This window comes from Arachis stenosperma, chromosome 7 (assembly GCF_014773155.1).
Source record: "Arachis stenosperma cultivar V10309 chromosome 7, arast.V10309.gnm1.PFL2, whole genome shotgun sequence".
Taxonomy (NCBI): Eukaryota; Viridiplantae; Streptophyta; class Magnoliopsida; order Fabales; family Fabaceae; genus Arachis; species Arachis stenosperma.
Genome location: NC_080383.1, coordinates 663,568 through 801,952, shown reverse-complemented (window position 1 = coordinate 801,952; position 138,385 = coordinate 663,568). Strand labels below are relative to the sequence as shown.

At 36.3% G+C, this 138,385-nt stretch overlaps 21 protein-coding genes across 26 annotated transcripts; 5 read left to right on the top strand and 16 right to left on the bottom strand.

Annotated features, from left to right (window-relative positions):
* Nucleotides 1-16,908: 16,908 nt before the first annotated feature.
* LOC130941824 (BTB/POZ domain-containing protein At5g48130) lies at nt 16,909-19,267 on the top strand. The gene is made up of 4 exons (XM_057870425.1): nt 16,909-17,009; nt 17,091-17,160; nt 17,239-18,375; nt 18,478-19,267. Exons 1-4 carry the CDS (start codon nt 16,909-16,911, stop codon nt 19,111-19,113), a joined length of 1,944 nt encoding a protein of 647 aa, XP_057726408.1. The 3' UTR covers nt 19,114-19,267.
* A 4,870-nt stretch (nt 19,268-24,137) lies between these two features.
* LOC130941326 (heterogeneous nuclear ribonucleoprotein 1) lies at nt 24,138-28,416 on the top strand. Of its 2 annotated transcripts, XM_057869791.1 has the most exons (5): nt 24,139-24,461; nt 24,578-24,705; nt 25,086-25,312; nt 25,530-26,733; nt 27,709-28,416. In XM_057869791.1, the coding sequence occupies exons 3-5, from the start codon at nt 25,091-25,093 to the stop codon at nt 27,720-27,722; spliced, it is 1,440 nt and encodes a 479-aa protein (XP_057725774.1). In that variant the 5' UTR covers nt 24,139-24,461; nt 24,578-24,705; nt 25,086-25,090; the 3' UTR covers nt 27,723-28,416. The 2 variants fall into 2 exon arrangements, with proteins under 2 accessions (XP_057725775.1, XP_057725774.1); XM_057869792.1 differs by lacking the exon at nt 24,578-24,705 and having other exon boundaries at nt 24,138-24,461.
* Nucleotides 28,417-29,565: 1,149 nt separating this feature from the next.
* On the bottom strand, nt 29,566-31,205 carry LOC130941603 (cytochrome b561 and DOMON domain-containing protein At2g04850). The gene has a single exon (XM_057870164.1). The coding sequence runs from the start codon at nt 31,106-31,108 to the stop codon at nt 29,912-29,914; it is 1,197 nt and encodes a 398-aa protein (XP_057726147.1). The 5' UTR covers nt 31,109-31,205; the 3' UTR covers nt 29,566-29,911.
* A 792-nt stretch (nt 31,206-31,997) lies between these two features.
* On the bottom strand, nt 31,998-34,903 carry LOC130941406 (50S ribosomal protein L3-2, mitochondrial). Its single transcript, XM_057869894.1, has 6 exons — nt 34,689-34,903; nt 34,247-34,580; nt 33,724-33,933; nt 33,158-33,262; nt 32,856-32,969; nt 31,998-32,503 (listed from the first exon to the last, which is right to left on the bottom strand). Exons 2-6 carry the CDS (start codon nt 34,571-34,573, stop codon nt 32,330-32,332), a joined length of 930 nt encoding a protein of 309 aa, XP_057725877.1. The 5' UTR covers nt 34,574-34,580; nt 34,689-34,903; the 3' UTR covers nt 31,998-32,329.
* Nucleotides 34,904-36,175: 1,272 nt separating this feature from the next.
* Nucleotides 36,176-38,801, bottom strand: LOC130942098 (putative MO25-like protein At5g47540). Its single transcript, XM_057870786.1, has 11 exons — nt 38,555-38,801; nt 38,310-38,474; nt 37,920-38,038; nt 37,753-37,830; nt 37,548-37,641; nt 37,329-37,388; nt 37,164-37,232; nt 36,938-37,036; nt 36,788-36,832; nt 36,579-36,681; nt 36,176-36,339 (listed from the first exon to the last, which is right to left on the bottom strand). Exons 1-11 carry the CDS (start codon nt 38,669-38,671, stop codon nt 36,230-36,232), a joined length of 1,059 nt encoding a protein of 352 aa, XP_057726769.1. The 5' UTR covers nt 38,672-38,801; the 3' UTR covers nt 36,176-36,229.
* A 225-nt stretch (nt 38,802-39,026) lies between these two features.
* On the top strand, nt 39,027-40,918 carry LOC130941743 (uncharacterized). Its single transcript, XM_057870320.1, has 2 exons — nt 39,027-39,211; nt 40,365-40,918. The coding sequence occupies exon 2, from the start codon at nt 40,367-40,369 to the stop codon at nt 40,709-40,711; it is 345 nt and encodes a 114-aa protein (XP_057726303.1). The 5' UTR covers nt 39,027-39,211; nt 40,365-40,366; the 3' UTR covers nt 40,712-40,918.
* A 1,196-nt stretch (nt 40,919-42,114) lies between these two features.
* On the top strand, nt 42,115-43,834 carry LOC130940914 (polygalacturonase-like). Its single transcript, XM_057869198.1, has 3 exons — nt 42,115-42,566; nt 42,792-43,310; nt 43,392-43,834. The coding sequence occupies exons 1-3, from the start codon at nt 42,129-42,131 to the stop codon at nt 43,614-43,616; spliced, it is 1,182 nt and encodes a 393-aa protein (XP_057725181.1). The 5' UTR covers nt 42,115-42,128; the 3' UTR covers nt 43,617-43,834.
* A 99-nt stretch (nt 43,835-43,933) lies between these two features.
* LOC130940911 (uncharacterized WD repeat-containing protein C17D11.16-like) lies at nt 43,934-51,330 on the bottom strand. Of its 3 annotated transcripts, none has more exons than XM_057869196.1 (21): nt 50,863-51,330; nt 49,928-50,526; nt 49,752-49,817; nt 49,338-49,377; nt 48,664-48,743; nt 47,585-47,961; nt 47,319-47,503; nt 47,062-47,141; nt 46,880-46,978; nt 46,659-46,779; nt 46,408-46,466; nt 46,240-46,305; nt 46,093-46,163; nt 45,858-45,954; nt 45,499-45,573; nt 45,190-45,288; nt 44,937-45,080; nt 44,826-44,855; nt 44,668-44,730; nt 44,477-44,554; nt 43,934-44,390 (listed from the first exon to the last, which is right to left on the bottom strand). In XM_057869196.1, the coding sequence occupies exons 6-21, from the start codon at nt 47,704-47,706 to the stop codon at nt 44,316-44,318; spliced, it is 1,464 nt and encodes a 487-aa protein (XP_057725179.1). In that variant the 5' UTR covers nt 47,707-47,961; nt 48,664-48,743; nt 49,338-49,377; nt 49,752-49,817; nt 49,928-50,526; nt 50,863-51,330; the 3' UTR covers nt 43,934-44,315. The 3 variants fall into 3 exon arrangements, with proteins under 3 accessions (XP_057725179.1, XP_057725180.1, XP_057725177.1); XM_057869197.1 differs by lacking the exon at nt 48,664-48,743 and having other exon boundaries at nt 47,585-47,675; nt 47,814-47,961; nt 50,863-51,328; XM_057869194.1 differs by lacking the exon at nt 48,664-48,743.
* Nucleotides 51,331-52,805: 1,475 nt separating this feature from the next.
* Nucleotides 52,806-61,258, top strand: LOC130941668 (nuclear pore complex protein NUP96). 3 transcript variants are annotated; one of them, XM_057870230.1, is made up of 6 exons: nt 52,806-53,217; nt 56,823-59,338; nt 59,704-59,827; nt 60,025-60,173; nt 60,417-60,514; nt 60,886-61,258. In XM_057870230.1, the coding sequence occupies exons 2-6, from the start codon at nt 56,831-56,833 to the stop codon at nt 61,079-61,081; spliced, it is 3,075 nt and encodes a 1,024-aa protein (XP_057726213.1). In that variant the 5' UTR covers nt 52,806-53,217; nt 56,823-56,830; the 3' UTR covers nt 61,082-61,258. The 3 variants fall into 3 exon arrangements, with proteins under 3 accessions (XP_057726213.1, XP_057726211.1, XP_057726212.1); XM_057870228.1 differs by having other exon boundaries at nt 56,771-59,338; XM_057870229.1 differs by having other exon boundaries at nt 56,713-59,338.
* Nucleotides 61,259-61,410: 152 nt separating this feature from the next.
* LOC130941669 (NAD(P)H-dependent 6'-deoxychalcone synthase-like) lies at nt 61,411-63,007 on the bottom strand. Its single transcript, XM_057870231.1, has 4 exons — nt 62,506-63,007; nt 62,184-62,427; nt 61,920-62,099; nt 61,411-61,830 (listed from the first exon to the last, which is right to left on the bottom strand). Exons 1-4 carry the CDS (start codon nt 62,826-62,828, stop codon nt 61,621-61,623), a joined length of 957 nt encoding a protein of 318 aa, XP_057726214.1. The 5' UTR covers nt 62,829-63,007; the 3' UTR covers nt 61,411-61,620.
* Nucleotides 63,008-63,258: 251 nt separating this feature from the next.
* On the bottom strand, nt 63,259-65,164 carry LOC130941600 (NAD(P)H-dependent 6'-deoxychalcone synthase-like). The gene is made up of 4 exons (XM_057870161.1): nt 64,644-65,164; nt 64,318-64,564; nt 63,778-63,957; nt 63,259-63,670 (listed from the first exon to the last, which is right to left on the bottom strand). The coding sequence occupies exons 1-4, from the start codon at nt 64,967-64,969 to the stop codon at nt 63,464-63,466; spliced, it is 960 nt and encodes a 319-aa protein (XP_057726144.1). The 5' UTR covers nt 64,970-65,164; the 3' UTR covers nt 63,259-63,463.
* Nucleotides 65,165-66,527: 1,363 nt separating this feature from the next.
* On the bottom strand, nt 66,528-68,440 carry LOC130942207 (NAD(P)H-dependent 6'-deoxychalcone synthase-like). Its single transcript, XM_057870907.1, has 4 exons — nt 67,920-68,440; nt 67,458-67,704; nt 67,182-67,361; nt 66,528-67,069 (listed from the first exon to the last, which is right to left on the bottom strand). Exons 1-4 carry the CDS (start codon nt 68,237-68,239, stop codon nt 66,863-66,865), a joined length of 954 nt encoding a protein of 317 aa, XP_057726890.1. The 5' UTR covers nt 68,240-68,440; the 3' UTR covers nt 66,528-66,862.
* A 917-nt stretch (nt 68,441-69,357) lies between these two features.
* On the bottom strand, nt 69,358-70,578 carry LOC130941117 (uncharacterized). The gene has a single exon (XM_057869511.1). It carries the CDS (start codon nt 70,576-70,578, stop codon nt 69,358-69,360), a length of 1,221 nt encoding a protein of 406 aa, XP_057725494.1.
* Nucleotides 70,579-71,892: 1,314 nt separating this feature from the next.
* On the bottom strand, nt 71,893-82,217 carry LOC130940201 (uncharacterized). The gene is made up of 4 exons (XM_057868270.1): nt 81,977-82,217; nt 81,818-81,871; nt 81,501-81,573; nt 71,893-72,148 (listed from the first exon to the last, which is right to left on the bottom strand). Exons 1-4 carry the CDS (start codon nt 82,019-82,021, stop codon nt 71,958-71,960), a joined length of 363 nt encoding a protein of 120 aa, XP_057724253.1. The 5' UTR covers nt 82,022-82,217; the 3' UTR covers nt 71,893-71,957.
* Nucleotides 82,218-83,904: 1,687 nt separating this feature from the next.
* On the bottom strand, nt 83,905-85,125 carry LOC130941116 (uncharacterized). Its single transcript, XM_057869510.1, has one exon. The coding sequence runs from the start codon at nt 85,123-85,125 to the stop codon at nt 83,905-83,907; it is 1,221 nt and encodes a 406-aa protein (XP_057725493.1).
* Nucleotides 85,126-86,435: 1,310 nt separating this feature from the next.
* On the bottom strand, nt 86,436-96,758 carry LOC130940197 (uncharacterized). The gene is made up of 4 exons (XM_057868267.1): nt 96,518-96,758; nt 96,359-96,412; nt 96,042-96,114; nt 86,436-86,691 (listed from the first exon to the last, which is right to left on the bottom strand). Exons 1-4 carry the CDS (start codon nt 96,560-96,562, stop codon nt 86,501-86,503), a joined length of 363 nt encoding a protein of 120 aa, XP_057724250.1. The 5' UTR covers nt 96,563-96,758; the 3' UTR covers nt 86,436-86,500.
* LOC130941115 (probable F-box protein At4g22165) lies at nt 96,615-99,664 on the bottom strand. The gene is made up of 3 exons (XM_057869509.1): nt 99,145-99,664; nt 98,760-99,058; nt 96,615-96,815 (listed from the first exon to the last, which is right to left on the bottom strand). Exons 1-3 carry the CDS (start codon nt 99,662-99,664, stop codon nt 96,615-96,617), a joined length of 1,020 nt encoding a protein of 339 aa, XP_057725492.1.
* A 1,314-nt stretch (nt 99,665-100,978) lies between these two features.
* LOC130940207 (uncharacterized) lies at nt 100,979-111,323 on the bottom strand. The gene is made up of 4 exons (XM_057868278.1): nt 111,061-111,323; nt 110,902-110,955; nt 110,585-110,657; nt 100,979-101,234 (listed from the first exon to the last, which is right to left on the bottom strand). The coding sequence occupies exons 1-4, from the start codon at nt 111,103-111,105 to the stop codon at nt 101,044-101,046; spliced, it is 363 nt and encodes a 120-aa protein (XP_057724261.1). The 5' UTR covers nt 111,106-111,323; the 3' UTR covers nt 100,979-101,043.
* Nucleotides 111,324-112,882: 1,559 nt separating this feature from the next.
* Nucleotides 112,883-117,827, bottom strand: LOC130940924 (uncharacterized). The gene is made up of 3 exons (XM_057869207.1): nt 117,585-117,827; nt 115,516-115,777; nt 112,883-114,255 (listed from the first exon to the last, which is right to left on the bottom strand). Exon 3 carries the CDS (start codon nt 114,205-114,207, stop codon nt 112,987-112,989), a length of 1,221 nt encoding a protein of 406 aa, XP_057725190.1. The 5' UTR covers nt 114,208-114,255; nt 115,516-115,777; nt 117,585-117,827; the 3' UTR covers nt 112,883-112,986.
* Nucleotides 117,828-117,853: 26 nt separating this feature from the next.
* LOC130940925 (NAD(P)H-dependent 6'-deoxychalcone synthase-like) lies at nt 117,854-120,002 on the bottom strand. Its single transcript, XM_057869208.1, has 4 exons — nt 119,637-120,002; nt 119,007-119,250; nt 118,728-118,907; nt 117,854-118,606 (listed from the first exon to the last, which is right to left on the bottom strand). The coding sequence occupies exons 1-4, from the start codon at nt 119,966-119,968 to the stop codon at nt 118,400-118,402; spliced, it is 963 nt and encodes a 320-aa protein (XP_057725191.1). The 5' UTR covers nt 119,969-120,002; the 3' UTR covers nt 117,854-118,399.
* Nucleotides 120,003-122,948: 2,946 nt separating this feature from the next.
* Nucleotides 122,949-124,727, bottom strand: LOC130941239 (NAD(P)H-dependent 6'-deoxychalcone synthase-like). Its single transcript, XM_057869668.1, has 4 exons — nt 124,317-124,727; nt 123,813-124,056; nt 123,534-123,713; nt 122,949-123,413 (listed from the first exon to the last, which is right to left on the bottom strand). The coding sequence occupies exons 1-4, from the start codon at nt 124,646-124,648 to the stop codon at nt 123,207-123,209; spliced, it is 963 nt and encodes a 320-aa protein (XP_057725651.1). The 5' UTR covers nt 124,649-124,727; the 3' UTR covers nt 122,949-123,206.
* Between the last annotated feature and the right edge of the window lie 13,658 nt (nt 124,728-138,385).

The window sequence follows — 138,385 nt, the reverse complement described above, 5'->3', positions numbered from 1 at the left end:
GGTATTACGACTTCTTAAAAAAAAAATAATATACATACTTATAGTAGTAGAAAGAAGATAATAGACTAGGAGCCTTGAAAAATGGGTAAAACAAAATCGCAAAATGAAAAACGCCACGCTCCGGAAATGGAACAACTTGCGTGTGAGTCAAACTATAACTATCAAACGTAAGATAATAAAAGTATGAATAGAAAGCCAAAGGTACAAAATAACAAGCTCCTTACTCAGTCCGCGAAGTCAAGGCTGGACGGAGAATATTTACATATATACATATCCAAAACCCAAAATGTACATAAACAAAACCATACCTTTGTACGGAATCAAAATATTCAAAGCTCTGGAAAAGCTTTCTAACCGAGCTATCGAAGAAGAAAATGTCCAGAATCGTCTATGCCTCCTAAAACTCTCGTTGGCCAAACCCCAAAAGAAAGAGGAGCTACGTCATTGTCAACTTCCACTAATCAAAAATAGTGCCAACGTGTAGAGGAGGAGGTTACGAACACTTTTATCGGATTAAATTTTTGACTGAAATTACAAATCACAAGAAATCGGGCTCAAAAGAGTTGAGGTTCCAAGGTTTTCGTTCTTCTCACTCACGGCTTACTCTCTCTTTTTCTTTTTAGTTCAATTGGTGATTAACGAAGGGAAAAGGAAGATGAGTATGGATTGATAATATTAACTGAAGCTTTGTGGTTATCAAAGCTTCATTAGGTGCCATTTGTATTATATACATATACATGCATACATGCCACGTTTCAGTTTCAATTTCATATATATATGTAAATGTATATATAAGTTATGCTTTAGTTTTCTTTCTTTTTAGTTCCTTTAAGGCTTCGGCCAAAAGGAAAATAAATAATATAATATAATAATGATAATATTAGAGTGAAATTAAGTGATTATATAATAATAATAATAATAGTAATAATAATAATAATAACAATGAAAATTCTTATATATATATATATATATATATATATATATATATATATATATTTTGAAATATCTTATTATAGTAATAAAAATAACTTAAAACTTTTAAAAAATTTTAGATTTAAAGTATTATAAAATTTATTTAATTATTGTAAAAAAAAATAATTTTCTTTAAATACAATAATAAATTATGAATAATTAATTATTTAATTTTTCAAAAATTCGGGGTGTTATATACATGCATGATATATGTGTGTTCTAGTTTCATAATTGTCTCTATATATAGACAAATGCAAATATACTGATTAAATTAAAGCTGATATATGATACATAACATAATATAAATATAATACAGATAAAATTGTGTTTATTTAAACATATTTTGATATTTTTTCATTTATCCAACAACCAAATATAACTTAAAAGAAGAAGGGAAAAAAGTTGAAAATTTTATTGAAAGAAAATTGTTCATCTAATATTGCTGAATTGAAAAAGAGATGAAATTTTCTAATTTTTTATTTATTGAAAAATAAAGAAAATAAAAAATATAATTTTTTCTTAGTATTTATTTTTGTAAGACATTAGGTTTTCTACCGTACTTTTTAGTTTGGCAAGTCATAACTAATTAATCACGCATCGGAGTTTCATTTAAGATTTGTGGGTGATCAATGTATTGATATATGCATAATGTAAAATTTAAATTCTCAATACTTATTTAAATAGACTAGTAAGTTAACTATTACACTAACCGATCTTTTTTAAAGACATTTAGCAAGGAAAGCGGAAAAGTAAATATTGGGATTGATAGTTGGTGCTGGTTGAAAGCAAGCACAACCCAATAACCAAAGCAACCCCCCAAATTTGAGTAGCCGTGCCGTCTTGGGCGTTACCATTTGCTAAAAAAAAAAAAAAAAGATGCCACAAAACTTCACATGCACTTCATGTTTCCTCTCTTTACCCTATTTTAATCCCCTCTATTGTTTATTTATTACCATGCAATGCATTCCCTATTTCCCAATACACATTTCCTCTTTTTATTTTATTCTATGAAAAATCTAGATCAAATCAAGCGTAACGTCTACTGTAAACTGCTTCTTCGGTCTCTTCATTTTCCCCAAATGCCTCATCAACCATGCATTATGCACTTCACATTCACAAATTCAAATTTCAAGATTTGAGCCATAGCTCCAATTTATATCAGTTAAATATTTCAATGCAAGTAATCAACTTGGTTTGATGGAACAATTAGCTCACTTATCTTTTTAATAAAGTGTTAAAAGTTCAACAATAAACTTTTAAATAGAACTCTCATATATTATAAATTAAATACTGTTACGGTAGGTAACCGGAGATTAGTCCAATGGATGGCGTTCGGCGGCCCAAGTGTATAATGGAGGAGGACTCCAGGTAGGTCCGCGACTCGGGAGGCTCCGTCCGACTTGTGCTCGCGCGTGAATGGGGGGTGGTACCTGCAAGGACACTCCGATGCCTAAGTTAGCAAGGGTGTAAGCAGGTCTTAGAGAGTATTGGACTTAGGAATACCTGAGGCGTGTCAGTGTACTTATAGTGGTGAGCCAATAACCACCGTTGGAGTAGTGCCGTATCTTTAGGATAATAACCGTCCCATTATCTTAGGGAGGTTAAGATATGGCTTTATGAAGTGGTTAGAGAGATTTCGGGGGCGGTTACTCATTTGAATGAGTATTTATCTGCCAGCTAATCTCATAACCGACTTCTTCGTACTAAGTCGTGGTTGACACCGACTTCCTGAGTGGTGGTGGGTGCTTTGCTAGGCTTAATCTATTTGGATCAGGCCTTTCGATTGGACCTGGGCCCTTAACATTGGGCCAGGGTATGAACAGTGCCCCTACTTGAGCCCAAGGCCCTTTTAAGGCTTGGGTTCAAGTATTTAACTCGGGTTCGTAGCCGACCTGCACGGGTTTTGAAACCGACGTGATTTTCGCGACCTTTTGTTTCTGACAGTTACGTCAATTCAAGCGTCGTGTCCGTTGAGGAAGCGTTTAGGGATTGAGGGCTTTGGTAACGGTGCAGTCGCATTAATGGCTGCCTCGTTTTTACCATTATGCCCCTTAACCTATTTATAAATACTTTCCCTCTCTTTCCATTTTCCGTTTCTGCGATCTTTCAAACTTCTCCTTATCCTGTTCGTGTTGCATCCTTGCGTTCAAAGATTTCTGTTCTTCTCCAACCTTCATTTTCGGATAAAGGTTAGCTTTGCTTTTTTCATGTCATGCTTTTTGTTTGCATGTTTTGTTTTGCAAGTAGATAGGTTGACCTGTAGATTCTAGTTTCGAATCTTTCTCCTTAGAGGCCGTGTTTTTTGATTTTTCCTTTTCTTTTTCCCTTTTTGTAGGTTTCTGCCACTTTTCTTTATATAAAAAATGGCTTCCGTAGACGTTCTTTCTCAATGGGTAGATGTTACGGTCCTTGGGGAGGAACCGTTGGTCGACGCTGAGTTCATCACTCATCTTCGTACTCATCACAGGCTCTGTACTTCAGAGGAGGACGAGCCCAAATACGAACTGATAATCCCGGGTCCTGAAGACCGGGTCTGTTTTGGGAGAGAAAATGAGGAGGCCCCTCATTTTTTCTTTATGTATGAGTGCATGATCACCCGCTTGGGTGTTTTTCTTCCTTTCTCAGATTTCGAGATATCTGTTTTGCATTATTGTAATGTTGCCCCTACTCAACTTCACCCCAATTCTTGGGGTTTTTTAAAGATTTATCAGTTTATAAGCCATGCTCTGGACTTTCCGACCTCCCTAAAGATTTTCTTCTTTCTCTTCCATATGACTAAGCCCTTTAGTGGGCTGAACAACAAACAGCAATGGGTATCCTTCCGAGCCATACAAGGTCGGAGGATTTTCACCCTTTTTGACGAATCTTTCCATGACTTCAAAAACTTCTTTTTCAAACTTCAAGCCGTAGAGGGTCACCACCCTTTTTTTCTGGATGAGCATTCCTCTCCCCGCTTTCCGCTTTATTGGTCGCCGCCCTCCTCTTGTGAAAAATATGGTCCCGATGACCTGGATGAGGTGGAGGCGGCTATTGTAGGGTTTTTCCGAGAAGCGTGGGGGAGGTCCCCATATTTGGATACCAGAAAAATTCTTCAGGGAACACCGACTTTCGTTCAATCTCAAATAGGTAGTGCATGCATTCTTTATTTCCGAGTTGTTTCCGCCGACTTACATTTTACCGACTTGTAACTTGGTTGTTTCTTTTGTAGATATGGCAAAAAAGAACGCTCAGGAGGCCTACCAAAGGGTCCGGGAGGCCAAGGCGAAGTCCCGGGCTAGGTCCGGGGGTGCCGGGGCGATCACCTCTCCTCCTCCTCCGCCTCCTCCTCCTAAGAACACTGGCACTCCTTCTCAGCCCATTGTCATTTCTTCCTCGAGTTTGCCCCGACCACCTCCTTCTGCCCAAATTCTCTCCGAGCCCGAGAAGAAGAAGCGCAAGACTTTAGAGTCTAGCTCTTCTTCTTTTGATGGTGGGGTTAAGGCGGATGCTCTTGCATTCGTCCGAAAGAACATCTATCCTTTTATACATATGGATGATGTTTCTGTTCGAAACCACCTTACCACCATGGCCGAGGAGAGTTTTAGGACGGCGGGTGTTTGTGGCAAACTTTTGGACATTTTTGAGAAGACTCCCCTCAGCTCCTTTGGGGCAACCTCAAGGGTTGAGGAGTTGGAGGGGAGGCTTCTTCTTTTTGAAAAACATGAGAAGGAGTTGAAGGAGGAGAGAGAAAAGTTGAGGAGGGAGAGGGATCACCTTAGGGAGGAGACAGGTAAGCTGCGGGCTCAATGCACTTTGGAGGCGAATTTGAGGAAGACAGCCCAAGACAGCTACCATAGTTTATTTCAAGATATTGTTGTTGTGAGGAAGGACTTGCTGAACTCTCGGAACGCCTACGCCGAGTTGGAGGACTCTATTGCCGATGGTGCCGAGGAGTCTTGGAGAATTTTCTTGGAACAGGTCAGAGTTATCGCTCCCGACTTGGACCTTTCTCCTTTACATCCCGACAAGGTAGTTATTGATGGCGCCATCGTTGATCCTCCTGTCCCCGAGGTCATTTCCGAGTCAGACCTGAAGACTCGGGGGCAGAGGATTATAGAGTCTCCTCCTCGTCCTACGGATGCCTCGGGTTCTTCCTCTGTTCCTCCGGCTGGTCCTGGTGGCGCCCCTCCTGATGGTGGTGATTCCTCTACTCCGATTAAAAAATGACTTCTTTATTCTTATGGCTATATGGGGGCCCGGCCTGTGGGTCCCCCCTTTTTTAAACTTTATTTATCTGTTGGTGCTGGTGAACAATTTTTCTTTCTGGCCCTTTAAGGCCGTAAACAAAATATTCCAATCCGTACCCCTTTTTTGGATAAGGGTTTTAAAAATAAATGCCCTTTTTTGGATAAGGGTTTAAGTTACCTTGTGCGTGCACATGCTTTTCTGTTTTTGGATATGTTTGATCTTTTCTGTAGAAACCCCTTTGTTGGCTTGCTTCGTTTTCTCAAGCCCTTTTCGTTCAAAGGTTTGTATGCAACCTTTGAGCTTTTTCCAGGTTTTGATGTCTCTTTTGTTTATCCTTTATACTCAACTTTTGTTTTAGTGAGTTTTTATGACTTAGGTTATTTTTGCGATGCGTTTTTCATTTACTCGGAATATATCCGAGTTTTTCTACTCGGGTTCTTGTCTTTGACTTATGAGTCGGACTGTTCCCGAGTTTAGTACGATCAACTCATATAACCTCTTTACATCGACTTGTACCTCGTCGTTTCATTCTGACGACCATGTTAGGTCGGTTCATGGAATTTTCACGTTTTGTCGAGCTTAAGTCGGCGCGTTTCGTAGAAAGACTTATAAAAATAAAGGAGGATATTTAATAGAGACGTAGTAATGAAAAAGATCTTTATTAATTGGGAAGGTACCTTTTTGCTACTAAGGGTCTTGATAGCCTATTTTCCCTTAGCCTCTACTATGATGCCTCGTTAAAAACCCTTCTCCAGAAAAAACCCCTTTTCTTTGGGAAAAAATCGTGAAGTTGGGAAAAGAGTACATCAGGGAGTAGAGTTCGCTTTTAACTGTAGTACCTTTTCATATTACAAGCATGCCACGATCTCGGTAGCTCAGTGCCATTTAGGTCGGTTACTTTATAATAACCTTTTCCTAAGACTTCTTTGACTTTGTATGGTCCCTTCCAATTTGCGGCGAGTTTTCCTTCTCCCGATTTGTTGACTCCGATGTCATTTCTGATTAGGACCAAGTCATCTGTGGCGAATGTTCTTCGAATGACTTTTTTGTTATATCTCGTAGTCATTCTTTGTTTCAATGCAGCTTCTCTTATCTGGGCCCCCTCTCGGACTTCGGGGAGCAAGTCGAGCTCCTCTTTGTGCCCCTGTATATTTCCGACCTCATCGTGGAGAATTACCCTTGGGCTTTGCTCAATGATTTCTATTGGAATCATGGCTTCTACGCCATAAACTAATCTGAAGGGCGTTTCTCCTGTGGCGGATTGGGTAGTTGTCCTATAAGCCCATAATACTTGAGAGAGCTCTTCAGCCCAAGCTCCCTTTGCTTCCTGTAGTCTTTTCTTTAATCCTGCCAGTATGACTTTGTTAGCTACCTCGGCTTGCCCGTTGGCTTGTGGGTGTTCTACCGAGGTGAACTGATGCTTGATTTTCAGACTGGCTACTAGATTTCTGAAGGTGGCGTCGGTGAATTGGGTTCCATTGTCTGTGGTAATGGAATAAGGTATTCCATACCTTGTGATAATGTTTTTGTAGAGGAACCTGCGACTTCTTTGGGCGGTGATAGTGGCTAGTGGTTCCGCTTCTATCCACTTTGTGAAGTAATCTATTCCCACGATCAAGTATTTGACTTGCCCTGGTGCTTGGGGAAAAGGACCTAACAAGTCTGTAACACCCTAATATTCAAATCCTTATGCTCGAGTCATAAGTCAATGATATTACGGTGGTACGACTCTCAGGTGGATTTTTAATATATAAGTATAGGTAATTTCGAAAGGAATATTAATCGAGAAGCCTGAAAGGAGTAGAAATAAAATCGCGAAGACGCTTCACTCACGTTTCGACAACGAAAAGTTAAACTGTGAATCCGAAAGCGATATACGGACAAGGCATAAAGGAGATTAAGAGATAGATAACGGATAGATATATATATATATATATAACATAAGTAAATAGCCACTAGTCGCGACCCGCGAAGTTTAGGCCGGCTAGGGTACAGTATGAAAGTAGTTGACAACAATATATCCTAATCTCTCCCAAAGGAAACATAAGAGCCTCTATAGGCAAGTTCCAAAAGAGTTCAATACATAATATAATATCTTCAAAACAAAGGTGGAGAGATTCTAAGCAAAACACAAAGTAGAGAAAATAAAGATCTTCGCCGTCTCTCAGACGAACCACAGCTCACTTCTGAGCACCTGGACCTGTATCTGAAAAACAAGAGATATATACGGAATGAGAACCCCGGGCCCATGGGTTCCCAGTACGGTAAAAGTGCCAAATAAATCCAATGCACGGCAATAAAAACTCACTAAGCATCCTAAACTCCTTTTCACCAAATATCCAGCCTAGATTCTCACTAATCCATAAATAGGCATCTGACGTAAGGGGATGCTAAATCTAGTTCATATTACACATGTTTTCCCAATCCACTGATTCTTTCACGAATCGGACTCAGAACCATAAGCAAAGCCATTACCAGTTGCTCTGCCTCAGCAGCTCTATATCAATACATCATACCCTCGCCTGGAGCCAGTGAAATCACATCACTACGTCCACCCAGGGGGCTCAAATGATCTCATTCAAAAATCATCATCATTATGCAATCGCATTATCAATTCATCTCATCAAGAACAGCCCCCAACATCCACCAACACCATCATGAGGGATCTCTCAGTTGTACAAACACAAGCAATACAGTCAAGTAATACACAAATAAGGTACAAGTAGAACAAGTAGCATGTAATCAGGTAACATAGCATATATGATATAGAAATCCAAAACAAATAGGCAAACCCAAACAATTCAAACATATGCAAATGATGTATGCCTGCCCTATGGCTGATGATATCATCTGTCGGTTATCAAGCCAACCCGACGTGTCCGGTAGCTAACCCGGGCACAGTCTCTCTGTTGCGTATTAATATCATTAGAGGGAATATGTGCCCTGTCACCATTAGAGGGTATCTGCGCCCTGTCGCCATTAGAGGGTATCTGCGCCCTGTCGCCATTAGAGGGTATCGGTGCCCTGTCACCCTTACAACCAGAGAGAAAACACAAGCATTGACCCGGAGCAAGCGGGACGAACCACAACCCTTGCTACTACCCAGGTAAACTCGTATCTCAGATAGTGGAAGTGAAATTCACAATTATCAATAATTCAGCATAAACATGCATGAATTCTCATCCATGGATCAACATCCATATCAGCCATCCGGCTCACGGTTAAATCCTTAACCAGCCAATATTCATAGCATACACAGCTATTCCGGCTCACGGTTCAATCCAGAACCAGCCAATATTCATAGCATACACAGCTATTCCGGCTCACGGTTCAATCCAGAACCAGCCAATATTCATAAACAATTACGGCCCTTCGGCCAATGGCATATCAAGCACTTCCACCATCATCCTCCACATCTCACATAATCCTCAATGATCCTCATTGATTATTCATTTTCCCCTTGCTTCACTCGCAAGTTACCTCATTCACTAGCCCTTTTCTAATAGCTAGGCATATCATAAAGATTTAAGATATAAGTGGTGAGATCGGAGGCTTAGAAGTATGAGATTTGGCTTTTAAAACTCAAATATCAACTTTGGCATGAAAACAATGCCACGCGTACGCGTACTCCACGCGCACGCGTGGATGTCCTTAAAAACTCATCGACGCGCAAGCGTCGTGCACGCTAACGCGTGGATTAAAAATTTGCCAAATCGACGCGCACGCGTCAACCACGCGTACGCGTGGATACTCTCGTGCCCCAGGCACAAAGCTGGCACAGTTCTGGCACAACTCTCTGGGAAATGGCTGGGCATTGGGTGCAGCACTATCGGCGCGCCCGCGCACATCACGCGCACGCGTGGATGGCATTTTCTGAAAGATCGGCGCGTACGCGCCAAGTGCGCCCACGCGCAAGGGGTTATTCTGCTAAAAATTTACTAAGTTAAAAACTGCAGAATTCACAGCTTCAACCCCCAATCTTCCGACGGACATAACTTCCTCATTTTAAATCGTTTTTCACCCGTTCTTCGAACGGCATGGACATCCCGGATCCAATTTCATTTCTAAACAGATTTGGCACAAAACAAAGATCCGTAGTCCAAGTTATGTCCCGTCAAGATATGCCCAAAAACCATGTTTTTCATATAAAACCACAAAGTGCCATTTTCAAAACAAGCCATTTTCAACTCTTTTCAAAATCAATCAAAACATGCCATTTTCATCCCTTTTCTTTGAAATCAATCAAAATACATCAATTTCAACATCAAGCCTCCTCAACTCACACATTGACACTTTACCACAATATACAAAATCACTATCCCATCATTTTAACCCACTTCACCCAAGTGGCTCAAACTCAAACATATTGACATATCATATACTCTTCCACATGCCAATTCTCAACAATACTATTTCCAATCAACCATCATTATACATAACCAATATCATACTCACTATCACGTGGGTTCACCCCCAAATCAACCTTAATCATTTCTCAAGCATATATCACAACATACATATCTCTCACGCATTATCATACCATCAAGGCATCAATAATCATACTCACATATATGACCACATAATATATCTCAACCAAAATCAAACATACCTCATCTATACTATTTCACCCAAAATTTACCAATTTCCACACTTCAATTCCTCAAACCTCATTATTCAATAACCAACCCAATCATTCATATATTCATTATATGAAATTCATCCAATCACTTGTGTCATCATACAATGCACACATCAACTTACCTTTCTTACCTCTTTCCGGCCTCCGGCCCAAAATATACGGCCTCCGGCCCAATTTCACAATTTAAATGCATAAACCACAATTTAATACTCATTACCCAATACATCAAATTTTCAATACACAAAGCACACAAGGCCACACAATTCTCAACCCAATCATCAATTCACATTACATACCAACTATGCATATTAGCATCAACCATTTACACAATCCAAACTTAATCCTAGGGGCATCTAGCCTAGGAATTCTCATCACACCACACGGTACTTAAATGAAACTTAAACCGTACCTCTTGTAGCAAAATCAATTGAGCCTCTTCTTTGGAAGTCTCCACCAACCTTAGCTCCAAGCCTCACCAAAGCTCCACAAGTAATACCAACCTCCCAATTGTGCATCAAAATCACCAAATACACTAACATAACCAATATCACATACATACATCAACCTAGGGCTCATAAGGATGATAAATCACAAGAGTTTGAGCACTTCTTACCTCAGCCCATATGAAGTAGGGATAGAACCCACTTAGAATCCATGTTGGAGTATCCCTAAACACCCAAAATCACAAGATTTCAACACTAACTTCCCAAAAACGTGTAACAGTGGGGAAATTCGAAAACTGGGCAGAGATGAATGGAATACTCACCACAAAACTTAGATAGAATTGTAGAGGATGAGAAGAGCGACGCGTGGCCGCAAACGGCTCGTCAATCGGAGCTCCGTAGCTCAAGTTATGGTGATTTGAAGATCAAAGAGAGTTAGGTTTTCTCTCTTCTCTCCTCTCTTCACTATTTCAGCGCCCCAACCCTTCTCTTTAGGGTAAAATGAGCTGAAATGCTCATAACTAATGTTTATATATGTTGGGTCTTGGGCCCACTTAGGCCTAGTTCACTTATTGTTGTCCGTTGGCCCAATTTTGGACCAAAACCTTTAAGATTAGCGCTTTAAATCGCACTTCAAATATTTCTACCTCCCCTAATCATAATTCCTCATTTCTTAATATTATTTACCCATAATCAATTTTCTCAGCTGTAGTACCAGACAAATCTCAGCCGGTACTTCCGGTCAAAATTCCACTGCGCGCTTTTACGCAGAAAACTATGTTTTTCCGACTCGGAAAAATTCACTGAATCCAAATATCATATTTAAATCATCAAATTCCAATTGCAAAATCTTCCAACTATATTCGCTCCTACTTAACTTATTATTTAATCAATTTCGGTTAGGCCGGGTTTTACAAAGTCCATTCCCCATTTTGCGAAAGGCCAAGGGGAAGTTATACTGATGAGCTCTTCTGGTGGAGCCACGTGGAAATTTGCATGCATCTGGCATGGTTGGCATTTCTTCACAAATTCTGTGGCATCTTTCTGCAAGGTTGGCCAGTAGAATCCGGCTCGGATTACTTTTCTGGCTAATGACCTTGCTCCGAGATGATTTCCGCAGATTCCACTATGTATCTCTTCCAATACCTCGGCGGTTCTTGAGGTCGGCACGCACTTCAGCAATGGTGTTGATATCCCTCTTCTGTAAAGGACATTTCTCACCAAAGTATAATGTTGTGCTTCCCTTCGGATCTTTTTAGCTTCTTTTTCCTCTTTGGGGAGGATGTCGAATTTCAGGTATTCGACTAAGGGATTCATCCATCCGAGGTTTAGGCCGGCTACCTCAAGTACCTCTTGTTCGTCTTCTGTTTTTGATACCGAGGGTTCTTGGAGGGTTTCTTGGATCAGACTTCTGTTGTTCCCTCCGGGTTTGGTGCTTGCTAACTTGGATAGGGCGTCAGCTCTGCTATTCAGATCCCGAGTTATATGCTTAACTTCGGTTTCCGCAAAGTGCCCAAGGTGCTCCAAGGTTTTTTCCAAGTACCTCTTCATATTGGGGTCCTTTGCCTGATACTCTCCGCTTATTTGGGAGGTCACTACTTGTGAGTCGCTGTAGATCATCACTTTTTTAGCGCCGACTTCTTCCGCTAATTTTAATCCGGCTATCAAGGCTTCATACTCTGCCTGATTGTTTGAAGCCGGAAATTCAAATTTTAAGGAGACCTCTATCTGGGTTCCTTTTTCATCTACCAATATTATGCCTGCGCCGCTCCCCGTCTTGTTGGAGGATCCGTCTACATAGAGTTCCCATGTAGCCGGTTTTTCCTCTTGTTCACCTGCGTATTCCGCTATGAAGTCGGCGAGGCACTGGGCTTTAATTGCAGTCCGAGTTTCGTATCTCAAATCAAACTCGGAGAGCTCTATCGCCCATTGAACCATTCTCCCTGCAACATCCGTCTTTTGAAGGATTTGCTTCATGGGCTGGTTCGTACGGACTCTTATTGTGTGAGCCTGGAAGTAAGGTCGTAGCCTTCGTGAGGCTATCACTAAGTAGTAGGCAAACTTCTCTAGTTTGTGGTACCTTAGCTCAGGACCTTGTAGAACCTTACTGGTGAAATAGATCGGGTGTTGCCCGACCTCGTCTTCTCTGATTAGGGCTGATGAGACAGCCCTGTTTGCGACGGATAGGTATAGGACGAGGTCTTTCCCCGGTATTGGTCGAGTTAATATGGGAGGTTGGCTTAAGAATTTTTTGAACTCTTGGAACGCCTCCTCACATTCCGGAGTCCATTCAAACCGGCATCTCTTCCTTAACAGGGAAAATAATGGAAGGGATTTTAGTGCCGATCCTGCCAAAAACCTGGAGAGGGCTGCAAGTCGGCCATTAAGCTGTTGAACCTCTCTCAAGCAAGTCGGACTTTTCATTTCTAGGATGGCTCTGCATTTGTCGGGATTGGCCTCAATCCCTCTTTGTGTTAGCATGAAGCCTAGAAATTTTCCTGCTTCTACTGCGAAGGCGCATTTTGCGGGATTTAGTCTCATCCCATGCAACCTTATAGTATTGAAGACTCGTGAGAGGTCGGTTAAGAGGTCGTTTCCTTGCTTGGTTTTTACTAACATGTCGTCGACGTATACCTCCATTAGGCTCCCAATATGGGGGGAAAACACTTTGTTCATCAGCCTTTGATACGTAGCTCCTGCGTTCTTTAGTCCGAAGGGCATGACCACGTAGCAATAGTTGGCTTTTGGTGTGATGAACGATGTTTTCTCCTGATCGGGTTCATGCATCGGGATTTGGTTATATCCCGAGTAGGCATCCATGAATGATAGGTATTGGTACCCCGAGCTGGAGTCCACCAGGGTATCAATACTTGGTAGAGGATAAGGGTCCTTAGGACATGCCTTATTCAAGTCGGTGTAGTCGACGCACATTCTCCATTTACCATTTTGTTTCTTGACTAGCACTACATTGGCTAGCCACGTTGGGTATTTGACCTCTCTAATAAAGCCGGCTTCCAGGAGCGCCTGTACTTGTTCTTCTACTATTGAGGCTCGTTCTGGGCCGAGCTTGCGTCTTCTTTGCTGTACAGGTCGGGACCCTGGGAAAACCGAGAGCTTGTGGGACATGAGCTCGGGATTAATCCCGGGCATGTCGGAAGCCTTCCATGCGAAGAGGTCGGAATTAGTTCTTAGGAGCTCTCCCAACCTTTGTTTTAGGGTTTCCCCTAGGTTGGCTCCTATGTAAGTGTTTTTTCCTTCCTCCTCACCGACTTGTATCTCCTCGGTTTTTCCTCCCGGTTGGGGTCGTAGTTCTTTTCTGGTTCTTGCTCCACCCAACTCTATGGTGTGGACTTCTTTGCCCTTTCCTCTCAGATTTAGGCTTTCGTTATAGCACTTCCTCGCCAATTTCTGATCTCCCCTCACCGTTGCTATTCCTCCTGGAGTTGGGAATTTCATGCAAAGGTGAGGAGTTGATACCACTGCTCCAAGGCGATTAAGGGTAGTTCTGCCGATTAAGGCATTGTAGGCTGACCCTTTATCGATGACTATAAAGTCTATGCTCAGAGTCCTTGATTTTTCCCCTTTTCCAAAGGTGGTGTGAAGGGGTAAAAATCCCAGTGGCTTTATTGGCGTATCCTCTAACCCGTATAGGGTGTCGGGGTAAGCTCTCAACTCTTTTTCGTCTAACCCTAGCTTGTCGAAGGCGGGCTTGAAAAGGATGTCCGCCGAGCTTCCTTGATCTACTAGGGTTCTGTAGAGATGGGCATTAGCTAGGATCATAGTTATTACCACGGGATCATCATGCCCGGGTACTATCCCTTGCCCATCTTCTTTTGTAAATGAGATAGCGGGGAAGTCGGGCGTCTCTTCCTCGACTTGGTAGACTCTTTTGAGATGTCTTTTGCGAGAAGATTTGGTGATCCCACCTCCCGCAAATCCTCCTGAGATCATGTGAATGTGTCTCTCAGGGGTCTGTGGTGGAGGATCTCTTCTGTCCATGTCATCTCGCTTTCTCTTTCCATGGGTGTCCGACCTCTCCATGAGATATCTGTCAAGCCGACCTTCTCTAGCCAGCTTTTCAATCACATTTTGAGGTCGTAACAGTCGTTGGTGGAGTGACCATATATTTTATGGTACTCGCAATACTCGCTGCGACTTCCCCCTTTTTTATTTTTAATAGGTCTTGGGGGTGGCAGCCTTTCAGTGTTGCAAATCTCTCTGTATACGTCCACTATAGAAGTCTTTAGAGGAGTATAAGAGTGGTACTTCCTGGGCCTCTCGAGACCGAGCTCTTCCTTCTTCTTGACTTCCCTTTCTCTCTCCCTAGAGGAGGAAGTGGGTCCAGGTCGCGAACTCAGGTCTCTTAGCTTTGCATTCTCTTCCATGTTGATGTACTTCTCGGCCCTTTCTTGTACATCACTTAGAGAAACGGGGTGTCTTTTAGATATGGACTGTGAAAAGGGGCCTTCTCTAAGTCCGTTGACTAACCCCATTATTACTGCCTCTGTGGGCAGGTCTTGGATCTCTAAACATGCCTTGTTGAACCTTTCCATGTAGGCTCGTAAAGACTCTCCGACCTCCTGTTTTATTCCCAGGAGGCTCGGTGCATGTTTTACCTTATCTTTTTGGATTGAGAACCTCATCAAGAATTTCCTTGAGAGGTCTTCAAAACTAGTGATGGATCTTGGGGGAAGGCTATCGAACCACTTCATCGCTGCTTTTGATAAAGTGGTCGGGAAAGCCTTGCATCTCGTAGCGTCGGAGGCGTCAGCTAGATACATCCGACTTTTGAAGTTGCTAAGATGATGCTTTGGATCCGTAGTTCCATCGTAGAGGTCCATATCAGGGCTTTTGAAGTTCCTTGGAACTTTTGCCCTCATTATGTCCTCGCTGAAAGGGTCTTCTCCGCCTGGGAGTTGGTCTTCTCCTTCATCGCGGGAGTTCTTGAGGGAGGATTCTAGCTGTAAGAGTTTTCTTTCTAACTCTTTTCGCCGTTCCATCTCTTCTTTAAGGTACCTTTCGGTTTCCTTTTGCCTCTCCCGCTCTTGTTCCAATTGCTCCAGGCGGCTATGGACCAATCTCATTAGTTCAGCTACGTGAGCTGGTCCGCCCTTTTCTGATTCACGCCCATCTGAGGAATTTACCTTCGGATTCTTTACTCCGGAGGTACCCTCTCTGTGTTGATCATTGTCTTGATGTTGGGCGGTGTCTTCATTGTTATTGCCCATGTCTAGATTCTCTTGCTCAGAATCCGTTTCGACATGGCCTTCTTCATGGGATCTTTCTGCCATCGAGGGATGATCTCGCGGGTCCCCGGCAACGGCGCCAATGTTACGGTAGGTAACCGGAGATTAGTCCAATGGATGGCGTTCGGCGGCCCAAGTGTATAATGGAGGAGGACTCCAGGTAGGTCCGCGACTCGGGAGGCTCCGTCCGACTTGTGCTCGCGCGTGAATGGGGGGTGGTACCTGCAAGGACACTCCGATGCCTAAGTTAGCAAGGGTGTAAGCAGGTCTTAGAGAGTATTGGACTTAGGAATACCTGAGGCGTGTCAGTGTACTTATAGTGGTGAGCCAATAACCACCGTTGGAGTAGTGCCGTATCTTTAGGATAATAACCGTCCCATTATCTTAGGGAGGTTAAGATATGGCTTTATGAAGTGGTTAGAGAGATTTCGGGGGCGGTTACTCATTTGAATGAGTATTTATCTGCCAGCTAATCTCATAACCGACTTCTTCGTACTAAGTCGTGGTTGACACCGACTTCCTGAGTGGTGGTGGGTGCTTTGCTAGGCTTAATCTATTTGGATCAGGCATTTCGATTGGACCTGGGCCCTTAACATTGGGGCAGGGTATGAACAAATACTAATATAAGAGTATCAATATTTTAGGAGTGAATACCGCACTCGACCCCTGACAATTATTTCGAAAGGACAATAAAACTCTTGACAAAAAAAAATACCCAATCTAACTCCTGATCTTTGTTTTTTTGGGATTAATTAGCTACTGTGTAAAAAAAATAACAACATTGACTTTTTTTTTTGTATAAGAGTTAATCAATCTCATAAAATTAAAGCTCAAGAGTTAAATTGAGTATTTTTTTTGTCAAAGACCTCGTTATCTTTTGAGGTAATTGTCAGAGGCGATTTATGATTTTTTTCTCATATTTTAATTATTATTATTCTCGTATAAAGATATTTTAAGTAGGCACCGATTATACATATTTTGAAAAAAAGTATTAAATATTAAATATGATTCAAATTACATACAAATTTTCATGTTCTTAAACGTTAGAAATAGTATTATCATGTGCATCATAGAAATTAGAAAATGTGAAGAAATGGGATTATTATATATACGTGAAGAAAGTGTGTTAGGGTGCATGAGAATTGTATATTGTATTCTATTGGCTGAAACCTGAAACCGCCAAGTTGTATGGCAAAGAATTCAACTTCCCAACATTCAAGAAACGTTATTGAAGCCTTAAAACTTGGAGTTCGAGTTTCACTCGTGTGCATGTTGACTTTGACTACAAACCTCACCAAATTCAACTTCTTCCAATGCTCCTATTTTCTGCTCTATATACTCCTACAATAATTCAGATTATTCATTCACATTAATTCTAAGCATGGAAATTGCAAGTTCAAAAGATTGCTCCTCATCAGTGGCTTCTAGTCCTTACTCATCACCCAACATTGGTGCCTTGCTCAAGATCAAGGTCATTACATGGTGAGAATATGGACCATTCAGTGTTCTTGTATTTCTCTTGTTCTGTATTTTTGTCCTGAATTGTGAACCTTTTTGTCTTAGGAGCCAAGAAACTGGTTTACCTGTCTCTGTCAGAGTTTGGGTTAAAGATAAGATGTTCAACCTACACAAGGTAAGATCAAAGAATGTTCAACAAAGTTTGTTATTGTTAGTTTAAATGTTATGTATGTATGTTTTGAAATGGCTGCAGTTTCCTCTGGCTTCAAAGAGTGGATACTTAAAGAGAAGGCTAAAGGATACACATGAGGTTGAGCTGCCAGAGAATTTCCCTGGAGGGCCAGAAACCTTTGAGATGATTGCATTGTTTATTTATGGAACCTCAACACTGATTGACCCTTTTAATGTGGCGGCTCTGCGCTGTGCAGCTGAGTTTCTTGAGATGACTGAGGACTATTGTACAGGAAACCTCTGTGAGAGGTTGGATCTATATCTGAATCAAGTTGTGCTGCAAAGTTGGGATGACACACTGATTTCACTCCAAAGGTGCCAGATTCTGCTTCCTTGGTCTGAAGATCTGCTTATAGTGAGTCGCTGCATCGAGGCTCTGGCCTTTATGGCATGCATGGAGATTCTTGACCCTGAAAGAAGGCGCGACACGCCAGTTGTCACGTTGGATGAATTGGCCTCACAATCCTGGAGCTGTGAGATTGTGAGCCAACAAGATGTATGGATGAAGGATCTGATTGCATTGCCTTTTGATTTCTTCAAAAGGGTCATTGGATCTTTGAGGAGACAAGGGATGAAGGAGAAGTATGTGAGTCCAATCCTTGTTTTCTATGCAAATAAATGGTTGCTATCTAACAAGTCACTTCCATTTTCTGGTGAGAAAAGTAGTGATGATAATGACATTAACAGAACTTCAATGATTCTACAAGGAATCATTGATCTTCTTCCAATGGGGGATAAAGCTAGCAAAGTTATTCCAGTTGGTTTCTATTTTGCTTTGCTTTCAAGATCTCTTGAATATGGTTTGAGGAATGGAAGTAAGGCAAAGTTGCAATCACAGATTACAGCATTGTTGCACTTTGCACAAGTTGAGGATTTTCTTGTTCCTGAAAGTGGAACAACAGCAATGTCCTCTAGTATTGAGTTGGCAACAATGGAAAACATGGTTTCAGCATATGTAGCAGCATCTAACTCACACATGAACCGTCCTCCAGATGCTAGAAATTTCACAGTTGCAGAACTTTGGGATGCATATCTGTCTAATGTAGCTCCAGATCCTGAAATGGATCCTAAGAGATTCATGGAACTCATTGAAAGGGTGCCACCTTCTTATAGACAGAACCATTACCAACTCTATAGAGCAATCAACACCTTTCTCAAGGTATGCAAAAGTAACTTGTTGTATGCAACTTCTTTTAGCTAAGTAACTTGTTGGATTGGTTTTAACAATGATTACTCACTCAAATTGTTTTTCTTTATATAGACACATCCAGATACATCCCAAGATGATAAGGGATTGGTGTGCAAGTACCTTGATTGCCAGAGGCTATCACAAGAGGCATGCATTGAAGCAGTTCAGAATGAACTGATGCCGCTTCGCCTAATTGTGCAAGCTCTATTTGTTCAACAACTCAACACACACAGAGCCTTCAAAGAATGTTCAGATTCGTTCCGGTATGCGCAGTGTGGAGACTTATCTGGAAGCCTATCAAGCCAGAATCTTGTGGAAAGCCCTTACACAGATGGACCAGAATTGCATAGCAGCAGGCCTTTGAGCATTGTGATGAGGAATTTCAAGTTCTCAACTGCTGAATATGAGTCCACAAGCTTCAGGATTCAGAACCTTGAACAAGAACTCATGTCATTGAAGAGAAGCCTTCAGCTGCACAACATTGTAACAACAAAGAAAGCTGAAGAAACATCACAGAAGTTGAAGCCATGTGGGTTGGAAACAAGATCATTCAGCAAAAAAAGGAACCATATTGGACAAGCAACTAGTTGCATCGGTTCTTTAAACTTTGCTTCACAGAGAAGGTATGCTAGCCGGTTGCTGAAGCTATTTCGCCGCATAACTTTGTTTGGAACTCGGAAGCTCAAGAAAAAACCAGGGAATTCCTAATCAATCTACTTAGAACATAGTTACCTGCAACTCAATATATTCCATTACAGAATGTAAAATATTTTATGTAAAAAGTATACTTATCACTTTCTGGTATGCAGATGAATTTAAATGGCAATTAGTGAAAAATTCATGTAACTATGGAACTAATATTATCAGGTCAATGTTCTCTCTCAACATTTTCATAGCATACATATATGTTCTTCAAAATTATGCAGAGAATGTTATGATCATCAAATTGTTAATGTTACAAGTGTGAGGAGTGTTGAAGTTAGTCGCACATCAAAGAAAGCAAAGAAGAGTGAGGAGTTTATAAGATGAGAGACTCATTAATTTACATTTTAAGGTTTTGAGTTGGTTGTGGTGTCTTCTTATTTGTGTTATCTTATTTGATTCGGGAGTGGATCCTCTCCAATGAGAAAAAAATTGGATGGTATCCAGTGTTTAATCTAACCATTCATTGCGTTCTCTCCCTTATTTATTTCTGGTCCCACTCATATAATCAAAGGTGATAGATCACACTGGATTCTATCAATTGTTAAAAAAACTGGAGATAATCTTTTTCCATTTGATTCCTCCCCAAATAAGCATTTACGTTTTCTATTATTTATTTATTTATTGGACCTTAAGCATTTTCTTTATACTGTCCTTAAGTTGCAGCATGTATACCGTAGATTTTAGTCAATAGTTGTTAAGAGCATATTATATAACCTTTTTAATGAATTATTCCTTTTTCGGTTTTTCCAACTTGGTCCATGATTGGCATAAAAAATACCAACTCACATTCCACATGCAACTTTTTTTTTCCCCTTTATGCTTAATGCTTCTGCAACCTGCTAAAATTGGGCCTTATTATCAATCATAATCTCAAATTACGGAAACCAAAAAATATTACAAAAAATAAGTTATGACATGTAACAAGTATCATCCATCATTCACAATGCAAGCTAAGGAAGTCAACGGCACTTTTTTTTTTTTTCCCCTTATAAGCATCATCGACGTATATATTATTCTCAGATTTATTCACAAGATAAACCAATCCAAAATTTATGACACTTCAACTAATTAAAGTTGAGTCTAGTAAAGTCTGTCTATACCCTTGATTATATTTAGAACATGAACATCATACCCTTTTCTCCAATTTACGTTGATAAGTAAATGGGAATGTTTTTGAAGAAGAGTAATAAACTAGAGCATAAACAATAAGCATAACCAAAAGAAGAGTATAAATTATAAAGAATTTAGATCTTTAGAGTGAAGTTGTAAAAGTGGTAAATTTAGGAGTTAATCACAGTTAATGTTATAACTTTTATAACTCTTTATTAGTTTATTTTATCAATTTATTAACTTTTTCGTTTTAAATGATCTTGATCCAAATAAAAATTATAACCATGTAAAAATATTATGCTAATTTAATTATAATTAGATGGAAGACACCAAAAAAAAATTTAATTAGATGGTGAAAATTGCAAGAGTTGTAATATATATATATATATATATATATATATATATATATATATATATATGATGAGAAGGGTGAGCTAATAGGAAGCCACTTAGATAAAGATATCAAAAACGTCTTTTTTTAAAGATGTTTTTTAAAAATTAAAATTTAATACATATAATTTAATTGTATTATTTTTATTAAAATTAGACTGGACAAATCAGTTTAATAAAAAAATTAATAAATTAAATTTTAAACCGGTATAAATTAATATTTTTTATAAAAAATTACTACAATATCTCTATTATAAAACACAACTAAAATATCCCTATTTTATATATATATATATATATATATATATATATATATATATAATTTTAAAATTTTTAAATTTTAATCCTATAACGATAAAGAAAAAAAGGGCTAGAATTTAGAATTCTCAAAATTAATATATATAATAAGAATATTTTAGTCATTTTATATAATAAGAGTATTGTAGTTATTTTTTATAAAAAATAATATTAATTTAGACAAATTCAAAATTTTGATTTACTATTCTTCGATCAAATTAATTTGTCTGACCTACTTTTAACAAAAATAACATAATTTAAGTAATTATATGTATTAAATTTTAATTATTAAAAAATATCTTAAAAAAAAAGACATTTTCTGCAATTTTATGAGAACATCCTCTAGCTAATAAGATAATAAGATTAACTATCAACCATTAAATTATACACCTGGTTTAAGGTTAACATTAAAATAAAGTTATACGATTTAGATATTTTCTTTTTACTTATATCACTTAGTAACATCTCTTGTTAGAACTCTAAAAGAGTGAATATTAATATTATCATATTTATTATGAGTCTTTGCAAGAGATGAAAATGAAAAAGACGTTTTTTTTTTCATCTATACATGTGACACAAGATAATGTCCCTCCCATCCATTGGTCAACTCAAAACTCACCATATATGTCAATATCTGCCATTTTTTTGGGCTAGTTTTTCACACTATATCTACCTTTGTATACATGTATGTACCAATCTTATCTACCTCCATTAATTAATTAGGAGTAACAAACAGCACTAATGTTTTAGCATAGAGTTTTTTCCTTTAAACCTACACTATCTATTCCAATATCTATCTTTTACTATAGTTGTCCACATCTCCTCTATAACATAGGGTTAAAACTTTATGTATATGTAATTGCTCTTTGGAGACCATTTTAAAAAATGGATCCTCTCAATTGTTAAAAAAAAATAAAAAATATAAAGTATGATTTCTAACTCTTTATTATTTTTTTATATTTATTTTTTAGTTTCACTTATAAAATTAATGGTAAGAGATCACATTTTACTCCCTCAATTGATAAAAAAAATTGAGTCTATTTCCACCATTTAAAAGGTTGAAGATCAATCCAAATGTCATATATTGCACAAATAATTGCAAGTATAATTCATCAAAAGCAGTTGTTTCTTTATATATAGTTGGCATGAATTATTTATTATATAACTTTTTATGCTTTAAATGAGATTTTATAAGAAAAGAAATGTGTATGATTTGTATCTAATAACACAAGAAATAAAATATTCATGAAAGAATATACAAGCACTTATGATCGATGTTTCCAAAACATGACCATTATACCGGCCTCAACCAACTTAACACTCATAAAATATATATGCAATATACAAATACTATGAACACTCAAAACCATAAGCTACTCACTCATCAGAAATAGACCTTTGTTGTTTCGCTTTTGCATTATTCATCCTTTATAATCCTTCATAAATATTACCTTTAGGAAAAGGAAAGGATTATCAAATATATATCATCAGAGAATGATACAGTAATAATGTTAAAATCACAAACTCTTCTCATGCTTGGGACTGATATTGTTTTATGAATTTCACCTTGCTCAACAATGGTTACTCTGCTAAGGAATCTGAATTATGTTCCACTTTCAATGGATGTTTTTTCGTGTGTCTTGGGCTTGGTCTTATGTTATCTTTAATTAAGAGTTGTCATTGCTGACTTATAATAGACTCTTAATTTTGTAATCTCTAAAATTAGGAGGAGAGAATATTGCACTACACACTACATATTTGGCGCATTTTACGTTGTCTCACTAAATATTAGTAAGGCTTAAATGGTATAATTTGAGTTGTATTAAGTAAACATTGGTCAAATAATTCAAATGTGTAAAGAAATTACACTTCTTGTTATTTTTTAAATTAACAATAAAACAAGCCGATTATTAAGTACTTCTTTATTAAGTGGTGTTGTTTTATTTGCTTTGAGAATTCAATGCTACCTTATTTTGTTTAGACGTTTTCAATTTTAATATAGCAATATCATTTTTTTTATTTTATTTACAATGGTGAGTGTTTGATGTTTTTATATTAAATTATTAATCGATATAAATTATCTTAAAAATATCGTTATACATATATTAACTATTATAATTCACTTCATTAATGAATAAATGATTTACATTAATATAAATATAAATATGCAACAGATATTTGAAAAAAAGGAAAATCCATTTTCATGAATATATATATATATATATATATATAGACCAAACATGTTCATAATTTATTTTTGAAAATATTGAAATCCAATGTTAACAATTATAATACTGAACAAGCAGATATTTAATAATATTCATGATGATATTTCAAAAAAAATACATATTTTTAACTTTAAAATAAGATTTTGATTTTGATACATTATGAATATAAAAAAAATTATACATTCATAGATTTGTAGGAAAAAAACAAATAAAAAATAGAGTGAAATATATGATTGCATAAATATTTTTATAAAAATACTATTTGTATATTAAAATCAGCTATTAAAATCAATCACTATATATTTATGTATAAATATATGTATAGTTTAATTTATTTTTAATTTATATTTTATATTTTAATATATAATTTATATTGATGACTAATTTTAATAGTTAATTCTATTATTTTAATATACACTTAACATAATTAAAATTTTTATAGTCATCAAAATTAAAGTTCCAAAACAAATGCCTACTATAAATTAGGAAATCATTTACATATATATGAGCTTAATTATTAAGCTGAGGTCAAAATAATTAATTTAACAATTTTTATTTATATACTAACAATATACAATAAAGGTGTGTATAATTTTTTTTTCTACTAACAATACCCATAAATTAAATCCTAAACAAATTAAGTATACCATGTAATGTAGTGATACTTATGTCATCCGTTAATTAACATTGTGATAGGTAATTAATTAGTCACTATTATGTATTATCCTAAACAAAAGGTTTTTTTAATTAATTAAAAATAGAGCTTAAAATTTTTTATGAAAATTAAATCCTTAAAAAAACATGCGGACGAGAAAAGGGAAAAAAAATCTTATGATTTCCGGATTTTTACTTCCTCCCTATTTTATTACACACCAAAATTTGAAATGAAAGATGTTTTATTTTGTTTTTCCATTTTGTTGAAAGTAAATAATAATAAGAAAAAAGGAAATGAAAATCATTTCTACCATTTGCAGAGTCCCCTATATATTGCTCACGCCAGAGATCTCGCAGCTTCTCTCTCGGCTTTCTCCTTACAAAGTTTTATACTTTTATCGGTTTTTTTTTTCATTTTTTTTCTTTTTTTTTTTGGTGGTGGTTTCTGTGTCTCTGTAGTTTCATATACCAAGAAACATTCGCAATCGGTTTTGGTAACTGGGAATTCGCATTTGGTAAAATCTAATAAACACAAATTGGAAAGAGAAGAAAGGAAGAAAGAGGGTGTTGGGGAGGCATAGAGCAAGATAATGAACCTTGTCCTCTGATTCCTAATCTCATTGTGCCTCCCCTCAGATCTTAAGATTTGGCCATCTGGGTACTATTCAATCGGTGCGTTTCCGCTGAATCTTGATTGAAGTTTTGATCTTTCTTCAATTGGGTCTCCCTTTGGATCTTTGATGATTGAGATTTTTTTTTTAATTTTATTTTTTTATGGGTTTTTCCAGGAGAGTGCTTAGTTTCTGCCTTTGATTTCCACTGCCTGATGAAGGATCCGATGTTTCTTTACTGAATCCGACACAATATTTTGTATTTGCGTCGTTAAGACAGTTTCTCAGTTTTGTTATAATTAAAGGTATTCTTTGTAATGTTTTTTTTTTGTTGCTGTCTCATACATACTTGGGACTATATTGTATTTGAACAATCTGATAAATGATAATGCTGTAAAATTTGATTGTATCCTAGCTGTATTTGCTTGCATTCTATCTGAGACTAGGATTTTTTTTATGTTGTTTTGTGTGGCTCATGTTTTTCTTGTTGCAATTAGTTATCTGTAATCAATTGGATCCGCTAGGAAGACACTTATTCCGCTACCTTTCAATTTAGATGCTAGTTTATCCTAAGAAGCTTTGAAAAATCTTTCCCCTTCGTTAAGTTTCTAACTTTCTATTGATGATGGCACTAGCATTTGAAAGTTTTCAAGCTTAATGAATGGATTGTACCTCTTGGTTGTAGATAAAATGCAATCAGATAATGGCAAGTTATTCATTGGGGGGATATCATGGGACACGAATGAAGAGCGACTCAGAGAGTATTTCGGTACTTATGGGGAGGTTGTGGAAGCAGTGATAATGAAGGATCGCACCACCGGTCGAGCCCGTGGATTTGGTTTTGTTGTTTTTTCGGACCCAGCTGTGGCAGACTTAGTCATAAAAGAGAAGCACAATATAGATGGAAGGATGGTAATTTTCTTTTGTCTCATTTTAATTCTAAGACTTAGTTTTGACATTTAGTTTGTGTTTTTGAATTACATGGCATTGAAATCCTCAGTTCTGAAACAACAGGTTCTGATAATGAATTGTACTTCAGTTTGCAAATCTAGTACGGGTTGGATGGATTGATAGGTCTTTATCATTGTTTTCCTTGATTGTTAGTCAATAATGTTTCATGTTTCACTAGGTGGAGGCAAAGAAGGCTGTTCCCAGGGATGATCAGAATATACTGAGTAGAAACAGTGGCAGCGTCCATGGTTCTCCCGGTCCAGGTCGCACAAGAAAGATATTTGTTGGAGGTTTAGCATCTACGGTGACAGAGAGCGATTTCAAGAAGTACTTTGATCAGTTTGGGACTATAACGGATGTTGTAGTAATGTATGATCACAACACTCAAAGGCCAAGAGGCTTTGGATTTATCACTTATGATTCTGAGGAGGCTGTTGACAAGGTTTTGTTTAAGAATTTCCATGAATTGAATGGTAAAATGGTTGAAGTGAAGCGAGCAGTACCTAAGGAGTTATCGCCAGGACCGAATCGCAGCCCACTTCCTGGATTCAACTATGGTCTGAGTAGGGTCAATAACTTCTTAAATGGATTCACTCAGGGATATACTCCAAGTGCTGTTGGAGGCTATGGACTTCAGGTGGACGGTAGATTCAGTCCAGTTGCGAGTGCTCGAACTGGATTTGCTCCATTTGGATCTGGTTATGGAATGAGCATGAATTTTGAACCTAGTTTGGGTGCTGGATTTGGGAGGAGTGCAAATTTCAATAGTAATCTTAGCTATGGTCGGGGTTTAAATCCTCCTTACATTGGCAGCTCCAATAGGCTTGGAAGCCCTATGGGGTATGACAGTGGTAATGGAGGAAGCAATTCTTTTTTCAGCTCCGCTACACGGAATTTGTGGGGGAATGGTGGCCTTAGTTATGGAACTGGTTCTGCAAATTCCAGTGCATACGTTGGATCCGGGAGTGGAAGCGTTGGAGGAAACGCCTTTGGCAATGCTGGTGTCAACTGGGGTACTTCAGCGGTTTCTGCGCAAGGCGGTGGTAACAATGTGCTACAGAATAGTGGCAACCTTGGTTATGGAGGTGGTGACAACACTTATAATTTGGGGACTGGTGGGTATGGAAGAAGCAGTGGTTCTGCTATTGCCCCAACATCTTCATACACTGCTTCAAATGGCGCCGTTGATGGTGCTTTTGCTGATTTTTACAATAATAATAATTCGGTTTATGGGGACGCCACATGGCGTTCTTCAAATTCCGAGCGAGATGGATCTGGTCCCTTCAGTTATGGACTTGGTGGTTCGGCTACAGATGTTTCAGGAAAAAGTTCTCCGGGTTATGTTGGTGGTTATACTATTAATAAGAGGCAGCCAAATAGGGGTAAGAACTAAGTACCAATTCATATTTATCTCAAGGTTTCAATTTCAGTTAGTCTATTCTGCTCCCTGCTTAATAAAATAGTGTGACTTAAGTGATGAGAGCTGGATAAATATAATTACAAATCTTAAGAATGAGTTCAAATGAAGTTTGATTGTCACAATTTTTGTTGGACTTTTATGCAATGGATAGATGAATGTTTGTTACCAATGTCGTATCCGTAAGTTTGCTGTTAATATGGAATACTTGTCACTGGTTCTAGTCATGTGCTCAGCTCTTTATTTATTTATTTTTTTTTTAATTGTTTGCTAAGAAGATTTCATTGGATAAGGTCTTAAGTAAATATTTGAGTCCTTAGGTGAAGTTATCTAGGCATATTTTGAAAAGTTTTATTATCTCATCATTGTACAATTTCTTGCCAAAGTTTTATATACTTTTGCTCAAAATTCTTTAACCCCACTTACAAGCCTTTAATAAGAATAACCAAATAGTTTTCATTTATTTTTAAGATTAATTATAAAGATGTCAGATTGTTTTCATTGCATTCCCCGTTTCATGATTTTAGAAGAGTGATACAACTTACAAGATTTTCTTATTTGATTGTTTCCTTTAGAAAAATCTAAAACCATTTAGCTAAATGAAAACAAGTTGGCATTCTTTAGTAAGAGTGCATATAAGAGAGATATCATTCAATTCAGGTCCTAGAATTCCAAGTACATTACAGTGAATGGTTTTCCTCACATTTATGTGACCTTTCTATCTGATCTCGTATGAAATAATCTAGTTGTGGCTGCGAAAGCTGAGGAAGTCACATATGTACTTAAAACTTAAAAGTAACTTGCATACTTCATTCATGAATATAAACTTAACTTCATGTTATGATTTAAGGGAAATCTCAATGATTATTCAATTATTTGTTGGTGATATGAAATGAGTTGCCTTGCATGCCAAGCTGACAAACTTAAAACTTTGTTTCAGGAATTGCTACATAGGAAGATCTTTATGATGACACGAACTTGTAGGCGAGGATAATCCGGTGAAGCAGGTGAATTGTGAATTTTGCGCACCGCTGCTGTTGTTACTGTATTTCGGTTTAAGACATAAGATGTTTGGTTTATCTAGAGCTAACTGGAGTGCCTGTTTTGAGGATTCAGTCAGATATAGAGATAGAAGTTACATGGGGGAATGTTGAGGTTTGAGTTTTTTGGTCACTGTTTTAGGTTTTGGGGTTTGAAATTTGAGTGAGATGTAAAATCTGATTGCGGGATATAGCGGAAGTGTATCAAATGCATCACATGTGAGGCAGCAATATAAACAAAAAAAAAAGGATGGACAGCATTTCCTTTTTCTTTTTTCCCCTTCTTCTCTTTGTGGGTAGATTTTTTGGCTGTAATGTCTTTGCAAAGCTGTGGGGTTCTGCTCAGGAATTGTTTGTTTCTTCTTTTTTCTTCTTCTTCATCTTCTTCTTCTTCTTGATCATCATGATCCATCATTTTGGTTTGTTCTTTAGCAGAATGTATTTGAGGTTTTTGTTGATTACTAGTGTGAAACATTGAAGGGATACCCATCTAGGGTCCCCATGAATAAGTTACAAATATATTTTGATTCTTTTCGGTAGGGGAATACTATGCTCCACAAATTCAAACTTGTGTTGATAAATGGAATTCTTTCCCCAACTTGCTCTTATTTTATTTCCTTTCAAAATATATGTCCTTTTTAGTATTCATATGTAACTTTATAGTATTTAATTTTAGAGTGTATTATTATTATTATTATTATTAAGATTGTTAGGACCTTTGGACCTATGTATTATAAATTAATTTCTCAAAAAGAAAAATACAAATGATTTTTTCATTTAGCAAACATTTGATCCAGCAGTTAGATGATGTTTGACATGACAAAGGCTCATGATAGAGTGCTGCCAAAGCGTTGTTGTCTCCAAAGTTAGACAGCAACCGTTGGCTGGTCTTGTTGGTACGTAGGTTCTGATGTTCTGTCAATAGTTTGGTGGAGTTAGTAAACCAATTACAAGTATGCTTCAGACAGCTAAGTTCAATATCCTTATCTGTTTAATACATAAATCTTGTACTGAGTTTTCTTTTAAAATTAAGATCTGGGGATTATTGATTTTGATATTGTTTGGTAGGACTTATATATAATGCAATAATGCATCTCAATTTTTTCAACAATGTTTCCAAAGATTTTTTTTTAGAAGTAATCTCAGTTCACATTACTACTTTAGTTTTAATAATGAAACTGAAGTCAACAGTCAACTGTTCCAAGTGGGCAGAGTTGAAGAGAGTAGGAGTGGCAATGGGTAGGGGAGGGTAGGGTTTGGATCCAATCCTAATTCTATCCACGGGTTAAGAATATTTCAACCTGAATCCTACCCGCTATTAACCCGCGGGTACCCGATCCTATTCGCGGATTATATAAAAGATACATTATTATTATATAATTTGATGATAATTAAAAATAAAACTGATTTTTATGTAAAAAAAAATATTAAATTATTAATTAATAATTTTTTTTTAGTGGCTAAAGATCTTTTGCATTTAGTGAAAGGTCTTTAATTCAACATCCACTTAATACATATTTTTATATAAGTATATAACATATACATATATAGAATGCGGGTTGGTCGGGTAAGGTTGAGGCTCAACCCGTACCTTATGCTACCCGCACCCTACCCTATCTGATGCGGATCGGGTTGGCAACCTTACCCGACCAGGTGAGATCGGATTGGATACCCGCGGATAGGATAAATATTGCCACCCCTAGAAAAGAGTACAAACTACAAAGAGTTTGAAAAAGAAGACAATAAAGGCAAAACTACCAGGACCCAAAAATGGGGTAATTGCATTTAACACCCTTAAATGTTTATGTTTTATTTGTTGATGCCACGTAAATTTTAAAAATTGCAAACGCATCCTCGTTCATGACTTGATGCTTCATTGTATGCATCATTCTTCTATGAATTGAACAATTAGAAGCTAGCCCATGTTCCAAAAACCATTTAAAATTGCACGCAAGCTTTTTCTAATGCATGCACAGCTAGAATAAAAATGAATAACAGAATATTTGACAGAAATTTCTAACACAGTAGCATTTTTCATGTAAAACCCATTGCTGTATATATTATATGCTTCCAAAATCAAAATCAAAGTTGTGTTATTTGCACTTAATGATGGATGGCACTGCTCCCTTTGTCTGAAACCCCAATGAGGCCTTCCCTTCTCAGCTTCTCTTCCTTGGATTTTCTACAAAACACAACCCAAGAATTCACCTCCAAGGCTATGCAAATTCCAATGAGAGTAGAGAGACCCAAGCAATAACACAACTTAGCATAAGACCTACTTGCCCCCATCACTTGAAAACCTTGAAACACATTCACAAACCCAAGAACCACACAAGAGTACCCTACAAAATGGTGATAGGACTTCCAATACTTCCTGAACTTGTTCCTTGCATTTGGCCTGAAAAACAATGCAAGTGTCTGCAATGCCCCTAAGCAGAACACAGCGATTCCAAGCTTCCTATGAAGCCCATATTCCACTCCTGGAGAAAGCTGCCCAAGGCGTATTCCAAGTGCAAAACCAGCAGTTCCAAGTGTGAAGGCAAAGAGTTGAATCCCTGCATGTGCATAGAACCATGTAGTTCCTAATGCTTGAATGTGCCTAAGGTAACGAGCACTTATGGCCCCCATTGGCAAAAGAAGACCCCATGAGATTGCATTCAAGGTTCCATGGATGACCCTTAATCCTGTCAGATCATGGTGCTGAGATGCTGAAGATCCTGATAGAACATCAAAGGTTGTAATGGAAGACAAGTCACTAGAAGTTGTTGGGTGAATGGTGGGTGAGTAGCCCTGGACATAGAGTCCACGGTTCCAAACAAGGTGGATTTTCGTTTTGTTCGGTTTGAGTTTGATTGAGGCATAGATTTGGATGGCTGCGCCGTTGTGGACAGTGGCTAATTTTCCGCCATACATTGTGGCAGTGGAGGAGAGGAGGTGGATGTCAAGGGGCCGAGATAGGAGTGGCGATTTTTGGAGCTTAACGGTTGGATCAAGAATGTAAGGTAGAAGGACTATTTGGCCTGAGTTTGGGTCGGGGAATGCTATTAAGGCACGTGTCCCTGTCATCTCAGGTGAAGTTGGGTTGATTCCGCAACCAACCCAACCGGAAGGGGAGATGAAGGTTCCGAAGAAGGCTAGTTCCAAGGTGGAGTTGTAAGGGTGGAAAGTCCATGCTATGGAGGCTTGTTGTGTTGGGAGGTTCATGCATTTTTGGAAGGTTTTTGTGTTGGTTTGTGTGGTGCAGTGTGATGAGAATGCTGTGTGTGGAAGGAGGAGTAAAAAGAGGTAAAGAAGCAGCATTGTGATTGTTGTGGAAAGGTTGAGAGTAAGAGATATGAGAAGAGGAAGGATTCAATGGTAAGGTATAGGTTTTGTTGTTGACACTTTGTGTTATGTAATGATGGAATAAGCCATTATGGATGTTGAACATGAAAGTTAAAGAATGAATATGAATATAGTGAGTGCTTAACTTTGAAGGGAAGACAATGGTATGCGTTTGGTGTGTATTAGAAACATTGTGAATAATATTATTGGTTCAATACATTAAGATATTGTTGTGCCTAGTGTTGGGTGTGGCTACTCCCTTTTTATGGTATATTGTGATTTATTATTCATGAGATACGGAAGATTGCGCTTGCCTTTGAAGCTATGTCATAATAATTTCAATTCAGATTTTAGAATTTGAGCATCAATTTTTAAATTTAAATGAATGATTTATATATGCTCACTTTATGTTGGCACACTGAATATTTTGAGAGAGAATAATAATTATTTGGTGCTGGATTAGTGATTCGTCATCCATCAAGAAACAACATTATTAGTACTTATTATTAGTAATAATAACATGCAAAACCACTTTCACCCATTTTCACCTAATTCTTTTATATATTTTCGTAGTGGTCTTACCTAATTCTAAGTACTAATGTGAAACTCGACTAAAGATAAACGGCACAACCCTTGTTTAACAAAAACGAACAACTTTTAACAAAGGAAAAAAAAAAAACCACCAACCTACCTGCACTTTGTATATTTACAAAAAGAAACAACCATGACTACAAAAAAAAAAAAAAAAAAACAAAGAAGAAAAGTGAAATCATTTTAGATTACAATTTCGAAACATGCACAAAAAAAATTGAATTAAAAAAAAAACAAATATAGAGAAACATTTGTAATAGCAAACAACTCCCGCGAAAAGAAGACTGTATAGCATGTGAAACGTAGAATACTTCACCCGTAATGCTTACACGCTTAATAGTGCATATTCAAATATTTTCTAGAATTTCAAAATCATTTAATTCCAAGTTTCCATACTTATTTGTAGGATTTGCAATCTCAACTTATAGAGTTGATGAATGAACCTAAAGCTACAGTAAAAGCCTCAAAACATGTGAGAATCTTCCTCGGATGGTTCCCCAAAATCTCTTCTCTTTTCTTTTTGTTTCCCATCTATATTCAAAGAAAACAACATGATTGCAGAAAGTGAGCCTAACATGAATAGAGCAGTTTCTGAATTGCCGCTCTTTAATCTGTAATCATAAATGGATCCACATCCCCAAGATCAGCCACCAAAGGCTTCAAATTTTCTGTATCTTCATCTTCCGGGGCAAAGAAAGTTGGGAATGGAAGTATAGATATGTCCGGTTTTTCATAGACAGCATCTTTTATAAAAACGAAGTTCCCTGTAGCTCCTGGAACCTAATTTTGCACATCATAACAAGGGGGGAAATGAGTCAATGACAAAGCTCAAATTTTAAAATTCGGGTGAAGATCAAGGAAAATTATGAACCAAGAAGTTGTAAATCAATCACCAAAACAAATACCACCCTTGATTTTTGTCAGAGATGGCATTTGTTGCAAGAATGGTTTTGGCTCATTAAAAATTCCATGATAGTCTATACTATGAATGTGAAGTGGATTGGAGGACACCAACTCTAAAAAATTTAGAGCAATCATGCACAAGTGGCAGATGCGTACATCAGATATTTTATGCTATTTAGCTCCAATTCACACTTCACTGTGAATAACAAAAAAAGTATTAAGAATCTACCTGGCCTTTCACCCACATCAAATTCCTTGCTGGACAAATTTTGTAGACCCACACATTTTTAACTGTTCTTTGCTCCCCACCCATGCGTCCAGGCATCTTTTTACCTTTAAACACCTGAAATGTGATGGTAAAAACAATTATTTAGAATGATAAATTAATAACAATAAGAAAACAACATTCTTCCAAATAAAATCAGTTTATTCATGGAATAAAAAAAATATTATCACATATGAACATGAAAATACAGAAAGCTGTGTAGTAAGAAAGCATAAAAATGACCAGTTTACAGAATTCTGACTTACCTTTCCAGGAGCGTCCCTTTGACCTGTAGAACCAATGCTTCGATGTGATAATGATGCACCATGGGATGCAGGCATTCCCTTAAATCCATGCCGCTTCATTCCACCCTGGTAAAAAATGAAAAATGGAAATTGAAAATCATATAACTAAGAGATTAAGGTCTATAAGACCAGTAGCAAACAACTGTCCCCTTTGAGTACAAAGAAGGATTCAACACACAAAGGACTATGCACATACATATCCAATGCATAAATAATATAAAAACCGCAAAAGGAGAACTACAAAGACCCTTGTTTCAAGATTTGTTGGATTTATTAACTTATTCTTGCAACTTCAGGACTTAGATAATTGGTAGCATCAAAATCAATATTTGAGCTTAATTACAATTTGCTATAAGAACTTTCACCATTTTTTAACCAATTGACAATTGGAGGAATGGTAAAAGCATTACTAAAAACAAAAAACAATAAAAAAAAGATGCCATGCACTGTCCTATCATTGTATGAGAATAAATCCAATCACACTACACATATGAGCAGTATTTAACATTAAGATAAGAGATAATCACCTGAAAACCTTTTCCTTTTGTGATTCCCGTTATATCAACATACTGGCCTGGCACAAAATGACGAACATTAAGCGAAGTACCAACAGGAAGAAGTGCATCCTCTGTCACCGGAAACTCCCTTAGCTTCCTCTTCATCGGAACTCCTTGAGCCCGAAAATGACCCACTTCAGGCTTGGTCAAATGCTTCTCCTTCTTCTGCCCACAACCAATCTAACTAGAAACAAAGCAGCAAAAAACTTTATAATTAGATAACACAAACTTAACCCTCATGCAACTTGCCAAGACAAAAGAATACTACTCCAGTGAGAAAAATAAAATCATACATTGAATTTCTGCGAGTTTGAGCTAAATTAACAATCAGGACATCGTCCTTTATTTACACTCTACTCTTCCCTTTGGTGTAAATGACTCTAACCTCAAAATCAAGAACAAAATAATATATGATCTAAACTTTTTACAAGCAGAAACCACCAAAGGAATGCAATTTGTTTTTAACACACAAAAAAATGACAATGCTACGCACCTGGAGGGCAAAGATTCCTTCCTTCTCAGGAGTCTTAACCTGAGAAACGATATTATCATCGACCCAAAGTACGGTTATTGGAATTCTAGCGCCCCATTTATCCCAGAGTGCACTCATACCACACTTGAGGGCTATAATCCCGGTTCGTTTGGAATTTGGGGTCATCACCCCTGGCTTCGCATCGATAATCCGAGTCTCAGCCGCAACGGCGGCATCGGAGCTGAATCCCCTCAGAAATCGAACAGGGAATGGTGTCGCCGCCACCGCCGCCGCATCGGTTGCGAAGAATTGAAGACGAGAAACGAGGCCTCTCGAAAGGGCCAGCATCGCAGAGCTACATAGGAAAAATAGAGAAAAACCAAATTCAGAAAAATCGGAAAATGCGGCATTGGTTCAACATTGAAATAGAAGTTTAGCTTAGCTCAGTTCAGCTGATACTTACTCACTGAGTTGAAGGTAGAAATGGAAATGGAGATCGCAGTTTCTCACTTCACAGAAATAACGAATTGAAGCGGCAAAGTTTGCGAAGATTGATGATTTTCAGATCGGAGCTGCGAAATTTGAGAACCCTAACCCTTTCTGCGGACGTGGCACTACGGAAGTAGCAGAAGGAAGAAGGGGGAGTGAGTCATGGGGTTTAGGGTTTTGATGACACACTCTTTCTCAAATTGAATAATATTTTATTAATTCATTCTTTATTTCGACAAAATGGATTTGTCTCTCTTTCAAGTAATGGTAAAAATAATTTAATTTCAATTTTATTTTACTTTTTAAGGTATCTACTAAATTCAATTTACATACATTTATATATTTTAAAAATGTATGTATTATACTATTATTACAATTAATCGATTATTTTACACTATTAATATATAAAACTTAAATCAATAATTTATATTGATTCTATTTTTATTGTCGAAATGTATTTATCTAAAATTGCTTAAATTAATTCGTTATATTCTATTGCAATTGAAATTCTGAAAATGCTTTATATTTTTATTACAGGTAAAGATGATTTGTTTTGCAATTTTTAGTTAAAAAAATTTAGTAGTGTGAGCGAACAAATATAAAATTTGTTTTTTTACTTGCTTAAAATGGTTGTCATATTTCTTTAACCAAATCAGACTATATTAAATTTAGTCAACAAAAAAAGAAAAGACTATATTAAATTTGAATATTGATCGTTCAATTGATACAAGAAAAAATAGTTTTATTTTATTAACTTAGAATTGATCAATAAGACAAATATATGACAAATTTAATTATTTTATTTTAATCAACTTTTGAAAAGAAAAAATATGAAAACTGAGAAACCCCCATCTCTTTTATGAGATTTCAATACAGTCAAATTGAATTAGCTAGATTTTTAATAATTAGACCATATGCTTGTTATTCTCAAACCCAACTCAATTAAGCTAATTTGGAACTAATTTAGGTTGGTCAAGTGATTAATTCACTCGTCCACTTAAGCTAAGCAAGTATCGAAATTCAAATTTTGCATTATACATGCAACAACCCAGACCTTCAAATGTAGCTAAAAAAATTAATCTAATTTGGCCGAACTTCCACATTTATTTTTTTTTAGTTTGCAATATAATTCAATAATTATGACATAGTGAAATCTTCAAATTTAAATTTATTTTTATAACACCAATGGAAACATAATATAACAAAAAATCGTTATATTTACATAGAAAGAAGAGTTGTAATTAATTAACTATTCTCAAAATTCATGACATGTCTCAAAGAAAAAAACTCCATAAGACAACAAAACATGTACCTAAAGAATTTGGATCTTCTTACGTTCAAAATGAATATGATATTCTCATATTCACATCTCCACCATCAATTTGATTATTTAAAAAAAGTACATCCAAAAATAAACAACTAACAATAGAAATGTAAACATGATAATAATGCTTTGTTGGTTTTGAATATGAGAAGATTTTTATCCTATATGTATGTAATGTGTGTAATGAAGTTTCAACATTGAACTTCACAATTGTCCATAGATGTGCCATGGGGATCCTTGTGTCCAAGACTAATTATCTCACTAATTACTTGTTGTTTATCTGCTTGAAATTGCTCATCCGCTACAAAACAAAACAAACCAAATTACCTAAACAAATTAACTTCAAAATGGAAAACATACATATAATATTTGAAAGAAAAATCTTTTATATAAAGTTCATCTTTTATGCAGATATCAGACAATCTTTTATATAGAGTTCATCTTTTATATAATGTTCACAAAAGTATATCACAAAATTCATCACACTCTTTTCTTTTTTCTTTTAAATTGGCATTTATCACTGTATATATATATGCATACCTTTCTCAAAGTTGAAGTCACCAAGAAAGTTCAGAAGCTTATTCCTGTTTGTAACAAGTATATTGACAATTTCAGGAGGCTTGTTCTGGTTTGCAACGAACAACTGTCAATGCCAACATTTGAAATAAGCAACATAATATTTTATCAGAATAATGAATCCATAAAAGAAGTTAGACTGAAATAGAGGAATTATATTCATTCATTCCAACCTTAAAAACATGGAAGCTTTCGTACTGAATTGTTTTATTAGAATCCTGAGATTAGAAAACATAAAAGGATCGCTAGGTGGGTAAACAAAAAAAGTATTTGGTCAAATGTTATGCAAGTCATAAAAAAATGTGAGATCGTAGAATGCATACCCTTAGGAGGTTCATGAGGATGACCATGTTACTTACTGAGCTCACATACCGAACCATTGTAGCAGAATTGGAGCGATCCAATAACATATCCGCCAATAACTGATAGCATGTAAAGTTTTAACTATGATCAAGATTAAGAAGATGGCCTTCCAAACATTATATACAGGATTTAATGAATCAACAAAGGTACATTATATTCATTCTAGGCAGAAATTTCAGTGTGTACCTTAATGGCAAGTCGTCTAGTGAAATAACTGTTAGATTCTAGCAATCGAGTATTGTACTCTTCAAAAAACTGAAATTTGATAGATAGTAGCATGTTTTAGCTAATGATATGTTAATACATTGATTAAAAGGATAACTTTGCTTTCGTATTCATTGATTCACTTACCCAATCATAATTCTTGGAAAGAAATTCAGAGACGGTGGATTTGTGCCTTGTTAATAGCTCCTGTAATAGATAACAAAACAAAACTTCAAGATCTTGGATTCATTGTCAATAATGGATGAATAAAAGATGTTGTATCCTTTGTTATAATAACATCCACAACATTAAGTTGTAAGGATTTATAAATGGAAATTAAATAGAGGAATGGAATCATGAGTATACTTTAAAAGTTGAAAGAGCATCTGAGGCGATTTCGAAATTCGGCAGTTGAATATAGTCAAAGAACTTCTTCATGTGATCTGATCCCAAGACATGTCTGAAAAACATAAATTAAGCCGGTTGAGATTGTGAGAATGCTTAAGTATGTCAAAAAAAAATTAAAGAATTATTCTAATTAATCAAGAAACAGATCATTGTAGATGCTTACCTAGCAACACACTGATGGCGTATGCACTCTCTTGCAACCGCACCATAAGTCAAAGCAATGTCACCATCTTGTTCATAACTAACAAAATTAAATCAGCTTGTTAACCAAATGTGTGAAAATGATCAAGCACTTCAAATTTCAACAAACATTCGTCTAAAAAGTTTTACCCATTAATTAGCATATCCACGAGATCCAAATTTTTTTCCAGGTATTGGGAAGCTATTATCTGTGAATTGATTCGCTGCCTTTGCAAGTTTGCAATCACATGAGTAGCATCTTGGCGAGCCTACAAAGGAATAAAAATACAGAGAACATAAATTAGAGAAAGCAAGCCCTGGAATGAATAAATGGAGTCTCAATTAATTCTGCAAAGACATTTTTCTTTTTTTCATTTGCCTTTATATGAAAGCTTTTTAGGATCAACAAAAAAACTAATTCTAGACTTTTTCATTATAGAAATTTTGATGTTATCTCATAAAACTGCGTGTTCCAAAAAGTTAAGCCGATATGTAGAAGACATATTGAATGATTATATTTGTAACAGAATGATTGGTTACCCCAAGTGGTAGATTTAGAAGAAAGAGGACAAGAAGGCGAAATGTATCCTCCTTGAAGAACTCTTGAGTGACTTGAGAACACGCATCTGGAATTGGCTCTGATTCACCGTTTCCATATAGAACAGTTCTTATGTCCAATATCGTCCTGCTTAGATCTGCAAGATACTGTATATGTATGCATACAAATATAATTAATAAAACTAATATAATTTAGGTAGCTAGGTTGATTGAAGAAATTAAGTAACCTTTTCTTCACGCTTTTGATCGATGTCAGATTTGGAGCTGAGAAGGAGAAGGAGGTGGTGGACATGGCGGACGAGCTCCGCAGGGGTGCGAGGCTTGTTCTTGAAAAGGCCCTTCATGATGATATCATATCCATTGTGGCAATGCAATGCGATTTGAATTGCATGGAGACGGAGAACATCATTGCCAATTAATGATGCTCTTGCTGCACGTAATTAATGCCTTTTTTTGGAAAATCCACAAAACTAATCTGACTTGTTCGCACATCATTGCTTCTATTTTCCCAAACCTGCCGCATCCATTCATTCTTTCCTAATTTTTTCTTCTATGCTTTTAAGTTTTAACAAAAAAAAAATTAAATATTAGTCTAGCGCAGATTTATTATTTTACTATATTAACTTTGATTATTTTATAGCTAATTATTAAGTTAAAAAATAAATAAATATATCTAATATATAATTTAAATAACAGATACATTGATTTAGTGTATTTTTTTATATTTATAATTTTTTATTTATGCAGATCAGAAAAGAAAAGTTTAGAAAGAATGTAATTACTAATTAGCACCTGTTTGAAGAGAGTGAGTGAGTGGGTCTGAGTCGTAGAGAGTGGTATACGCGCTGTTATCGAAGCTCTGCACCTTCTTCTTCGATCTTCAGGTAATGCTATGCTCTCTCCATAAACCTCTTCTTCTTCTTCTTAGTCGGTGTTCTATGTGCAATGTATCAATCAATTGCTTCATTTATATTCGATTACTTGTTCCCTGTTTTTTCACTTGCTTTCTTTCCTCTTGCCCCACCCACTAATCCACCTTCTCATCTACTTGTGCGTAATCGAATTGGGGGCATCGCACAATCTTAGCTTCTGCGTATTATACTTATTGCTGGGTTCGTTTATGTATTGTTTGTTTCGTTGTTTACTGCTTGCACCCCACCTGTTTGATGCAATTCCCCAACCAGAATTTGAATTTTCAACAACCCCTTTTTCATTATTTGTAGCTCCTCTCTCTCTTTTTTTTCCTCTTTGGGTTTCGCGTGCATTGATCCTCAATGTTTTTAGATGCAGTGGTTGCAAAAGTTACTTTCTTTTTTGCTTAATTACGCTCTCCGCATTTGCCACTTTCTTGCTCTGTATACTCTGCTTAATTGCTGCCTTGTGCCTGAGTTATCGTGCCCTTATTGGTGTCTTGGAAACAAAGGAAGTTGCTAGCTGCTGCTACTACAGTGCATTAAAGTGAAGAAAAAATGAAAAAAGGAAAACCAAAAAGGACCCAATATGGTGCACGAATAAGTTAGCAATTTTAGAGAGTTAGCAAAACTTAATCTCTTGTGAATCAAGTTTCTTTTTTGCTTGTGTTACTTGTTCTCCTTAATCTTGATATTAAGCTGTTAAAGTTTAACTTCCCCCTAAATTTGCTGTTGCATGCTTACAAAATCAAACACCAGCTTTGATTACCTCTTTTTTGCATATAGCAAATTTTTGGGACTGTTACCAACTTTGCTCATAGATTTCTCCTGAGCTTTTGCTAATAAGTTTTATCGAAATCTTAAAGATATATGCTACATGGCCCATATCCTTGATTAATTTTGCATAAGGTAATCCATGTAGGAATGTTGAAAGGGGAAAAGTTTATATTTTGCAGATAGATTGAAATGCTAGCCTTCTTTTGTTCAATATTCAGTTCTCTGATGTGGCGGAATGAATGAGGGAGAAATAGTTATTATGACTGTTGATAAATAACTGAGTTTTGTGTGATATGCCTAAAATTTATGTGATACTGACAAATGAAGTTTCCTTTGCACCACAAAACAGACATGGTTATCCCTCCTCCAGTAAGGCCTCCAAGGATCACACAATTTCTAAAACCCTATGTTCTGAGAATGCATTTTACCAATAAGTATGTGAGTGCCCAGGTGATCCACACGCCAACTGCTACCGTGGCCTCTTCTGCTAGCTCACAGGAGAAAGCATTGAGATCAAGCTTGGAAATTAAGCGTGATGTGGCCGCGGCTGCAAAGATCGGGAAGATACTAGCCGAACGGCTCTTGCTTAAGGACATTGCTGCTGTTTCTGTTCATTTGAAGAGAGAACAGAAGTATCATGGGAAGGTTAAGGCAGTTATTGATTCTCTCAGGGATGCTGGCGTTAAGCTTCTTTGAGTTTAAGGTGGTTGTGTGTGTTTTAGTTGTATCCGAGTGAGTGATCATCCTTGTTGGAACTTGTCTTTAAGGAGAAAAGAAAGATGGTTGGAAATTTCTGGTACTTCTGTATTATTTTAGTAGAAAATAATAACTAAAAAAAGTTAAACCAATGTAATATCTTTTATGTTTGTATTACCCTCATATCAAGAAGGTTCACATTTTTTATGGTGGTTTGTTTGCTCGACAATCTACATCTTTTGCGTATGAACATAACTTGCTTCAAGGGATAGTTATTAAAAGGTATGAAAGGATTACAAATCTTGCTTACGGATTATAACGTCAACACTGCGAAGAGTGTCTTCCATGATTAATAATGAAATGAAAATTATGATTAATCAGTAATGGATATGAAATATTCTTAAAGTCAATATTTACAATATTAAATTCTAATCTGAAGGTGGTTGTCTAATTTATCATGTATAATATGATATAGAGTTTAAATATTAATTTGAAGTATATATCGTTTTAAAATAGTCATAATTTGCAATTTAAAATAACTATTAGGATAATAATATTGTCACTACTATTTTTGATAATGTCACTTCATATATACTTTTCCTATATTATACATTTACATGAATATATAAAAATGGGTGACTATCAAAATAAAAGTGATGATATTTATTTTCTAACTGTTGTATTCTATTGTTTAAAGAATATCACTCTATTTTTCTTAAAGTGCATTAACATTAGTCATTGCTATTAGTACTTAGAAGTCACAATGTTGCTATTTCTTATTGATATTGTAGAAAAAAATATCTAATATTAAATTAGTTATGTTAAAAAATAAAAAGAGGGTAAATAAAAATAAAATATGAATATTTAAAAATAAAAAATTACACATGTAAAATAAGTAAATAACCATCATTACCAATTTATTATTTTTTAATAAAAAGAGAAATAGAATAGACCTATGTTAAATAGTTTTGCTTTTCTTTGGTCATGGGACCTATTATTAAAAAATACAGCTTTTTTTGGAAATAAATTCTAATTGTCTTTTTTATAGAAAAATTTATTAATAGTGAGAATACCTAAATAAAAGACTGGTTTACAAATAGCTTACATCATGGCTAAATTTAAAATGCTTACAGAAGATATTTGGTAAAAGCCTCAACAGCAAAAAATTACAGAGAACATTCTATTAATCATATATAATTAAATTTCTAAAAATGATTATATGAGATAAATAAGTCAGAAATCTCTGCTGGTGCCAGCCTCCTGAACCCACAAACAAAGGCTGCCACAATCCACACCATATAATTTCCCAAATAAATATCGTTCCCAACACATTTGGAAAGCAACTTTTTAGAAGTTCAAGAAAAACATTAGTTTCTTTCTTTGAAAAAGAAAGGACAAAGTTTCAACAATAACAAACATGGATATGGAGTTGAGCACCACAACGCTTGTTTTATTCATATTGCTGGCTGCGTGTGGCATAGCTCAATCTCTTGTCGTTCCTATTTCAAAATATGGTGGGGTACCTAATTCAGATATAACTCAGGCTCTTACAAATGCATGGAGAGAAGCATGTGCATCACCAACAGCAAGCAAGATTGTGATACCTCGTGGGAATTTTAGAATGAGGGCAGTGGATTTGAAAGGGCCTTGTAAGGCTCCTATTGAGCTTTATGTTGATGGAACAATTATAGCACCAATGAACCCTCGTGGTGTTGGCGATGAATGGCAATGGGTTAAGGTTCAATATGTTGATTACTTCACCCTCTCTGGCAATGGTGTTTTTGATGGTCAAGGTGGAATAGCTTGGCAACAAAATGATTGTGGAACCAACCTCAATTGTGCTAGGACTCCAATGGTGAATAATATTTTTCTTTTTGCGATTTCTTACCATTTTACAATCATGTTACGCGTACAAAAAAATCAGCTGCTAAATCAGACATTTGTATATAATAGCTAATTAGCATTTTTATAAATAATCAATAGTGTCTAGATAGTATATAAGTTGTTTTTGTGTTTCTTATTTTCAAACCAGATTTATATATTTATGTCTAAAAGATGAATGAATTGTGTTTGATGACAGAATTTCGGTTTCAACTTCATGAAACATGCAGTTGTTAGGACAATAACATCAAAGGATAGCAAGAACTTTAATGTGAATGTATTGGGGTGCCAAAACTTCACCTTTGATGGGTTCAAGGTCATTGCACCAGGGAACAGCCTAAACACAGATGGTATCCACTTGGGAAGATCAAATGGAGTCAGAATTCTGAACACAGACATAAAGGCCGGAGACGATTGCATCTCGATCGGCGACGGAAGCGTGAACACATACATCTACAATGTGAAGTGTGGACCTGGCCATGGCATCAGTGTTGGAAGCCTTGGCAAGTACACCACTGAGGCTCCTGTGAATGGTCTTATTCTCAAGAAGGTCACTCTCACAAACACTGACAATGGTTTGAGGATCAAGACTTGGCCTAGTGCTCCTGGAACTTCTCCTATCTCTAATCTCTTTTATGAAGACGTTACCATGATTAATGTCAGGAACCCTATTATCATTGACCAGGAGTATTGCCCTTGGAACCAGTGCAATAAACGGGTATATATTATTCATCACTATACATATATACATACATTATTAATTGTTACTAATTGTTTCTGTTTGTGTGCACTTGTTTAGAATCCATCAAAAATAAGGATAAGAAATGTTTCATTCAAGAACATTAGGGGAACCTCACTAACCAGGGAGGGGGTGAACCTCATCTGCAGCAGTGCTTTGCCATGTCAGCAGGTCAGCCTACGTGATATTGATCTCAAATTCAACGGAGCTCCGGCAGTCGCCGTATGTCGTAACGTCAGGCCCACCGTTGCAGGAAGAGCTCTTCCATTCGTAGCTGCTAATTAGAGCCTTTGCTTAACACATGCATATATACAATGCAACCATGGCTCTTCTTATAACAGATTTATTTATTTATTTATTCGTTTAGCTTCTATGAAGGTGACGAAGGTGCATAAGTCGTCGTCCTAAGGAGAGTTGTAGTGCTCTTTATGAGTTACAGTACATGCTCCTTCGTACAAATTGGTTCAAAGATCAATAGTACTTATTAATTTGAGATGTTTCAAACTGTGTATTATATTTATTATTATTATTTTGTAATATAATTTATTAATTTTATTTTGACAACCGATAATTCAAACACCCACGTAGTATTTCAAAATCAATTTTAAGAAAATTAAAACAAACAACTCGTTTGCTTTACCAATCTAATTTACCATTGAACAACGTTGGCAGTTTGGCACACAAGTTCGATTACAGAAGACGCTGCAACTCGTTATTCACAAGCGCATGACTGCAATTATATTACAAAGGCAAAAAATTGGAACACTCAATGATCCAAGCTGTAGAATAAATGTTCATTCAAAACTTATAAGGATGCTAAATACATGAATTATGAGAGAGAATATGCTATCAAACTCTATATATCTACCATCCTTAATATATTGCTTTCAACCTGTTTCGCAACAACTGTATCTAACTTAAATACTTCTAGCCTACCAGTAACATATGAAGGGGAGACCAGGAAGACTATTATGCTCAATTATATCACGACCGAGTTCTATTCTTCTTGTAATTTTCATAACGCCGAGAGACAGCAGACTCAGATAAAGTGTCCCAAACCTACAAGGTATGAGTGACAACAGTAAATTTCACAGAAAAATCTATCAACAACACAAATTTGAATTTCTGTGGCCCTTTTCACTCACTTGCAATTTTCCCTCTGAGCCTCCTATAGCCAACACAAAGGGGTTGTCCTCTGAGAACGAAATAGAAAATACAGCTCCCTGAAAAGCCGCATCCAAAAACAGAAGTCAACCGTGCTACTTGTATCATGATTCAGACTAGAGAATACCTTTTTTTCCATTGAAATCTCAACAAATAAAAGAATCAAACTTACAGCATTGGAGTTTTTAGATGCCACAACAGATGGTTGGTTATTCGATAAATCCCAAAGCTTTACCTGCAACAAATAACAGTACTCGAATGAGATGATTTCCAATTCTGCAAGATATAGTATATAGGAATAGGAACACAACAAATTGACTTTACAATTACCGTTTTGTCCATCGATCCAGTAGCAAGTAGCTGCAAGAAGGCAGCAAGGTACGGTTAAACTAGAGTACATAATAACTTGGTATTTCTCACCAAAACATTGAAAATACATACATTAGGTGCTGAGACGTTATAGGATACTGAGGTAACAGCTTTGTCATGTGCATGAAGAGTAAATGTAGAACTTAGATCAGATGTGGATTCAGACTTTGCGGTCCGAACATCAAAACACTTGACAGTACCATCCTCGAGACTCACCTAGAAGCACAATTTAATTATTATTAGTGAAGCTAAAACTACGCATCCATGAAAACACAATTACCAATTCAATCAATGAAACGAGAAATAAAAATTAACAATAACACACCACAAAATAGTGCTCAGTGTGTGGATCCCAGGCCAAGCTCTCGACATCAGCTGTGACTGACCACTTATAACCAGGATGGGATGGCATCCTTCCATCCCTCTGCAAAGTGTAATAGCATTGAAAGCATTAGAATGTTAGATAACTAAGAAAAAGGGCAGACAGAAATTCCAATGTGATCATTTTTAAAGAGAAAGTCTGTTTTGGCACATGAATATTATACAACCAAAATCTACAGTGTAATAAGTATCCATTCCAGATAAAAAAAGAAATGAAAAAATATAGAGTATATAAGCAACATTCTATCACTACCAGGACCACAGTATGATCAAATGAACCACTAAGAAGAATTTCTGGTTCACGATGATTCCAAGCAACTGCTTGAACCTGTCAAGATAGATGAACAAAGGCATCAGACAACATATTGACTCAAGCAACCCAAATTAATGTTAGTAAGACAAAATATACAATATTAAATGACTTAATTAAGGAAAAAAGTGAAAATCTTTCCTACCAACGTATAAGTAATATTTCTGAGCTTGTACACTATTTTAGAAGTAAGGAAAAAAAGAAAAGAAAAGATGATGGACATGGAGGGAAAGTCCTTTTTATCAATAAAAGAAGCTCATATTTGTAATAAATAATTTATTGCACTTTAGCATACTACTTGCCTTGTCTGAGTGATGCTCCATTGTACTCTCACACTTCCCAGTAGCCACATCCCAAATCTTGACTCGCTTGTCAGCACTGGCACTAGCAAGTATATTCCTGAATGTTTTAATAATGACTGTCATCAGAGGTGCAAAAGAATAGAATTTCAAATTAAGTAATAAATGAAACCTTTATGTCCCAAAAGGTGCCCAACAGATGAAATAATACCAAAATCCAGTTTTAAATTTAACAAACCTGAACGCTTTGTTCCAGGCAAGACCAAGTACAGAGTCAGTGTGACTGTCATCTTTGTATTTGATTGATTTCTACAAAACCAATTAACAGAATCAGTAACTGGGTCTATACTCAGAATTGCACTTCAACACAAAAAGATGTACAAACCTTCTTCCCCTTCTTCTTTTTCTCTGAAATGCCACCTAAAACCATGCATGGCTGCACTGCATCAATCTGGGAACAAAGGAAGCTTAGAAGGTATTCAATGAAAGTGGCTTTATATTCTGAACGATGTTTCCAACTTTTCAGTTAAATTTATTAACCATATTCACTTACAACATCAAGGTCCCAAATTTCTATTGACGGTTCCATTGAACCAACAGCTAAGAAGTTTCCTGCAATGATAATGAAATAATAATGAGATAGAAAGTAGAGGAAGCATAAGGGGATCAAGTCAAATTTTGAGCATGCAAATGAATGCTAGAATTTAGAACTTATTTACTAAAACAGACAAGAAAAAACCAACATATTTAATAAAAAAAAGGAGTAAACATGCGAGATGCATTGACAAAGGCAATATTCCCCACCTTTCTCTCTTCCTTGAAGGCAGTCAAGCCAAGCTGTGGATAGTGGAAATGCAGGAATTATGATATCATGATGGACATACATGTTCATCTCACTAGTACCGACGTCCTCAAGTATATGAACCTTGTAGTAGAAAAAGGCGCAGCTCATATAAGTCTACCATTGCATCACATAACAAACATCAAAGAAAAATACATCAGCCAATAAGTGAGGATTTGTTTACCTCGAGAAGACTGAGATCGTCCTCAGTACGAGCACAAACAATGACAGAATCAGTTGGATTAATGATCATGTCTTCGAGTTCCTCGGAGTCATCATCATCCTTAACAAGGTAAAAAAAAAATGATGTTGTAGAGTCACAAATGAAGGTCAACAGCAGAATGCAAACGAAGCATTGGAACTTACGTTCTTATCTTTGATATAAGGATCCAGGTCGTTACTTGGATAATAAAGATCACCAATCCCGGAACTAAATACCTCAACTCCTAAGGTCAATAAAAAGATGCAAATTAACACAGACAACACAAGGAGACAGAGCTAGCTAGCTAACCATAGCCATGGCTGATATCATGCTAAGTGATTCGATAGCTAACTCTAACTAAAACCGCTAACTAACGAACTAACTAAACAGATAGATAATTCCCTGAGATGTTATTGTATACCTTCATCTTCATCATCGTAATGTTCCATGTCAAGCTCCTTCAAACCGAGGGCAATATCGTCCAATTTATCGGCCTTCCCGAGAGCATCAGCAACATTGAGTGCTCGCGCAACTTCATCGACGGCGCCACCGGCATCATCCATGCGTTCATCACTTGCTTCTTCCTCATTTTCACTGTCTGCTCCACTGCATAACATACATGTATTGTTAGGTATTTGATAAAATTTTATAATTGGCTAAGTGAGTTTTGAAGAAGAAGAGAAAGACCTGGCGGCGGCGGCGGCGGCGGCGGTGATTATATCTTGAATTTCTTCCTTGGAAGGAGGTTCAACTACGGTAGGTTCCGCCTTCGAAGCACCTATCGGTATCCACGAAATAGCTGAAATCATTCTGAGACTCGAAATCAAACGAAAGAAGAAAGTGGTCTGTGTGTGTAGAATGGTGGTGGCAGCAGCTAGCCGCAGTAGCAGAGAGTAACAAGGAGGAGGAGGAGAACCCTTAATGGTCCAGTTCGGTGATGGCTTAACGGGCCTTAAAACAAACTCAACCTAGCCCAATAAAGACCCAAATATTTGGAAGCCCAAATTGATTCGGCACCGAAAATTTCTTTCCTCTTTTCACTTTTGAGAACTCATCATAATCCTCTGCAATATTCAATTCACAATCAAAAGAGAAAAGAAAAGAAAATGGTTAAAAACAAAAACTATGAGGAAGGAGAATCAAATACTTAAAAGTTAAACTTAAAACCACATTAAATTAAAGAAAAATGTCTTTTTTTTTTTAAAAAAAAAATCATTGTCATATGACTTGTAAATAGGGGTGTTCGCGGTGCGGTTTGGTTCGGTTTTTGAGAGAAATGTCATCCGATCCGATCGTCTAATTAAACTGCGGTTCGGTTTGGTTCGATTTTTTTATCGAGACCATCCAAACCAAACCAAACCAATTAAAATCGGTTTGGTTTGGTTCGGTTTGTTCGGTTTTTTCAATCAATTAAAAAAAATACTACAATACTATTTCACAAAGTCTTATACATTTGAGATCGACAAACACAAATACACAATTGAAATCAACAATACATCAAACCTACTAAACAAATACATTAAACAACAAAATCAATTTACAAGCAATAATTCAGTAATTCAAAACCTCAAACACTTGATCCAAAACCTCTGACACTTGATAAATCATACTAAATCACTTCAAAACTCAAAAAGTAATTCAGTCATTCAACAGAACAACAAAACAAAACAAAACAAAAGCAGTTTCAGTAATTCAACAGAACAACTAGCAAGGCATCAACAATGAAATAAACAAGTCAACAACCAACAGCAATCCATCAAATATACATTATTAGCTCCTATTTTATGCTTTATTGTCATCAAAATGCAGTGAAGAGGATTTGCATATCTCTGGATGCATCCTATACCTGTCATGATAAAAAAAATCAAGAAAAGGATTCAGCTTTTATCATAAAACAGGACAATGTAAAATTATAGTAATCTTTGCCTAACAAAAAATAAGCCATAAATTAGAACAACACTAAAATTAAAATAACATAAATTAGAACACCAAACCACAAACTCAAATTAAACAATTAAAACAGAGAACACTATAAACTTAGATAATAAAAATAAGAACACAGAACAAATTTTCAAAGAGAAATTATCAAACAGAACCACAAATTACCAAAGCTGCAAGAACAAATTAGAAAGATATTATATTAGAAATTACACTTGACATCTAGTATAATTGAATACTTGAAGATCAGAGAGTGACTTGTTCCAACAATATTCCAGCATCATGGTCATTATCATATCAGAATTCATCATAAATCACATAATACTTCACATTAGAATAATATATCAACTCTCAAGTCTCAACAGATTTAAGAATTATAACACATAAAAGTACTCAGATACAGGTTACTTGTATAAAAGCATATAACCACAATCCAAAAGTTAAATGAATACATTAAAAAACAAATCACATAACAAAACATCATAACTAAAATCAATCTTACCTTGATACAGACCACATAGGATTTCAACTTTCAGGATGAACTGCAAGAGCAGCAAAACACAGAAATATAAAATCAAAATCAGTATCTCAAAATATTAACTGACTTTTGCTATACCAGAAAAGAACTTACAATCACTGAACCAGCAATAAACATGACTTCAGCTAAACATGACAGTGAAATATGATACTTAAAGGAAGCTAAACAAAACTCAAACTAGGAAAACATCATCATTATTAATTATATATGTAAATATACAATTTACCAACTTTGGCAAAAAAAAAGAAAAGGCTCCTGCCTTTTGTTATCTACAAGGAACTAAATCATGAAAAAAGGGGTCAAGACTCAAGAATATTGCTTCTGAGTATTTGTACATCTACACTTTGACCTAATATTTGTGAGTTTTAGATTAGTTACCTTGTCAGATTTCGGGAGAAGGCCTTGCAATTTCTTGATTCTTTCGCTAATTCGTGCTCTTCGTACCTGAAATTGAACATTTGTTTAACGATTCAATGGCTGTTTCACTAATATGGTAGAATCTAGAATGAATACTAATGAATTATAGTTGTAAAACCAATTGCCATGAATTTTACCCTCTCTGCAATGCTTCTAGGCTGAGTGGCAAAGCCTCTCTTCGACGCTACTGGGAAGAACGCTGCTGGGTCCGTGCTCGCTGTCACTAGGAAGAAGGCTTCGGCGCTGCTGGGTCGGTACTCGCTGGGAAGAGCGCTGCTGGGAAGAGCGTTGCTGGGTCGGCGCTGCTGGGAAGAGCGCGGCTGGGTCGGTGCTCGCTGGGAATAAGGCTTCGGCGGCGCTGCCAGGTGGTGGGAGGAAGGGCTTCGAGCTCGAGACTCCAGTGCAGAGAGCAAGAGTGCGAGACGGAGAGAAGAGAGCAGCTAGAGGCCTAGATCTAGGTTTATGTTTGGGGGTGGGGGTTAGGTCACGAGTGAGTAAGGAGAGGAGTCACGTTTGGGGGTGGGGTGGGGTTGTTTTTTAAGGTTTTTAATATACCGGTTCGGTTCGGTTCGGTTGGGGTTTTCATTGTCAGAACCGAAAACCGAACCGAACCGCAATAAAAACAGCAAAACATATTTTTTTCGATTTTTTCGGTTTTCGATTTTTTCGGTTCGATTGATCGGTTTAGATTGATCCGGATCGGTTTTGAACACCCCTACTTGTAAACAACAGAAATCTGTCAATAATCAAATAACAAATACTTTATTATATCTTAAAATAACAATCGTGATTCAATTGTACAACTAACTTCCAACAATAAATCAAGTTTGGACAAATCTTTTTCACTGTTTGACCTTTGTCTTTGTGAAATCACCAGCAAAAATGTCTTCTTTGTTCCTACTACCATGGCATTATATAAAGGATGTGCAGCACATGAAATAACTCCTTCAGATAAAAAAATAAATCTGTTTTGATGATTTTGAATCCTATTCATCTTGAAAACATTATCAGTATCCTCTTTGTAATGCATAACGTATAAAAAGTAAAAACTATGCATCATTTACTAGCTTACTTCTTGATGGATGAGAAACTCACTGCTCCTTTCTATTCATTGATCCCATTCTTGGCATCGCTTCTCGGCAACCTCACATGACGGCACCGCAACACCCTTCTTGGACTCGTACAATTCTCGAGCTCCCGAACCGAATCTGCAGATTTATCCCAAACGGACGACCGGCTCGACGATAGATCACTATGAGCTCTGCGGAGCCTATTACTGTCAACAGCGCCTTGGAATGAGCGGTGAGACCTGACCGGCGCGTGGAAGCAATCGTCTCTGCGGGCACGCCCAAAGTTCAAGCCAGTACCCAAGATTCTTGTACGCAGAAAAAAAGGAAAGTTTGGTAGAGTTGAAGTGTGGTCAACGGTGTCAGGTGAAGGAGGAGTTGGGATTATGGAGCAACTGGATTAGATTGATGATCTATGAGGAAAGAGGGGGGCGGCGGATAGGGGAAATTAGGGTTGGAAGGGAGAAGGACTGAGGGAGGCGTTGGGTTAGGAGGGTTTTTTTTCTCTCCTGGCGTCAAAACGGACAACGTTTTTTAGAGAGATTACAAAACCGGTCCTTTAAAAAACCCGGCCGTTTTCATCCGGTTTGCCGATAACTAATTTAATATATATTATTTTAGTCTCTAATTAATAAAAAACTAATTAAGCAAAATAAATATAATTAACTAATTTAAGACACTAATTTGATCATATTAAAATACTAATCATATCATCTTTTTGTTTGTAAATATTATTGCTAAAATTTTAACATTTTATATTAGCATTAGAGATGAGTTGAGATTCACAATTTATGAATTTAGGAATCAATTTAATCATTTTTAAAAGTCAACAAATTTTTATGAACGTTCACAATTTTAAAAACTAAAGTTTGCATTATTTCTTTAATTATATATATCACATAACTTTTTTTATGTTATAATTTCGCCATCTTTCTTACAAAAAAAAAAAGAATAAAAGCGGTTAAACTTGTTCAAATAATGGTTGTTAAGAAGACTCTAGTTGTTGTTATTATTAGAAGATACTTCAACTAAAAAATAAACAAAAAGAAAAATCTTGTGAATTTGGGATACGAAGATCTATGCCTGTAGAGAAAAGAGGGATTATCGTAGAGAAGGGAATGATGATTAAATTTGGGGATTAAAATTTTTATTTTGATTTAGGAACAAAATTGCACCATAAAAGTTTACTAATCCACGTCAGCTAGTAGTTACTTGGCCAGCGTGTCACGAAGGAGTCCATATCAGCTTTCCGGTGGTGCTAGGTGGATGGAATGTGCCGGAAAGACGAATATGAGTTCCGGAGTGCAACTTCAGGGGCGAATATGGGTAACTTTTAAGTTCATGAACTACTATGAGGCTCGAGTGCGACTTCAAGGACCACTTTAAGGCTTATCTCTTTCACTTTTCGTTCCCCGCTCCTTCCTCCCTCTTCCCTCTGTTGTTCAGTCTCAGTAGCTGCGACCTCTTCCGTTCTATTATTCACAAGGTTTTGAAAATCGGACCAGACCAGTCGGTTCGATCGGGTTAATCGAAAACCGGTCATTTGTCTGGTCCGGTTGACTTCCAAAACCGTTCTGCAAAAAATCGGTTTAAAAATTGGCTAAACTTGTGGTTAACCGGCGAACCAAGCAAACCGGTCGGGTTTTTTTAAGCCCCGATTCACTTATCCAACAATAAAAACAGCGCCGTTTTGATTCCAGAGAAACACGAGTTCAATGCTAAACAATATTCTGAAAATCGGACTGGACCGGTCGATCGGACTGTTTTAACCGCAAACCAGCAGTATTAACGGTCTGGTCAGGTATAAAAAACCGATAATCAGAAAACCGGCAAAAAACTGTTGAACCGGACAAGAATCGGCCGGTCAGACCGAACCGAAACCCGGCCGGTTTACAAAGGGAAGCTCCTTCGTTTCTTTCTCCCGTTCTCCCTTTCTTTCTTTCAGTCAGAGAAATCACACCAACCCAACCACAAAACCCTAGCACTGTAAGCCTACACCACCGCCACAAGGAGTGGCATACTGCCGCCGTCCGTCGCACTCAAAGTTCGCCATCCGTCATCTAGCTTCCCTCGTGCTCCAAGTCTTCAACCCCTGTTCGCTGTCACCGATCGCGGTTGCTTCCTCGAGCTCGGCGTCCGTCGTCTTTGTTTGCTCAGCCGCTCTTCCGTCGCCGTTTGTTTGCCGTTCACATTCGCGTCTGTGTTCGCGTTCTTCGCCGTTCGCGTTCGCTCGGCGTTCACCGTTCGCGTTCACTCGCTGTTCACCGTTCGAGTTCGCGTTCGTCTGGAAGCCACGTTGCTCTGCTTCAAACTCTGCGACCAACCCGCGGGCTCCACTCAGCCGTCGAACTGTCCCCGCCGTGAGTTCCCTAAACCCGCCACCAGACAATACACTCACACAACACTAATACTCTTCTTCAAAATCTGCAATTTCTGATTTCTATTACAATAAGTAATTATTTGATTTGGTAGTGGTTTGGATTTTTTCATAGACTAAATTAAAGTTACAATAGTTATGTTCTCTTCTCTATCACATTGCAATTAAGCTTTGAATTCTCTTATTTCGTTTTAATTTTACCGCACTCAACATGTTTGATGAAATGCTTTAACTATATTTCTGGGTGGTTTTATAATTTCTAGCTTTTAGAAACTTAGTAAGTTGATTGCATGTGAAATTAGAATAATTGGATCATAGTAATTAGGAAATTTTAGCTGTACAAATAGCATCTTTGTAGAAAACATATTAGCATGATGATTCCACTTGCATTAGTGTTCTTCTGGTAAATTTTTTAACTGTTATTGTGAACTTGTTAATTTGCTAATTGTTCTTGTGTTCTTTTGTTACTTTTAATTTTTTTGTTTTGTTGTGATTTTCTGTTCTTGAATTTATTAAGTTGATAACTTGGTAAATTGTTGGGCTGCTGTTGTTTTAATTTGTCAAATTGTTAGGTTGCTGCGACTTAATTTGTTGGATTTTCTATTTAGGTCTTGTTCTTGTTTATCTGCTAAATTGTTGTTGTGTATTTATTGTTTATTTGCTGGATATTGGTGATCATTGTCTTTGAGATTATTTACTATGCAGGTTTAGTGTCATCACTGTTTTGGAGTGTTTTATAATGTACTAATTGTTTGTTGCTGTTTTGTAATTGCTGGTTGCAGGTTTAGTGTGATTATTGGTTAATGTTTTGTAATGTTTGGTGCTGAATGCTGATTGTTGAGTTCAGATATGGTTGTTTAATTTGACTTGCGTAAAGAGACTTATGGTCATTTTTTCCTGCCTTAAACCGATTCAGATGATTATTTTCAGAGGATGAGCACTTATTTATGTATCTTGAGAAACTGTCTTTCTGTGTGTTATGAGCATTTGGTGAAAGCTTGTATTGTACCTATTCAAAGCTTAGTTTTACCAAATGGTCTTCAAAGCAACTCATCCAAAATGCTACTACACAAATCCAAGTCTATTGTCTCTAAAAGCCTGTATGCACCTTCATTTGGTGAAGCCTTTCTAGCACTAGTCCACTACCAACTTTGTTATTAATAATGTTATCAAATTTATTTATCCGAGTACTATGTTTATTTTTTAGTTGGATTTATGATAATTCATTTGATATTCTTTCTATTCTTGTCAGATATTTCTTTTAACATTTTGTGTACTGATGAGGAATTGTACTTGCTTGGTATCATGCTTTCATCTGGCAATTTTGCATTTAATATAAAAAAAGGAAAATCCTAAGAGAGTAATTCACCACTCCATCAGAAAAACTTCATACTACCTTATACCCTCAACTTAATACTTGCATATTTATAATTTATTTATCATTCTATTCTAAAACGGTTTTTCCGGTTGAACTGCCAGTTAGACCGGTTGGACCAATAAATCAGTGAACCAATAACTAAAACGGTTTGATGACCGGTCCGGTTCTCAGAACCTTGGTGCTGAATGACACCCCCTCCCCTTTCTCTCTCACGAACACAGCCTCACCAACCCTAGATTCTCCTAAACCCTATCAGAGCCACCATCACCATCTCCCCTTTCTTGCATTCTGCTCTTCTCCTCGCGTCGCCAGAAGCTAAGGTCGGTTCGGGGCTGTTGTTGGCGTCGCCGTTTCCCTGTCCGAACTCTCTCTGTCGCTGCTTTTCTGCTCCTTCACCGTTGGTCGTCACCGCTTCTCTGCTCCTCGCTGTGAGTCGTCGCTGCTTCTCCCCTCCTTGCCGTGCGTCATTTCTGCTTCTCCCATCCTCGCCGTTTTTGGCTGTGGCCCCTTCTCTACTCCCTGCCAATCTTGTCGTCGCTGCTTCTCTGCTCCACACCGTGTCTCACCGTCATTGCTTCCCTATTTCACGTTACTGAAGTTCCGAATTTGAATTTCTCTGTTTCTCTGCTCTCTGGCTCTATGCTGTCTTTTCCTCCCCTTTGCCGCCAATCCAGATAACGTAAAAACCTCCCCTTTATCCTCTTCAATAATGTTCAATTTGTTGTAATTGTATTATATTGTTTTCTTCTTCGTTTTGTTCTGAATATACATATGATGTATTATTGATGTTTCTGCTGAGTTTTGAGATATTAATTAAGTTTTATTTGAATTCAGTCAGTTGATGTTGAATTAATTCTGCTGAGATGGAGTTATAAATTAAATTTGTTTTAAGTTTAATTTATTAATTATGCTGAGAATGATTTTTGCTGAGATTGATATGAATTAATTCTGCTGAGATTGAGTTATAAATCCAATCTGTTTTACTTGTTATTTTGCTGTCAATGATTCAAAAGAGAAACATGGCTACAATTCTGCATTGGATTTACTATATGCCTTCAAAATAAGGGTTGGGTGAAGTTCTGACAAGGAGATGGTTTACTCATAGGAAAAGAGAATGAAGTTAAGAAGCAAAGAACAAAAAGATTACCTAATTTATGAAAATGGAAAATTCAGGAATGGAAACCTAATTTATAAAGGTTATTTATGCTTCTTTATTGTGTTTTTGTCTTGTTTAAGTTAATTTAATTGTTCAGTTTTTTTGTGTTCTGGGCTTCTTACTGTGCTGTGGAATTGCTTCTTCCAGCTCAAATTGTAGACTATACTGATTTCTTTTCCACCTTGCACCATACTAAAATTTGTGGCCTCAAATTTTGCTTGCCTATCTTCTGTTGTTATATCTGAAAATGATATTGTTTGACCAAGTTTAGAAGTCCTATTGCTAATGTGTTATATATACATGAAGATTAAGAAACTGATATTGTTTAATTCATACAATGCTTTAATTATTCTGCACCCTATCTCACAATATATGTCACTTTGAATTTTTAATAATTTTAGGTTATATTTAATTAAACCGGTTCAACCACAGTTCGACCTCGGTTGAACCGTGGAATCATTAAACCAGTTACTTGACCGGTTCTCGCAACCTTGATTATTCATGAGTATCTTTTTACTCATTCAGCTTCCAGTTTCCAACCGCTGTTACTTCATATTTAGTTGCTCTGCAATTTTACTGCCAACTATTTTCTTTTTGCCCTCTTAAATTGATGTTGCGATGCTTCACTGTGCTGCGATTCATCACTGTGCTGCGATTCAGCTCAATGTCTTTGTAAATCTGGTTTTATTGTTCGTTTCTTTCTTTCTTTATTTTTATTTCCTTCTATTTCTACCACTATATAATTGTGTAAGAATTATTCATTCATGGGATTTGTTTGATAAAGATCAGGTGCTTTGTTGTGTAGTTGTTTTACAAATTTAATTTTTCTAGTATAAACCTTATATAATCCCTGTTTTGTTAGTATTATTAGTTTGATATGCACCATACTTTGTATGTCTTGTAGGGATGTCTTTTTTTTTAACTTTTACTTTTCTGTCCTAGAGATTGTTGTGTAGGTGCTTTCTTTTGCAATTCCAATCTGATATGCTTTTTGTATATCAGGGAATTGTGTTGGATTTGTAATTTTTGAAGAGCAACATGTCACTTTGAACAGGCCGTGTGATGGAATTTGATGCAGGAAGCTTCTTTGATTTGTGCACTGTGCATAACTGCAAAAAAAGAAGGGTTTTAAAAGGCTTAATTACTCCACTGAATGAGAGCATGAGAGAAATGGAAACTTCCTTGCCAATCTTGCACTCCCCTGGATACTATACCAAACCATCTCTGGAGGAGTTAGTGGCCCAGGAACTCCTTGACCCCGGTTATTGTACCCGAGTTCCTAATTTCACTGTTGGGAGGCTTGGTTATGGATCTGTCAGGTTTCTTGAGAAAACAGATGTCAGGGGGTTGGATCTAGATCAAATTGTGAAGTTTTATAAACATGAGATAGTTGTATACAGTGACGAAAATGATAAACCTGCAGTTGGTCAAGGCCTTAACAAGGCAGCTGAAGTAGTTTTGGTTCTAGATACTGAACTACTGAAGTCTAAAGACAGGAAAGATGATTTTCTTGTGAAAAAAGTAAAACAAAGTACTGAGAGGCAAGGAGCAAGATTTATTTCGTTCGACTTAACAACTGGTGAATGGAAATTCTTGGTAGATCACTTCAGTAGATTTGGGTTTGGCGAAGATGACGAGGAAGACATTGTCATGGATGATGCTGATGGTGAGATGTATGATGATGATAAAGAACCTTCCACAAATATGAACGGGATTGAACTTTCTCACTCTCTTCCAGCTCATCTAAGGCTTGACCCTGTTAAAATGAGAGAAATGAGATTATTGATGTTCCCACATGAAGAAGAGCCTGAGGAATTGAGTCATAAAGCATCCATCAGTAAGAAATATGCAAGGCCTTTGCAAAATTCTGCTCAGGCAATGCCCCATAGATCCACTCCACCAATTGCAAGAAAAACTCCATTTCCTTTACTTGAATATAAACATGGGAGTTTTGATGCAAATTCTCCTGGGTCTATTTTGATGGTTCAGCAACATAAGGGAATGCCTCTGAAGACAATAAAAGCGGAAGGTTTTAAGTTAGACCTCGAGCATGAAACTCCAGTGTTAACAAACTATGCTCGCAATATTCTAGATGCAGGTCTATTTATGGGGAAGTCATTCCGAGTTGGGTGGGGACCTAATGGCATTCTCGTACATTCTGGTGCACCTGTAGGAAGTGGTAGTGAGTACAAGGTACTATCATCTGTTGTCAGTTTGGAGAAAGTTGCTTTTGATAATTTTGTTAGGGATGAAAATAACAAAGTGAGTGAGGAACTTGTTGAATCTGCCTTGATATCTCCATTAAATTTTCACAAAGAAATAAACCATTTGAAGGAAGAGGTTAGAATTGGTCCTTGCAAATTGAAACTTCTAAAGCTTGAAGCAAATTGTACAATGTTGTCAGATATTTCACATGGCTACTGTGATATTATTGAGAGGCAATTGACTGTACCAGGGTTGTCTTCCACTACACGTTTGGGTGTAACACACCAAGTAATGACCTGGGAATTAATCAGAGTTCTTTTCTTCGATAGAAAACAAAAAGGTCAAGTAGAATCTTTGGGTGCTGACAACGAGGAAGATATGATGCAGGATATGAAGGAAGTTTATCAAGATGTTGACCAAGAAGCACTCCCACTTATGAGGAGGGCAGAGTTCAGTTATTGGTTGCGAGAGAGTGTTTCTTATCATGTTCAAAACCAAATAAGCTCTCTAAATGACTCTGATTATCTACAACATGTTTTTGTATTCCTCACTGGGCGGCAACTAGATGAAGCAGTGCAACTGGCAGCTTCCAAAGGAGATGTGAGGCTGGCTTGTTTGTTAAGTCAGGCAGGTGGTTCTACTGTGAATCGCTCTGACATTTCAAAGCAACTTGATATTTGGAGAAAGAAAGGTCTGGATTTTAGTTTCATTGAAAATGACAGAGTGAGGCTATATGAATTGCTTGCAGGAAATATTCATGATGCATTGCACGAGGTCGATATTGATTGGAGGAGGTTCTTAGGTCTATTGATGTGGTACAAACTGCCGCCTGACACATCATTGCCCATTGCTTTTCGGACATATAAGCATTTTCTTGATGAGGGAAGGGCTCCATATCCTGTTCCACTTTTTATTGATGAAGGACCATCAGAAGAGGCTATCAGCTGGAATGCAGATAAACACTTTGACATTTCATTCTATCTTATGCTTCTTCATTCTAGCGAAGAGAGAGAATTTAGCTTTTTGAAGGCTATGTTTAGTGCATTCTCTTCAACCCCTGATCCACTTGATTATCACATGATATGGCATCAACGTGCAGTCTTGGAAGCAGTGGGTGTCATCAAATCTAATGATCTTCATGTTCTAGACATGGGGTTCGTGTCTCAGCTTTTGAGCCTAGGGAAATGCCATTGGGCCATATATGTGGTCCTTCATTTACCCTTTCGAGAAGACTGTCAATTTCTTCATGTGAATTCGATTCGGGAGATATTGTTCCAGTACTGCGAAATTTGGAGTTCAGATGAGTCTCAGCAACAGTTCATTGAGGATTTAGGCATTCCTTCAGAATGGATTCATGAGGCTCTGGTATGCATCTGATATCCTTACTTATTTTATTTATTTATTTATGAAGGAATGTCCACAATGTGCATAATTTGTTTTAGAGTACCCTTTCAACCCTATCTTTCTCTTACAATCATTTTCTGGTACAGATGCTTTTACTTGTCAAGTTTCAAACTAATGATATTTGACAGAGAAACCACGCACACTTACAACACACCCACTCTTTAGACATACATAGAGGCGCTCATTATAACCATTTTTTGTGTAAAACTGCATTAATTTGTTTTCTTGATCTTCCTCGCTGATCATTGAATTCAATAATGCTTGAAGAATTTTGGAAGCTCTGGTGAATGATATGTTAGTAATACAAGCTCTTTGTTGTGATGCAGGCAATTTATTATAATTATAACGGTGATCTGCCAAAAGCTCTTGAGCAGTTTCTTCAGTGTGCAAATTGGCAGAAAGCTCACACCATTTTCGTAACATCAGTTGCTCATAGTTTATTCTTGCAAGGTAATTCTTGTACGCCTGTTACTTGAAAAAATATTGATTAATTCTTATAAAAGACCTGTGCATTGTCACCTATAATTTTGGAGTGCTATTGTTTTGACCCATTATATTGTTTTGCATAGCTGAAAATTGCGAGAATTTTTCTCCTTAAATCCAAGCAAGTGCATCATCATAAGTAACTAATTTAATATCTTGTGCAGCCAAACACTCAGAGATATGGAGGATTGCAACTTCCATGGAGGACCATAAATCTGAAATTGAGAATTGGGAGTTGGGAGGTGGAATATATATTTCATATTATTTGATGAGAAACTCACTTCAGGGAGACACCAATGCGATGACTCAATTGGTATGCCAATTTATAAAAGGAGGTCCCCCCGCTTTTTTTATTATCATTCATGTACACATTGATTATTCTGGAAGTGCAAATTTATCACACCATAGGATGGTATTTGGGGTACATACAATTAGGAGTTGTGAAAGTATGACTTGTTAAGTTAGTTTACAGTCAAATAAAAATAAAGGTGTGTCCTTAGCTTGAGCCTTCCTATTTCCTTTTTTTTTTACGTTCTCAAAAACTTTCCTTTTTCAGGATTCTCTTCAAAGTAAAAATGCTGCCTGTCAGGAATTTGTCAGTCAGCTTAATGCATCATTGGCTGTATGGGACCGCAAATTACCTGTTGATGCAAGGTATACGTTGCCCTCCAACTGCTTTTTTACCTATTTTAAGGTTGCATTATAGCTCGAATGCTGATCTTGTAGGTTGGTCAAAATACATGTATAGAGCTCTTTTCTCTTCGGAGATGCACTCTTTTTGTGAAGAGGACCCGAAAAACATGATAAAGAATAAGGGAATATAATAATCGATAAAATAATTTACATTTTAATTTAATAATTGGTATTTTGGCTTTTTCTTTTAGTAATATCTTCGTATACACACAACGTTAATTCAGTAAATTCAGGACCGGTATCTTTTGCCATGTATATGCATGTTTTGAACTATGCTGTGAGAAAGGTCTCTGTTCAATTGTTGTATCGATGCTTACTACTTTCTGTTGCAGATTGGTGTATTCGAAAATGGGGAGTGAGATATGTGATTTGCTGCTATCTGCTGTGGGCGAGGGTGCTAGCCGAGATGAACAGTTTAGCTGCTTTGACACTGCTTTCAGTGCACCGGTTCCAGAAGATGTTCGCTCTGGTCACTTGCAGGACGCAGTGTATCTGTTTACCAGCTTTCTCTCTGAGATTGCTACTTAATTCCACAGTTTGTCTATTGCTTGTGATTTTTGAAATCAGAAAAGAAATGCGTGTTACAGGGGAGGGATTTTGATCTGCAATTGAGCCATGACCATGAATTTTGTGCCTTTTTGTGTTAATTGGTCTTGCAGGATTATGAAATGATGCTAAATGTGATTATAATATCATATTCATCCATTTTTTTTGGGAACCTGTAGCTGTAACTTCAAATTTCATTTTGCATGTGCTTGATGCTAGAATTATTGAACTTTATCAGAAGTGGGAACGGGTTACAAATATAAATACTCTTCCTTTTCTTAAACCATATCAGGATATAGATTGTCGATAAATTTACGACGTAATAACCTTCTATTTCTAAAATTATTTGAGTTCTTTAATTCTATATTAACACAAAATACGCTGGAACTGTGGTATGTAAAGGCAGAAATCACAGATACTTTGGGAGATTAGTCGTCCCTCTATTAAACATATAAAGGCTTTTCACAAGGACTATCCAAATAAGTCATCAACATGAAACTCAAAAAGAAATATATAAACTACTAATTTTCTCCATCCCATAGATGATCTATGACATCGAATCCTGCAGGGCCGTTCTTCACCTTGCGCTCCTGCTGGATTTGCCTAATCTTTTGGTAATCATCATTTGTAAGTGAAAAATCAAATATGTCTAAATTTTGTTTTATTCTTTCCTTATTGTAACTCTTCACCACAATAGTCACACCTTGCTCGTATAACCATCTTAGACTTACCTATAACCAATTCAAAAAGGATTATATTAGTGCTTTAACGGAGTGTTAGAGAAAAAATAATAATAACAAAAGACCTAATGCAATTATACCTGAGCCACAGTTTTTGCATGAGTTTGTGCAATGTTGTTGAGCAATTCACTGTCCATAACATCATTACTACCCCAACGGGTCCCTTGGGCTCCCAAAGGAGAATATGCAGTTATAATTATACCCTTGGCTTTGCAGTATTCTGTTAGATTCTTTTGTTGCCAGGAAGCATTCATCTCAACCTGTTTGTGTTTGTGGTGATGCCATTAATTAGTAGTGATCTAACATAAACACACATGACTAAAATCATTAAGAGAGTGTAGTACTTGATTAACAGAAGGAGGAATTGTTGCAAAAGAGAGGAGATCTTCAAGTTTCTTGGTAGAAAAGTTGCTGACTCCAATTGATTTTGTAAGACCCATGTTCTGACATTCTTCCATTGAAGTCCATACACCCTTTAAGTCAAATGGTACCAAATCCTCTTGTTCAAAAGGAACTTTCCATGTTCCAGGCTTGGCACTCATGGGCCAGTGGACCAAGTACAGATCCAAGTAATCTAATCTAAGAGTCCTGCATGCATCAACCAGTAATGTAAATATAAGTAGAAATTAAATACTTGTGAATTTTGAGCAATAAAGAGTTGCATACTCAAGTGATTTTTGTAGAGCAGGAAGAACAAGGTGGGGATGGTTATCAGGTAACCATAACTTGGAAGTGATAAAAAGCTCATCCCTTGAGCCAATTAGACCAAGTTTAAGGGCTTCAGCGATGGCTTCTCCCACAGCCTGCTCAGACTTATAAAGAGAAGCAGTGTCAAAGTGCCTGTAACCGACCTTGATGGCCTCTATCACCGCCTGTTTGATGGCTTCTCCGTCGTTGGATTCGGCAGCAGTGCCTAGGCCTATCACGGGCATGCTGAATGATGATTGCAGGACAACATTTGGGACCGCTACTTTTGTTGTTGAGGACATGCTTCTTCTTCTTGCCTTGCTCTCTCTCAACTTACAATTCCTTTGTTTTTGTGTTTCATCAGCTTTGTCTCGTGACAATTTTTACCAATTTTTAATTGGTTGGTGATGATTCATCTTATCCAAGAAGTTTGAAATTAAGCTTGTGAGCTCTCATGCATCAACTCTTTGGCATTATTCCACGCTTTGATTCTTAATATGTCATACTTATCTATCTATCTTTTAAATTATCTCTTCTTTTTTTAACTAAAGTTGATAGTGGTGATCAGAATAATTTAAATGTGTAATTACCAGAATGGGCTTATCTAAAATATAAAAAGTTGAGAATTATTGAACTTTATAAAAACATACGCTAAGGGACAAATTTAAGGTAACAGAACGCACTATATATTTGAGTAATTGACCCTCAGTGCATAGACAAAAGCAGATAAAATCATCAAAATAATTATTTCAATTTCAGTTATTTAATCTCACAAGTACAACAAAAACTAATAAAGCATCATCCCCAAACTAGTACAAGCCTTCGAAACTGGATGATATGGTAGATTTATTGTAACAATAAAAATACCGAAACTTAAAAGAAAATTAAAAGACATGAAAGACAAACTAAAACAAGATGCTTTCTTGTGAATAAATATCTAATTTTCTCCATCAAATAGGTCAGCAACAACAAAGGTAGTTGGATTGTTAACTGACTTGCGCGTCTGTTTGATTTGATTAATCTTTTGATAGTCATCACTTGTAAGTGAAAAATCAAATATTTCTAAGTTTTGTTTCATTCTCTCCTTGTTGTAGCTCTTCACAGCAAAAGTTACACCCTGCTCGTACAACCATCTAAGGCTCACCTATAACAAATTCAAAAGAATTACATTGGTTAACTAAGTTCTTTAATAAAATAATTAATGGAGCGTTATATGTAGAATTGATTCATAGCTTGGATTTTTTATTCTACCTGAGCAACAGTTTTTCCATGAGCTTGTGCAACCTCTTTGAGCAATTCACTATCCATAACATCGTTACTGCCCCAAGAGGTTCCTTTGGCTCCCAAAGGAGAATATGCAGTTACAATTATACTCTTGGCTTTGCAATATTCTGTTAGATTCTTTTGTTGCCAAGAAGCATTCATCTCAACCTGTTGTGTATGTGTATGTGTTTGTAGTATTTCCATTTATTAGTAGTGATCCAACATATGTTAATCTAATCAAATCCTATTAGGGAGTCAACGGAGTACTACAATGTGTATAATGGACTATTTATTTGGTCCAATACGAGTTAAAAAATGAACATTCAGGATAAAATATTACTAATTTCTCAAACATAAACACCCATACTATCCAGAATAACTATCTGAATATTAGGAGATAATAAACATCTGATATCCTACTGAATTGAAGATCTCTAAACCCCATTATACATATTGTACAGATACTCCATTGACTACCTATACTTCCTCTTATATTTAAATTAAAAATTTTATGGAGAATATACATACTTGGTTAACTGCAGGAGGAATTGTAGCGAAAGAAAGGAGATGTTCAAGTTTGTTGATAGAAAAATTGCTGACTCCAATTGATTTTGCAAGGCCCAATTTGTGACATTGTTCCAGTGAAGTCCAGACTCCCTTTAAGTCAAATGGCACCAAGTCATTTTCGTCATCATAAGAGGCTTTAAATAATCCGGGCTTGGCACTCATTGGCCAATGAATCAAGTAGAGATCTAAGTATTCTAATCCAAGATTCCTGCATATAAATTACCACAAGTCCATAAGTTAATCATTCGTATTATTGAACTTAATTAAAGTAGTTAAGTAGGTCTTACTGAAGTGATTTGCGTAGAGCAGGAAGACCAAGATCGGGATGGTTATCAGATAACCATAGCTTGGAAGTGATGAAAAGTTCATCCCTGGAGCTTATGAGACCAAGTTTAAGAGCTTCAGCAATGGCTTCTCCCAGAGCCTGTTCGGAGCCATATACAGAAGCAGTGTCGAAGTGCCTGTAACCGACCTTGATGGCCTCAATCACTGCCTGTTTGTGGACGTCGCCGTCGTCGGTTTCGAAGGCAGCAGTTCCAAAGCCTATCACTGGCATGCTGAAGGATGATTGCAGGACAACATTTGGGATCGCTACTTGCTTTGTTGAAGACATTTCGAATATGGAGATGGAAATTATTAATTATTAATAATAATAATCAGTTTGTTGATGATATATGGTGCTTGTAAATGAGTATTAATCATATATATGGTGCAAGATCCAGATATACGTCCCTGTTTAGGAGACTCAAATAGTCAAATCTACAACTTCTTAATTAAGTATGGAGAGATTATGCCATTTAAACTATCAAAGATGGTGGTGCAGTTGGCTAGCGCGTAGGTCTCATGGCTTAAGAGATATACGTCTCTGCTTGCATCATCATTTGACAAGTTTAATAATTTGATATAGTGGTCATGGATGGTCATAGCTCTTTGGCTTTAAGAAAAAGTGTCAATTTAAATAGAATATTGTCCAACCGCCTCTGTTGACTCACTACAGGGCTAAAAGATAATGATATGATTACTGTTGGAATTTGGAAGTGACTCAAATCAGTTGCTCAATTTCTCAAAATAAGTTGAGCTCATGTTTGTATTTCAATTTGAATTCATATGTTAAATTAGTTAAATTTGAGATTGAATAAGTTCATTTTATTACATAATTATATTATATTAATACACATATTATATATTTTGTACTTTTAATTTTTAACAATATATAATTTTAAATTATAAATTATATCATGAATAGAGTACTAAAACTCAATTTTTATGAGATAATTTTAAATTTAACCTGATTTAACTCATTTTCATTTACTTCCTAACAAGTTTTGTTCATACCTTTGTCAAGGATACGAGCTTGAGAGATCGGAAAAGTTAGAGATTCTAATTCTTAATTTCAAAAATGCTAGAATTAAGTCGTGACCATAATTTGTAAGACACTCTAAAGTTTAAGTTAACAATGTATTAAATAATATGATTTTTTTTGTCGTGGCTTACCTGTTAAGTTTCCTTTTCTTTGATCGTAGTTTACACTTTACAGGGCAGAATTTTGATCTGCAATTGAGCCATGAACATGAATTTTGTGCCTTTTTCTTTCTTTTTAATTGGTCTTGCAGGATTGTGAAATGATGTTAAATGTGATTAATTATAAAATTAATCTTTCAATCCAAATTAATTTTGAATTCATCGTAATAAAATTGTAATCCTTTTTAAAAGTTCATGTCTTTTTTTAATTTAAACCAAAATTAAAGCGATAGTTATCTATCTTTTAAATTATTCTCTTTTTGAAAAAAGCTAAAGTGGTAGTTTTCTATTTTTTCTTTTTTACTTCTGTTTTTTTTTTCTCGGGAAAAAAAACCCCTAAACGATAAATGTATAATAGTATTTGGATAGTATAGTGATCAAAACTAATTTTTAACGTATAATTACAAAAAAATGATAATATTTGGATAGTGGTGATTAAAAATAATATAAATGTGTAATCACCAGACTGAATTTACTTAAAATATATAAAGTTAAGAAAACTTTATAAAAACATACGTTAAGGGACAGAAATTTAAGATGTTATAATGTGTGAGAATCGAATGCAAGATATTTATGTTGAATTCACAACAGAACGCACTAATTGATAAACATACATTTGACCCTCATTGCAAAGGCAAAAGCAGATAAAATCATCAAAATAATTATTTCAATTTCAGTTATTTAATTTCACAAGTACAACAAAAACTAATAAAGCACCATGCATCCCAAAACTAGTACAAATCTTTGAAACTGGATGAGAAGGTGGATTTATTGTAGTAATAAAAATGTGGTGAAAACTCAGTTGCAGTTAACTTTACATGAAGTTGATAACTGAGAATCGTTAAATAATTTGACTGATTTGACTAAATTTTTTTTAACGACTCTCTCAACTATCAACTTCATGTGAAGTTGACTGCACCTGAATTTTCACCTAAAAATGCTGAAACTAAAACTAAAGTAAGAATGCTTTGTTGTGAATACATATCTAATTTTCTCCATCAAATAGGTCAACTATAACAAGTGTAGTTGGACCATTACTTCCTTTCCGCGTCTGTTTGATTTGATTAATCTTTTGATAGTCATTCTTGGTAAGTGAAAAATCAAATATTTCTAAGTTTTCTTTCATTCTCTCTTTATTATAGCTCTTCACCGCAATAGTTACATCCTGTTCGTACAACCACCTAAGGCTCACCTGTAACAAATTCAAAAGAATTACATTAGTTAACTGAGTTCTTTAATAAAATAATTAATGGAGAGTTATATGTAGAATAATTGATGCATATCTTTGTTTTTTTTTTTTTTACCTGAGCAACAGTTTTTCCATGAGCTTGTGCAACGTCCTTGAGTAATTCACTGTCCACAACATCGTTACTATCCCAAAAGGTTCCTTTTGCTCCCAAAGGAGAATATGCAGTTACAATTATACCCTTGGCTTTGCAGTATTCTGTTAGATTCTTTTGTTGCCAGGAAGCATTCATCCCAACCTGTTGTTTTGTTTGTGGTGTTTCCAATTATAAGTAGTGATCCAACATGAATATAAACACATAAATAAAAATTTTTATGGAGAATATATTATGTACTTGATTAACCGCAGGAGGAATTGTAGCAAAAGAAAGGACGTGTTGAAGTTTTTTGATAGAAAAGTTGCTGACTCCAATTGATTTTGCAAGGCCCAATTTGTGACATTGTTCCATTGAAGTCCAGACCCCTTCTAAGTCAAATGGTACCAAGTCATTTTCGTCATCATAAGAGGCTTTAAATAATCCGGGCTTGGCACTCATTGGCCAATGAATCAAGTAGAGATCTAAGTATTCTAATCCAAGATTCCTGCATATGAATTACCATAAGTCTATAAGTTATTCATTTGTATTATTGGGTAACGTTAGAGAGACAAAAAAAATAACTAAAACTTGCCTTATTTAACATTCATTAATTGTTGCAACAATTAATAAATACTAAATAAGGCAAGTTATGACTGTTTTTGGCTGATTTTTTTTTGTTACCAAACATTTCCGTAATTAAAGTAATTATGTAGGTCTTACTGAAGTGATTTGCGTAAAGCAGGAAGAACAAGATCCGGATGGTTATCAGATAACCATAGCTTGGAAGTGATGAAAAGTTCATTCCTGGAGCTTATGAGACCAAGTTTAAGAGCTTCAGCAATGGCTTCTCCCAGAGCCTGTTCGGAGCCATATACAGAAGCAGTGTCGAAGTGCCTGTAACCGATTTTGATGGCCTCCATCACTGCCTGTTTGTGGACGTCGCCGGTTTCGAAGGCAGCAGTTCCAAAGCCTATGACCGGCATGCTGAAGGATGATTGCAGGACAACATTTGGGATCGCTACTTGCTTTGTTGAAGACATTTGGAATATGAAGATGGGAATTAATTAATGGATGCTAAGTTATGAGTATATGGAATAATAATCAATTTCTTGATGATATATGGTGCAATGTACATGTATCCCTCTTTATATATATGGTGCAAGATCTAGATATACGTCTCTGCTTGCATCACCCTATTCTTTCTCATGACCACCATTCCAAGGAAAATCCAATCCAATAATAATAAGAGAAGTGTGGATTTAAATAGAATCAAGTTTATTCCATTCTCCATCCGCGGCTGTTGTTGACTCACTGCAAGGCTTAATGTTGATGATACAATTACTGTTGGAATTTCCAAGTAACTCAAATCAGTTTCAACTTCGTTTCTCTCAAAATAAGTTGAGCTCATTTGTTTTTTTAACTAAATTTAAATTTGAATTTATATTAAATGAATTTAATTAAAAATTAAATAAGTTTATCTTGTTATATAATTATATTTATATAAATAAATATATTATAGATTTTATACTTTTAATTTATAATAATAATATATAATTTTATACATATATATTAATAAAAAATATAAATTATAATTAATAAACAAACATTATATATAATTGATAATTTTTTATGGCAGTCACTCGTCCACTCGTATACACACGACATAAACGTTCCTTTTTATGGATGACAAAGCGGATAAGTTAAATTAGCTGACTGACATATATCCATTGTACATTTATCAGCATTTACAAAGACAAAATTCTAATTGATTAGAATTATCAAAATATTTATTATGATTAATAAAAGATCTAATTTATTATTATTTTTGTTTTTTATTATTAATAAACATGATAAATAAATAATAAAATAATATATAAAAAATTAATTTGTAATTAAAATTAAATAAAAACTATTTAACAATTATTAAAAAACATATTTTGTTTATGTAACCATTTAGCGGTATAAGACTATCGAATCCAATACCTGATCTTTTAATATTTTTAGTAAAATAAACTATAAAGTGAAGAGAGAGAAATTACAAGTCTAAATAGCAGTACTGAATAATAACAAAATGGAGATAAACATGTTTTCATTAAAATTTTACTATAAGGAAGAACAAACACACTGCAAATAATCTTTTAAAATAATAATAAAAACACTAAAGAAATGAGCTAGAATAACACCAGACAGGAGGACACATGAACTTTTCTTCGCATAATAGAAAATGACAACTTCCATCGTCCAAGTTGAAGATGCCAATATCTTGATATTCGGCACGGTACGGTTTCAATTCTAATAGGTTATCTGTAAAGTAGATTTGATTTCCTTTGGTTTGAAGACTTGCAGGCAGCATTTGAACAGAAGAGTTGAGTCCAATCATCAGTACGTAATTTTTCAAACTATCTAGTCTGGACCATTCTTTTGCATTCTTCTTTAATTCATAGATATCAAATTTGGAAGTCCAGTGACTTACAGGCATAAAATGTCTCGCCAACATCAATAAACTTCCGTTAGCACACCCAACCAAATATTTAAGCTGGTAAGGACCCACCGCAGCATCAGAGGGAGGTTTGGCTTCATGAATACCACCTACAGGCCCTGATTTTGTGTTTGTATCAAATTCGTATAGCTGGCCATCTTCGTCTACTGCATATATCTTCTCTCCAAAAAATATGACATCATGAAACGACGGTTTTCTAGTTGAAAGATCTAACCATCTCTTATCATTTGGTTTGTAAAAGGCTAATGTACAACGAGGTCCATATATGGCCACTGCCAAAAAATCTTCATTGTCATTGCTAGGACATGAATTTATAATAACCTTCCAAACCTCGGTACTATTTATGAAACTTTTCGAACAGTGTATATCATCCTTATTTTCATCATCCAAATCCCGAATAGTATATTCAAAGCCATAATTGTTAGGATTGTAGTCAATTATATCCGGAAAAGTTGATATTGGAGGAAGATCTAATCGGACCTTTGTAAATGCATTTAACATATACATCGAACCTTGGTATATATCTAGGACGATCAACCATCCACCAAAAGAACCACGGATCAATTTGTTCTGCATCTCTGGTAGCTTGAGATGGTGGATCTCGTCTTCATCGAGAGACTGAATATCAAGCGGTACTTCATCAGCAATAGGTAAGTTCATGAGATGGTAGATCTCCTCGTCTTCATAAATACGAGTACTGGAAGATTCTTCGGGTACCAGCAACCACAAAATCTCGCTGGAGATCTCTGGAAGTTTCAAGCTCCATTGCTTGCAAACTAAACGAAGTTGGATGAAATCATCGTACGAATAGAAGTGCTCTGCAATTTCCTTCAAGATGTCATCATGAATGTTTGCCCATCCATCAATGTCGTCACCCATATCTCAGACTCAAGCAGGATTTGTTTGAAGTTCGCTGTGTTTGTTACGTATATATAGGATTTGTTTTTTCTGGTGACTGAATATATAGGATTTGTTTGAGCCTCTTCAAAAATATTAATTTTTTTTAAAGGATCTTTAAAAAAATATTTTATATTTAGAGTTTATTTGGGTGAGTTTTTAAGAAAAGATATTTTTTCGAATTATCTTTTTTTTTTAAAGTTTTATGAAAAAGTAAAAGTAATTTTATATTTGGATATCTAATGCAAAAAGATCTTTTTATCTATCAATTATGTTTGAATATAACAATATAAAAGTATTTTTTTGTTTATTTATTACATGACAAACATATTTTTTTAAGAAAAAAAGATCTTTTAAAAAAAGATGTAGATTACACTTTCTCAAAAAAGATGTTTTTTTTTTATTTTTCTAGTACTTTTACTTTTACTATTCGAAATTCGCCAAACACACTAAAAATAAAAAAAATTTTTCATTGAAAAAAGATATTTTTTATCAAAATAATGACGCACAAACAAGCACTTAAATATTTTATATAAAAATATTTTTTACTTAATAATTATATTTAGATATAATAATATAAAAATATTTTTAAAGTTATTATGTTAACAATATGTTTTTTAAATAAAGAAATTTTAAAAATATATAAATTATAATTTTTTAAAAAATATTATTTTTATTTTGCTAATATTTTTACTTTTATTATTAAAATTTTGTTAAACACACTAATTTTTTTTCTAATAATTGAATAATACCTAAACAAACTCATAGTGTCTTGTTTGTTGCATATCTCTGTTTATTTATTTTGGGTAGATTTTATCCCATCTTATTTAATTTCAAATTTCAAATTTTGTTGAAAAATTAAAATTAAATTGAGGAGGATATATAACTAGTTTTTCTTGGGGAGGCTATCAAATATGAGTTTGGAATCTATCTATCTAATACAGTAATAGTGTGATACCTGACATGATCATATTGGAAATTTGGGATCTGTATCATTAATTATTTATTGTTCAAAACTTTTGTTTAGAGGAAAAATCTAATTTACTAATCTTTCTGTTTCTTCCTTTATTAACTTCTCTTGCAATAAACTGCAATTCCTTCTTATTTCCACAATAATTGAATTCAGTTCTTCTTCCTTGATTTAGTGTTAATACACGTTGATGGTTACCCAAACAACAAATAATCTTGGTTCCATCTTTGGTCTCAAACTCAAATTATTAACCGAAACAAAGCATTGATGCCAACACATAACATACCAACTCAAGGAGCTTAAAATAACATCTTACTAACCTTGTAATTGAATCTGTCTCTCCTTTTGGACTTTTCATTTAGGAAGGCTTCAATATCCTGTCTGGTGAATTCTATAACACCATAATCCGACCCAGCATTGCTAGGTGGATAGGGCCATGTTGTTGATCATTTCCACCATTTACAACTGCAAAAGCTGGCCTTGCTCTTCCATTAATAGGAGTTCTCATCATTTTTCTTGAACCCTTTTCAGCTCTACTAGCTCCTCTTGGTCTTTGTCTATGAGGATTTCGTCGCCCACTAACTAAACAAAGTCACAACAAAGAAAAAAATCAACAAAAACCATGGAATCAATAAATTATCAACAAAAATTTAAAAATAGCAGAGCCAGAAATTAAAAACAGCAGCAGCATAACAGAGCCCATTTTTATCAATAAATTCAACAAAAACACAAAATTCTTGTAATCTTATCCATGCTTGCACCTTCAGAAATCAAAACAGAAAATAAAAAGAAAAACACAAAGCACCAACAGCACAGCAGAGCCAGCACAAATCAATTATTTCAACAAAAACACAAAATTCTTGTAATCATTCAAAACTGCGTATTTATAAACGTTACAATATTTTTGTAAATTTAAAACTGTGTGTATTATTATAAAAAAATATGTGTATTATTATAAAAAAATTATGATTAAAATAATATCAATTTAATTTTTATTTTTAAATTAATTCCATTTTTAAAAGTTATATCTTGTCCTACGTATTTAAAATTAGTGATTCGAAATTGATTAGTACATCATTTTCTTAAAAGTCAACTCATTTGAATTCGTACTCGAAGAGAGTACATAAAAAAATAGATCAAATTAGATTGATTTAAATTTAAATGATGAGAAACCTTTAGTACGTGTTCATTTATATGATGAGAAACCTTTAGTACGTGTTCAGTTATTATATTAAAACAAACGTGAAATTGATGGACCAGGTAAAACAGAAAGAAATGAAAAAAATAATTCTGTTTCTTCTCATCATAAAATCAGATCACGTAATTTTTTATCCTGATCACAGGACTTTTAATCCTTAATATTATCTATTTTTATGTACTTTTTTTAGTTCTAATTCAAATAGTTTTTTTTTTTTTTACCAAAGATAAGAGACTCGAACCCGCAACCTTTTAATTGAGTATGGAAAGACTATGTCATTTGAGCTATTACTCATTCGCAATTCAAATAAGTTAGTTTTTAAGAAAATAATGTTTTGCATGTTGATATATATGTTTTTTTACGAATGATAACGTTATATATAAAAATTATCTTGCTCGCACGTATTATGGGTGCATCCGAAATATGACAAGAAATGCATTTTAGTAGATACTTTTATATTTATTTAAATGGTAAATATTATATTTATTTAATTTAAATAAAAAAATCCTAGCATTCAGAGCAGCAACGCATTTGTTTTTTTAAAAACGACCCGCATTAAGCAAACCGGCCGGTTATCAGCCCAAACCGGAGGTTCAGTCCCAATTCTGTCATGAGCGATTTTTAGTAGTGAATCAAATCACTTGTAACGCCAATTTTTAGTTGGACCGGTTCAACCAACTGGTCTAATCCAATTTTAAAAATCATGGGTCAAATAGGAGGTCAGGGATAGATCTAATACAAGAAAGGTTGGATCTTGTACTAGTGTATATAAACTGGCTGACCCTATATCCCTCTTTAGTGGTTATTAGGCTTGTGAAAAATGAATCGGATCATGTACCTTTCTTACTAGAAAACACCCCACAAATGAAGGCTATAAAGAGAAGGTTTAAATTCTAAGCAAGATGGTGCGAGAACAAAAAAACCAGAGAAGTCATTAAAAAAACTTGGAGCATTAATTTTAGTAGATCAACAATGTATATACTAGCCCAGAAAATCAAGACATGCAGACACGAATTGGTTTAATGACAATGCTCTAGTAAATATAATTCAAAGAATGTTATATATAAAAGAATTGCAACAGGAATTAAAATTGCTGAGAGAAGTTGAGAGTGTTTGGGGACTGAAAATTAAAGAGCTGGAGAAAAATTGAAGGAAGTGGTCATCCAAAAAGAGAAGTATTGACGACAAAAATTTAAAATTTGGTGGCTCAAAAAAGGGGACCGAAACACCCAAAATTTCCACCAGAAGTTAAAAATGAGAGCAAACTGAAACAAGATTTGGAGGATAGTATATAATCCAATACAAGCAAGCCCCTTTCAAACTTTCGTCGTGGTTCTTCTCTGCCTCGCCTCTGGTCCTTGTCCTTGTCTCTGTTCTTCGTCAATCTTATTATCATCGTCTCTGTTCCTTATGTTTATATACATCGTCATAGCTTGTCATTTCATTTTCGTTTCTTTTGATCAGCAGGTGATAATATCTGTGTTTATCAAGTTATATAGGTCTCTTCCAACTGTATCATATATCATTAAATACATTCATTATATTAGGCGAAATTTATATAGAAGAATTACAATAAATTAAATCACTGATGAAAGAATTGATGCAGGAGCATATATTTTTATATTTGTGTCATTAATTAAAGTAGTCAGTTTAGCATATATTATTAATTGTGTTATGAGTTAGTCCGACATCGCATGAGTCATGAAAGTTTCTCCTCTCCTACTAATATAAATATGTGTATGCACCCCGTTTTGTTTATGAATTGAATTGATTGAGTTATATATTTAAATAAGTTGTGTGTTTATTTTTTTCTAGGTTCTTTGAGAGTAAGAGGTACATTCTTACTTTAGTCAACCAAAATGGGTTTTTGGCTATAAGTAACGTCTTGACGTGGTGTGGATTCGTCAATAATGAGGTCTATAAACTCATTAACAACAAATCAACTAATATCAACAAATCAACTACAATAACTGTTATTTTGATTTTCAATTCTAATTGATTTTATTAACTTGTTAATTTGATAAATTAATATTTTAGTGCTGTTCTTAACTTTTAAATTTTAGATTGTTAAGTTGTTATGTTGTTCTTGACCTTTTGATAATTTGTTAATTTTATAAATTGTTAAATATATAAATTATTCATGATGTTGATCTTAATTAATTGTTCTTATTATTAGAAAGAGAATGGAATTGAGGAATATCAATTTACAGGTAGCTATAAATTAAAAAGATGACATTCACTGCGCAGAGCTCCTTTGTTACTTCATTAAATGTTTTTTTTGGGTTTCTGATGCAATACTTGAGATTAAGAATTGAATGAAAGATGAGCAATATTGACTTTTTTTCGTTTGATTGTTTGAATATGAATTCAAGATTCTGTAAAACTGACTTTTACTAGGAATCCTACAGCTTGCTCAATATGTTTCCGTTTCTCCCAAGCTGAGCCAATATACTGTGCATGACAGATTCAGGTTATGATATAAATATGGAATAGAAGAAATGATCTCAAATGGTTGATTGGTGCTCACCTCATCAGTGGCCTCAATACACCATCTCTCTAATTCACCCAATCTTACCTTTACATACTCTCTATTGCTGAATGAACAACACTCAAAATGTTAGTATTCTCTATGCAGCAAATTGACATGTAATATGAAGATGGTGAATAATTGAATGGTTTGTGATTGATTATTTATTTTTTTTGTTATTTGACTTTTGTGTTTGTATTTGGATGAGATTATAATATTGTGGTTGATTGTAATACTTTTAATTTGGATAATATTTTAAAGATTATTAGTCTATAATTATATTTTTGTGTGTTTATTTATATTTTAATTATTATTTTTTTATAAAATAGTTTTTTCGGTTCAACCACAGTTAAACCTATAAACCAGTGAACCAATAACTAGAGCAGTTCGATGATCGGTTCAGTTTTCAAAACCTTGATAAGAAGTGATCATGAAACTGAATTTAAAAACTAATTATTTGAATCTCTTTGTGAGGAATTCGGTATATCTCACGACTTTTCTTCTCCAAGAAAGAACAAACACACTGAATACAATTCTGTTACGGATCCGACCCACGGATCCTACACCCGGAATGGTCCTCGAAACCGGTTACCCGGGTCCGACCCGCTTCGCCCTTCTAGAAGGCCCGGAACCGGCCCTCTAGAGCTCCTAACCAACTTTTGAATTCAAACGTCTCCCTTATCTTAGCCAAACAAGATAAGATAAGATAACTACCATCACCTATAAATAGAGGACCCAGGTCCCTCCAGGTATTCATTCATTCCTCACACTTTATACCTCTTAGATCCATTCTGACTTGAGCGTCGGAGTGTCTTTGCAGGTACCTCCCCCCATTACTCCAGCCAAGTGATCCGGCATCTGCCTCAACCCGCAAGTTCTCGATCCATCTCTCAACCCGTACCAGAGACATCTTGTACATTGGCGCCGTCTGTGGGGAACTCTGCAACGTTGTGGCGGCATGGCGGATAATCCAGAAGAGCAATCATCAAACTCAGATTTCTTGCGTGTAACTGAAATCCCAAAGGAATAATGTTTCCTTAACTTGCATCACCTTTGCAGGGATAACACACCCTCGCCCTACTCCAACGGCGAAATCCCAAAGGAATAATATTTCCTTAACTTGCATCACCTTTGCAGGGATAACACACCTTCGCCCTACTCCAACGGCGAAATCCCAAAGGAATAATGTTTCCTTAACTTGCATCACCTTTGCAGGGATAACACACCCTCGCCCTACTCCAACGGCGAAATCCCAAAGGAATAATGTTTTCTTAACTTGCATCACCTTTGCAGCGATAACACACATTCGCAGCCCTTTAGTGAGACACCTCCACCTCTTGGACCCTCTCATTCACCACTCCCTCATCCGTCTCTCCAAGCGCCATGAAGCCCGGCCACCCGACGACCTAAGAGAGAAGGCGGTCCAGATAACCCAAGAGCTGTGCCTCAGGGTGCAAGACCTCAAAGGCCGAGTTACACCCAAAGAAAAGCACAATGCTGAAAACGGAAGTCACGCAACCTCCAGATCAAGATCTCGCCATGAAACCAGGCACGGCGGATCGCCAGAACGGCGACATGCCAAGAGATACAATCGCAGCATCTCCCGTGACCACGGACACGACAGGATGCCTGAACGACGACACGGCAAAAGGTATGATCGCAGCGTCTCACGCAACCCGGCTCATCAACATGACACGGACGACAACCGACGACATCGAGAGGCCAAACGCACAAGAAGTGACCACGTGATAATGGGAGCCACTCCCTTCACTGAAAGAATCCTGAAAGCAAAACTCCCTAAAGGCTTCGACAACCCTACGGATATGAAGTACGACGGAACTAAGGACCCCCAGGAGCACCTAACGGCCTCCAAGGCCAGGATGAACCTGAAAGGAGCCGCTAACGCGGTCCGAGGTAGGGCCTTCCCGGTAATCCTAGCCGGGCCAGCGATTAAATGGTTCAACGCCCTCCCCAACGGATCCATAACTGGCTTCCACGATATCCCACGGAAGTTCATGGCCCAATTCACCACCAGAATCACCAAAGCTAAACACTCCATCAGCTTATTGGGAGTCACCCGGAGACAAGACGAGTCCACGAGAAAATACCTCGATCGGCTTCAACGATGAATGTTTAACGGTCGGCGGACTCACAGACTCAGTTGCAAGCCTTTGCCTAACTAACGGGCTCAGGAATGAAGACTTTTGGAAACACCTAACTACCAGACTAGTGTGGACCATGCACGAGATCCAGAGCGTCGCAAAGGAGTACATAAATGACAAGGAAGTAAGCAAAGTCGTAGCCGCCAATAAACAGCAGCACGGCAACACGGCAACACCCCACACGGCAACCCGACTTTCCGCCATAATCCGATGCCCAGAGAAAGTCAAAGAGACCAACCCAAACAAACCAACACAAACCGACCACCCAGGATCGGGAAATTCTCGAACTACACCCCCCTGACAAGCTCCGATTACCGAGATATACCACCAGATAGCGGATCGGGGTATTATCCCGAAAGCCCGACAAACTCAAAGAAAGAACGGGCGGCAACAAGACCCTTTACTGCGACTACCACCGAGGTTACGGGCACAGGACACAAGACTGTTTCGTCCTTAAAGACGCCCTCGAACAAGCTATAGGAGACGGCAAATTCCCAAAGTTTGCCAAATTCATCAGAGAACCAAAACGCGCGAAAAAAGATAGGTCGCCTGAGAGGGAAGGACGCAACCCGAGAACACAAAAACAACCTCCCAGGGAAAGTCCAGAAGACGACCCGGTCATAGTAGTAAATGTCATCACGGGCAAGGATGTGTCAGGCAAGTCAAGATCAACACTAAAAAAGGACCTCAAAGTCTTGGCCGTCAGAGATCAAGCCCCAGCTACCACAGCCGACAAAACGATAACTTTCTTGCCCGAGGATTGCCAGCACGGCAACTCGGCCGAAGACGCACTTTTCGTCATCTCGGCGAGAATCGGAACAGGACTAGTTCGAAGAATACTGGTGGACACCGGCGCAGACTCCAAACATCCTCTTCCGAGGTGCCTTCAACAAGCTCCGGCTCCGCAACGAAAATCTCCAAACACACTGCAACGGTGTCACGGGACTCGGAGACAACTTTCTCAAGCCAGACGGTTCCATCATTCTTCCCCTTACCATAGGGACGGGAAGCCAGAGGAATACAATCACGTCCGAGTTCGTCATCCTCAAGAACTCCACCACCTACAAACAACACACTGCAACGGTGTCACGAGACTCGGAGACAACTTCCTCAAGCCAGACGGTTCCATCATAGGGACGGGAAGCCAGAGGAAGACAATCACGTCCGAGTTCGTCATCCTCAAGAACTCCACCACCTAAAAACATCATCCTCGGGAGAAAGACCATTAACAACCTCTCGGAGGTCATCTTCACCAAATTCTTACTCATGAAGTTCCAAGCCGATGACGGCACTATCGGCACAATACACAGAGACCGGAAAGTCGCGGTAGAGTGTGAGAACACCAGCTCGACCCTCCGTAAGAGATCCCGAGATGCAGCAGGCATCTTCCTCGCCGACCTCGATGCACGCCAAGACCAAAGTCCGCGCAGAACCGTGCGAGAAAACGACAAAGAGGCAGAGTGGGACCTTGCAGACAAGGTCAGGAACATAGCACACCTACGGGAGCTAGCCCTAAAACAAAGAATAAGTCTAAGGTACAATGGCAGCATGGTACATGAGACTTTGGACCAGGAGACCTCGTCTTACGACAAAACGATATCGGTCCACCCACTCCCGGAGAAGGGATGCTCACGCCCAACTGGGAGGGTCCCTACCAAATTAGGACGGTAATCGAAAAAAGAGCCTACATGCTCGAAAGACTAGACGGGACCAAGCTTCCAAGATCCTGAAATTCCACCAACTTACGGTGCTACTATATCCTTCCAAAGCAACAAGATTGAGGTCGTTTAAGACTATCTCTTTACCCTTTATATTTTGCCTTTTTTACTTGCATTTATTGCTTAAGTCGTTTAATCGTATATTTTCTTACTGGGCACTCTTTCCTACCCACATTGGGAGGTTTTGACGAGGCCCAAACCATAAATGGAATTCATTTTCTCAAAAGCATTGTCCCGTCCGACAGCACAAACCAAACGCGGCTACACGGGAATCGATTATCCAGAAGCCAACAAACGGATATCCGAATAACAAAACGGATATCCAAACGGCTACACGGGAATCGATTACCCACGAATATCCAAATAAGTGAACGGCTACACGGGAATCGATCACCCCGAGGCCAACAAAACGGATATCCAAACAATAAAACGGATATCCAAATAAGTAAACGGCTATCCGGGAATCGATCACCCCGAGGCCAACAAAACGGATATCCAAACAATAAAACGGATATCCAAATAAGTAAACGGCTACCCGGGAATCGATCACCCCGAGGCCAACAAAACGGATATCCAAACGATAAAACGGATATCCAAATAAGTGAACGGCTACCCGGGAATCGATCACCCCGAAGCCAATAAAACAGATATCCAAATAACAAAACGGATATCCAAATAACAAAAATAGTGACTCATGAATCGATCACCCGCAAAGTCTTGAAATCGGCCCACCGAGAGGCCTAAAATAAGTTCACAATAACGACCCAAAAAAAGGCCACACAAAACAAGCATGAGCTAACGGTCTTCCAACTTGCGGAAAGCCAGACTAACCAACATCCTACCAATAAATGCAGGATGATGTCACGCCCTTTTCAAGCCCCTCACAGTCTCCCAAACTACAGAGAATTGGAATCCCCAACGACTTAGCATTGAGACCAAGAAAGCATACTTTCATGCTCCGGGGACAACTATTCCAGACCCGATCTCCGGACCCTTCTTCGGAACGGTCATCAAATCCGGCATGTGATGAGACGCCCAAATAACGTGCTCCTCGCTTGACCATGAAACGGCCAGGAACTCCCCAAATCCTCGACCTTGACTGGAAAAACCAAATAAACGATCTCCTTGCCAAACCACAAACGGCGAGGAAATGGTTCCTCCAGCGATGAGACCGAGCACCCTCACTCTCTCGCTCCGGGGGCAACTGTTACGGATCCGACCCACGGATCCTACACCCGGAATGGTCCTCGAAACCGGTTACCCGGGTCCGACCCGCTTCGCCCTTCTAAAAGGCCCGGAACCGGCCCTCTAGAGCTCCTAACCAACTTTTGAATTCAAACGTCTCCCTTATCTTAGCCAAACAAGATAAGATAAGATAACTACCATCACCTATAAATAGAGGACCCAGGTCCCTCCAGGTATTCATTCATTCCTCACACTTTATACCTCTTAGATCCATTCTGACTTGAGCGTCGGAGTGTCTTTGCAGGTACCTCCCCCCATTACTCCAGCCAAGTGATCCGGCATCTGCCTCAACCCGCAAGTTCTCGATCCATCTCTCAACCCGTACCAGAGACATCTTGTACAAATTCTAAAGCTCTCTCTTCTGCTTCCTCGTCATTATATCTTTTCTCTCATAAATTCAACAGAACGGTCTAATATCAAGTTCCCCCATTCTCCTCACACCAATATTTCCACGAGTACACGTCTTTAACTCCCTGAAACATTTAAAATATAAGAAACCATGGAGAAAGGAAAGGAAGTTTCAATGTTTAGAGCATAAAAATCCATGAGCCACAAGTCAGGTAACAGACGAGAGCTGAATATCGTCACAGTATAACTGTTGCACCATTACAAGCCAGCATTGCTGGTCTCTTCTACAGGTACAGTTTTAGAGACCTATAAATTAGAAATAATCAATTGAGGGACATGTTAATTAGATATCAAATAAATAAGTTTTGACTTTAATAGAGTTACTTTGTTACCTTGATTTCTAACTGAATAAATTAAATTAGTGCTTGGTTCAATGTCCCTATCTCTCGAAGTGACTGTTCCTTATCTCTTAATTCGTTATATAAAACATCCATCACATTCAAAACTTTAGAATCTCCATCATCTTCCATGTGCTTTATGACATTTAATTTTCCTTTTAGTTGGTGAATTTCCAACTCCAATTTTCGTTTCATATCCAATTGTTTTTCAAGCTGGATAATTTTAGCATGGAGTTCTTCTTTTTGTCGCTGGATAAACAAATAGTCAAATAGCATTAACAATTACACCTTTTTGCAATATAAAGTATAAACAAAGCCTTAAAACAGGTTATGCAAACCTCCTGATTTGCAGCCATTAGCCTTCTCTTGTTCATGAACAGCAATCTGAAGAGAGCTGTTTTTCATTGCATTCTGAAAAGACAATAAAATGAGGATTATCAAATAAACCTATCTTACATGAAGGTACATCAGTCATCAACCTCTTAAGCCCAGCCTAAATGATAGCATAGTATACTAAGGACAAGAAGTAAAATTAACAGGAAAGAATTATTTTCCTTCACAAATAAGCACATTGGAAAGAATTATTTGCTATATGAGTTTTCACCCGTGATCAAATTGTTATGAAATATGTGTATTGTGAAAATCCTAAACTGACCTCTTTAGGCTGTGTTTGAAACTTCAAGACAGAAAATTTCTTCGTATTAAGGCACTACATGACATGACATTAACAATTGAGTATTTAAATAATTAGGAAGGAAAAGTATAGATACAAAACCTCTGACACTAGATATATAGCTCAATGTTGTAAACTCACATTTTTTCTGAGAATGATCTGGTATTGAGGATCTACTTTGAACATGATACGCTTTTATTGTCATTGCCAAAACTTGCATAGCACTAATTGCAGCCAATCAATTTTCTTGCTGAAGATATAACTGAGCAACTTTCCTAGAAAAGAAGGCAGCTTTTCTCTGGTACCCAAGATTACCATACAAACGAGCAATTTCAATATATAATACAAGTCTATCACTTGCATCAATTAAAGATTTAGCATCATCGGCAGCAGAGGTCAACAACTCAACCACCTCCTTAAATCTTAAAGCCTTCCAAATCTGAAAAAATTGAACAAGGAATCAATCCTAGTGGTTTATAGCAACAAAGATAACTGTGTCACTTGCGCTATATAATACTAAAAAAATCAAAACATTGAATTGATACCAATAATAAAAATATTTCCAAAACTAAACAATTCATCAGGACTCAATCCCTCAAAATTGAACATATTAAGGCAGTAAGGCAGTTTTATGTTTTAACGCTTAGAAAAACAGAATCAGAATCAGTTCATTTGATGCTAAATTTTTGGAAAGACTAAAAATCTCATTAGATCATGGTGGCAAGTAAGCTCAGCTAGAATTGGAAGAACACCAGAGAATCAAATAAGAGAGGGAAAGAGAATCACTTAGGAATCGTTAGGGCAGAAAGCAATGCACAAGCCAAGAAGAATAGGACCTACAAAGCGTTGAATTGATCAATTACTAAGTCGAGATTAGGAGAGAGGTTGCTCTTTATCAGTAGATTGGTATACAAAGAAGAAGATTAATTTTTTAGATATATTTTTCATTTTGGTATGAAGGGGATAGGAGAGATTAGATTAGGCCAAAGCAATTTTTTAGTTTATATGAATAATGAAATATATTTTAGTTTTGATTTTTAAATTGATTCATATTTAAAATTATAAAACTAAAGTTAATTGAATTTTGATTAAATTAAAGAATTAGGGTTGTTTTTCTCCAATATAAAAAAAAAATATTTAAGTTTTTTTGTAAAAATTAAATAAAATTTATTTTTATTTTTATTAAAGTAAAGGGTGATTTAGTAAAATCATTGATATGATATGTATTTTAAAAAAATTAATTATTAACGTGAAAAATATAATCCACATGTCATGTTTTAATTTGATCATATTTTTATTGTACTGGTACGTATAAATTTATTGCCGTACCGAAATAAACACCACAATAATTAATTAATACAAGCAGAAAAATTTAGAATAGCGTAATATACAACGCAGTACACAATTCAATCGATTGAATAACACAACTAATCATTGAATTGTGAAAATCCATATTGCTTTGAAGACAAACAATCAATTGAATTGTGAAATAGATTGGATAACACAAACAATCAATTGAATTAGAAAAAAACTCATATGCCTTGCAAAATTCAATCGATTGAATTTTCAAAAAACACGATTTCATTAGCGTTTACGGATGTAACAAATCAAGGACAAAATTCTAATTGATTAGAATTACCAAAATATTTATTATAATTAAAGAAAAATCTAATTCGTTATTATTTTTATTTTTTATTATTAATAAACATGATAAATGAATAATAAAATAATAATTTATAAAATAAAAAATAAATTTTATAATTAAATAATATATAAAAAATTAATTTATAATTAAAATTAAATAAAAATTATTTAACAGTTATTAAAAAACTTAATAAACATCTTTTGTTGTGGACCATTTAACGATCCAAAGGTAACACTATCGAATCCGATACTAATCTTTTAATATTTTTCTTAAAATAAACTATAAAGTGAAGAGAGAGAAATTACAAGTCTAAATAGCAGTACTGAATAATAACAAAATGGAGATAAACATGTTTTCATTAAAATTTTACTATAAGGAAGAACAAACACACTGCAAATAATCTTTTAAAATAATAATAAAAACACTAAAGAAATGAGCTAGAATAACACCAGACAGGAGGACACATGAACTTTTCTTCGCATAATAGAAAATGACAACTTCCATCGTCCAAGTTGAAGATGCCAATATCTTGATATTCGGCACGGTACGGTTTCAATTCTAATAGGTTATCTGTAAAGTAGATTTGATTTCCTTTGGTTTGAAGACTTGCAGGCAGCATTTGAACAGAAGAGTTGAGTCCAATCATCAGTACGTAATTTTTCAAACTATCTAGTCTGGACCATTCTTTTGCATTCTTCTTTAATTCATAGATATCAAATTTGGAAGTCCAGTGACTTACAGGCATAAAATGTCTCGCCAACATCAATAAACTTCCGTTAGCACACCCAACCAAATATTTAAGCTGGTAAGGACCCACCGCAGCATCAGAGGGAGGTTTGGCTTCATGAATACCACCTACAGGCCCTGATTTTGTGTTTGTATCAAATTCGTATAGCTGGCCATCTTCGTCTACTGCATATATCTTCTCTCCAAAAAATATGACATCATGAAACGACGGTTTTCTAGTTGAAAGATCTAACCATCTCTTATCATTTGGTTTGTAAAAGGCTAATGTACAACGAGGTCCATATATGGCCACTGCCAAAAAATCTTCATTGTCATTGCTAGGACATGAATTTATAATAACCTTCCAAACCTCGGTACTATTTATGAAACTTTTCGAACAGTGTATATCATCCTTATTTTCATCATCCAAATCCCGAATAGTATATTCAAAGCCATAATTGTTAGGATTGTAGTCAATTATATCCGGAAAAGTTGATATTGGAGGAAGATCTAATCGGACCTTTGTAAATGCATTTAACATATACATCGAACCTTGGTATATATCTAGGACGATCAACCATCCACCAAAAGAACCACGGATCAATTTGTTCTGCATCTCTGGTAGCTTGAGATGGTGGATCTCGTCTTCATCGAGAGACTGAATATCAAGCGGTACTTCATCAGCAATAGGTAAGTTCATGAGATGGTAGATCTCCTCGTCTTCATAAATACGAGTACTGGAAGATTCTTCGGGTACCAGCAACCACAAAATCTCGCTGGAGATCTCTGGAAGTTTCAAGCTCCATTGCTTGCAAACTAAACGAAGTTGGATGAAATCATCGTACGAATAGAAGTGCTCTGCAATTTCCTTCAAGATGTCATCATGAATGTTTGCCCATCCATCAATGTCGTCACCCATATCTCAGACTCAAGCAGGATTTGTTTGAAGTTCGCTGTGTTTGTTACGTATATATAGGATTTGTTTTTTCTGGTGACTGAATATATAGGATTTGTTTGAGCCTCTTCAAAAATATTAATTTTTTTTAAAGGATCTTTAAAAAAATATTTTATATTTAGAGTTTATTTGGGTGAGTTTTTAAGAAAAGATATTTTTTCGAATTATCTTTTTTTTTTAAAGTTTTATGAAAAAGTAAAAGTAATTTTATATTTGGATATCTAATGCAAAAAGATCTTTTTATCTATCAATTATGTTTGAATATAACAATATAAAAGTATTTTTTTTTATTTATTACATGACAAACATATTTTTTTAAGAAAAAAAGATCTTTTAAAAAAAGATGTAGATTACACTTTCTCAAAAAAGATGTTTTTTTTTTTTTTTCTAGTACTTTTACTTTTACTATTCGAAATTCGCCAAACACACTAAAAATAAAAAAAATTTTTCATTGAAAAAAGATATTTTTTATCAAAATAATGACGCACAAACAAGCACTTAAATATTTTATATAAAAATATTTTTTACTTAATAATTATATTTAGATATAATAATATAAAATATTTTTAAAGTTATTATGTTAACAATATGTTTTTTAAATAAAGAAATTTTAAAAATATATAAATTATAATTTTTTAAAAAATATTATTTTTATTTTGCTAATATTTTTACTTTTATTATTAAAATTTTGTTAAACACACTAATTTTTTTTCTAATAATTGAATAATACCTAAACAAACTCATAGTGTCTTGTTTGTTGCATATCTCTGTTTATTTATTTTGGGTAGATTTTATCCCATCTTATTTAATTTCAAATTTCAAATTTTGTTGAAAAATTAAAATTAAATTGAGGAGGATATATAACTAGTTTTTCTTGGGGAGGCTATCAAATATGAGTTTGGAATCTATCTATCTAATACAGTAATAGTGTGATACCTGACATGATCATATTGGAAATTTGGGATCTGTATCATTAATTATTTATTGTTCAAAACTTTTGTTTAGAGGAAAAATCTAATTTACTAATCTTTCTGTTTCTTCCTTTATTAACTTCTCTTGCAATAAACTGCAATTCCTTCTTATTTCCACAATAATTGAATTCAGTTCTTCTTCCTTGATTTAGTGTTAATACACGTTGATGGTTACCCAAACAACAAATAATCTTGGTTCCATCTTTGGTCTCAAACTCAAATTATTAACCGAAACAAAGCATTGATGCCAACACATAACATACCAACTCAAGGAGCTTAAAATAACATCTTACTAACCTTGTAATTGAATCTGTCTCTCCTTTTGGACTTTTCATTTAGGAAGGCTTCAATATCCTGTCTGGTGAATTCTATAACACCATAATCCGACCCAGCATTGCTAGGTGGATAGGGCCATGTTGTTGATCATTTCCACCATTTACAACTGCAAAAGCTGGCCTTGCTCTTCCATTAATAGGAGTTCTCATCATTTTTCTTGAACCCTTTTCAGCTCTACTAGCTCCTCTTGGTCTTTGTCTATGAGGATTTCGTCGCCCACTAACTAAACAAAGTCACAACAAAGAAAAAAATCAACAAAAACCATGGAATCAATAAATTATCAACAAAAATTTAAAAATAGCAGAGCCAGAAATTAAAAACAGCAGCAGCATAACAGAGCCCATTTTTATCAATAAATTCAACAAAAACACAAAATTCTTGTAATCTTATCCATGCTTGCACCTTCAGAAATCAAAACAGAAAATAAAAAGAAAAACACAAAGCACCAACAGCACAGCAGAGCCAGCACAAATCAATTATTTCAACAAAAACACAAAATTCTTGTAATCATTCAAAACTGCGTATTTATAAACGTTACAATATTTTTGTAAATTTAAAACTGTGTGTATTATTATAAAAAAATATGTGTATTATTATAAAAAAATTATGATTAAAATAATATCAATTTAATTTTTATTTTTAAATTAATTCCATTTTTAAAAGTTATATCTTGTCCTACGTATTTAAAATTAGTGATTCGAAATTGATTAGTACATCATTTTCTTAAAAGTCAACTCATTTGAATTCGTACTCGAAGAGAGTACATAAAAAAATAGATCAAATTAGATTGATTTAAATTTAAATGATGAGAAACCTTTAGTACGTGTTCATTTATATGATGAGAAACCTTTAGTACGTGTTCAGTTATTATATTAAAACAAACGTGAAATTGATGGACCAGGTAAAACAGAAAGAAATGAAAAAATAATTCTGTTTCTTCTCATCATAAAATCAGATCACGTAATTTTTTATCCTGATCACAGGACTTTTAATCCTTAATATTATCTATTTTTATGTACTTTTTTTAGTTCTAATTCAAATAGTTTTTTTTTTTTTTACCAAAGATAAGAGACTCGAACCCGCAACCTTTTAATTGAGTATGGAAAGACTATGTCATTTGAGCTATTACTCATTCGCAATTCAAATAAGTTAGTTTTTAAGAAAATAATGTTTTGCATGTTGATATATATGTTTTTTTACGAATGATAACGTTATATATAAAAATTATCTTGCTCGCACGTATTATGGGTGCATCCGAAATATGACAAGAAATGCATTTTAGTAGATACTTTTATATTTATTTAAATGGTAAATATTATATTTATTTAATTTAAATAAAAAAATCCTAGCATTCAGAGCAGCAACGCATTTGTTTTTTTAAAAACGACCCGCATTAAGCAAACCGGCCGGTTATCAGCCCAAACCGGAGGTTCAGTCCCAATTCTGTCATGAGCGATTTTTAGTAGTGAATCAAATCACTTGTAACGCCAATTTTTAGTTGGACCGGTTCAACCAACTGGTCTAATCCAATTTTAAAAATCATGGGTCAAATAGGAGGTCAGGGATAGATCTAATACAAGAAAGGTTGGATCTTGTACTAGTGTATATAAACTGGCTGACCCTATATCCCTCTTTAGTGGTTATTAGGCTTGTGAAAAATGAATCGGATCATGTACCTTTCTTACTAGAAAACACCCCACAAATGAAGGCTATAAAGAGAAGGTTTAAATTCTAAGCAAGATGGTGCGAGAACAAAAAAACCAGAGAAGTCATTAAAAAACTTGGAGCATTAATTTTAGTAGATCAACAATGTATATACTAGCCCAGAAAATCAAGACATGCAGACACGAATTGGTTTAATGACAATGCTCTAGTAAATATAATTCAAAGAATGTTATATATAAAAGAATTGCAACAGGAATTAAAATTGCTGAGAGAAGTTGAGAGTGTTTGGGGACTGAAAATTAAAGAGCTGGAGAAAAATTGAAGGAAGTGGTCATCCAAAAAGAGAAGTATTGACGACAAAAATTTAAAATTTGGTGGCTCAAAAAAGGGGACCGAAACACCCAAAATTTCCACCAGAAGTTAAAAATGAGAGCAAACTGAAACAAGATTTGGAGGATAGTATATAATCCAATACAAGCAAGCCCCTTTCAAACTTTCGTCGTGGTTCTTCTCTGCCTCGCCTCTGGTCCTTGTCCTTGTCTCTGTTCTTCGTCAATCTTATTATCATCGTCTCTGTTCCTTATGTTTATATACATCGTCATAGCTTGTCATTTCATTTTCGTTTCTTTTGATCAGCAGGTGATAATATCTGTGTTTATCAAGTTATATAGGTCTCTTCCAACTGTATCATATATCATTAAATACATTCATTATATTAGGCGAAATTTATATAGAAGAATTACAATAAATTAAATCACTGATGAAAGAATTGATGCAGGAGCATATATTTTTATATTTGTGTCATTAATTAAAGTAGTCAGTTTAGCATATATTATTAATTGTGTTATGAGTTAGTCCGACATCGCATGAGTCATGAAAGTTTCTCCTCTCCTACTAATATAAATATGTGTATGCACCCCGTTTTGTTTATGAATTGAATTGATTGAGTTATATATTTAAATAAGTTGTGTGTTTATTTTTTTCTAGGTTCTTTGAGAGTAAGAGGTACATTCTTACTTTAGTCAACCAAAATGGGTTTTTGGCTATAAGTAACGTCTTGACGTGGTGTGGATTCGTCAATAATGAGGTCTATAAACTCATTAACAACAAATCAACTAATATCAACAAATCAACTACAATAACTGTTATTTTGATTTTCAATTCTAATTGATTTTATTAACTTGTTAATTTGATAAATTAATATTTTAGTGCTGTTCTTAACTTTTAAATTTTAGATTGTTAAGTTGTTATGTTGTTCTTGACCTTTTGATAATTTGTTAATTTTATAAATTGTTAAATATATAAATTATTCATGATGTTGATCTTAATTAATTGTTCTTATTATTAGAAAGAGAATGGAATTGAGGAATATCAATTTACAGGTAGCTATAAATTAAAAAGATGACATTCACTGCGCAGAGCTCCTTTGTTACTTCATTAAATGTTTTTTTTGGGTTTCTGATGCAATACTTGAGATTAAGAATTGAATGAAAGATGAGCAATATTGACTTTTTTTCGTTTGATTGTTTGAATATGAATTCAAGATTCTGTAAAACTGACTTTTACTAGGAATCCTACAGCTTGCTCAATATGTTTCCGTTTCTCCCAAGCTGAGCCAATATACTGTGCATGACAGATTCAGGTTATGATATAAATATGGAATAGAAGAAATGATCTCAAATGGTTGATTGGTGCTCACCTCATCAGTGGCCTCAATACACCATCTCTCTAATTCACCCAATCTTACCTTTACATACTCTCTATTGCTGAATGAACAACACTCAAAATGTTAGTATTCTCTATGCAGCAAATTGACATGTAATATGAAGATGGTGAATAATTGAATGGTTTGTGATTGATTATTTATTTTTTTTGTTATTTGACTTTTGTGTTTGTATTTGGATGAGATTATAATATTGTGGTTGATTGTAATACTTTTAATTTGGATAATATTTTAAAGATTATTAGTCTATAATTATATTTTTGTGTGTTTATTTATATTTTAATTATTATTTTTTTATAAAATAGTTTTTTCGGTTCAACCACAGTTAAACCTATAAACCAGTGAACCAATAACTAGAGCAGTTCGATGATCGGTTCAGTTTTCAAAACCTTGATAAGAAGTGATCATGAAACTGAATTTAAAAACTAATTATTTGAATCTCTTTGTGAGGAATTCGGTATATCTCACGACTTTTCTTCTCCAAGAAAGAACAAACACACTGAATACAATTCTGTTACGGATCCGACCCACGGATCCTACACCCGGAATGGTCCTCGAAACCGGTTACCCGGGTCCGACCCGCTTCGCCCTTCTAGAAGGCCCGGAACCGGCCCTCTAGAGCTCCTAACCAACTTTTGAATTCAAACGTCTCCCTTATCTTAGCCAAACAAGATAAGATAAGATAACTACCATCACCTATAAATAGAGGACCCAGGTCCCTCCAGGTATTCATTCATTCCTCACACTTTATACCTCTTAGATCCATTCTGACTTGAGCGTCGGAGTGTCTTTGCAGGTACCTCCCCCCATTACTCCAGCCAAGTGATCCGGCATCTGCCTCAACCCGCAAGTTCTCGATCCATCTCTCAACCCGTACCAGAGACATCTTGTACATTGGCGCCGTCTGTGGGGAACTCTGCAACGTTGTGGCGGCATGGCGGATAATCCAGAAGAGCAATCATCAAACTCAGATTTCTTGCGTGTAACTGAAATCCCAAAGGAATAATGTTTCCTTAACTTGCATCACCTTTGCAGGGATAACACACCCTCACCCTACTCCAACGGCGAAATCCCAAAGGAATAATATTTCCTTAACTTGCATCACCTTTGCAGGGATAACACACCTTCGCCCTACTCCAACGGCGAAATCCCAAAGGAATAATGTTTCCTTAACTTGCATCACCTTTGCAGGGATAACACACCCTCGCCCTACTCCAACGGCGAAATCCCAAAGGAATAATGTTTTCTTAACTTGCATCACCTTTGCAGCGATAACACACATTCGCAGCCCTTTAGTGAGACACCTCCACCTCTTGGACCCTCTCATTCACCACTCCCTCATCCGTCTCTCCAAGCGCCATGAAGCCCGGCCACCCGACGACCTAAGAGAGAAGGCGGTCCAGATAACCCAAGAGCTGTGCCTCAGGGTGCAAGACCTCAAAGGCCGAGTTACACCCAAAGAAAAGCACAATGCTGAAAACGGAAGTCACGCAACCTCCAGATCAAGATCTCGCCATGAAACCAGGCACGGCGGATCGCCAGAACGGCGACATGCCAAGAGATACAATCGCAGCATCTCCCGTGACCACGGACACGACAGGATGCCTGAACGACGACACGGCAAAAGGTATGATCGCAGCGTCTCACGCAACCCGGCTCATCAACATGACACGGACGACAACCGACGACATCGAGAGGCCAAACGCACAAGAAGTGACCACGTGATAATGGGAGCCACTCCCTTCACTGAAAGAATCCTGAAAGCAAAACTCCCTAAAGGCTTCGACAACCCTACGGATATGAAGTACGACGGAACTAAGGACCCCCAGGAGCACCTAACGGCCTCCAAGGCCAGGATGAACCTGAAAGGAGCCGCTAACGCGGTCCGAGGTAGGGCCTTCCCGGTAATCCTAGCCGGGCCAGCGATTAAATGGTTCAACGCCCTCCCCAACGGATCCATAACTGGCTTCCACGATATCCCACGGAAGTTCATGGCCCAATTCACCACCAGAATCACCAAAGCTAAACACTCCATCAGCTTATTGGGAGTCACCCGGAGACAAGACGAGTCCACGAGAAAATACCTCGATCGGCTTCAACGATGAATGTTTAACGGTCGGCGGACTCACAGACTCAGTTGCAAGCCTTTGCCTAACTAACGGGCTCAGGAATGAAGACTTTTGGAAACACCTAACTACCAGACTAGTGTGGACCATGCACGAGATCCAGAGCGTCGCAAAGGAGTACATAAATGACAAGGAAGTAAGCAAAGTCGTAGCCGCCAATAAACAGCAGCACGGCAACACGGCAACACCCCACACGGCAACCCGACTTTCCGCCATAATCCGATGCCCAGAGAAAGTCAAAGAGACCAACCCAAACAAACCAACACAAACCGACCACCCAGGATCGGGAAATTCTCGAACTACACCCCCCTGACAAGCTCCGATTACCGAGATATACCACCAGATAGCGGATCGGGGTATTATCCCGAAAGCCCGACAAACTCAAAGAAAGAACGGGCGGCAACAAGACCCTTTACTGCGACTACCACCGAGGTTACGGGCACAGGACACAAGACTGTTTCGTCCTTAAAGACGCCCTCGAACAAGCTATAGGAGACGGCAAATTCCCAAAGTTTGCCAAATTCATCAGAGAACCAAAACGCGCGAAAAAAGATAGGTCGCCTGAGAGGGAAGGACGCAACCCGAGAACACAAAAACAACCTCCCAGGGAAAGTCCAGAAGACGACCCGGTCATAGTAGTAAATGTCATCACGGGCAAGGATGTGTCAGGCAAGTCAAGATCAACACTAAAAAAGGACCTCAAAGTCTTGGCCGTCAGAGATCAAGCCCCAGCTACCACAGCCGACAAAACGATAACTTTCTTGCCCGAGGATTGCCAGCACGGCAACTCGGCCGAAGACGCACTTTTCGTCATCTCGGCGAGAATCGGAACAGGACTAGTTCGAAGAATACTGGTGGACACCGGCGCAGACTCCAAACATCCTCTTCCGAGGTGCCTTCAACAAGCTCCGGCTCCGCAACGAAAATCTCCAAACACACTGCAACGGTGTCACGGGACTCGGAGACAACTTTCTCAAGCCAGACGGTTCCATCATTCTTCCCCTTACCATAGGGACGGGAAGCCAGAGGAATACAATCACGTCCGAGTTCGTCATCCTCAAGAACTCCACCACCTACAAACAACACACTGCAACGGTGTCACGAGACTCGGAGACAACTTCCTCAAGCCAGACGGTTCCATCATAGGGACGGGAAGCCAGAGGAAGACAATCACGTCCGAGTTCGTCATCCTCAAGAACTCCACCACCTAAAAACATCATCCTCGGGAGAAAGACCATTAACAACCTCTCGGAGGTCATCTTCACCAAATTCTTACTCATGAAGTTCCAAGCCGATGACGGCACTATCGGCACAATACACAGAGACCGGAAAGTCGCGGTAGAGTGTGAGAACACCAGCTCGACCCTCCGTAAGAGATCCCGAGATGCAGCAGGCATCTTCCTCGCCGACCTCGATGCACGCCAAGACCAAAGTCCGCGCAGAACCGTGCGAGAAAACGACAAAGAGGCAGAGTGGGACCTTGCAGACAAGGTCAGGAACATAGCACACCTACGGGAGCTAGCCCTAAAACAAAGAATAAGTCTAAGGTACAATGGCAGCATGGTACATGAGACTTTGGACCAGGAGACCTCGTCTTACGACAAAACGATATCGGTCCACCCACTCCCGGAGAAGGGATGCTCACGCCCAACTGGGAGGGTCCCTACCAAATTAGGACGGTAATCGAAAAAAGAGCCTACATGCTCGAAAGACTAGACGGGACCAAGCTTCCAAGATCCTGAAATTCCACCAACTTACGGTGCTACTATATCCTTCCAAAGCAACAAGATTGAGGTCGTTTAAGACTATCTCTTTACCCTTTATATTTTGCCTTTTTTACTTGCATTTATTGCTTAAGTCGTTTAATCGTATATTTTCTTACTGGGCACTCTTTCCTACCCACATTGGGAGGTTTTGACGAGGCCCAAACCATAAATGGAATTCATTTTCTCAAAAGCATTGTCCCGTCCGACAGCACAAACCAAACGCGGCTACACGGGAATCGATTATCCAGAAGCCAACAAACGGATATCCGAATAACAAAACGGATATCCAAACGGCTACACGGGAATCGATTACCCACGAATATCCAAATAAGTGAACGGCTACACGGGAATCGATCACCCCGAGGCCAACAAAACGGATATCCAAACAATAAAACGGATATCCAAATAAGTAAACGGCTATCCGGGAATCGATCACCCCGAGGCCAACAAAACGGATATCCAAACAATAAAACGGATATCCAAATAAGTAAACGGCTACCCGGGAATCGATCACCCCGAGGCCAACAAAACGGATATCCAAACGATAAAACGGATATCCAAATAAGTGAACGGCTACCCGGGAATCGATCACCCCGAAGCCAATAAAACAGATATCCAAATAACAAAACGGATATCCAAATAACAAAAATAGTGACTCATGAATCGATCACCCGCAAAGTCTTGAAATCGGCCCACCGAGAGGCCTAAAATAAGTTCACAATAACGACCCAAAAAAAGGCCACACAAAACAAGCATGAGCTAACGGTCTTCCAACTTGCGGAAAGCCAGACTAACCAACATCCTACCAATAAATGCAGGATGATGTCACGCCCTTTTCAAGCCCCTCACAGTCTCCCAAACTACAGAGAATTGGAATCCCCAACGACTTAGCATTGAGACCAAGAAAGCATACTTTCATGCTCCGGGGACAACTATTCCAGACCCGATCTCCGGACCCTTCTTCGGAACGGTCATCAAATCCGGCATGTGATGAGACGCCCAAATAACGTGCTCCTCGCTTGACCATGAAACGGCCAGGAACTCCCCAAATCCTCGACCTTGACTGGAAAAACCAAATAAACGATCTCCTTGCCAAACCACAAACGGCGAGGAAATGGTTCCTCCAGCGATGAGACCGAGCACCCTCACTCTCTCGCTCCGGGGGCAACTGTTACGGATCCGACCCACGGATCCTACACCCGGAATGGTCCTCGAAACCGGTTACCCGGGTCCGACCCGCTTCGCCCTTCTAAAAGGCCCGGAACCGGCCCTCTAGAGCTCCTAACCAACTTTTGAATTCAAACGTCTCCCTTATCTTAGCCAAACAAGATAAGATAAGATAACTACCATCACCTATAAATAGAGGACCCAGGTCCCTCCAGGTATTCATTCATTCCTCACACTTTATACCTCTTAGATCCATTCTGACTTGAGCGTCGGAGTGTCTTTGCAGGTACCTCCCCCCATTACTCCAGCCAAGTGATCCGGCATCTGCCTCAACCCGCAAGTTCTCGATCCATCTCTCAACCCGTACCAGAGACATCTTGTACAAATTCTAAAGCTCTCTCTTCTGCTTCCTCGTCATTATATCTTTTCTCTCATAAATTCAACAGAACGGTCTAATATCAAGTTCCCCCATTCTCCTCACACCAATATTTCCACGAGTACACGTCTTTAACTCCCTGAAACATTTAAAATATAAGAAACCATGGAGAAAGGAAAGGAAGTTTCAATGTTTAGAGCATAAAAATCCATGAGCCACAAGTCAGGTAACAGACGAGAGCTGAATATCGTCACAGTATAACTGTTGCACCATTACAAGCCAGCATTGCTGGTCTCTTCTACAGGTACAGTTTTAGAGACCTATAAATTAGAAATAATCAATTGAGGGACATGTTAATTAGATATCAAATAAATAAGTTTTGACTTTAATAGAGTTACTTTGTTACCTTGATTTCTAACTGAATAAATTAAATTAGTGCTTGGTTCAATGTCCCTATCTCTCGAAGTGACTGTTCCTTATCTCTTAATTCGTTATATAAAACATCCATCACATTCAAAACTTTAGAATCTCCATCATCTTCCATGTGCTTTATGACATTTAATTTTCCTTTTAGTTGGTGAATTTCCAACTCCAATTTTCGTTTCATATCCAATTGTTTTTCAAGCTGGATAATTTTAGCATGGAGTTCTTCTTTTTGTCGCTGGATAAACAAATAGTCAAATAGCATTAACAATTACACCTTTTTGCAATATAAAGTATAAACAAAGCCTTAAAACAGGTTATGCAAACCTCCTGATTTGCAGCCATTAGCCTTCTCTTGTTCATGAACAGCAATCTGAAGAGAGCTGTTTTTCATTGCATTCTGAAAAGACAATAAAATGAGGATTATCAAATAAACCTATCTTACATGAAGGTACATCAGTCATCAACCTCTTAAGCCCAGCCTAAATGATAGCATAGTATACTAAGGACAAGAAGTAAAATTAACAGGAAAGAATTATTTTCCTTCACAAATAAGCACATTGGAAAGAATTATTTGCTATATGAGTTTTCACCCGTGATCAAATTGTTATGAAATATGTGTATTGTGAAAATCCTAAACTGACCTCTTTAGGCTGTGTTTGAAACTTCAAGACAGAAAATTTCTTCGTATTAAGGCACTACATGACATGACATTAACAATTGAGTATTTAAATAATTAGGAAGGAAAAGTATAGATACAAAACCTCTGACACTAGATATATAGCTCAATGTTGTAAACTCACATTTTTTCTGAGAATGATCTGGTATTGAGGATCTACTTTGAACATGATACGCTTTTATTGTCATTGCCAAAACTTGCATAGCACTAATTGCAGCCAATCAATTTTCTTGCTGAAGATATAACTGAGCAACTTTCCTAGAAAAGAAGGCAGCTTTTCTCTGGTACCCAAGATTACCATACAAACGAGCAATTTCAATATATAATACAAGTCTATCACTTGCATCAATTAAAGATTTAGCATCATCGGCAGCAGAGGTCAACAACTCAACCACCTCCTTAAATCTTAAAGCCTTCCAAATCTGAAAAAATTGAACAAGGAATCAATCCTAGTGGTTTATAGCAACAAAGATAACTGTGTCACTTGCGCTATATAATACTAAAAAAATCAAAACATTGAATTGATACCAATAATAAAAATATTTCCAAAACTAAACAATTCATCAGGACTCAATCCCTCAAAATTGAACATATTAAGGCAGTAAGGCAGTTTTATGTTTTAACGCTTAGAAAAACAGAATCAGAATCAGTTCATTTGATGCTAAATTTTTGGAAAGACTAAAAATCTCATTAGATCATGGTGGCAAGTAAGCTCAGCTAGAATTGGAAGAACACCAGAGAATCAAATAAGAGAGGGAAAGAGAATCACTTAGGAATCGTTAGGGCAGAAAGCAATGCACAAGCCAAGAAGAATAGGACCTACAAAGCGTTGAATTGATCAATTACTAAGTCGAGATTAGGAGAGAGGTTGCTCTTTATCAGTAGATTGGTATACAAAGAAGAAGATTAATTTTTTAGATATATTTTTCATTTTGGTATGAAGGGGATAGGAGAGATTAGATTAGGCCAAAGCAATTTTTTAGTTTATATGAATAATGAAATATATTTTAGTTTTGATTTTTAAATTGATTCATATTTAAAATTATAAAACTAAAGTTAATTGAATTTTGATTAAATTAAAGAATTAGGGTTGTTTTTCTCCAATATAAAAAAAAATATTTAAGTTTTTTTGTAAAAATTAAATAAAATTTATTTTTATTTTTATTAAAGTAAAGGGTGATTTAGTAAAATCATTGATATGATATGTATTTTAAAAAAATTAATTATTAACGTGAAAAATATAATCCACATGTCATGTTTTAATTTGATCATATTTTTATTGTACTGGTACGTATAAATTTATTGCCGTACCGAAATAAACACCACAATAATTAATTAATACAAGCAGAAAAATTTAGAATAGCGTAATATACAACGCAGTACACAATTCAATCGATTGAATAACACAACTAATCATTGAATTGTGAAAATCCATATTGCTTTGAAGACAAACAATCAATTGAATTGTGAAATAGATTGGATAACACAAACAATCAATTGAATTAGAAAAAAACTCATATGCCTTGCAAAATTCAATCGATTGAATTTTCAAAAAACACGATTTCATTAGCGTTTACGGATGTAACAAATCAAGGACAAAATTCTAATTGATTAGAATTACCAAAATATTTATTATAATTAAAGAAAAATCTAATTCGTTATTATTTTTATTTTTTATTATTAATAAACATGATAAATGAATAATAAAATAATAATTTATAAAATAAAAAATAAATTTTATAATTAAATAATATATAAAAAATTAATTTATAATTAAAATTAAATAAAAATTATTTAACAGTTATTAAAAAACTTAATAAACATCTTTTGTTGTGGACCATTTAACGATCCAAAGGTAACACTATCGAATCCGATACTAATCTTTTAATATTTTTCTTAAAATAAACTATAAAGTGAAGAGAGAGAAATTACAAGTCTAAATAGCAGTACTGAATAATAACAAAATGGAGATAAACATGTTTTCATTAAAATTTTACTATAAGGAAGAACAAACACACTGCAAATAATCTTTTAAAATAATAATAAAAACACTAAAGAAATGAGCTAGAATAACACCAGACAGGAGGACACATGAACTTTTCTTCGCATAATAGAAAATGACAACTTCCATCGTCCAAGTTGAAGATGCCAATATCTTGATATTCGGCACGGTACGGTTTCAATTCTAATAGGTTATCTGTAAAGTAGATTTGATTTCCTTTGGTTTGAAGACTTGCAGGCAGCATTTGAACAGAAGAGTTGAGTCCAATCATCAGTACGTAATTTTTCAAACTATCTAGTCTGGACCATTCTTTTGCATTCTTCTTTAATTCATAGATATCAAATTTGGAAGTCCAGTGACTTACAGGCATAAAATGTCTCGCCAACATCAATAAACTTCCGTTAGCACACCCAACCAAATATTTAAGCTGGTAAGGACCCACCGCAGCATCAGAGGGAGGTTTGGCTTCATGAATACCACCTACAGGCCCTGATTTTGTGTTTGTATCAAATTCGTATAGCTGGCCATCTTCGTCTACTGCATATATCTTCTCTCCAAAAAATATGACATCATGAAACGACGGTTTTCTAGTTGAAAGATCTAACCATCTCTTATCATTTGGTTTGTAAAAGGCTAATGTACAACGAGGTCCATATATGGCCACTGCCAAAAATCTTCATTGTCATTGCTAGGACATGAATTTATAATAACCTTCCAAACCTCGGTACTATTTATGAAACTTTTCGAACAGTGTATATCATCCTTATTTTCATCATCCAAATCCCGAATAGTATATTCAAAGCCATAATTGTTAGGATTGTAGTCAATTATATCCGGAAAAGTTGATATTGGAGGAAGATCTAATCGGACCTTTGTAAATGCATTTAACATATACATCGAACCTTGGTATATATCTAGGACGATCAACCATCCACCAAAAGAACCACGGATCAATTTGTTCTGCATCTCTGGTAGCTTGAGATGGTGGATCTCGTCTTCATCGAGAGACTGAATATCAAGCGGTACTTCATCAGCAATAGGTAAGTTCATGAGATGGTAGATCTCCTCGTCTTCATAAATACGAGTACTGGAAGATTCTTCGGGTACCAGCAACCACAAAATCTCGCTGGAGATCTCTGGAAGTTTCAAGCTCCATTGCTTGCAAACTAAACGAAGTTGGATGAAATCATCGTACGAATAGAAGTGCTCTGCAATTTCCTTCAAGATGTCATCATGAATGTTTGCCCATCCATCAATGTCGTCACCCATATCTCAGACTCAAGCAGGATTTGTTTGAAGTTCGCTGTGTTTGTTACGTATATATAGGATTTGTTTTTTCTGGTGACTGAATATATAGGATTTGTTTGAGCCTCTTCAAAAATATTAATTTTTTTTAAAGGATCTTTAAAAAAATATTTTATATTTAGAGTTTATTTGGGTGAGTTTTTAAGAAAAGATATTTTTTCGAATTATCTTTTTTTTTTAAAGTTTTATGAAAAAGTAAAAGTAATTTTATATTTGGATATCTAATGCAAAAAGATCTTTTTATCTATCAATTATGTTTGAATATAACAATATAAAAGTATTTTTTTGTTTATTTATTACATGACAAACATATTTTTTTAAGAAAAAAAGATCTTTTAAAAAAAGATGTAGATTACACTTTCTCAAAAAAGATGTTTTTTTTTTATTTTTCTAGTACTTTTACTTTTACTATTCGAAATTCGCCAAACACACTAAAAATAAAAAAAATTTTTCATTGAAAAAAGATATTTTTTATCAAAATAATGACGCACAAACAAGCACTTAAATATTTTATATAAAAATATTTTTTACTTAATAATTATATTTAGATATAATAATATAAAAATATTTTTAAAGTTATTATGTTAACAATATGTTTTTTAAATAAAGAAATTTTAAAAATATATAAATTATAATTTTTTAAAAAATATTATTTTTATTTTGCTAATATTTTTACTTTTATTATTAAAATTTTGTTAAACACACTAATTTTTTTTCTAATAATTGAATAATACCTAAACAAACTCATAGTGTCTTGTTTGTTGCATATCTCTGTTTATTTATTTTGGGTAGATTTTATCCCATCTTATTTAATTTCAAATTTCAAATTTTGTTGAAAAATTAAAATTAAATTGAGGAGGATATATAACTAGTTTTTCTTGGGGAGGCTATCAAATATGAGTTTGGAATCTATCTATCTAATACAGTAATAGTGTGATACCTGACATGATCATATTGGAAATTTGGGATCTGTATCATTAATTATTTATTGTTCAAAACTTTTGTTTAGAGGAAAAATCTAATTTACTAATCTTTCTGTTTCTTCCTTTATTAACTTCTCTTGCAATAAACTGCAATTCCTTCTTATTTCCACAATAATTGAATTCAGTTCTTCTTCCTTGATTTAGTGTTAATACACGTTGATGGTTACCCAAACAACAAATAATCTTGGTTCCATCTTTGGTCTCAAACTCAAATTATTAACCGAAACAAAGCATTGATGCCAACACATAACATACCAACTCAAGGAGCTTAAAATAACATCTTACTAACCTTGTAATTGAATCTGTCTCTCCTTTTGGACTTTTCATTTAGGAAGGCTTCAATATCCTGTCTGGTGAATTCTATAACACCATAATCCGACCCAGCATTGCTAGGTGGATAGGGCCATGTTGTTGATCATTTCCACCATTTACAACTGCAAAAGCTGGCCTTGCTCTTCCATTAATAGGAGTTCTCATCATTTTTCTTGAACCCTTTTCAGCTCTACTAGCTCCTCTTGGTCTTTGTCTATGAGGATTTCGTCGCCCACTAACTAAACAAAGTCACAACAAAGAAAAAAATCAACAAAAACCATGGAATCAATAAATTATCAACAAAAATTTAAAAATAGCAGAGCCAGAAATTAAAAACAGCAGCAGCATAACAGAGCCCATTTTTATCAATAAATTCAACAAAAACACAAAATTCTTGTAATCTTATCCATGCTTGCACCTTCAGAAATCAAAACAGAAAATAAAAAGAAAAACACAAAGCACCAACAGCACAGCAGAGCCAGCACAAATCAATTATTTCAACAAAAACACAAAATTCTTGTAATCATTCAAAACTGCGTATTTATAAACGTTACAATATTTTTGTAAATTTAAAACTGTGTGTATTATTATAAAAAAATATGTGTATTATTATAAAAAAATTATGATTAAAATAATATCAATTTAATTTTTATTTTTAAATTAATTCCATTTTTAAAAGTTATATCTTGTCCTACGTATTTAAAATTAGTGATTCGAAATTGATTAGTACATCATTTTCTTAAAAGTCAACTCATTTGAATTCGTACTCGAAGAGAGTACATAAAAAAATAGATCAAATTAGATTGATTTAAATTTAAATGATGAGAAACCTTTAGTACGTGTTCATTTATATGATGAGAAACCTTTAGTACGTGTTCAGTTATTATATTAAAACAAACGTGAAATTGATGGACCAGGTAAAACAGAAAGAAATGAAAAAATAATTCTGTTTCTTCTCATCATAAAATCAGATCACGTAATTTTTTATCCTGATCACAGGACTTTTAATCCTTAATATTATCTATTTTTATGTACTTTTTTTAGTTCTAATTCAAATAGTTTTTTTTTTTTTTACCAAAGATAAGAGACTCGAACCCGCAACCTTTTAATTGAGTATGGAAAGACTATGTCATTTGAGCTATTACTCATTCGCAATTCAAATAAGTTAGTTTTTAAGAAAATAATGTTTTGCATGTTGATATATATGTTTTTTTACGAATGATAACGTTATATATAAAAATTATCTTGCTCGCACGTATTATGGGTGCATCCGAAATATGACAAGAAATGCATTTTAGTAGATACTTTTATATTTATTTAAATGGTAAATATTATATTTATTTAATTTAAATAAAAAAATCCTAGCATTCAGAGCAGCAACGCATTTGTTTTTTTAAAAACGACCCGCATTAAGCAAACCGGCCGGTTATCAGCCCAAACCGGAGGTTCAGTCCCAATTCTGTCATGAGCGATTTTTAGTAGTGAATCAAATCACTTGTAACGCCAATTTTTAGTTGGACCGGTTCAACCAACTGGTCTAATCCAATTTTAAAAATCATGGGTCAAATAGGAGGTCAGGGATAGATCTAATACAAGAAAGGTTGGATCTTGTACTAGTGTATATAAACTGGCTGACCCTATATCCCTCTTTAGTGGTTATTAGGCTTGTGAAAAATGAATCGGATCATGTACCTTTCTTACTAGAAAACACCCCACAAATGAAGGCTATAAAGAGAAGGTTTAAATTCTAAGCAAGATGGTGCGAGAACAAAAAAACCAGAGAAGTCATTAAAAAAACTTGGAGCATTAATTTTAGTAGATCAACAATGTATATACTAGCCCAGAAAATCAAGACATGCAGACACGAATTGGTTTAATGACAATGCTCTAGTAAATATAATTCAAAGAATGTTATATATAAAAGAATTGCAACAGGAATTAAAATTGCTGAGAGAAGTTGAGAGTGTTTGGGGACTGAAAATTAAAGAGCTGGAGAAAAATTGAAGGAAGTGGTCATCCAAAAGAGAAGTATTGACGACAAAAATTTAAAATTTGGTGGCTCAAAAAAGGGGACCGAAACACCCAAAATTTCCACCAGAAGTTAAAAATGAGAGCAAACTGAAACAAGATTTGGAGGATAGTATATAATCCAATACAAGCAAGCCCCTTTCAAACTTTCGTCGTGGTTCTTCTCTGCCTCGCCTCTGGTCCTTGTCCTTGTCTCTGTTCTTCGTCAATCTTATTATCATCGTCTCTGTTCCTTATGTTTATATACATCGTCATAGCTTGTCATTTCATTTTCGTTTCTTTTGATCAGCAGGTGATAATATCTGTGTTTATCAAGTTATATAGGTCTCTTCCAACTGTATCATATATCATTAAATACATTCATTATATTAGGCGAAATTTATATAGAAGAATTACAATAAATTAAATCACTGATGAAAGAATTGATGCAGGAGCATATATTTTTATATTTGTGTCATTAATTAAAGTAGTCAGTTTAGCATATATTATTAATTGTGTTATGAGTTAGTCCGACATCGCATGAGTCATGAAAGTTTCTCCTCTCCTACTAATATAAATATGTGTATGCACCCCGTTTTGTTTATGAATTGAATTGATTGAGTTATATATTTAAATAAGTTGTGTGTTTATTTTTTTCTAGGTTCTTTGAGAGTAAGAGGTACATTCTTACTTTAGTCAACCAAAATGGGTTTTTGGCTATAAGTAACGTCTTGACGTGGTGTGGATTCGTCAATAATGAGGTCTATAAACTCATTAACAACAAATCAACTAATATCAACAAATCAACTACAATAACTGTTATTTTGATTTTCAATTCTAATTGATTTTATTAACTTGTTAATTTGATAAATTAATATTTTAGTGCTGTTCTTAACTTTTAAATTTTAGATTGTTAAGTTGTTATGTTGTTCTTGACCTTTTGATAATTTGTTAATTTTATAAATTGTTAAATATATAAATTATTCATGATGTTGATCTTAATTAATTGTTCTTATTATTAGAAAGAGAATGGAATTGAGGAATATCAATTTACAGGTAGCTATAAATTAAAAAGATGACATTCACTGCGCAGAGCTCCTTTGTTACTTCATTAAATGTTTTTTTTGGGTTTCTGATGCAATACTTGAGATTAAGAATTGAATGAAAGATGAGCAATATTGACTTTTTTTCGTTTGATTGTTTGAATATGAATTCAAGATTCTGTAAAACTGACTTTTACTAGGAATCCTACAGCTTGCTCAATATGTTTCCGTTTCTCCCAAGCTGAGCCAATATACTGTGCATGACAGATTCAGGTTATGATATAAATATGGAATAGAAGAAATGATCTCAAATGGTTGATTGGTGCTCACCTCATCAGTGGCCTCAATACACCATCTCTCTAATTCACCCAATCTTACCTTTACATACTCTCTATTGCTGAATGAACAACACTCAAAATGTTAGTATTCTCTATGCAGCAAATTGACATGTAATATGAAGATGGTGAATAATTGAATGGTTTGTGATTGATTATTTATTTTTTTTGTTATTTGACTTTTGTGTTTGTATTTGGATGAGATTATAATATTGTGGTTGATTGTAATACTTTTAATTTGGATAATATTTTAAAGATTATTAGTCTATAATTATATTTTTGTGTGTTTATTTATATTTTAATTATTATTTTTTTATAAAATAGTTTTTTCGGTTCAACCACAGTTAAACCTATAAACCAGTGAACCAATAACTAGAGCAGTTCGATGATCGGTTCAGTTTTCAAAACCTTGATAAGAAGTGATCATGAAACTGAATTTAAAAACTAATTATTTGAATCTCTTTGTGAGGAATTCGGTATATCTCACGACTTTTCTTCTCCAAGAAAGAACAAACACACTGAATACAATTCTGTTACGGATCCGACCCACGGATCCTACACCCGGAATGGTCCTCGAAACCGGTTACCCGGGTCCGACCCGCTTCGCCCTTCTAGAAGGCCCGGAACCGGCCCTCTAGAGCTCCTAACCAACTTTTGAATTCAAACGTCTCCCTTATCTTAGCCAAACAAGATAAGATAAGATAACTACCATCACCTATAAATAGAGGACCCAGGTCCCTCCAGGTATTCATTCATTCCTCACACTTTATACCTCTTAGATCCATTCTGACTTGAGCGTCGGAGTGTCTTTGCAGGTACCTCCCCCCATTACTCCAGCCAAGTGATCCGGCATCTGCCTCAACCCGCAAGTTCTCGATCCATCTCTCAACCCGTACCAGAGACATCTTGTACATTGGCGCCGTCTGTGGGGAACTCTGCAACGTTGTGGCGGCATGGCGGATAATCCAGAAGAGCAATCATCAAACTCAGATTTCTTGCGTGTAACTGAAATCCCAAAGGAATAATGTTTCCTTAACTTGCATCACCTTTGCAGGGATAACACACCCTCACCCTACTCCAACGGCGAAATCCCAAAGGAATAATATTTCCTTAACTTGCATCACCTTTGCAGGGATAACACACCTTCGCCCTACTCCAACGGCGAAATCCCAAAGGAATAATGTTTCCTTAACTTGCATCACCTTTGCAGGGATAACACACCCTCGCCCTACTCCAACGGCGAAATCCCAAAGGAATAATGTTTTCTTAACTTGCATCACCTTTGCAGCGATAACACACATTCGCAGCCCTTTAGTGAGACACCTCCACCTCTTGGACCCTCTCATTCACCACTCCCTCATCCGTCTCTCCAAGCGCCATGAAGCCCGGCCACCCGACGACCTAAGAGAGAAGGCGGTCCAGATAACCCAAGAGCTGTGCCTCAGGGTGCAAGACCTCAAAGGCCGAGTTACACCCAAAGAAAAGCACAATGCTGAAAACGGAAGTCACGCAACCTCCAGATCAAGATCTCGCCATGAAACCAGGCACGGCGGATCGCCAGAACGGCGACATGCCAAGAGATACAATCGCAGCATCTCCCGTGACCACGGACACGACAGGATGCCTGAACGACGACACGGCAAAAGGTATGATCGCAGCGTCTCACGCAACCCGGCTCATCAACATGACACGGACGACAACCGACGACATCGAGAGGCCAAACGCACAAGAAGTGACCACGTGATAATGGGAGCCACTCCCTTCACTGAAAGAATCCTGAAAGCAAAACTCCCTAAAGGCTTCGACAACCCTACGGATATGAAGTACGACGGAACTAAGGACCCCCAGGAGCACCTAACGGCCTCCAAGGCCAGGATGAACCTGAAAGGAGCCGCTAACGCGGTCCGAGGTAGGGCCTTCCCGGTAATCCTAGCCGGGCCAGCGATTAAATGGTTCAACGCCCTCCCCAACGGATCCATAACTGGCTTCCACGATATCCCACGGAAGTTCATGGCCCAATTCACCACCAGAATCACCAAAGCTAAACACTCCATCAGCTTATTGGGAGTCACCCGGAGACAAGACGAGTCCACGAGAAAATACCTCGATCGGCTTCAACGATGAATGTTTAACGGTCGGCGGACTCACAGACTCAGTTGCAAGCCTTTGCCTAACTAACGGGCTCAGGAATGAAGACTTTTGGAAACACCTAACTACCAGACTAGTGTGGACCATGCACGAGATCCAGAGCGTCGCAAAGGAGTACATAAATGACAAGGAAGTAAGCAAAGTCGTAGCCGCCAATAAACAGCAGCACGGCAACACGGCAACACCCCACACGGCAACCCGACTTTCCGCCATAATCCGATGCCCAGAGAAAGTCAAAGAGACCAACCCAAACAAACCAACACAAACCGACCACCCAGGATCGGGAAATTCTCGAACTACACCCCCCTGACAAGCTCCGATTACCGAGATATACCACCAGATAGCGGATCGGGGTATTATCCCGAAAGCCCGACAAACTCAAAGAAAGAACGGGCGGCAACAAGACCCTTTACTGCGACTACCACCGAGGTTACGGGCACAGGACACAAGACTGTTTCGTCCTTAAAGACGCCCTCGAACAAGCTATAGGAGACGGCAAATTCCCAAAGTTTGCCAAATTCATCAGAGAACCAAAACGCGCGAAAAAAGATAGGTCGCCTGAGAGGGAAGGACGCAACCCGAGAACACAAAAACAACCTCCCAGGGAAAGTCCAGAAGACGACCCGGTCATAGTAGTAAATGTCATCACGGGCAAGGATGTGTCAGGCAAGTCAAGATCAACACTAAAAAAGGACCTCAAAGTCTTGGCCGTCAGAGATCAAGCCCCAGCTACCACAGCCGACAAAACGATAACTTTCTTGCCCGAGGATTGCCAGCACGGCAACTCGGCCGAAGACGCACTTTTCGTCATCTCGGCGAGAATCGGAACAGGACTAGTTCGAAGAATACTGGTGGACACCGGCGCAGACTCCAAACATCCTCTTCCGAGGTGCCTTCAACAAGCTCCGGCTCCGCAACGAAAATCTCCAAACACACTGCAACGGTGTCACGGGACTCGGAGACAACTTTCTCAAGCCAGACGGTTCCATCATTCTTCCCCTTACCATAGGGACGGGAAGCCAGAGGAATACAATCACGTCCGAGTTCGTCATCCTCAAGAACTCCACCACCTACAAACAACACACTGCAACGGTGTCACGAGACTCGGAGACAACTTCCTCAAGCCAGACGGTTCCATCATAGGGACGGGAAGCCAGAGGAAGACAATCACGTCCGAGTTCGTCATCCTCAAGAACTCCACCACCTAAAAACATCATCCTCGGGAGAAAGACCATTAACAACCTCTCGGAGGTCATCTTCACCAAATTCTTACTCATGAAGTTCCAAGCCGATGACGGCACTATCGGCACAATACACAGAGACCGGAAAGTCGCGGTAGAGTGTGAGAACACCAGCTCGACCCTCCGTAAGAGATCCCGAGATGCAGCAGGCATCTTCCTCGCCGACCTCGATGCACGCCAAGACCAAAGTCCGCGCAGAACCGTGCGAGAAAACGACAAAGAGGCAGAGTGGGACCTTGCAGACAAGGTCAGGAACATAGCACACCTACGGGAGCTAGCCCTAAAACAAAGAATAAGTCTAAGGTACAATGGCAGCATGGTACATGAGACTTTGGACCAGGAGACCTCGTCTTACGACAAAACGATATCGGTCCACCCACTCCCGGAGAAGGGATGCTCACGCCCAACTGGGAGGGTCCCTACCAAATTAGGACGGTAATCGAAAAAAGAGCCTACATGCTCGAAAGACTAGACGGGACCAAGCTTCCAAGATCCTGAAATTCCACCAACTTACGGTGCTACTATATCCTTCCAAAGCAACAAGATTGAGGTCGTTTAAGACTATCTCTTTACCCTTTATATTTTGCCTTTTTTACTTGCATTTATTGCTTAAGTCGTTTAATCGTATATTTTCTTACTGGGCACTCTTTCCTACCCACATTGGGAGGTTTTGACGAGGCCCAAACCATAAATGGAATTCATTTTCTCAAAAGCATTGTCCCGTCCGACAGCACAAACCAAACGCGGCTACACGGGAATCGATTATCCAGAAGCCAACAAACGGATATCCGAATAACAAAACGGATATCCAAACGGCTACACGGGAATCGATTACCCACGAATATCCAAATAAGTGAACGGCTACACGGGAATCGATCACCCCGAGGCCAACAAAACGGATATCCAAACAATAAAACGGATATCCAAATAAGTAAACGGCTATCCGGGAATCGATCACCCCGAGGCCAACAAAACGGATATCCAAACAATAAAACGGATATCCAAATAAGTAAACGGCTACCCGGGAATCGATCACCCCGAGGCCAACAAAACGGATATCCAAACGATAAAACGGATATCCAAATAAGTGAACGGCTACCCGGGAATCGATCACCCCGAAGCCAATAAAACAGATATCCAAATAACAAAACGGATATCCAAATAACAAAAATAGTGACTCATGAATCGATCACCCGCAAAGTCTTGAAATCGGCCCACCGAGAGGCCTAAAATAAGTTCACAATAACGACCCAAAAAAAGGCCACACAAAACAAGCATGAGCTAACGGTCTTCCAACTTGCGGAAAGCCAGACTAACCAACATCCTACCAATAAATGCAGGATGATGTCACGCCCTTTTCAAGCCCCTCACAGTCTCCCAAACTACAGAGAATTGGAATCCCCAACGACTTAGCATTGAGACCAAGAAAGCATACTTTCATGCTCCGGGGACAACTATTCCAGACCCGATCTCCGGACCCTTCTTCGGAACGGTCATCAAATCCGGCATGTGATGAGACGCCCAAATAACGTGCTCCTCGCTTGACCATGAAACGGCCAGGAACTCCCCAAATCCTCGACCTTGACTGGAAAAACCAAATAAACGATCTCCTTGCCAAACCACAAACGGCGAGGAAATGGTTCCTCCAGCGATGAGACCGAGCACCCTCACTCTCTCGCTCCGGGGGCAACTGTTACGGATCCGACCCACGGATCCTACACCCGGAATGGTCCTCGAAACCGGTTACCCGGGTCCGACCCGCTTCGCCCTTCTAAAAGGCCCGGAACCGGCCCTCTAGAGCTCCTAACCAACTTTTGAATTCAAACGTCTCCCTTATCTTAGCCAAACAAGATAAGATAAGATAACTACCATCACCTATAAATAGAGGACCCAGGTCCCTCCAGGTATTCATTCATTCCTCACACTTTATACCTCTTAGATCCATTCTGACTTGAGCGTCGGAGTGTCTTTGCAGGTACCTCCCCCCATTACTCCAGCCAAGTGATCCGGCATCTGCCTCAACCCGCAAGTTCTCGATCCATCTCTCAACCCGTACCAGAGACATCTTGTACAAATTCTAAAGCTCTCTCTTCTGCTTCCTCGTCATTATATCTTTTCTCTCATAAATTCAACAGAACGGTCTAATATCAAGTTCCCCCATTCTCCTCACACCAATATTTCCACGAGTACACGTCTTTAACTCCCTGAAACATTTAAAATATAAGAAACCATGGAGAAAGGAAAGGAAGTTTCAATGTTTAGAGCATAAAAATCCATGAGCCACAAGTCAGGTAACAGACGAGAGCTGAATATCGTCACAGTATAACTGTTGCACCATTACAAGCCAGCATTGCTGGTCTCTTCTACAGGTACAGTTTTAGAGACCTATAAATTAGAAATAATCAATTGAGGGACATGTTAATTAGATATCAAATAAATAAGTTTTGACTTTAATAGAGTTACTTTGTTACCTTGATTTCTAACTGAATAAATTAAATTAGTGCTTGGTTCAATGTCCCTATCTCTCGAAGTGACTGTTCCTTATCTCTTAATTCGTTATATAAAACATCCATCACATTCAAAACTTTAGAATCTCCATCATCTTCCATGTGCTTTATGACATTTAATTTTCCTTTTAGTTGGTGAATTTCCAACTCCAATTTTCGTTTCATATCCAATTGTTTTTCAAGCTGGATAATTTTAGCATGGAGTTCTTCTTTTTGTCGCTGGATAAACAAATAGTCAAATAGCATTAACAATTACACCTTTTTGCAATATAAAGTATAAACAAAGCCTTAAAACAGGTTATGCAAACCTCCTGATTTGCAGCCATTAGCCTTCTCTTGTTCATGAACAGCAATCTGAAGAGAGCTGTTTTTCATTGCATTCTGAAAAGACAATAAAATGAGGATTATCAAATAAACCTATCTTACATGAAGGTACATCAGTCATCAACCTCTTAAGCACAGCCTAAATGATAGCATAGTATACTAAGGACAAGAAGTAAAATTAACAGGAAAGAATTATTTTCCTTCACAAATAAGCACATTGGAAAGAATTATTTGCTATATGAGTTTTCACCCGTGATCAAATTGTTATGAAATATGTGTATTGTGAAAATCCTAAACTGACCTCTTTAGGCTGTGTTTGAAACTTCAAGACAGAAAATTTCTTCGTATTAAGGCACTACATGACATGACATTAACAATTGAGTATTTAAATAATTAGGAAGGAAAAGTATAGATACAAAACCTCTGACACTAGATATATAGCTCAATGTTGTAAACTCACATTTTTTCTGAGAATGATCTGGTATTGAGGATCTACTTTGAACATGATACGCTTTTATTGTCATTGCCAAAACTTGCATAGCACTAATTGCAGCCAATCAATTTTCTTGCTGAAGATATAACTGAGCAACTTTCCTAGAAAAGAAGGCAGCTTTTCTCTGGTACCCAAGATTACCATACAAACGAGCAATTTCAATATATAATACAAGTCTATCACTTGCATCAATTAAAGATTTAGCATCATCGGCAGCAGAGGTCAACAACTCAACCACCTCCTTAAATCTTAAAGCCTTCCAAATCTGAAAAAATTGAACAAGGAATCAATCCTAGTGGTTTATAGCAACAAAGATAACTGTGTCACTTGCGCTATATAATACTAAAAAAATCAAAACATTGAATTGATACCAATAATAAAAATATTTCCAAAACTAAACAATTCATCAGGACTCAATCCCTCAAAATTGAACATATTAAGGCAGTAAGGCAGTTTTATGTTTTAACGCTTAGAAAAACAGAATCAGAATCAGTTCATTTGATGCTAAATTTTTGGAAAGACTAAAAATCTCATTAGATCATGGTGGCAAGTAAGCTCAGCTAGAATTGGAAGAACACCAGAGAATCAAATAAGAGAGGGAAAGAGAATCACTTAGGAATCGTTAGGGCAGAAAGCAATGCACAAGCCAAGAAGAATAGGACCTACAAAGCGTTGAATTGATCAATTACTAAGTCGAGATTAGGAGAGAGGTTGCTCTTTATCAGTAGATTGGTATACAAAGAAGAAGATTAATTTTTAGATATATTTTTCATTTTGGTATGAAGGGGATAGGAGAGATTAGATTAGGCCAAAGCAATTTTTTAGTTTATATGAATAATGAAATATATTTTAGTTTTGATTTTTAAATTGATTCATATTTAAAATTATAAAACTAAAGTTAATTGAATTTTGATTAAATTAAAGAATTAGGGTTGTTTTTCTCCAATATAAAAAAAAATATTTAAGTTTTTTTGTAAAAATTAAATAAAATTTATTTTTATTTTTATTAAAGTAAAGGGTGATTTAGTAAAATCATTGATATGATATGTATTTTAAAAAAATTAATTATTAACGTGAAAAATATAATCCACATGTCATGTTTTAATTTGATCATATTTTTATTGTACTGGTACGTATAAATTTATTGCCGTACCGAAATAAACACCACAATAATTAATTAATACAAGCAGAAAAATTTAGAATAGCGTAATATACAACGCAGTACACAATTCAATCGATTGAATAACACAACTAATCATTGAATTGTGAAAATCCATATTGCTTTGAAGACAAACAATCAATTGAATTGTGAAATAGATTGGATAACACAAACAATCAATTGAATTAGAAAAAAACTCATATGCCTTGCAAAATTCAATCGATTGAATTTTCAAAAAACACGATTTCATTAGCGTTTACGGATGTAACAAATCAAGGACAAAATTCTAATTGATTAGAATTACCAAAATATTTATTATAATTAAAGAAAAATCTAATTCGTTATTATTTTTATTTTTTATTATTAATAAACATGATAAATGAATAATAAAATAATAATTTATAAAATAAAAAATAAATTTTATAATTAAATAATATATAAAAAATTAATTTATAATTAAAATTAAATAAAAATTATTTAACAGTTATTAAAAAACTTAATAAACATCTTTTGTTGTGGACCATTTAACGATCCAAAGGTAACACTATCGAATCCGATACTAATCTTTTAATATTTTTCTTAAAATAAACTATAAAGTGAAGAGAGAGAAATTACAAGTCTAAATAGCAGTACTGAATAATAACAAAATGGAGATAAACATGTTTTCATTAAAATTTTACTATAAGGAAGAACAAACACACTGCAAATAATCTTTTAAAATAATAATAAAAACACTAAAGAAATGAGCTAGAATAACACCAGACAGGAGGACACATGAACTTTTCTTCGCATAATAGAAAATGACAACTTCCATCGTCCAAGTTGAAGATGCCAATATCTTGATATTCGGCACGGTACGGTTTCAATTCTAATAGGTTATCTGTAAAGTAGATTTGATTTCCTTTGGTTTGAAGACTTGCAGGCAGCATTTGAACAGAAGAGTTGAGTCCAATCATCAGTACGTAATTTTTCAAACTATCTAGTCTGGACCATTCTTTTGCATTCTTCTTTAATTCATAGATATCAAATTTGGAAGTCCAGTGACTTACAGGCATAAAATGTCTCGCCAACATCAATAAACTTCCGTTAGCACACCCAACCAAATATTTAAGCTGGTAAGGACCCACCGCAGCATCAGAGGGAGGTTTGGCTTCATGAATACCACCTACAGGCCCTGATTTTGTGTTTGTATCAAATTCGTATAGCTGGCCATCTTCGTCTACTGCATATATCTTCTCTCCAAAAAATATGACATCATGAAACGACGGTTTTCTAGTTGAAAGATCTAACCATCTCTTATCATTTGGTTTGTAAAAGGCTAATGTACAACGAGGTCCATATATGGCCACTGCCAAAAAATCTTCATTGTCATTGCTAGGACATGAATTTATAATAACCTTCCAAACCTCGGTACTATTTATGAAACTTTTCGAACAGTGTATATCATCCTTATTTTCATCATCCAAATTCAGAACAGTATATTCAAAGCCATAATTGTTAGGATTGTAGTCAATTATATCCGGAAAAGTTGATATTGGAGGAAGATCTAATCGGACCTTTGTAAATGCATTTAACATATACATCGAACATTGGTACATATCCAGGACGATCAACCATCCACCAAAAGAACCACGGATCAATTTGTTCTGCATCTCTGGTAGCTTGAGATGGTGGATCTCGTCTTCATCAAGAGACTGAATATCAAGCGGTACTTCATCAGCAATAGGTAAGTTCATGAGATGGTAGATCTCCTCGTCTTCATAAATATGAGTACTGGAAGATTCTTCGGGTACCAGCAGCCACAAAATCTCGCTGGAGATCTCTGGAAGTTTCAAGCTCCATTGCTTGCAAACTAAACGAAGTTGGATGAAATCATCGTACAAATAGAAGTGCTCTGCAATTTCCTTCAAGATGTAATCATGAATGTTTGCCCATCCATCAATGTCGTCACCCATATCTCAGACTCAAGCTATGTTACTCCCAGATATCAGGTGAGACGCAAACTGCAGAAGCCAGGATTTGTTTGAAGTTTGCTGTGTTTGTTATGTATATATAGGATTTGTTTGAGCCTCTTCAAAAATATTATTTTTTTTTTTTTAAGGATCTTTAAACAAATATTTTATATCTTGTTTGGGTAAGCTTATAACAAAAGATCATTTTTTGAGTTATCTTTTTTTAAAAGATCTTAAGTAATTTTATATTTGGATATCTAATGCAAAAAGATTTTTTTATCTATCAATTATGTTTGGATATAACAATATAAAAGTACTTTTTTTATTTATTTGTTACATGAAAAAACATATTTTTTTTAAAGAAAAAAGATCTTTAAAAAAAAGATGTAAATTACAGCTTCTCAAAAAAATATTTTTTTATTTTTCTATTATTTTTATTTTTACTAGTATAAATTTGCCAAACACACTAAAAAATAAAAAGATCTTTTTTTATTAAAAAGATCTTTTTTTATCAAAATAATAACACCCAAACAATCACTTAAATATCTGATATAAAAATATTTTTTACTTAATAATTATATTTAGATATAATAATATAAATTTTTTTAATTTATTATGTTAATAATATATTTTTTAAATAAAGAAATTTTAAAAATATATAAATTATAATTTTTTAAAAAATATTCTTTTTATTTTGCTAATATTTTTACTTTTATTATTAAAATTTTGTTAAACACACTAAATTTTTTTTCTAATAATTGAATAATGCCTAAACAAACTCATAGTGTCTTGTTTGTTGCATATCTCTATCTATTTATTTTGGGTAGATTTTATGGGTCTTATTTAATTTCAAATTTCAAATTTTGTTGAAAAATTAAAATTAAATTGAGGAGGATATATAACGTTTTTCTTGGGGACGCTATCAAATATGAGTTTGGAATTTATCTATCTAATACAGTAATAGTGTGATACCTCACATGATCATATTGGAAATTTGGGATCTGTATCATTAATTATTTATTGTTCAAAACTTTTATTTAACTTTTTAGAGGAAAAATCTAATTTACTAATCTTTCTGTTTATTCCTTTATTAACTTCTCTTGCAATGAAGTGCAATTTCTTCTTATTTCCACAATAATTGAATTCAGTTCTTCTTCCTTGATTTAGTGTTAATACACGTTGATAGTTACCCAAACAACAAAGAATCTTGGTTCATCTTTGGTCTCAAACTCAAATAATTAACCGAAACAAGCATTGATGCCAACACATAACATACCAACTCAAGGAGCTTAAAACAACATTTTAACTAACCTTATAATTGAATCTGTCTTTCCTTTTGGACTTTTCATTTAGCAAGGCTTCAATATCTTCTCTAATGAACTCTATAACACCATAATCCGACCCAGCATTGCTAGGTGGATAGGGCCATGTTGTTGATCATTTCCACGATTTACAACTGCAAAAGCTGGCCTTGCTCTTCCATTAATAGGAGTTCCTACCATTTTTCTTGAACCCTTTTCAGCTCTACTAGCTCCTCTTATTCTTTGTCTATGAGGATTTCGTCACCCACTAACTAAAGAAAGCCACAACAAACAAAAAAATTAACAAAAACCATGAAATCAATAAATCATCAACAAAAATTTAAAAATACTAGAGCCGAAAATTCAAAAACAGCGGTAGCATAGCAAAGCCCATTTTTATCAATAATTTCAACAAAAACATAAAACTCCTATAATCTTATCCATGCTAGAGCCAGAACTCAAAAATCAAATAATCATTCAACAAAAAATAAAAAACACAACATAGCAACACACCAAAGTCAAAACAAATCAATTATTTCTAACAAAAACACAAAATTCCTGTAATAATTTAAAATTGCGTATTTATAAACGTTACAATATTTTTGTAAATTTAAATCTGCGTGTATTATTATAGAAAAAATTATTATAAAAAAATACGTGTATTATTATAAAAAAATTATGATTAAAACAATATCAATTTAATTTTTATTTTTAAATTAATCCAATTTTTAAAAGTTGTATCTTCTCCTAAGTATTTAAAATTAGTGATTCAAAATTAATTAGTACATCATTTTCTTGAAAATTAACCCATTTGAATTCGTACTCAAAGAGAGTACATATAAAAATAGATCAAATTAGATTGATTTAAATTTAAAAAAAATAATAAAGTTGTACTTGTTCATTTATATGATGAAAAAAAAATCAAAAACCTTTGGTATGCGTTTAGTTATTATATTAAAACAAACGTGGAATTGATGAAACAGGTAAAATAGAAAAAAATGAAAAAAATAATTCCGTTTCCTCTCGTCATGAAATCAGACCACGTAATTTTTCATCCTGATCACATAACTTTTAATCCCTAATATTTTTTCACATAATTAATGTTTTAAATTTTTACACGTAACTTTTCATTTCTCGTAAAACCTTATTTCAAGTTTAAATCAATCCAATTCGATCTATTTTTTATATACTTTTTTTGAGTTCTAATTCAAATAAATTAGTTTTTAAGAAAATAATGTTTTGCATGTTGACATATATGATTTTTTACGAAAATATCGTAACGTTATATATAAAAATTATCTTGCTTGCACGTATTATAGATACATTCGAGATATGATAAGAAATGCATTTTAATAAATACTTCCACATTTATTTAAATGGTAAATTTTATATTTATTTAATTTAAATAAAAAAATCCCAGCATTCGAAGTAGCAACGCAGTCTTTTTTCTTTTTCCAAAACGACACCGCATTAAGCAAATCAGCCGATTATCGGTCCAAACTAGAGGTTCAGCGGTTTCTTTCTGATTCTGTCATGAGTGATTTTTAGTGGTGAATCGAACCACTTGTAATGCCAATTTTTTGTTGGACTGGTTCAACCAACTGGTCTAATCCAATTTTAAAAACCATGGGTGAAATAGGAGGCCAGGGGTAGATCTAATACAAGAAAGGTTGGATCTTGTACTGGTGTATATAAACTGGCTGACCCTATATCCCTCTTTAGTGGTTATTAGGCTTGTGAAAAATGGATCGGGTCATGTACCTTTCTTACTAGAAAACACCCCACAAATGGAGGCTATAAAGAGAAGGTTTAAATTCTAAGCAAGATGGTGTGAGAAAAAAAAAGCCAGAGAAGTTATTAAAGAAGCTTGGAGCATTAATTTTAGCAGATCAACAATGTATATACTAGCCCAGAAAATCAAGACATGCAGACACGAATTGGTTTAATGACAATGCTCTAGTAAATATAATTCAAAGAAGGTTATAGAAGAATTGCAACAGGAATTAGAATTGCCGAGAGAAGTTGAGAGTGTTGGGGGGGCTGAAAATTAAAAGAGCTGGAGAAAAATATAATTCAAACCTTCGTCGTGGTTCTTCTCTGCCTCGCCTCTGGTCCCTGTCCTTGTCTCTATTCTTCGTCAATCTCATTATCATCGTCTATGTTCCTTTTGTTTATATACATCTTCATAGCTTGTCATTTCATTTTCATTTCTTTTGATCAGCAGGTGATAATATCTGTGCATATCAAGTTATATAGGTCTCTTCCGACTGTATCATATATCATTAAATACATCCATTATATTATGCAAAACTTATACAAAAGAATTACAATAAATTAAAGGAAAAGTATGAGGAGCCAATGAGATATTTATACAATGTGTACAATGAAGGTTTATAGAGTATTAGAGATATAATTATTAGTGTTACATTTTTCCATCAGCTGAAGCTTTTGGGATGAGTGGTATCATGACATAGTATTAAAGCGCTAGATCCGAAAGGTCAAGAGTTCGATCCTTGGTGAACCCAAAAATTAAACTAATTTTTCGAGAAGATGTTTATTATCCTTTGTACTCGGATGATTATTCTAAATAGTATAGGGGATGTTCATTTCATAACTCAATAGCCAAATAGTCCATTGTCTCCCTAGCGGATCCTAAATTAAATCACTTATTGAAGAATGGCTAGAATGCTTCATTCCATCTATAAACTCATTAACGACAAATCAACTACAATAACTCAAATATGTAGACAATAATTTAAAACTAAAGCTAAATATTTAAAACATCAATCAAATATACTTATCCAATCTTAAATTTTCTCGTGATTCGAAGACTGATGTTCCTTCTATTCCAGTGCCATGCACATAACACAAAACCTGATGAATGAGTGTAGTATCTAATTTTCTCCATCAAATAGGTCAGGAAGATCGAAAGCAGCAGGACCGTTCTTCAGTTTTCGCTCTTGTTTGATGTGATTAATCTTTTGGTAGTCATCATTTGTAAGCGAAAAATCAAATATATCTAGATTTTGTTTCATTCTCTCTTTGTTGTAGCTCTTCACTGCAAAAGTCACACCTTGCTCATACAACCATCTAAGACTTACCTATAACCAATTCAAATTCATTACATCATTAGATATAGGTCGAGTAACATTGTAAATGGTTCTATATACATAATGTAAACTCAAAATTGATGCACAACTTTAATTTTTTTTTTTTTTTTACCTGAGCAACAGTTTTACCATGAGCATGTGCTATTTGCTTGAGCAATTCACTGTCCATAACATCATTACTACCCCAACTGGCTCCTTTGGCTCCCAAAGGAGAATATGCAGTTATCACAATATTCTTGGTTTTGCAATATTCTCTTAGATTCTTTTGCTGCCAGGATGGATTCAACTCCACCTATTTATTGTGTGATTAGTGTGGAACGGTATTTAATTTAGTGATCCAATGAATAAAATCAATGTTTATTTGTTTAATTAATATGAATAAAAAAATTACTTGATTAACTGCAGGAGGAATAGTAGCAAAAGAGAGGAGATGTTCAAGTTTCTTGGTAGAGAAGTTGCTAACTCCAATTGATTTTGTGAGACCCAAGCTGTGGCATTTCTCCATTGAAGTCCAAACACCCTTCATGTCAAATGGCAGCAATTCATCTTCATTATAAGGAAATTTTCTTATTTCAGGCTTTGCACTCATTGGACAGTGGACCAAGTAAAGATCCAAGTATTCTAATCCAAGATTCCTGCATGCATACATCAATCAGAATTTATTTGAGTAAATGTCCTTTTCAATCTCTAACCATTTGTTCGATAGACTTTCCACCTCCTAAAAAATTTAAAAATTCAAATCGGTCCTGTCTACTTTGATATATGTACATTTCATTTTTTGTTTAGGAATCGAAAAAGGCATTTATTCAAAATAGATAAGGTCTAGAACGTACATATATCAAAGTAGATATGAACCGATTTGGATTTTTAGATTTTTTAGGGGGTGGAAAGTCCATCGAGTAAATGGTTAGAGATCGAAAAAGGCATTTACTTGAATTTATTATTAATCAATCAGAATTTATTATTCATCAACATATACTTTAATAATATCTGATTAATTATGAAAATAAAATGATCTTACTGGAGTGAGTTTTGTAAAGCAGGGAGAACAAGATGAGGATGATTATCGGAGAGCCATAACTTGGAAGTGATGAAAAGTTCATCTCTGGAATTTATGAGGCCAAGTTGAAGGGCTTCAGCAAAGGCTTCTCCGAGAGGCTGTTCGGAATCATAGATGGAAGCGGTGTCAAAGTGCCTGTAACCGAGCTTGATGGCCTCAATGGCCGCTGCTTTGATGGTGTCGTTGTCGTTTGCTTCGGAGCCAGTTCCAAAGCCGATCACCGGCATGTTGAATGATGATTGTAGGACCCCATTTGGGACAGAGACCGCTGCTGGTTTTTCTGTTGAAGACATTGTATAATGTATATGCAATGTGGAAGTGCTAAGATTCTTTCATTATATAGTCCAATGAAGCAGCCATAAGGTCAAAAATATGGTATATATATTTAAGGGGAGTGCTAGGGAAACAATAATTATCTTGAATAATATGAATAACCACCAATCAAATACAAGTACACTACATTTTAATTTAATGCTACTTATTAAATTTACTCTTTTAATCCTATTAATTCACATTATTCACACATTGTTCAAGAATGTTATTAGTTACCTATACTTCTCCTGTATTTAATTACCTGTTACGTGTATGCATGCATCAGCACGCACGTTTCGTTTTTTATTTGTTTCGTATCCAAGCTTAACTCATGTAGATAACTACACCAGGAATATTTATTATACTATATCATACATTATATATATTTTCTTTTTTTTTTCTTTAGTTAATGTCTATTCTAATATGTAACTCTTAATGTATTCTAATTATAAGTTTTAAGTGAGTCTCAAATCTGTTTTAAGAAAAAAGTTATATAAATATTTTAATTAGGATTAACTTTTAATTTTTCATTTTATATCTTTATGTATGTATTTACTATGTTAGATAACATTCAAACTATTTAATTACCTTTTATCTTTTCAGATATTAACTATCTACGTTTAAAATATCATCCGTAATTGCGAGCGTCTCCCCTTCTTTAATAATTCTATTAAGAAATGTCCTTAGTTTAGGCTTTGCACTCATTGGCCAATGGATTAAGTAAAGGTCCAAGTATTCTAATCCAAGATTCCTGCTGTATGTATCAATCATCCAAAGTTTAATTTATTATTATTCAACCGAGTCAATTACAGCACTGTGTGGTTACTTTGGGAGTCAAAAACACATATAATATTAAAAATTATGTAAAAAAATTATATAATATAAGATGTATTATAAAAATATATCGATATAAAATATATTTTAAAATAAAAAAATATGTGTATACTTTTTATTAACGAAGTGGTCGAATTTTTGTATCATAAAATTCACCGATAATAAAATTTATATCAAATTTTTCAGTAATTTTCTTTTCAATATAATTAGAAGATAATTAGCAAGAAATTCATTTTTTATTTTGTTTCTAAGTTATTTTTCACAATATTCATAGTTGAAAAAGATTTCTTAATTGTAGCAGTTGAAATCGAGAGAATTAATACCAAATGAATAAAAAAAGACGACCACAAAAAGAAAAAGAATTCACTTTATGAAATTTAAAAAATTTTATTTAATTAAAAAATATTAGTAATAATATCTTTTTCAGATTTTTTTAATATTGTTACTTACTTTTTAGATATTAAAAATTATTAATATTTAAATTAGATTGAACTTTTATTTATACTAAACTAAATAATAAATAATTTTTTTAAAAAATTAAATTATACATAATAACTTATTACTATTAAAAAAAGTTGGGAGGACCGAGATCGCCACTCGCCCCCCTTATGTCCGTCCATGCAGTTATCATCCTGACTAGAATTAGTTAGCTCAGCACTGGAATCTTTAATTACCCCTTCAGTATTGATATGATTTGCAAATTTCTGTTTCAAGTACGAAGGAAAATTGTTTTTCTTATAACAATTATTAACCAAATGACGAATTCGGTTATAATAAGTGCACAACATATAAAGTATTCCCTTTACTATAGTTTTTAGAAGCTTGTTTACCTTGTTCTGAATTTCTATCTCATCTTTTGATCCACAATTGCAACCATTAATACAAGTTAAACAATTCGAAATTATACGAAAATTTTTTAATTTCTCGCAAATAGATTTTAATTTAATAAAATAGTAGTAACAATAGAATCATTTTGGCGAATAGCATCTTTCAGCTCATCAATTCTGAAACACATCTCCATGCGAGTAGCAAATGTTCAAATCATTGCACAAATTTAAAACAGAAGTGATCCATATCACGTTCTTAACAATTTCTAGATTAAGATAGAGATTGATCCAAGAAAGAAGAAAACTATTGCACTGATCCTTAACTTCGAAGGTAGCTATAACTTCATGCTCATCAAGTTTTATAATTGATCCATCTAGGAATTTCATCTTATTCTTAGATCTGAGAGCTTCATCATCAAAGAGATTATCTTAAAATGCCCTTCAAATCCCTCCGGGTAATTAATTAATTCCGAAAGCCCTTAAAGCGCAGTTCCTAGTTCCTGCCTAGTCCCTAACTTCCTCGAGTGCTACACTACAAGTCTTTCTTCCAAGTCTAAATTACGTAGGCCTCAAAGTAAGTAAGAAGGAAGCAATTAATCTTTTTGTAGATCTTAGATCTGAAAACACACCACTGTTGCCACATATTATGTGACCACTGATAATAATTTTAAGGTGTGAGTTGAAGAGGTATCAACAAAATGCTAAGACTTTTGCCATAATAAAAAAAATAGAGACTAATAAAGTCAGAAATGAGGAAAGAACCCGATCTGATAAATTGACTTTGAAACTATGAAAATTGGGCTATAAAAACAACCAATCGCCCAAAATCCGCAACAAAATTAGTAGAGTTGGCAACATTCATGTCATAAAACGCTATTGAAGGATCGTTTGAAACTCTAATACCATATAAAATGGTACCTGTCTAATGTTGCAAGCTATTGAGAGAAAAAAAGAAAAGTAAGAACTAAAGCTAATGATAAAGCTTTAGCAAATTTGAAATTGAAGAAGAGAGTGGAAAAAGGTTCGAAGAAGTCAAAAAAAATTTGAATAATGCTTTATTCATTAAATGAATGAAGCATCACATTTTTACATTATAAATACACACCTACCCTATATATTTGTACAAAAGAAAAAGATAAACAACTAATTTTCAACTAATTTTAACAAATTCTAACAAACTTACTAACTGTACAAAACTAAAAACTTTTTAACAATTTTCTGTATTTATATGTATTTCAATTTAATTTCAATTTCATTTTCAGGTTCTCACATATTATATTACAAAAGCAGAGAGAAGAGATCAAAGTTAAAACATCCATTACGCAAAACTTAATTATACAAGAAGAATTACAAATTACTCACTGATTGAATGATACTTCATTCCACTTATAAACTCAATAACAACACAAATAAACAATAGTTACAATAACTCAAGACATAAACAATAATTAGCTCTAAACAATAACAATATATACTTATCCAATATACTTATTCAATCTGAGAATAAATCCTTTTATTTGAAGATTATTTGGTTCTTAAACATGAATGAATGTGGTATCTAATTTTCTCCATCCCATAGAATATCAGAAAGATCGAATGTAGCAGGCCCGTTCATTTTGCGCGTCTGTTTGATTTGATTAATCTTTTGGTAGTCATCATTTGTAAGCGAAAAATCAAATATTTCTAAGTTTTGTTTCATTCTCTCCTTGTTGTAGCTCTTTACTGCAAAAGTCACACCTTGCTCGTACAACCATCTAAGACTTACCTATAACCAATTCAAATACATTACATCAATTAGATACACTGAGTTACGTTAAAAAAGGTTCTATATATATAATCTAAACTCAAAATTGATACACAACTTTAAATTTTTTCTTTTTTTTACCTGAGCAACAGTTTTACCATGAGCCTGTGCAATTTGCTCGAGTAATTCACTGTCCATAACATCATTACTACCCCAACTGGTTCCTTTGGCTCCCAAAGGAGAATATGCAGTTATCACAATATTCTTGGTTTTGCAATATTCTCTTAGATTCTTTTGCTGCCAGGAAGCATTCAACTCCACCTATTTATTGTGTGATTCGGTGTGGAACGGTATTTAGTTTAGTGATCCTATGAATAAAATTAATATTTATTTGTATAATTAATATAAATAAAAAATTACTTGATTAACGGCAGGAGGAATAGTAGCAAATGAGAGGAGTTGTTCAAGTTTCTTGGTAGAGAAGTTGCTAACTCCAATTGATTTTGTGAGACCCAAGCTGTGGCATTTCTCCATTGAAGTCCAAACACCCTTCATGTCAAATGGCAGCAATTCATCTTCGTTATAAGGAAATTTTCTTATTTCAGGCTTTGCACTCATTGGACAGTGGACCAAGTAAAGGTCCAAGTATTCTAATCCAAGATTCCTGCATTCATCCATCAATCAATCAGAGTTTATTATTATTCATCAATGATGCCTTCTCAACATATACTTTAATAGGTGGAAACTTAGGTGTAGTTGACTTCTTGTAAAATTTATAACTAGAAACCGTTAGATGATTTGATTGATTTGACTAAATTTTCTTCTAACGACTCTCGACTATCAACTTCACACGAAGTCGACTGCACCTGAGTTTTCGCCACTTTAATCATATCTAGTTAATTATAAAAAATAAAATGATCTTACTGAAGCGATTTTTGTAAAGCAGGGAGAACAAGATGGGGATGATTATCGGAGAGCCATAACTTGGAAGTGATGAAAAGTTCATCTCTAGAATTTATGAGGCCAAGTTGAAGGGCTTCAGCAAAGGCTTCTCCGAGAGGCTGTTCGGAGTCATAAAAGGAAGCGGTGTCAAAGTGCCTGTAACCGAGCTTGATGGCCTCAACGGCCGCCGCTTTGATGGTGTCGTTGTCGTTTGTTTCGGAGCCAGTTCCAAAGGCGATCACCGGCATGCTGAATGATGATTGTAGGACCAGATTTGGGACAGGGACCGCTACTGATTTTTCTGTTGAAGACATTGTATATGTCACAAATTGGATGTAGTAAATGTTTGCTAATAATAAGAGTATCAATATAATGTTGTGGTGGTAATTAATAACTAAGTGCTATATATATAGTCCAATGAAGCCACCTGTTACGTGTATGCTTGCATCAGCTAGCACGCACTTTGGTCTCCAAGATTCAGTTTTGTAGATAATTAAGTGGAATATGCTATATGTATTTACAATGTTAGATTACATTTTATTAGTTTTGGCGGCTTTGCAATTATTGGGCAATGGACTAAGTAAAGGTCCAAGACTCCTCCTCTATGAATCAATCACCAAAGTTTGTTAGTATTCAACCCAGTCAATGGCAGCATAGTGTACGTGTTTGTTTCACGGCTGACACGTGTCACAAAAGAAAATTGCACATACAAATTTTAAATTTGACAAATAAAGGGATGTACGGACTACTCTCTTAAAAAGACAACATTAAAGGCAAACTTTTTAAAACGCCTTCAAATTTAAAACACATTAATACTCCTAGGCTTTTTTTTTTTTTTGGATAGATTAGACAATTCGCAGACATTATATCACAAATTCACATCCCCCTATACTCCTAGCTTGTGACATTGGCGAATTGCTATTTAATATTTGTTTCTGATTTTTTTTTTTTTGGTCATGATATGGGCTAGGAAGTCTGACCCACACCCAAACACTCACCTACCCTAATCCAACTATCTACTGAAGACAGAAGAATTTCAATAAGGTTGTGTTATTGACCAAAAAAAAAAATAAGGATGTGTTAGTAGCTGCAGATTTGAAAGGTCGCGGTCAGCATTGGCTAGTAGAGAGGCTGCAACAAAGGAACGAAGCACCCAACTTTGTCTCTACTTGCAGGTTGATATAGCCGCTGGTTCCTGGGAGTGATGAATAAAAAACTTGGCTGCCCCACTCTTCACGAAAGTCACCGAAACCCACCCTCTCTTCAAGTCCATTAATACCAAAAATAAATATTTATGTATAAATATATATATTATTTAATTTATTTTTAATATTTATTTATATTTATATTAATAATTAATGTTAATAGTTGATTTTAATGTATATTTATCGTGATCAGACAAAAATCTAATCTAATAATAATAACTAATAAAAAAAGTGTGGACTTAAATAGAATTAAGTTTATTTCATTTTTAATTTTATGAATTTTTATTTCTTTTATTTTATTCCGCTTTATTGCGTTGAGTTTTTTTTATTTAAAAAAAAAATTGATACCATTACTGTTGGAATTTCCTAACTCAAATCAGTTTCAACTTCATTCCTCAAAATAAGTTGAGCTCATTTGTTTTTGGATTTTGTTCAGTAGACAATAATTTTTGTGAACAATATGAACAATAATGGGTTTTGGAATTTGTCTAATAAAGTAAAAAAATATTTCACTCCCAAATTATTCTCTAAACCCTAACATTAGAATAACCATCCGCACAACTAATGAATTGAATATCCACCTATTGTTAATTGTGTATGAATAAACTGAATCAAAAAAAATAATCATCTAATTAAAAATAATGAACATAATCATCTATATACCTATTGAATTGAACATTCAACGTAATCATCTATATATTTTTCCTTTGTTTTTTTAGCTAAATTTAAATTTGAATTTGAATTTATATTAAATGAATTCAATTAAAAATTAAATATGTTTATCTTATTATATAATTATATTTATATAAATAAATATATTATAGATTTTATACTTTAATTGATAATAATAATATATAATTTTATACATATATATTTTATATATAATTATTATAAAAAATATAAATTATAATTAATAAACAAATATTATATATAATTGATAGTTTTTTAGACTTTATAAATATAGTCGGTTGTTATTGAATTGTCAGCGTAACTTGAATTTAAATTTGACATGGTTGAACACAACTTCCTTAACTTCCAATCCTAATAATAATAATAATAATAATAATAATAATAATAATAATAGTTCATACCCTACTCCAACGATGAGGTCCATGTCCCAACAAAAGGCTCAATCCAAGAGGATTGAGCCTCGCCTTGAACCGACCTCCTCCTTATGTAGGAAAAAGTGCATGATCCCACGAATTACTTCTGAAAAAAATTCTAGTTTTAATAAATTAAGAAAAAAATTTTAAGAACAATGAGAATTTAACTAAAAGAGAGGATTCTAAAGATCTCGATGAAACTCAAAAATACAAGTCGGTTCCTATCACGACCAATCCTAGAGAAGTCGGGGACGATGATTAACTGGCAGATAATCACTCATTCCAATGAGTAACTGCCCCTAAAATCTCTCTGCCAACTTCCAGAAGCCATATCTCAACTTCCCTAAGATAAAGGGACGGTTATCCACCTTAAAAGGTGGAACTACTTCAGCGGTGGTTATTGGATCACCACTATAAATACCCTGACACTCCTCAGGTATCTCTAAGTCCCAATACTCTCTAGACCTGCTCACACTCTTGCTAACTTAGGCATCGGAGTGTCTTTACAGGTACCACCCCCCATTCTTTCACGAGCACAAGTCGGACGGAGGCCCCCGAGTTGCAGACCCACTTGAAAGCCTCTTCCTTCATACGTTTGGGCCAACCAACACCATCCAGTCCATCAATCTCCGGTTGCCCACAGTAACATTGGCGCCGTTGCCGGGGACCCGAGAGATCAACCAGTGATGGCGGACAGATCCCCCGAAGAGGGTCATGTGGAGTCAGATTCTGAGCAAGAGAATCTGGACACAGGCAATAATGACGCAGACTTGACCCTCCACCAGGGAACCAATGATCAACACAGGGAAGGTACCTCCGTAGTAAAAAATCCGAAGGTGAACTCTTTAGAAGGGCGCGAATTAGAGAAAGAGGGACCATCCCATGCAACTGAACTCATGGGATTAGTCCACAGTCGCCTGGAACAGTTAGAACAAGAACAGGAGCGACAAAGGGAGACTGAAAAGAACCTAAAAGATGAGATGGAACGACGAAAAGAGTTAGAAAGAAAACTCTTGAAGTTAGAATCCTCCCTCAAAGGTCGCAACTCCCGTGACGAGCGAGAAGAACCGCCCCTAGGAGGGGAGGATCCTTTCAGCGAGGACATAATGAGGGCAAAAGTTCCGAAGAACTTCAAAAGCCCCTATATGGACCTCTATGACGGAACCACGGTCCGAAGCATCACTTAAGCAATTTCAAAAGTCGGATGTACCTAGCTTATGCTTCCGACGCTACGCGATGCAAAGTTTTCCCGACCACTCTATCAAAAGCAGCGATGAAGTTGTTCGACAACCTCCCCCCGAGGTCGGTCACCAGTTTTGAAGACTTTTCAAGGAAGTTTTTGATGAGGTTCTCTATCCAGAAAGACAAAGTGAAACATGCACCGAGCCTCCTGGGAATAAAACAGGAGGTCGGAGAATCCTTACGAGCCTATATGGAAAGGTTCAACAAAGCATATTTAGAGATTCAAGACCTGCCCACAGAGGCAGTCATAATGGGGTTAGTCAATAGACTTAGAGAAGGTCCCTTCTCACAGTCCATATCTAAAAGACACCCCATCTCTCTAAGTGATGTACAGGAAAGAGCTGAAAAGTACATCAATATGGAGGAAAATGCTAAGCTGAGAGACCTGAGCTGGCGACCCGGGCACCCTCCCTCAACAAAAGAGAGGGAGAGGAAAACAAAGAAAAAGGAAGAACTCGGTCTCGAGAGGCCAACAAAATACCACTCTTATACTCCTCTGAAAGTTTCTATAGTGGATGTATAGAGAGAGATTTGTAATACTGAAAGGCTGCCGCCCCCTAGACCCATTAAAAATAAAAAAGGGGGGAGCCGTAGCGACTACTGTGAGTACCATAAAATATATGGTCACTCCACAAACGACTGCTACGACCTTAAAAATGTGATAGAAAAGCTGGCTAGAGAAGGTCGGCTTGACAGGGATCTCATAGAAAGGTCGGACAGTCATGGAAAGAGAAAGCGAGATGATATGGATAGAAGAGACCCACCACCGCAGACTCCGGAGAGACATATCCATATGATCTCAGGGGGGTTCGCGGGAGGGGGACTCACCAAATCCTCTCGCAAAAGACATCTCAAAAGAATCTACCAGGTCGGAGAGGAGTCATCCGACCTCCCTACCATTTCATTCACAAAAGAAGATGGGCAAGGAATAATCCCTGGACACGATGATCGAGTAGTAATAACTATGATCCTGGCAAATGCCCATCTCCACAGAACCCTAGTAGACCAAGGAAGCTCAGCGGACATCCTTTTTAAGCCCGCTTTTGACAAACTAGGGTTGGATGAGAAGGAATTAAGAGCCTATCCCGACACCTTATACGGATTAGGGGACACGCCAATAAACCACTGGGATTTTTGCCACTCCACACCACTTTTGGAAAGGGAGAAAAATCAAAGACTCTGAGTATAGACTTCATAGTCATCGATGTGGGGTCAGCCTATAACGCTTTAATCGGCAGAGCTACTCTTAATCGACTCAGAGCAGTGGTATCCACTCCCCACCTTTGCATGAAATTCCCGACTTCAGCGGGGATAGCAACGGTAAGGGGAGATCAAAAGTTGGCAAGGAAATGCTACAACAAAAGCCTAAACCTGAGAGGAAAAGGCAGAGAAGTTAACACAATAGAGCTCGGTGGCGCAAGGGCTAGACACGAGCTGCGACCACAACCGGGAGGAAAAACTGAGGAGATACAGGTCGGCGAAGAGGAAGGAAAAAATACTCACATAGGAGCCAACCTAGGGGAAACCCTAAAACAAGGGTTGACTAAGCTCCTAAGAGATAACTCCGATCTCTTCGCCTGGAAGGCCTCCGACATGCCTGGGATAGACCCCGAGCTCATGTCCCATAAGCTCTAGGTCTATTCGGGATCCCGACCTATACAGCAAAGAAGACGCAAGCTCGGCCTAGAACGAGCCCTAGTAGTAGAAGAGCAAGTACAAGTGCTCCTAGAAGCTGGCTTCATCAGAAAAGTCAAGTACCCAACATGGCTAGCTAATGTAGTGCTAGTCAAAAAACAAAATGGCAAATGGAGAATGTGTGTCGACTATACCGACCTAAATAAGGCCTGTCCCAAGGACCCTTATCCGCTACCAAGCATCGATACCCTAGTAGACTCCAGCTCGGGGTATCAATACTTGTCGTTCATGGATGCCTACTCGGGGTATAACCAAATCCCGATGTACGAGCCAGACCAGGAGAAGACATCATTCATCACACCCAGAGCTAATTTCTGCTACGTGGTCATGCCATTTGGATTGAAAAATACAGGGCCACATACCAGAGGTTGATGAATAAGGTGTTTGCCTCTCACCTTGGGAGCCTAATGGAAGTATACGTCGACGACATGCTGGTAAAGACCAAGAAAGAAGTCGACCTCTTGTCAGACCTTTCACAAGTCTTTGACACCATAAGGCTGCACGGGATGAGACGAAATCCCGCAAAGTGCGCCTTCGCGGTGGAAGCAGGGAAATTTCTAGGGTTTATGCTAACACAAAGAGGGATCGAAGCCAATCCCGATAAGTGTAGAGCTATCCTGGAAATGAAAAGCCCGACTTGTTTGAGAGAGGTCCAGCAGCTGAATGGCCGACTTGCAGCCCTCTCCAGATTTTTGGCAGGATCAGCACTAAAATCCCTTCCACTGTTCTCCTTATTGAGAAAGGGATATCAGTTCGAATGGACCCCTGAATACGAGGAGGCATTCCAGGAGTTCAAAAAGTTCTTAAGCCAACCTCCTATTCTGACCCGACCCGTAGCTGGAAAAGACCTCGTCCTATACTTATCTGTAGCAGACAAGGCTGTCTCGTCAGCCCTGATAAGAGAAGACGAAGTCGGCCAGTATCCAGTATATTTCATCAGTAAAGTTCTACAAGGCCCCGAGCTAAGGTACCACAAACTGGAGAAGTTTGCCTACTCCTTAGTAGTAGCCTCACGAAGGCTACGGCCTTACTTTCAAGCTCACACAATAAGAGTCCGCACGAACCAACCCATGAAGCAAATCCTCCAAAAGACGGATGTTGCAGAGAGAATGGTTCAATGGGCAATAGAGCTCTCCGAGTTCGACTTAAAGTATGAAACTCGGACGGCGATTAAAGCCCAGTGCCTCGCCAACTTCATCGCAGAATATGCAGGAGATCAAGAAGAAAAGCCAACTACATGGGAATTCTACGTAGATGGATCCTCAAATAAGACAGGAAGTGGTGCAGGCATAATATTGGTAGATGAAAGGGGGACTCAGATAGAGGTTTCCCTCAAATTTGAATTCTCAGCTTCAAATAATCAGGCAGAGTATGAAGCCTTGATTGCTGGATTGAAGCTGGCAGAAGAAGTCGGTGCTACAAAGGTGATGATATACAGCGACTCGCAAGTGGTGACCTCCCAAATAAATGGAGAATATCAGGCAAAGGACCCAAATATGAAGAGGTACTTGGAAAAAACTCTGGAACACCTTGGGTGCTTCGCAGAAACCGAGGTCAAGCACATAACTCGGGATCTGAATAGCAGAAGAGATGCCCTATCCAAGTTAGCAAGTACCAAGCCAGGAGGAAATAACAAAAGCATGATCCAAGAAACTCTCCAGGAACCCTCAGTGGTAAAAATAGAAGACAAACAAGAAATCTTTGAAGTGGTCGGATTAAACCTCGGATGGATGAACCCCTTGGTCGAATACATGAAATTCGACATCCTCCCCAAGGAGGAGAAAGAGGCTACGAAGATCCGAAGGGAAGCACAACACTACACCTTGGTGAGAAATATTCTCTACAGAAGGGGGATATCAACACCATTATTAAAGTGTGTACCGACCTCAAGAACTAGCGAGGTATTAGAGGAAGTACATAGTGGGATCTGCGGAAACCATCTCAGAGCAAGGTCACTAGCCAGGAAAGTGATCCGAGCTGGATTCTACTGGCCGACCTTGCAGAAAGATGCCACAGAATTTGTGAAAAAGTGCCAACCATGTCAGATGCATGCAAATGTCCACGTGGCTCCCCCAGAGGAGCTCATCAGTATCACTTCTCCATGGCCCTTTGCAAAATTGGGAATGGATTTGTTAGGTCCTTTTCCCCAAGCACCAGGACAAGTCAAATACCTGATCGTGGGAATAGATTACTTCACAAAGTGGATAGAAGCAGAACCATTGGCCACCATCACTGCTCAAAGAAGTCGGAGGTTCCTCTACAAAAATATCATCACAAGATATGGGATACCTTATTCTATTACCACAGATAATGGGACCCAGTTCACCGACTCTACCTTTAGAAGCCTAGTAGCCAGTATGAAAATCAAACACCAGTTCACCTCGGTGGAGCACCCGCAAGCCAATAGGCAAGCCGAGGCAGCCAACAAAGTCATACTGGCAGGGCTAAAGAAAAGGTTACAAGATGCAAAAGGAGCCTGGGTTGAAGAGCTCCCACAAGTGCTATGGGCTTACAGGACGACCCCCCAATCCGCCACTGGAGAAACACCCTTCCGACTAGTTTATGGCATAGAAGCCATGATACCAATAGAAATCAATGAACAAAGCCCAAGGGTAATTCTCCATGACGAGATCGGGAGCATACAGGGGCACAAAGAGGAGCTCGATTTGCTCCCCGAAGTCCGAGAAGAAGCCCAGATTAGAGAAGCAGCGTTGAAGCAAAGGATGACTACAAGGTACAACAAAAAAGTCATTCGAAGAACATTTGCCCCGAATGACTTGGTCTTGATCAGAAACGACATTGGAGTCAATAAATCAGGGGAAGGAAAACTCGCTGCTAATTGGAAGGGACCATACAAAGTCAATGAGGTCTTAGGAAAAGGTTATTATAGAGTGACCGACCTGAACGGCACCGAGTTACCGAAGTCGTGGCATGCTTGTAATATGAAAAGGTACTACAGTTAAAAGCGAACTCTACTCCCTGATGTACTCTTTTCCCAACTTCATGATTTTTTCCCAAATAAAAGGATTTTTTTCTGGAGAAGGGTTTTTAACGAGGCATCACAGTAGAGGCTAAGGGAAATAGGTTGTCAAAAACCCTTAGTAGCAGTAAGGTACCCACCCCCAATAATAAAAAGATCTTTTTGCAAATATCTCTTATAAATTCCTTCTTGTTTTCTCTTTTTTTTTCTACGAAACACGCCGACTTAAGCTCGACAAAACGTGAAAATCCCATGAACCGACCTAGATAGTCGTCAGGATAAAACGACGAGGTACAAGTCGGTGTAAAGAGGTTATAAAAGTTGATCGTAAGAAACTCGGAAATACTCCGACCCATAAGTCGAAATGAAAAACCGAGTAGAAGAAAAAACGCATCACAAAAATAACCTAAGTCATAAAAACTCAATAAAATCACAGAGTTGAGTATAGAGGAATAAGCGAAAAAGAGATCGAAAAACTATTGAAAAGACTGTCCTAGGTTCTTAAAGCGAAAAAGCTCAGAAGAACAGACAAGTCGAACAAAAGGTTCTCAGAAAAAGGTCGAAAAGACTTCCTAAAATATCAAAGCAGAAAAGCATGCAGGCAAAGGTAACATTAAACCCTTATCCAAAAAAGGGTATTTATAGATATTTTTTGTTTAAAGCCTCGAAAGGCCAAAGGAAATGTCGATCAACACCACCACACCAAATATAAAAAGTTTAAAAAGAGGGGACCCACAGGCCGGGCTCCCATATAACCAATCATTTTTTCAATCATTTTTTCAAAGGAGTAGACGGATCACCACCAGAGGGAGCAGTAGGAGCAGCATCAGGACCAAGGAGAGAGGCATCCATAGGAGATGAAGAGGAAGTCGGAGGAACCTGGGAAGAACCCGAAGCGTCCTTCGAGCGAGGAGGGGACTCAATAATCCTCTGCCCCCGAGTCTTCAATTCTGACTCGGAAATGATCACGGGAGCAGGGGGATCCACTATGGCACCATCGATAACAACTTTGTCAGGATCCAAAGGAGAAAGATCCAAGTCAGGAGCGATGACTCCGACTTGCTCCTTAAAAATCCTCCAAGCCTCCTCGGCCCCCTCAGCAATAGAGTCCTCCAACTCGGCATATGCATTCCGAGAATTCAGCAGATCCTTCCTCACAGACACAAGATCTTGAAATAAACTCTGGTAACTCTCCTGTGCTGCTTTCCTCAAACCCGCCTCCATGTTGCATTGGGCTTGCAACTTACTCTCCTTCTCCCGAAGGCTATCTCTCTCCTCCTTCAACTCCCTCTCATGCTCTTGATAAGTAAGAAGCCTTCCTTCCAGCTCCTCAACCTTCGAGGTTAACCCCAAAGAGCTGAGAGGAGTCTTCTCAAAAATATCCAAGAGTTTGCCACAAACACCCGCCACCCTGAAACTCTCCTCAGCCAGAGTGATAAGGTGGTTCTGAACAGAAACATCATCCATACTTATATGAGGATAGATGTTCTTTCGGACGAATGCAAGAGCATCCGCCTTAACCCCACCGTCAAAAGAAGAACCAGACTCTAAAATCTTGCGCTTCTTCTTCTCCGGCTCAGGAAGAAGTCGGGCGGAGGGGAGCGGCCGAGACAAAGCTGAAGAAAAAATCACAATGGGTTGGAAAGGAGTCCCCGTGTTCTGGAGAGGAGGAGGAGGAGGAGAGATGATCGCCTTGGTGCCACCAGTCCTAGCCCGAGACCTTGCCTTAGCCTTCTGGACTCTCTGGTAAGATTCCTGAGCATTCTTCCTCGCCATACCTGCAAAAGAAACAATTAGAAAAAACAACAAGTCGTCAAACCTCAAGTCGGCAGATACAAGTCGAAAATAAGAAATATATATACATATATATAAAAGCTACCTAGTTGCGACCGAACAAAAGTCGGCGATCCCTGGAGAAATTTTCTAGTATCCAAGTATGGGGCCCTCCCCCACACTTCTCGGAGAAACCCCACAATGGCCGCCTCCACCTCGTCTAGGTCGTCCAGACCGTATTTCTCACAGGGGGAGGCCTCCAACCAATACAGGGAAAAACGAGGGGAAGAATTCTCATCCAAGAAAAAGGGGTGGTGACCCTCTACAGCTTGAACTTTGAAAAAATAATTTTTGAAGTCGTGGAAGGATTCGTCAAAAATGGTGAAAATTCTTCGACCTTGTATGGCTCGGAAAGACACCCATTGCTGCTTGTTATTTAGCCCACTAAAGGGCTTAGTCATGTGGAAAAGATAGAAGAAAATCCTCAAAGAGGTCGGAAAGTCCAAAGCGTGACTAATAAATTGGTAAATTTTCAGAAAACCCCAAAAATTGGGGTGAAGTTGGGTAGGGGCAACTCGACAATGGCGTAAAACATCCATTTCAAATTCAGAAAATGGAAGAAAAACACTAAAACAGGTAATCATGCTCTCATACATATAGAAAGAATGATGGACCTTCTCGGAACCCCTCCCAAAACAAACCCGGTCTTCCAGACCCGGGGCCACCAACTCATACTTGGGCCCATCCTCCTCAAAAGTACAAATGCGGTGATGAGTGCGAAGATGGGTGATGGACTCGGTATCAGCCAAGGGTTCCTCCCCCAGGACCGTAACATCAACCCATTGAGCAAGAACTTCTACAGAAGAAATTTTTTTCTAAAATACGATGAAAACCTACAAAGGAAAAAGAAAAAGAATAAAAAACGAGAGTCCCTAAGGGGACACGAAACTTAACAGAAGCCTACAACGTCACTTCTCCCTCTCCAAAGAAAATAAAAAGCATGCAAGCAAAAGCGATTAACAAAAGGAGAGAAAAAAGAACCAACCTTTGCCAGAAAAAGGTAGGAGAAGATGAAAGCCTTCAACGAAAGAAGTCCCACAAACTGATATGAAAATACTCTACGAACGGATGAAAGGGAAAATTTGAAAAATCGAAGAAACGAAACAACAAAAGAAGGGGAAAGCACTTATAAGTACGTTAGGGGCATAAAGGTAAAAAGGGAAGCGGTCATGAATGCACCGTTACCAAGGTAATTAATACCCACTCAAAACCCCTAACGGACGCAACGTTTGATTAGACGTAACTGTCAAAATCAAAAGTCACGAAAACTCGCATCGGTTGCAAAACAATCACGTCGGTTCCCTCGCAAGTCGGTTACAACCACGAGTAGAATACTCGAACCCAAATCTTAAAAAGAAATTGGGCTCGAGTAGGGGCACTGTTCATACCCTGACCCAACGATGAGGCCCAGGTCCCAACAAAAGGCCCAATCCAAGAGGATTGAGCCTCGCCTTGAACCGACCTCCTCCTTATGAAGTCGGTTCCTATCACGACCAATCCTAGAGAAGCCGGGGACGATGATTAACTGGCAGATAATCACTCATTCAAATGAGTAACTCCCCCTAAAATCTCTTTGCCCACTTCCAGAAGCCATATCTCAACTTCTCTAAGATAAAGGGACGGTTATCCACCTTAAAAGGTGGAACTACTTCAGCGGTGGTTATTGGATCACCACTATAAATACCATGACACTCCTCAGGTATCTCTAAATCCCAATACTCTCTAGACCTGCTCACAATCTTGCTAACTTAGGCATCGGAGTGTCTTTGTAGGTACCACCCCCCATTCTTTCACGAGCACAAGTCGGACGGAAGCCCCCGAGTTGCAGATCCACTTGAAAGCCTCTTCCTTCATATGTTTGGGCCAACCAACATCATCCAGTCCATCAATCTCCAGTTACCCATTGTAATAATAATAATAATAATAATAATAATAATAATAATAATAATAATAATAATAATAATAATAATATAATATAATATAACTGCAACCAAATTCCTTAGCTTCTCTGTACTCTGTGTATGTGGAGTTTCGAAACCTGAATTATTAGAGCATAAAGCTTAATTTTGAGGAAAATAATATAATGTTTGATCATATTAAAAAATTTTCTTGAGCTAACTCCCCCAGATTAGGACTTAGTTTTGACTTAGGCATAAAAATCAATCAAATAATTAACTCTTCATAGTAATCACCTGTGAAAAAGTGAAGAGTTTATCATCATGTTTCTGTTTTATATGGTGTGTAGGTTAGTTTTTTTTTTGGACATAGCACATTAGGTTAGTTTTTCAATATTTACATTATTTACATATACTACTCTATAGAGTGGACTGGTGATACCGAGGTAGAGCCCAACACAATTCCACCAAACACACCCGACCCCTTCACTACACACTTGACTGCTCCACCCACATACAACAAAATTAATGCTCTTTCCTCGTATATACATGTAAGGTTGAAAGTGAGTCAAGTCAGTTTATGAACTAGTTCAAACTCGACTTGTTAATAGTTTGATAAGTTAAATTCGTGAATTGGTGAGCTAAGCTTGAGTTTGGAATTGAACTCATAAATTAAATAAATCGAGTTTGAACTTAGATAAACTCAGTTCATTAGCTCGTGAACTGGCTTGATTATATATATACATATAAAATATTAATATTTAATTATGTATATATATTAATGATCTGAATTGTGTAAAAATTTATATTTATTTTATATAATTTTAATGTAGGACATAAATAAAAAATTTATAATTTATTGATAGATAAATAATATATAAAATTGATCTTTTTAAATATTTTTTTAAATATATAAATTATAATTTATTGATATAGAATTATAGATTATGTTCTTATTATTTGAGCCAGTTCATGAGTTTGATTAAGCTCGTGAGTTTTCGGTGAGTTGAGTTTGAGTTTAAAAAATAGGCTTGATTGTTAATAAGTCGAGCCGTAAACCAAGCACAATTTTAATAAGTCGAGCTTGAACTTGATCCAACTCGACTCAACTCGGCTCACTTCCAGCCCTATATACATGCATGCATGCATTCCATTTCCATCCAGTTTATTTATTTTTCACCTATATAAAAGGGTGCAACTTTTACAGATATTCATTCATTCCTAGCTTATTATTGCACTACTACATTACATACATACTACTCTAATTAATTAAATTTCTCAAATAATTAAATCAAACTATATATTAGACATGGCTGCAGTTAAGGCTCCAACGGTGGTGCTTCCCAACGCCTCTGGCGAAGTGAATATGCCGGTGATAGGAATGGGATCAGCACCTGACTTCACATGCAAGAAAGACACTAAGGAGGCCATCGTTGAGACCGTCAGGCAAGGCTACAGGCACTTCGACACGGCGGCCGCCTACGGCTCCGAGCAGGCCCTCGGAGAGGCCTTGCGATGGAGGCTACTGAGCTTAGTCTCGTCACCCGCCAAGACCTCTTTGTCACTTCCAAGCTTTGGGTCACACATAACCTTCCTCACCTTGTTCTCCCTGCTCTCCGTAAATCGCTCCAGTAAGAATTCATATTTTTTATGCTGCTTCCTATCGTTACACAACCACTATAAAAAGAGAAAAGGACATAAGGACTCTTAATTTTTTGGTTCACAAATATTTATATTTCTAAAAATTTAAAAATATATTTAAATTTTTTATTTTTTTAAAATAAAATTTGGATACATCGATCTGTTGGTCTAATTTATTCATTTTAAAAATTTTCACGTGTGCATCAATATCAATCAAGTCAATATATTTTTTATTAGATCTAACAAATTCAAGTGAACATAAGAGATCGATATGTTCAAATTTTAAAAAATTAGAGACTTAAATGTATTTTAAATCCTTGAAAACTTAAATGTCCGCAAATAAAAAAATCAAGGACCTATTTATCCTTTTCTCCTATAAAAATATAAAATCACTAGACAATATTAAAACACTTTTCATCAAAATTATGATACGAAAAAATTTTGTTTTAAAATGTAC

What these genes read in the sequence shown, in the direction of transcription:
- LOC130941326 (XM_057869792.1), top strand. Translation starts at nt 25,091, where the DNA reads ATGCAATCAGATAATGGCAAGTTATTCATTGGGGGGATATCATGGGAC. An exon ending in ACAATATAGATGGAAGGATG is followed by an intron (nt 25,313 to 25,529) that starts GTAATTTTCTTT and finishes ATGTTTCACTAG; the next exon opens with GTGGAGGCAAAGAAGGCTGT.
- LOC130940925 (XM_057869208.1), bottom strand. Translation starts at nt 119,968, where the DNA reads ATGTCTTCAACAGAAAAACCAGCAGCGGTCTCTGTCCCAAATGGGGTC. An exon ending in TTCCTCCTGCAGTTAATCAA is followed by an intron (nt 118,908 to 119,006) that starts GTAATTTTTTTA and finishes CACAATAAATAG; the next exon opens with GTGGAGTTGAATCCATCCTG. An exon ending in ATGGTAAAACTGTTGCTCAG is followed by an intron (nt 118,607 to 118,727) that starts GTAAAAAAAAAA and finishes AATTGGTTATAG; the next exon opens with GTAAGTCTTAGATGGTTGTA.
- LOC130941239 (XM_057869668.1), bottom strand. Translation starts at nt 124,648, where the DNA reads ATGTCTTCAACAGAAAAATCAGTAGCGGTCCCTGTCCCAAATCTGGTC. An exon ending in GCTTTACAAAAATCGCTTCA is followed by an intron (nt 124,057 to 124,316) that starts GTAAGATCATTT and finishes GGATGAATGCAG; the next exon opens with GAATCTTGGATTAGAATACT. An exon ending in ATGGTAAAACTGTTGCTCAG is followed by an intron (nt 123,414 to 123,533) that starts GTAAAAAAAAGA and finishes AATTGGTTATAG; the next exon opens with GTAAGTCTTAGATGGTTGTA.
- LOC130940207 (XM_057868278.1), bottom strand. Translation starts at nt 111,105, where the DNA reads ATGTTCAAAGTAGATCCTCAATACCAGATCATTCTCAGAAAAAAT. An exon ending in TTCAAACACAGCCTAAAGAG is followed by an intron (nt 110,658 to 110,901) that starts GTCAGTTTAGGA and finishes TTGTCTTTTCAG; the next exon opens with AATGCAATGAAAAACAGCTC. An exon ending in TAATGGCTGCAAATCAGGAG is followed by an intron (nt 101,235 to 110,584) that starts GTTTGCATAACC and finishes GACTTTGTTTAG; the next exon opens with TTAGTGGGCGACGAAATCCT.
- LOC130940911 (XM_057869196.1), bottom strand. Translation starts at nt 47,706, where the DNA reads ATGATTTCAGCTATTTCGTGGATACCGATAGGTGCTTCGAAGGCGGAA. An exon ending in TTGATCATACTGTGGTCCTG is followed by an intron (nt 45,289 to 45,498) that starts GTAGTGATAGAA and finishes TACACTTTGCAG; the next exon opens with AGGGATGGAAGGATGCCATC. An exon ending in GCTCAGAGGGAAAATTGCAA is followed by an intron (nt 44,391 to 44,476) that starts GTGAGTGAAAAG and finishes CATACCTTGTAG; the next exon opens with GTTTGGGACACTTTATCTGA.
- LOC130940914 (XM_057869198.1), top strand. Translation starts at nt 42,129, where the DNA reads ATGGATATGGAGTTGAGCACCACAACGCTTGTTTTATTCATATTGCTG. An exon ending in ATTGTGCTAGGACTCCAATG is followed by an intron (nt 42,567 to 42,791) that starts GTGAATAATATT and finishes GTTTGATGACAG; the next exon opens with AATTTCGGTTTCAACTTCAT. An exon ending in GGAACCAGTGCAATAAACGG is followed by an intron (nt 43,311 to 43,391) that starts GTATATATTATT and finishes GCACTTGTTTAG; the next exon opens with AATCCATCAAAAATAAGGAT.
- LOC130940924 (XM_057869207.1), bottom strand. Translation starts at nt 114,207, where the DNA reads ATGGGTGACGACATTGATGGATGGGCAAACATTCATGATTACATCTTG.
- LOC130941117 (XM_057869511.1), bottom strand. Translation starts at nt 70,578, where the DNA reads ATGGGTGACGACATTGATGGATGGGCAAACATTCATGATGACATCTTG.
- LOC130941115 (XM_057869509.1), bottom strand. Translation starts at nt 99,664, where the DNA reads ATGGGTGACGACATTGATGGATGGGCAAACATTCATGATGACATCTTG. An exon ending in AAATAAGGATGATATACACT is followed by an intron (nt 99,059 to 99,144) that starts GTTCGAAAAGTT and finishes GATTTTTGGCAG; the next exon opens with TGGCCATATATGGACCTCGT. An exon ending in TGGCGAGACATTTTATGCCT is followed by an intron (nt 96,816 to 98,759) that starts GTAAGTCACTGG and finishes CAATTTTTTCAG; the next exon opens with ATTTGGAAGGCTTTAAGATT.
- LOC130941669 (XM_057870231.1), bottom strand. Translation starts at nt 62,828, where the DNA reads ATGTCCTCAACAACAAAAGTAGCGGTCCCAAATGTTGTCCTGCAATCA. An exon ending in GCTCTACAAAAATCACTTGA is followed by an intron (nt 62,428 to 62,505) that starts GTATGCAACTCT and finishes TGATGCATGCAG; the next exon opens with GACTCTTAGATTAGATTACT. An exon ending in ATGCAAAAACTGTGGCTCAG is followed by an intron (nt 61,831 to 61,919) that starts GTATAATTGCAT and finishes AATTGGTTATAG; the next exon opens with GTAAGTCTAAGATGGTTATA.
- LOC130941668 (XM_057870230.1), top strand. Translation starts at nt 56,831, where the DNA reads ATGGAATTTGATGCAGGAAGCTTCTTTGATTTGTGCACTGTGCATAAC. An exon ending in TCATAGTTTATTCTTGCAAG is followed by an intron (nt 59,828 to 60,024) that starts GTAATTCTTGTA and finishes TATCTTGTGCAG; the next exon opens with CCAAACACTCAGAGATATGG. An exon ending in AAATTACCTGTTGATGCAAG is followed by an intron (nt 60,515 to 60,885) that starts GTATACGTTGCC and finishes TTTCTGTTGCAG; the next exon opens with ATTGGTGTATTCGAAAATGG.
- LOC130941406 (XM_057869894.1), bottom strand. Translation starts at nt 34,573, where the DNA reads ATGCTGGCCCTTTCGAGAGGCCTCGTTTCTCGTCTTCAATTCTTCGCA. An exon ending in CAAAAGGAAAAGGTTTTCAG is followed by an intron (nt 33,263 to 33,723) that starts GTGATTATCTCT and finishes ATTTTTTACCAG; the next exon opens with GGTGGAATGAAGCGGCATGG. An exon ending in AAAGGGACGCTCCTGGAAAG is followed by an intron (nt 32,970 to 33,157) that starts GTAAGTCAGAAT and finishes ATCACATTTCAG; the next exon opens with GTGTTTAAAGGTAAAAAGAT.
- LOC130942098 (XM_057870786.1), bottom strand. Translation starts at nt 38,671, where the DNA reads ATGAAGGGCCTTTTCAAGAACAAGCCTCGCACCCCTGCGGAGCTCGTC. An exon ending in GTGGATATGCTAATTAATGG is followed by an intron (nt 37,831 to 37,919) that starts GTAAAACTTTTT and finishes TAATTTTGTTAG; the next exon opens with TTATGAACAAGATGGTGACA. An exon ending in TGACTTCAACTTTGAGAAAG is followed by an intron (nt 36,340 to 36,578) that starts GTATGCATATAT and finishes TTTGTTTTGTAG; the next exon opens with CGGATGAGCAATTTCAAGCA.
- LOC130941743 (XM_057870320.1), top strand. Translation starts at nt 40,367, where the DNA reads ATGGTTATCCCTCCTCCAGTAAGGCCTCCAAGGATCACACAATTTCTA.
- LOC130941603 (XM_057870164.1), bottom strand. Translation starts at nt 31,108, where the DNA reads ATGCTGCTTCTTTACCTCTTTTTACTCCTCCTTCCACACACAGCATTC.
- LOC130940201 (XM_057868270.1), bottom strand. Translation starts at nt 82,021, where the DNA reads ATGTTCAAAGTAGATCCTCAATACCAGATCATTCTCAGAAAAAAT. An exon ending in AGATCATTCTCAGAAAAAAT is followed by an intron (nt 81,872 to 81,976) that starts GTGAGTTTACAA and finishes CATGTCATGTAG; the next exon opens with TGCCTTAATACGAAGAAATT. An exon ending in TTCAAACACAGCCTAAAGAG is followed by an intron (nt 81,574 to 81,817) that starts GTCAGTTTAGGA and finishes TTGTCTTTTCAG; the next exon opens with AATGCAATGAAAAACAGCTC.
- LOC130942207 (XM_057870907.1), bottom strand. Translation starts at nt 68,239, where the DNA reads ATGTCTTCAACAAAGCAAGTAGCGATCCCAAATGTTGTCCTGCAATCA. An exon ending in GCTTTACGCAAATCACTTCA is followed by an intron (nt 67,705 to 67,919) that starts GTAAGACCTACA and finishes ATTCATATGCAG; the next exon opens with GAATCTTGGATTAGAATACT. An exon ending in TTCCTCCTGCGGTTAATCAA is followed by an intron (nt 67,362 to 67,457) that starts GTACATAATATA and finishes ACAAAACAACAG; the next exon opens with GTTGGGATGAATGCTTCCTG.
- LOC130941824 (XM_057870425.1), top strand. Translation starts at nt 16,909, where the DNA reads ATGGAAATTGCAAGTTCAAAAGATTGCTCCTCATCAGTGGCTTCTAGT. An exon ending in AAGATCAAGGTCATTACATG is followed by an intron (nt 17,010 to 17,090) that starts GTGAGAATATGG and finishes TTTTTGTCTTAG; the next exon opens with GAGCCAAGAAACTGGTTTAC. An exon ending in CAATCAACACCTTTCTCAAG is followed by an intron (nt 18,376 to 18,477) that starts GTATGCAAAAGT and finishes TTCTTTATATAG; the next exon opens with ACACATCCAGATACATCCCA.
- LOC130940197 (XM_057868267.1), bottom strand. Translation starts at nt 96,562, where the DNA reads ATGTTCAAAGTAGATCCTCAATACCAGATCATTCTCAGAAAAAAT. An exon ending in AGATCATTCTCAGAAAAAAT is followed by an intron (nt 96,413 to 96,517) that starts GTGAGTTTACAA and finishes CATGTCATGTAG; the next exon opens with TGCCTTAATACGAAGAAATT. An exon ending in TAATGGCTGCAAATCAGGAG is followed by an intron (nt 86,692 to 96,041) that starts GTTTGCATAACC and finishes GACTTTGTTTAG; the next exon opens with TTAGTGGGCGACGAAATCCT.
- LOC130941116 (XM_057869510.1), bottom strand. Translation starts at nt 85,125, where the DNA reads ATGGGTGACGACATTGATGGATGGGCAAACATTCATGATGACATCTTG.
- LOC130941600 (XM_057870161.1), bottom strand. Translation starts at nt 64,969, where the DNA reads ATGTCTTCAACAAAGCAAGTAGCGATCCCAAATGTTGTCCTGCAATCA. An exon ending in GCTCTACGCAAATCACTTCA is followed by an intron (nt 64,565 to 64,643) that starts GTAAGACCTACT and finishes ATTTATATGCAG; the next exon opens with GAATCTTGGATTAGAATACT. An exon ending in ATGGAAAAACTGTTGCTCAG is followed by an intron (nt 63,671 to 63,777) that starts GTAGAATAAAAA and finishes AATTTGTTATAG; the next exon opens with GTGAGCCTTAGATGGTTGTA.